Genomic DNA, 144,179 nt, shown 5'->3' on the forward strand with positions numbered 1-144,179 from the left:
TCTGTTACAGTTATATCTCACCCTTCTTCCAAGACTCTCAGGGTGATTACATGGTTCTTTCCCCTCCATTTTATTCTCACAACACCCTTATGATGTAGGTTAGGTAGTGAGATAATGACAAGGCCAAAGTCTCCCAGTGAGCTTCATGGCTAAGCAGGGATCTGAACCTAGATATTTCTTAGCCATAACCCAACACACTAACCATTGTAACAGACAGACTCTCACACATTTGTTACAACTGCCCTGCCAGGAATGCAATTTTGAGGGTGCAGGAGATGTTATTTTCTCCCCTACCTCACTGTGTTTCAGATCACTTGTGATTATTCCTCAGGAACCCCTTTACATTTGACCCAGTCACTGGCCAAAATAAGACGTAACACAAAACTGGAATTAAACAGGGCAGAGGTTGGAATTCCATTTCATCCGAATTTGTGAGACCTCCCTTTCAAGCCAAGAGTGGGCTGTAATTTGCCTCCCCAGACTCCAGTTTGAACCTTTGGTTCCTAGTAAGGTTCACTGCCAAGAACTGAGGTTTGGCCTCCAAAGCGTTATGTCCGATCCTGGACACCGCCATAACCGTGGTTTTGTGCCAAGTTTGAAACTGCAATCAAAGAGACAGTGGTGCAGACCCGAGCAGGATTGCAGCTGCTCCATGGCTGAAGCGCTTCTTGCTGGCTGCCTCTCCGAGCACCAGCCCTGCCCCTCCGGTCACCTATCTAACTATGGAGTTGCCAGGCAACAGGGACACTGCCACGTCCCATCTCAAGCTTGTCAGCCTGTCAAGCGGCACAGTCACACAGGGGCATTCCCTTTTCCCACTCTGTCCCTTGCTTCCTCCATCTGTTGAGCAGGAGCGAAAGAGGATGAGATGACAGGAAGGGCACTAAGTGCTTTGCTCCCCAAGAATGAAGCTTCAACAATGAGGCACTTCACACAAGCATTGTGAAGTGCCGAAAGGAGGTCTGAGAGGAGAATGGGTTTGATCTGCTCTCCCTGCAGATGATCACTTACCCATCACTGGGTGGGCAGATCACCTGCCCAGATGAGCAGCGGCTCTCCTGCCATCTGCCCACACCTCACCCACCAGCTCCGGGGGTCGGGTGAAGGGAAGTGCCTCCATGCGGTGCAGCGCCCCCTCCCGGAGCCCCTATAATGCACCACGCAAGTGCATGGTGCATATCTGGGATTCCCCTTCCCGCCCCCTGAGTGTGTATGCTGTGACTGCAAGCATCCAACCATGTGGATCATTGGTCTATCTAGCTCAGTATTGTCTACCCAGAATGGCAGCGGCTTTTCCAAGGTGGCAGGCAGGAGTCTCTCTCAGCCCTATCTTGGAGATGCCAGGGAGGGAACTTGGAATCTTCTGCATGCAAGCATGCAGTTGCTCTTCCCAGAGCGGCCCCATCCCCTAAGAAGGATATGTTAAAGTGTTCACATGTGGTCTCCAATTCAAATGCAACCAAGGCAGACACTAGCAAAGCTAACCAATGCCCTGCTTAGCAAAGGGAACAATTCATGCTTGCTACCACAAGACCAGCTCTCCTCCTTTTGCCCTTGTCCCAATTTTTTCTTTCCTTAATCAACCTTTCCAGTTAACCAGATGCTGGCACATCTTCACCTTCTCCGTTACCATATTGCTTTACTAAAATATACGGTACTCCATTTTGTAGGCAGATTTTAGGGTGCATGGTTTGGGAGGTTTTCCTGAGCTGTTTCTGAAGACTTTAAAATACCTGCTGAGCTATGGCTGGACAAAGGTAAATACCATAAGTGCTTACAAAATATTCATAATAGCTTTTAAAATGGATCCTTTGAGGTATTGAAAAAACACAGTGAAATATTAAAGCTCTTGTTATCTCTACTGTAGTCATAATAGCTAAATTATGACACATAACTTGTAGGGGGGAATTATTGAAAGCATTCTTCTAAGGTGCTATTCTTCAAGAAGAGAAGCGATTATGGTGACACAATAATTTTCTGCAGGTAATTTACTAGAGTGATTAAATGGCATTAATTTATTTTGTTATAGAATATATTTGGGGGTTAGCCAAGCCACAGAACACTCCGGCAAATAAGTCAGTGAAGACTGAAAGAGGACTAATGATAAATAACACATGTTTACAACATTGGCAATAAGGTTATCACCACTGCACCTCCACACCTGGAAGCTATATGGAGGGTGCACCAGATTGCCTCTCTGGTTCAGCTCAAATGAGAAGATCATATGCAATAGAATTATATGTATATGGCTAAACTATACCTCACTCAGGAGCTGTTTTGGTAGTTTGGCCCTGTATGTTAATTTTTTTTAAGTATAAATTGCAGCAATGAGGGGAGATTAGGAGCAGAACTGTGGCATATTGAATTCTTTACAGCCCCACCATGATCCCAATGGAAAGATCTAGCAAACTGTCTGATCTAGCAAACTGTCGGAAGCGCCTGTCTGCATAATAAAGGAGCTGTTGCTGTGGATTCATGTCCAGTGTTCTGTGTGGTCTATGGATTAAACTGTGACTAATAACCGCCTTGGGGGCTGGATTTTCTTCAGTACTATGGGACCATGGGAAAGGGTAAAATGCCCCATCCCTGTGAGCTGTGATCCCAGTCCTGAGCAGAGCCTCCCTGCCCCCCCCCCCCAAATGGAAAAACATGTTCCCAATATTTACACTGGGTGATGGGGATAAATACATGGGCCTACTTCCAATCTTGTGTTGTGCTAGCATGATGCAAGAAGATATGTGCCTCTGGGCAGTTTGCAGTGCTCCAGTACGTTGTGAAACCATGAGCAGAAGACCTTATCTGGGACATAAGGTTGTGCAATGTGTTCTTCAATGTGTTAAGATCTTCCCAAAGTGCAATAATTAGTCTGGAACAGGAGCTCTTTTACATATATAAAACAGCATTAGTAGCCTGGATATAGGTCAATGGCCCAAATTACTGTACTTTCCCGAATCAAAGACAACTCTGAATTTAAGATGACCTCTTTAAAACATAGAGGTTAAATACGGGTTATACCTGAATTTACTCAAAAGGAACAGGACTCTCCATTTGAGACGACCTCCCCATTTCTAATATTAAAAAACTTGGGAGAACGTAGTCATGGATTCAGGTAAATACATGCATGCTTAATGAAACCTTGGTGCTGCTGGTGAAACCCTGGGGTACAATCAACTAAAGAAGACCAAAGTCTTAACCAACACATCAGCAGACCTTTTCCTTCTTCACTTGTGATTCACTGCTCTACCTAGCTGGCGGTGGGGGAGAGGGGCACATCCTCCAGCACTCTTTTGGCCTTGCCACATCCTCTTCCCTCAAGCCTTCCAGGACCACCACCCCCCGCCTCACCCTACAGAATCTCAGCCTCTTTTATTGTGTCCGCCATGTGCACGTATGCACACGTGCGCACACACACACACACACACACACACACACTCTGTAAGAAAGAGTTTTAATAGCAACATTTGCTTGAACATATTCCTTCATTCTCACTTCCTGTCCAGCGATCCAAATGATCAAGGGTAGGTCCCTCTCAAGATGTCACTGGTTAAGATAATAATGGGCTCATGATGTCACTAGTTCATTCCTCAATCTTTTGTGTTGTATCAAAAAGAGGCTCAGCAGCAAACCAGTGAGGCACTTCCCACAATCAGTGGGAGCCGCCTGGGGAGGGTTAGCGAGGAGAGTGAGCTTAGCCTGCTCTCCCTGCACGTGAGCAGGCAGTCTGCTCCGGGCAGCTGAAGCGGCTGCCCACATGACTGCCAGCTCCATTACGGAGCTGGTGGGGGCTGGGAGGATTGGGGTCCGCACAGCCCCTGGAAGCTCCAGCATGCCCCCTGCGCAAGTGAGCAGGGCATGCTGGAGAGACCCCCAAGCCAGGAGGCTGCTTTTAAGCCTCCCGGTCGGGGGTCTACTCGTGAGTTGCCATGGCAGGGAACTGTACTGCGGCAACACACGATTTAAAAAACTGGGTTTGCAGAGCACTTGCACCGCAAACCTGGTTTTAGGGCAGGGGTAGTTTAGTGGGTTAACCACTTGGAGGCCACCGGGCTCACCTGAGAGTCCAGTGGTTCTCACGGTCAGGCAAAATTGGGCCGGCCCAATTTCGCATGATCGTGGGAATAGCCTCACTATGTTTTTGAAACAACAAGGAATGTTACAATGTATTAACAATATTGGGAAAGGCAATGTCAAAAATGATACTTGCTCTTGTTTAATTTTTTAAACCCACAGAACAGATGTTCATAAACATCTGCTCCTCAGGTTATTTCCTGGTCTAGTTTCAGTCAAAGCTGATTCTCTTTCTATGTCTTACCAACATTGTTATGCATTCCTCACTTCCTACAACAATGAGAAATTCCAGGGTAGCATTATAGAGCTTGGTTTCCTTTGGATGATAGAGCATCATAGACTTAAGATGTCTTTGTAAAATTTGCTTTATTTATAATACTCAAACAGAGCCAATGGGAAGAAAGCAGACTTCTAAAAACTGGCAGTGGGTCCCTGGGTAACAATTTGGGCAGGCCTTCAAGGCAGCACACCAAATTTAAGCAAACACCAGCTATCTCTGTCTCTCTTTGTGCTGATTCAGACAATATTTTATCAGCCACACAATTAGAAAGGGGATGCATTAACAGTGTGCCCATCAGAACGTCTTCTGAAGATGTCCTGACATCTCCCAGCCAGAATTCTCTCTCATCTTTTTAATCTGTGTGAAGAATAAGTTTTGTTCTGGGGGGCGGTATCAAGGCAGTGTGCGTGCATTGCATTCAGAATGCGACCTTACTGAATAAACCTGAGCAGGATAAAAAATTAACAGAGCGGACATCAAAAAACATGTGAGCACGCACATAAGTGCACACCTTAGAGGGAACACTGCTCCCAACACATCCCTTTATCTTGTAGAGGGTTTATTCAGTAGTCATTCAGATGAATAACCCCTCCCAACATGATAAAGGGACATGCTATGAGAGTCTTGGGACGTCCATGGAAGACATCCCAATGGATACTCTTGGAAGACATCCCAGTGGGGACTCAATGGTGTCCCCTTCTTAATCATGTAAGTTAAGATGTCATCTGAACTGGCCCACAATCAATTCAGATTCTGTGCACACACACACACACACTGTTTGTCTCAGACCCAAATCCCAGAGCTGAATTACCCATTGAAAGATACCCTAATGACTGTTATTAAGACGACAAGAAGATTTGCATTATTTTCTCAAGCCCTGACCACAGATGCACAGTGTTGCCAGCACGGTTTTTTGCCAGCTCCCAGAAGCCTCTCTGCAGATTATTTGAGACTGCAGGCATATGGATCTCACTTTTGACATGCTTATGAGCCTCACAGCATTATGAGCTCTCTGTTTGTTGGCATATTGGGAAATAGTCACTCAGTAGGCAGCGGGACAGTTGCCCTTCGATTTAGCAGCTGCAAAAGAGCCAAATTGAAAGGGAACTCGCCTCGCACCTTTCCCATGCTGGGATACCGGAGTAGACTCTTGAAGTTAACTCACAACAGTTAACCCTCTATTCAAGGTCTATCTGCATGATTGACCCTCCTTTGGTTTACCTCCCCTCCATAGATGCATCAAATGATCTAAAAGACAATTATCTCAGCAGGGAAATCAGATAAGGCTCCACGAATGCACATCCCCTCATCAAAAGAAGGCTGGAAGGAGCAGTAGGAACAGAGATATACCCATTAAAATGCTTATTAGTTTACGAGGTATTTCCAACCAAAAAGAATTCCCGTCTTTGCATGTTCAACCAGTCCATTTGCATCATCCTATTCATGCATTGTGTTGTAGTGCAGCACAGCAGACAAAATAATGGGATCTTTTGAGATTCCCTGGATCTGCCTTAGTCAAGAAAGAAGGCTGGTTGTAATGTCTCTTCAGGGCACTTTTTGGGCTTTATCTGTCCCTGGATTCTTGAGCCAGTGTTCTCCCCTTGGTCTCCAGTGCCATCCACTTGGTTACCACCTTGTGGAGTTACCAGTTACTTTGACACTGCCGTGGACACTTGCTAGACCACTTAGCTGTGTTTCGCTCAGCAGGCCACCCTTGTTTGCAGGCCTTAGATTGGTTCCCTTGCCAGAACTGATCTGCACTGCCCTCATCGCTAACACCTGGAGCTGGCTTCATGAGAACAGGCATCCTTTGGATCCATCCCTGATATCTAACTCCCTTTATTCTTCACTACTGGCTGCTCCTCTGTCTATCCCCAAGGAAAGAGGTCAGTCAGTCACTCCTGAGCCATGAGGGTCCATCCATTACTGAAGGAAGAAACGAGGTTATATGATAACTGCTGCGCCCCAATCTGGGGTCCCTCTCTGCCTGTCTCTTCTCTCCTAAATCCAAAAATCTGTTTCTCTGAGCCTCCTTTCTCCGGCCAGCCTAGAAGCTACTTTAATTTTGACATAAACTTAAATGCCCTCTTAGCAGTTGTATGGTTAATCTTGTAACATATTTTTTTAGTAATAATATTGATTTTAGTGACTCCCTTAGTCCACTGTACCCCTTACCCTCAAATAAAACCTTCTTGTTTTTGAACATCTCTCTCTCAGCCAGTCATTTTACTCTAACCAACACTTTGCATTAAATTTATTCTGATGTGGAAATGCTCCACTCTGAGTTAATTTCCCCACACTAAGCCCGAACACAATTTTTGGAGTATTTACCAATCACCCCGGGTCAGTTCCATTAACAACAGTCAAGCTCACAACAGTTTGGATCCATATATCCTTTCAGTGGCCTACATGATGAGGAGAGTTACTCAAAGTAGTCCCCTCCAGTGTTCCCTCTAAGGCATGTCCATGTGTGCGCGCACACAAGTTTTTTGATGTCTGCTCAGTTACATAGGAACATAGGAAGCTGCCATATACTGAAACAGACCATTGATCTATCTAGCTCAGTATTGTCTACACATACTGGCAGTGGCTGCTCCAAGGTTGCAGGCAGGAATCTCTCCCAGCCCTATCTTGGAGAAGCCAGAGAGAGAACCTGGAACCTAGATGCTCTTCCCAGAGTGGCTCCACCTCCTGAGGGGAATATCTTACAGTGCTCACATATGATCTCCCATTCAAATGCAACCAGGATGGACCCTGCTTAGCTAAGGGGACACATAATGCTTGCTACTACAAGACCAGGAGCCGGGTCTCACGATCAGTGAGACCTGGTTCTTGAGAGTGTGCGGGGAGAGCAGGCTAAGCCCACTCTCCCCACACACGAGCAGGGTGGGAGCCCTGGGCAGCCGGATCGGCCGCCCACACGATTGCCAGCTCTTGACGGAGCCGGCAGGGGCTGGGGAGCTCGGGGGCCTTGTGGCCCCCGGAAGCTCCAGTATGCCCTGCGCAAGCACGCAGGGCATACTGGGAAGACCTCCAAAGCCGGGAGGAGGCTTTTCGCCTCCCCTCCGGAGGCCTACTTGTGAGTATCCATGCCGCAGAGCCGCACCGCAGTTACTCACAATCGGGAAGCCCAAGTTTGCTGAGCACTCGCTCTGCAAACCCGGGCTTTGGGGAGGGCTGCAAAAGTGGGCTATCCGCTTGTAAGCCACTGGGCTCGCCTGCGAGCCCGGTAGTTTACACGATCAGCAAAAATCGGGCTAGGCTCTCCTAGCCCGATTTTTATTGATCGTGAGAATAGCCCCCAGCTCTCCTCTCCTGTTAATCTAGTTAATTTTAGATCCTGCTCATGTTGAATCAGGAAGGCCCCATTCTGAATGCACATGCACACATACAGTGTCTTGATACTGCTGCCCAGAACAAAACTCATTCCACACACAGGTGAAAAAAGTTAGAGAGAACGCAGATCCCCTCTGTTACCAGATCTAACCCGCAGTAGCTCTGACCATTATAATCTCTGCCATCTCCAGGCAGGGCTGAGGAAAATCCATCTGAAATCCTGGAGTGCTACTGCCGGTTAATGTAGACAGTACTGAGCTAGATGGACCAATGGTCTGCGTTGACTCTCTATATATCTACTTATGTTGAGATAATGTGGATGTGTGGCGAGCATTCATAAGAGAAGATCAGTGGATGGAAGGAGGTTATTAACCTCTCTGGCATCCACTGAATCTTCTTGAAAATCCCCCCATTCTTCCGCCACTAGCTGGGCTTAAAAATAAAAAAGCATGCAGCATTATGATCGCTTACCAATGTTTCAGGAGTGATCTTAGAATCTAACATAATGGCCACCAATCTCAGCAGACTGGTGTTATTGAGCAAGCCTCCACAGTACCAAATGTCTTTTATTTTGAAGATGTGTTCAGTCTGGTTTTTTGTTTTTTTTCTGTAATCAACATCTGTGTCTCACTTTAGAAAGTGGAGGCAGGGAGGGAACAGGGGAGGGTTGATACGTCATGAACTTCAGGAAACCCTGAAGGGAGAGATGTCTGATTGCACTATCAGAGTAGATTGCAATGGGCATATTTATTCCCACTCCTGAAGGGAAAATGTTCGGTAATTCAATCTAACCATTGTGATACAGCTTTCATTAGTAATGATTCATGATAAAGCCAATGCAACAGCCAGATGTCCTTTTGTTTAATGCAGGATTCTATGCATTAACATGTCCAACACTGGACTATCTATCTATCTATCTATCTATCTATCTATCTATCTATCTATCTATCATTTCATTTCATTTCATTTCTATATGAAATAAAAATGTAGATAATATATAAGTCTTGAGGTGGTATACAAACAATGTGTTAACCATTAACCATAACTATGCACCTATTGATGAGTGCACATAGACAATAACATATCCAGTCTCGCTTTGCCAGTTGCATTGTGTGACAATAAAATGCCAGCCCCAGTTTAAAGTCCCGGACTTTCCCTTTAAATCCCTTCATGGCCTGGAATCAACATGCCTTAGAGCAGGTATTCCCACCCCTGGGTTCCCAGCTGTTGTTGGACCTACCACCCTCACCACCACCCGCCAGGCTCTTGCCATTTGAGGTCAGCCCCACTTCAGGTTTAAAACTGTCCTCTGTAATGACTTGACTAGCAAGCCAGAGGTTGCCGGTTTGAATCCAGGTTATGGGAAACACCTATATTGGGGAGCAGCGATATAGGAAGATGCTGAAAGGCATCATCTCATACCATGCAGGAGATGGCAATGGTAAACCACTCCTACCAAAGAAAACCACAGGGCTCTGTGGGCACCAGGAGTTGACACTGACTCGACGGCACACTTTATCTTTACCTGTATGGAGCAGGGCTTTCTGGGTGGTTGTCATTGTGGCTCATCCTTGCACAGGGGCCATGCTAATCTTCATTGTGGCTTTACATTTTTATTTTTTGACCTTTCCGGTGTTTATGCAGTTCATTTGTTAATGCTTTTGGAGATGGAGGAAGGAACTGATGCTGCTCTTCAATCTGGTTCCAATCACCTCCAGCCTCAGAGGCACGATGCCTCTCAATACCAGTTGCAGAGAGCAACTGCAGGAGAGAGGGCATGCCCTCACCTCTTGCTTGTGGGCTTCCCAGAGGCATCTGGTGGGCCACTGTGTGAAACAGGATGCTGGACTTGATAGGCCTTGGGCCTGATCCAGCAGGGCTGTTCTTATGTTCTCTTTGGCTGGTTTTGACTGCGGCTTTATTTTAGCATGACAGTTTAGATGCGTTATAATGTGTGTGTTAACATGTTCTAATAATAGACATGTTTTAAAGGTCTATTACAACAAACATCCCTAGCAAGCTGTAGAGGAGGACTTCAGCTAAGGGTTTAATTTTATTTACTTACAATACTTAAAAGCCAAATACTATAGAAGCAGAATAACCATAAAAGCAGCTGTGGTGGGGAGGAGGGGAGTAAAACAGCAGCTGCCAGAAATATTAAAACCACTTTCCAGGAGTTCCAGATATTAAAAGACATCAAAGGCAGAAGAGGAAGGACTTCACCGAACACCTAAAAGAAAGTGCAGAAGGCATCACACACGTGTCTGGAAAGGAAGTGTCACAGTTTATGGTTTCTGTTTGGAGGAGAGCTGGTCTAGTGGTAGGAAGCATGAATTGTCCCCTTTGCTAAGCAGGGTCCACCCTGGTTTGCATTTGAATGGGAGACTACATGTGTGAGCACAGTAAGATATTCTCCTTGGGGGATGGGGCCGCTCTGGGAGAGCATCTGTTTGCTTGCATGCAGAAGGTTCCAAGTTCCCCCCTTGGCATCTCCAGATAGGATTGAGAGGCCTGCAACCTTGGAGAAGTCTCTGCCAATCTGTGTAAGCAAAACTGAGCTAGATGGACCAATGATGACTCAATATAAGGCAGCTTCCTATGTTCCTATGACTCCTAATTGTCTATGAGTCTCCTAGTGAATATTGCTGTTCCAGCTCCATGCACAGAGTTCAGGGCACAGTGTCTTGCTGGACTCAGGATGGATTCAGATGTTTAATAGTTCCAATTTATTTTTCATCTCTCCCACACATAAAAATATGTGACATTTTTAGCCCAGTTGCGGCAGACACAATGTGAACTGCATGCAGTTTTAATAAGTAATTTAAACTACACATTGGAGACTATCCAATGAACATATATTTTAGAAACAGAACCAAACCCCAAAGAGGTTTGTGGCATCTTCTAGTAGCTTTTTAGACCACAGTACAAACAAAGGCCTTGTTCTGGATGCCCCACAGTTCCTCTGCTGCTATCACGCCATTGTTCTTTCTTACCATGTTGATTCAAAAAACCCTGGAACTACAAGGGTCAGCATCTTACAGACCTGGGCCCTGGAACTGAGGAGGTGACTTCTTTCTTCCCGTCTTTTCCTCTGTGCTTTCCCCCTGATTTACATCACACCACATTTATTTGCCAGGGGTGGGGGTGGGGTGCAGAATGCAGGTATGGTGGCTGCATTTCTTTTTTAACCTATGGGGGTAATTGCTGTTTGGGGGGTATTAGAATCACAAAGGTGCAGAAGAGGCTAACCACCCCTCCCCCCACAGTTCAATCAGAACACCTCTCTCTCTCTCTCTCTCTCTCTCTCTCTCACACACACACACACACACATGGCGGGCTAGAGCTAAAAGAAAAACTGTGGGAGATCCTGTTCACTGTGGAAAACTGTGGGAGATCTTCTGGAAAAAAAGAAAAACTGTGGGAGATCTTCTGCATCAAGTCTAGGTTAGTTTTATATCTTCTGAGAAAGGCTGCAGCAGCTCAGGTGTGGAGGACACTCAGTATATTTTGAGAAATGCTTTTCTTTATATAATTTATTTCTGTAAAGAAGCAGCACAGTCATGAGGAGTTGGAAGTAAATTGGCATAACTGAAGCAGGCGACAAAACCACACTCAACAGAGTCATGTCCCTGCCCACCACCACCACCACATATATCACTGAACAGATGATGAAATCATATGACATTTTTAAAGAAAAATTGAAGTGCATTTGGAGAGTTTGGGTCATGCACATCTTGTGTGGGAATGTCAAGGGAAGAAAAACAAGTGCTGGGCAAGATTAGTAACATTTCTCAGCGGGGTTGTGTACTTCTCTACATTGCTGCTAAATCAAAACTGGAGGTAGTCTTTGGAGAATCATGACCAGGAGAAGAATTTGTAGGAACTTGGGGGAGAAGTAATAAAGAAAGTCAACATGATTATTAGGGTTTTCATCCTATTCTGCCGCCACAGAACTCAAGTTATATACATATCCCACATTTATCCTCACAACAACCCTGTGAAATAGGTTAGGCTGGGAGTCAAAATCACCCAGGGTTAGCTTTATGACTGAAAGGGGAGTATCTACCACCCTAGTTCTAATTCAACACTCTAACCATTACAGCACACTATAAATTATTCAAATTTCTTGAATATTGGTCATGCATCCTTAACTCATTTCAGATTACCGATAGAAGAATAATAGCTTCTATGTTAAACCCAACATGGGCAATATCTTAGTGCATAATCCCCATTTAAATGAAGAAATCTTAAGGTTTCCCAATTGTAGCTTTAAGATTAACCAACCCCCGTACCCGCACCGCTTAGAAAGGAAAACAGCAAATAGATACTTGCGTGTTTTTATTGCTTGCATCTTTTTTCCCCTTGAATTTTTTTTGTCTAGAAAAATGACTTTATTGGTACATCTTGGCCGGACTTATAGGGAATCTCTCGGTTGTATTAGATTACTTTACACAGAGTAGTGTGATTTGCAATCCATCAATGATCAAAGAAAGCAATGTGTAGCCAGTTTATGGTCATGTGAACAAGCCTACAATTGGTCAGGGGACTGGGGGAAACTTCTCATTAGTGCTAAAGAGAGTTTTTTCTCCTTGAAAGCCACAAAAGAGGGGATTAAATAGCACTTACATTTATATACCGCTCTATAGCCAGAGCTCTCTAAGCAGTTTACAATGATTTAGCATATTGCCCCCAACATTCTGGGTACTCATTTTACCGACCTCGGAAGGATGGAAGGCTGAGTCAACCTTGAGCCCCTGGTCAGGATTGAAATCCCGACTCCCCTCCACCATGATCTCAATCCATGAGGGGCACAATCCAACTGCTATTTATGTTTAGAAAGCACGTATGTGTTTGTAGTTACTAGAGAGTAAGACCCATTGAATACAGTGGCACTTACTTCTGAGGAAATATGCACAGAATTGTGCTGGTCATGGTGTTGTCTTATGACTAAGATCATTTTTATGTGTGGATGTGAAAAGCATAAGGCCAAGTTTAGTGGGGGAAAGGTGGCAAAACTTCTTAAGGGAACTAACTAACATTTAAATTCGTGTACACCTCTCTCTCTCTCTCTCTCTCTCTCTCTCTCTCTCTCCCTACTCCTCTCTCTCCTGAGTTGAGTTTCAGACGGAAGGGTACACTTGATTCATGTTTCCTTGGTATGCCAAAGGACCCAGATTCAATCCCTGGCATATTCGTGTAAAGAATTACATGTAGCAAGGCTGAGAAAGATCTTTGCTTGACTCCTTGGAGAGCAAACAGTACTGGGCTAAATGGTCAAATGGGAACCAGTGTGGTGTAGTGGTTAGAGTGTTGGACTAGAATTGTGGAGATCAGAGTTCAAATCCCCATACAGTCACGAAACTCACTGGGTGGCTCTGGGTCAGTCATTTCTCTCTCAGGCTAACCTACCTCACAGAATTGTTGTGAGGAAAAACATAAACATGTACATTGCTCTGGGATCCTCTTTGGAGGAAGAGCAGGATATAAATATAATTGATTGATTGATTGATTAATAATGTGCTGCAGCAGGAGGCAGTTCAAATGTTGAACAAACAGTTAATTTTAAACATCTCTGAAATGGTACCCTGGGAGGTTTCTTTCTGAAGTAGGAGTTATATTGTCTTTGTGGGTTTGTCTCAGACCCTTGACATGCCAGCAGTACTTTGCTTTGTTCTCGGAATTCTGTGATCAGCATGATAGCATTGCACACAAAGGAAATAATACTCCACCTTTAAAAATAAAACAACCCTTAATCAAAACCATGATGAGTTTCTAGAGTAAAATATGCTTCCTGTTAGAAAAAGCACATTGAAAAATAGCTAGGATTGAAACCATGCTTGATCCTTTCACTCCACTGTATTCTTAGAGAGCACAGCCGAAATATATTTTATTTCAAATATGGGATTTCTAGAGAAATCAAGGGAATCTTTCAGCTCCTCAGGTAGCAGAAGGCCTTTGAGGCAAGGGCATGCTAATGCTTTGCTCATTTTGACGATGGGAAGCAACTTGAATAATTATTTTTAAAAGTGATGTTCTGCATTAAAATTCTTTGAATGAAACCAGGGCCTCTAATTCATCAGGCAGAAATTGCTAGCTCCATGCTGGCAGCACCACATAGACAGACAGGTTGCAGGCTAGGAACCTGGGAGTTATCCTCATCTACAAGCAAATGAAATAGATGTGGCAACACTAGGAGGTGAGGAGGTACTAACTTCTGGTAACTGCTACAATACAATGAATCCATGCACAGGTCGAGAGGACTCATTCAGATTAGGGGAACTTTGTCCATAATCATTAGGAAACATTATGGGCAGAGCTTTGTCCATAAAGGCAAATTTAGTATATCTGGTTTCCAAATGATGTGTTGGGTGAGTGGGCGGGGTGGGGGGTGGAGGAGGAATTTTGCAAGCAACAGAGGGCAACAGCTTTCTTTCTTTCTTTCTTTCTTTCTTTCTTTCTTTCTTTCTTTCTTTCTTTCTTTCTTTCTTTCTTTCTTTCTTTCTTTACAAAGAGGTGGAAATATACTCATTTGGAGCACTCTGTGAAGAGTCAAAGTCCCAGACACTCTTGGTGGCACTCTTGAGGAGTTCAAGATCTGAGGTTCATCTAGTCAGATAAAAGGGGGCTAATTACCTTCTTTTAAACTTGTATTTAGTAATTACAATAAAACCATAGATTGGATCCAAAACAGCATGTGCAATGTTCCATGTTTGCATGGAACTTTTCAACTCCCTCTTCAAGCAGCAGCCCCCCACACTTGAAGCAGGCCTTTGAGAGCATTACCTTATGAGCTGCAAGGGTGTCTGTTTGAAAGTTTAAAAAATGGCTATCCCATATGCATGTGCGCGCACACACACTTGCATGCATGTTAGCAAGCATTTTGTGTACCCACAAAGGCTGCATTGGATCCCAGTACATGTTACTAAGATACAGTACCCATGAATACATTGGATCATAGGTTTGCCAGGTTGCAACCCAGGGAATATCCATAGGCCTTTAAATCCCCCAGTATAGGAAGTTGGTCCCGATTTACATGGTGTAATATATTCAACAACATATTAGGAGATGAGAAAAATACTTTAGGCTCATCAGCCCCTGTAGTAAGTGCAGCACAAGGATGAGCTCAAGTACTGCTTATGAGAACATTCAGGGCAAAATTAGGATTTTGTGAAACTCCAGAGCTGGTTCAGATGGACACAGCCCCTACTGGCCTCTTACATGTAATGAAGCCGTGGGATGGATGCACCGAATGTACCTGCTCCAACATCATTAAAGGACATTCTGACACATTCTCAGCACATCCTTGAATCATGTGTGAGGGTGTTAATCAGAATTGGATTAATTCTGAATTGTTAATCAACAATTAATAATTAAACAATTAATTCAGAATTGTTAATCAGGGAGACCCGGTTTTAATGAGTGAGCGGGAAGAGCGGGCTAAGCCCGCTCTCCCCGCTCACGAGCGAGCAGGGAGCCCTGGGCGGCTGGATCGGCTGCCCACACGATGGCTGGTCCCGAGACGGAGCCGGCGGGGGCTGGGGAGCTTGGGGGCCGCCGGCTCCGTCTGCTTCTTTACAAAGGCGGCACTTGCTGTTTGTTGTTGATTTCTCTACTTTTCCTCTTATTGCATTTGTTCTTAGTGCCTGTTCTTGTGTAGCCAGTATTAAACTCTCTGTTTCTTTCTTCAAGTTGCCATTCTTAAGCCACTGCCAGGTCTTGGTGATGTTTGATTTTCCGGTTATATTGTGCAAATATTGACCATGCAGTCGCTTATTTTTCCATTTTTCTGCTTGTTTCTTGACTTGTTCTTTCTTGCAGGCCTGCTTTGTTTCATTGGTGTTGAATAGTTTCTCATTATTGACCATTTGAAGTGCATCTTCTTCACTGTCCTTGATATATTCTTCAAGGCCTCTTTTCTCCTCCTCTACTGTTTGATGGACTTGCAGCATTCCTCTTCCGCCTGAGCTGCGAGGGAGGTATAGCCTATCGACATTACTGCGGGGGTGCAGAGCATGATTGATGGTCATGATTTTCCTGGTCTTACGATCCAGCGTCTCTAGCTCTGCCTGGGTCCAGTTTATTATTCCTGCAGTGTATCTGATAACAGCCTGGAGAATGCCCAAGTATTTGTAATGTTCTTTCTCTTCCAGGTTCTTGATGTTGCTTCCATTGGGCAGTTCTATTCCTTCTTGTTATTTTTCCTCTGTTCATCATTAATGCAGCACACTTGTCTAGTCCAAATTCCATTGCTATATCATTACTGAATATACGGACAGTGTTGAACAGTGATTTGATTTCTGATTGGGACTTTCCATACAACTTCAAATAATTGGAGTGCTGTGCTGCTGCTGCTGCTTCTTCCTCTTCCTCTTCTTCTTCTTCTTCTTATTATTTTGCTGCTGTCTCTTTGGATTAATTTTTTTTTTTTGGTAGGCTGGTGTATTCTGTCTGGTGCCCAGCCTGCCAGGCTCCCTCTGTTTCCCATTTTTCCAGGGTTTGTTTTCATTGTTTGGTGGGTGCTCAACTGATGGCACCCACCTTCCCTCCCCCCTCCAGCTGTTGAGTCCCAGTTCCTGCTCAGCCCAGAGCACCTCTGAGAGCAATACCTGACAGACTCCAATCAAAGACGCCAGAGCAGAAGCTCCCAGCTGAAGCTGCTGGGAAGTGAGAGCGCCCCCCCCCCCCGCATTATTTAAATGCGGCCTCATTTAGGGAAATGGGGTTAGGTGGGTAGTGGCAGGAGTGTAGGACAGGAGGGATGGGTTTGGGTTAGAGAGGCCACAGTAATCCTGTACCCTTTGCCTTCCCATTCCTTAGACTAACTTGCCCCAATGTTGTTTGGTCCCCTAAAAAAACAAAAACAAAACACACACACACCCAAATAAAGCCTGCTTCTTTATTGGGGGGGGGTTAATTTTTCTATCTTCTTTGTGTGCACTACAGTGCTATAAATAGTGATGTGTGTGGTCCACAGAGCATAAATAGACACCTCTGAACTCACACTCCCTTAAAGGCACTTCTTCTCCACCACTACGCTCGTATCAGAATTAGGGCTTAGATTTTTAAAAACCACAAGGTGTCTGGGAAGGTGTGAGGCCAAGATTGCCAGGCAGAGGGAGGGGTGATGCTGCTGGTCATCGGCGTCAATGGTGAGAGGGGCTGACTCCCGAAGTCATCCCCACTGCTGTGGGGCCGCACAGGCTCACCTTTCCAGAAGAGTCTGGTCCGCAGTGCAGCCTGTAGCCCCACAGTGTTGTCTGTAGTGGCTGAGGCAGAAGTAGTGTGGGGGTGTGTGGTCCTCCTGTGGTCCTCCGCGGGGGTGGTCCTCCGCTCTTATTCCTGTGGCAGCAGAGGAGGAGGTGTCGACGGTGGCTAGCCCAGCCAGATCGCTCTCATCATCCTTCCCAATCCCCATTGGCAGTGCCACCTTCCGGTCTGGGACCCAGGAGGAGCAGGGTTCATGGTCACCATCAATGCGGCCAACATAACTAAGGCAGCTGAGCAGGGTTAGTCTGTGTCCATCCACTGTGTGGTGCACACTCTGAATCTGGTCATGCAGGATGCGCTTAGCCCTTTGGGGACTTTGGCCAGAAGAGAGATCCCCACTGCAGGCACTGGGCACCATCCTGCTTCTGCCACGGCTACTTTTGTAAAGATGTGCTGCAAGATAGCAGCTTTCTTCCACTGGAGTGAAAAGGGTAGGCAGATGCTCAAGGAGAGGAAGCTTCAGCTGCACCTACCTGAACACCTGATCCCTTAGGATGTTTCTACCTGGCGGAACTCCACCTTTCTCTTGCTCCAGTGCTTGAAGCCAGCCCAAGGATACATGGCTTGGAAGTGTGCAACCTGTCCAACTGAGACTGGGTGCTCCTTTCCGAGTTGTCTTGGCACTTGAGCCATTCTTTGTTGCCACAAACAGCTTATGTGCCGAGACAGCAATGCTGAGCCAGGCTTTGCCCACTGCTTTTCTCCTCGAGAAGATGATGGGTGAGCTCCAGACCACACTGACTACTGAGGAAGCAATAACCTTGGCAGGTTGGCTGAGGACTGGAGTGGTGGAGAAGCTCAGGACATCCTTGGATAAATTGGCAGCTCACGTTTTGTCCTGCCTATGTGACCCAAAGATGAAGGGCAAAGCTGTTGCTCCTGAACTGCTGCCCAGGTGGAGGGCCCTCATGGTTGAAGGGCTTAGGCAAGCAGAGGAGAGGAGCCTGGAGCACAACCAGGAGGAGGATGCTGGAGCACCTACTGTTAGTGAGCATTCCACCCTTAACAGCAGTACTACCATCTCCGCCACTTCCCGGTCCAGCAGCATGAGGTCCCTGGCAGGGCCAAGTGAGCTGGCAGTTCCGCCTCCACATTCCATCTGGTGGTTCATGGAAGGGTTCCTTGGACATTGCTGGGAGTATAGGAGGTGCCCACTGAGCCCTGCAGCAGTGCTGAGCAGTGTGTGCTGCAGTACCTGCAGGAGCCGGTAGCAGTCCGGGAGATAGAGCCAATCCAGTTTTGGGCAACATGTCGCCAAGTCTGGCTGGACTTGACAGCGGTTACCAGATGGTTCCTCTCATGCTTGCCAACCAACATCCAAAGCAAAAGGGTGTTTTCTATGGCCAGGGGCTGGTGACGCCCCATTTCTCACACTTTAATGCTGAGATGGTGGAGTGGCTGGTCTTCCTAAAGACCAACCTCCCCCTGCTGGGCTATCCTGAACTGGCCATAGAGGGCGAGTGTCTCATGGTCACCCCAACCCACTGCAATACGACTGGCAGCTCGCCCCACTCTAGCCAATCCCAAACCCACAAATGTCATAGTCTGCCTGTTAGTGCTGCTGACACACGCAGACATGCACGCACGCCACTGCCATGGCCGATGATAATATATGGGCTGGTGCCCTGACCCATGTGCCAGGTGGTCAGCTAGGGCCCAGCACCAATCTGAGGCCATGGTGTTATCCAGACACAGGCAGCAGGCAGGGATATACACTTATGTTGGAGAAGAAGAGAAGAAAGAAGACTTCTCATGGTACAAGTCTAGAGGCTTTTTTTCTTGTCAGACAATTGGTCCCTCAGTCCATGATTGCTGCTCTGGCCTCCTGTCTCTCTGTGGTAGGCAGGCAGGCAGGCAGGCAGGCAGGCAGGCAGGCAGGCAAGTTTGATTTTGTGGTTTTCTCAGCACTAACTAAATATAATATGGTTGCTGTGCTATTGCTTGCTGTTAACTATCTGGTTTTGCTGGATCTCAGATTGACAATGGCAGAACTTGGTTGGGTTCCTGCCTGCCTGCCTGCCTGCCTTGAGTTGTGGTTTGGTCTGTTTGTGAGATGGTGTTGTGGTGAGAAATGGACAGTGGCAGCTCGCTGTGTAATATTTCTTTGTGACTGCTGTGATGAACTCCATGACTGGCCTTGAGACTAACTTGTGCTTCACTCACTGCTCTGGCCTGCTCTGCAATCTGCATTACAAGGTGTACTCAGTCAAAATGTGGCTGAAGACATTTTTCTAGTTGAGTTTATGGCTTGCTGGCTGCGAAGGTTGCTGCTGTGGTAGCAGTTGCAATGCTGAAGTTAGAAGTCATAGCTGTGTGTGAGAAAGCAACTTGTGCCATTGATGTCATTGCACTACAGATATTGTGACTCTGCAGTGCAGGAGTCAGTGATTCTTTTTTGGCCATTTTTGGACTGTGTATTTGGCAAAATGTGGTGTTCTGTGTTGGGAGGGACTGTGTGCTTCTGTCCTACAGTGTTTTTCAAGGCAGGGTTGCAATATTTGTGCACTTTGCTTGTTTCAGTCATAGGGAGCAATGGGGAACTTAAATCATTCACATTATTCCCCATGGGTAGTTCCTAGGGACATCAGAGTGGGTTGGGTGGTACAGTATGATGGGTGCTACCTACCAGCCAAACCACAAAAGAAATGGGCAAGCAGGTGATTTTTTAAAATTAAACTCCATCCCCCCCCCACACACACAAACACAAACCAACCCCATAGGATCCTATGGGTGTTTTTTTGTTTTGTTTGGGTTTTTTGGAAAGGTTAAAAAAATTAATCACCTGCTTCCCATTTTTTTGTGAGTTGGGTGGTAGGTAGCACCCATCATGCCCTACTACCCAACCCACTTTGGTGTCCCTAGGACCTACCCATGGGGGACAATGGGGTGATTTTGAGTTCTCCATTGTTCCCTATGGGTGAATACTGCAGGGGTTTTTTTTTAAAGTTGATTCATTGAAATTTCTGGCAGTGGCCAGCTGTTTGGATGAATAGATTTGAGTATTTGCATTTCAATTCGAACTCAGAACGGATCACAAAAACCGATTCGTGCACATCTCTACTAGAGGGGTGATTCCAATGAACACTCCTCACATGCAATTAAAGGACATGCCAATAATGCATTGGCAATGATGTTGGGGCAGGCACATTCTCAGTGAGTCTCCACCTTTGTTGCATGTAGGAGACTGGTGGGGTCTGTGTTTATCTGAACCAGTCCCAAATGTATCTTACACTCATTGTTCATAGCAAAAATCAGCAAAGTTATTTTGTTCTTTCTGCACTGTGCAGTGCTGGAAGATGGAGTCAACCAGTTGCCTAAGCAACTGGTTGGCTCCCCCTATCTTCTGTCACTGTGCTTCAGCTCAACAATGGAAGATCATGGGGAGAGTCACCCACACAACTGGTGAACTTCATAGGACCTCCCCACAAAGCATCAACAAAGCAGGGGTGGGCTGCAAATAAAGATGTGTATCTTTTTCATATCAACCCTAGTTTAGCATCTATCTACATGTAAGAAATTTTTAGATGCCTCAAAAACCCTGCAGTCAGGAATAAATGGGGACCCCCAAAACCCTCACACTAACAGAGACTGTGGGCTCTTTGATGGTCCTGGCTGTCAAGAATCTCAAGACCCAAGAAAACACGAGGAGAATGAAGAGATTATATTTAATCAAAACAGATTTATTTTCTTACCAAAATTTGGATGAATCACAGTAGCAAGCACAACACCTCTCTCTTCTTTACAACAATTAAACAATATTAAGCTGACACCCAAAAGATTGTCAGAACTTTCTCTCACTCTTTGTGGCTCATTCAATTTCCCTGAGCTTACCAAAAAGGAACCTGGTGTTTCCTCCTTTGCGAGATGTTGGGTGTGTCAAATTGATCGATCGACTCCTTCCTCTCCTTCCTCTATCTTCTCCACCTTCTACCCCCACCGATCCTTCTATATCTCCAGACTGGGGTTTTAAGTACCCTCACCCATTCCACCTACGTACCAATAATGATTGGATAAAGAAGGGGTCTTGACCATCCATGACCTTCAGTTAAACCTGTTCCCTTTGACATTTAATACTATTGGCCAAGAAAAATATGTGAAAGAGGAATAAGGCTTGGGGCAAACGACCCCTTTCAAGCAGAACATTGAGTCTTGACGTACTTTCGTTCTGAGACAGAGAAAAATGAGGAAGTTTGCCTGAGCTGACAGGCTGCCTCTCTCTAATTTTAGACAATTAGACAAAGGTTTTAAATGTGGACTGTCCTTGACAGAATGGAAGACTGCTGGAATAGGGAGTTTTACATGGTCAAGGATGTCTAATTTGGACGTATTGTGGGAGGCTTGGGATGGGCCCAAAGTGGGAGCGTGTCCTGGACCATAAAAGGATGTCTAATTTTTAGCACATTGCGGGGGACCTGGGACTTTACCTATATGACAGTATTGCTCATGGGTTCATGCTAAGATCAAGGCCTAAACTGTATCAAGCAAACAGACTCATGTCAAGCATTTATCTAACACAATATGGCTAACCTAAGCACTTATTCAATATAAAAGTGACCTGACTAGGCCTTATATCTTCCCCCCCTCGGTAAATGGGATTAGTCCTAATCCAAATTTACCGAACAAATACATTCTTTTCATAAGCAAACAGATACAGAATGAAAATAACCGAATACAAATGATAAATGAATAAAATGAGTATAAATACATGGTGTACGTATTGAGCTAAGAGCAAGCATACATGAAAACAGGTGCATGTTGCAAAAATGAATAAGAAGCCTCATTCAATGAAGTGGATCAAATGAATGGGTAATGATTCAAAAGAGTTACTGCTAAAAGTGGACAGATGTTGCAGGTGCAAATCATAACACCATGTGAGACCTTGTTATTTCCCTGAAACATCATCCTCCGTCACATCACCTGTGTGACAGGTGCATCTTCCCCCCTTGTCACCTAGAGCACAATTCCACCCTCGCCCCTCTCAGGGATAGGAGACAGAGGACGTAGGACTGGATTGTCCCTTTCTGGTTCCTCAGGAAGCCTGGGAACTCTGGGAACAACAGGGCGCCCGGCTATCCAAGGCCAACCGAGGCTCTACGGCGCTGCGGTATTGTTACGTTTAGGGGGGATTCTGACTTAGAGGCGTTCAGTCATAATCCCACAGATGGTAGCTTCGCCCCATTGACTCCTCAGCCAAGCACATACACCAAATGTCTGAACCTGCGGTTCCTCTCGTACTGAGCAGGATTACTATTGCAACATACACCTACAATTCTAGGCCAGATAAGGAGAATACTTGAACAAGTTTTTCTTCAGAATAGATCCACTAGTATTTATGATTTTCCATTTGAAGTTAATCAGCCTAGCAAGAGTCAGTTTAGCTTAACATTACCTCATCATATCTTACCCTGAGAAGCATCTGGCTTCTTGCTAGATGCCAGTGACTTTATTTCCATTCAACCATTCTTCTTCCTCAGAACAATTTTGCATTTGAAAAGGCCCTTATGTCACATCTGGGAGCTTGTCATCTTTCTAGTGTGCTTGAAACTGAACCATCTTTCAACAGGTCACAGATTTCATCATCTTAAAGGGGGAAAAGAACAGCCTTCTGACTTTACAAAGCTACAGGATAAGGTTATGCATTGTATGTCTTGAACAGGAGATAACATACTCCCAAGCTTTCTGTGGAACCTTAATGTTATTGTAATGTTTCAAAAGATACCAAGGGTTAGATCATGACCTAGAGTTCCTGCTCTTTCAACAAATGGAGAGGTATTTCTTTCATGTAAAGGAGCAGAAGCCTTTGGTGGAGACCAGGCAGTTGCAAAATCAATCTTTTCAACAGCATTTCCCCCTCAAATTTACATTTCCCCCTAAGTATACTGACCTGTTATTCCTCGCAGTCTGCAGTCTTATAGCTCAGTGTTTCCTGAGCTTCCGATAGCTGGGGCAGACGTTTTTTGTCTACTCTGAATAAAAATTAGAGGCACGCCCACTCTTACAACTGAGGAGGTTTATGTTTAGAGTATGGAAGAATAAGAATTACCTGACTTCAGAACAGTGACTTCTGAGGAAACACGGGAAGAGCTCTTCTGAATATGCTCCCTGATTGGAAGACGGCAAGCCCAACACAGTGACTCATGCCAAGACTAAGTGGAGAATCTACTTTGTGGATGGGTGCCTTGGGCTAATAGGATACTTTTAATCATTTGATTTAGTTTATTTCTTATGCCCCACCAGGAGTATCTGCAACACACACTTTGGAGTAAAACAGAACTCTTGTTCTTTTCTCTTCGCCTTAAAAAAAAAAAACTTTCCAAATGACAGCATTTTACTTAAGGGCAGGGTGTAGTTAGAAGTTTTAATCCATCAATCATTTAATTTAAATTCCTGACTTGTAGCAGACATCTGCCAACAGAAGCAAGGTGGCCAACAAAAATAATATAATTAATTATGTTATATTAATTTTTTAAAAATAATATTGCTTCTTGGCCTTTTGGCTAAGATCAAGTGTAGTAAAAATTATACAAAATTAATACAAAATATAATAAAATCCATACAATATGGAACAGTCTAAAAACAGGTATGTGCCACGCCCTCAATCTCAGATAGCGAGGAGGAAGGGGAAGCTGACAGCCTCTCAGCCGATGCAAGGGTGCCTGAGGGGCAGAGCCCAGCTGTCAGTTCCCAAGAGACGGCTAAGGAAGGTCCGGCTGATGTTTCAGAGCAGGCTCAGCAGTCTGAGGCAGCAGAGACAGCGACGGACAGACTAGAAGATGAGCTGTGTAGGCAACCCCCACTGACTCCACAGCAATGGTGTGTCACAAGGTGAAGAGCACAGCTGGAAACTATCATGAGGAGTAAATGCCTCTTACAGAGGGCTGATAAGCCTTGAATCCCTGCCAGCTGAGACTTATCAGCTTGGACTATAAAGCACGTCAACAGCTTTCTGTTAGCTGCTGGAAGACAACATTTGTCAACCCTTGTGCTGACAGCTTTCAGCCTGAGCCTGATATAGAGAACTATTCTGAGCTGTGTTTCGTTTCTGCAGCCCAGTTTGTATTGTGGACAATCTTCCTGGACTTCCCTTCTGGGTGGCCAGACTGCTGACAGTATGTTTTCACTGAGAAAACATGACTTAACTCTTATGTTCCATTGGTTTCAATGAGAGGAACATAAGCACCACAACTGAAATCAATTTGCTTTCAGAAGTTCTCAAAGTCATCCTCTAAATTTTGGTCTAGAATATTTAACTAAAATTCTCTATACTCAAATATTTGCTGAATATTAACTGAATATTTGACATCTGATATTTCACTTGTTATATATTATCTCAATATTTGATATTTTACAGTATTTGATAGTTAAGTTAACAGCATGCAATGGTATTTATTTAGTATTGCATAATGCATACCATTTGATAGCTGACAATTTCAAACAATGGTACTTAGGATTTGATAGTATTTTATAGCTATCTTCTCACAATCTATATATTTATTTCTCCTAGGTGTACCCATCACTAATCCCATGTGTGGCAGCTCTCGCAAGAGTTCACGAGCAGTTGCCGATTAGTGACAGGAGTGGGGGAGAAAATAGGGGGTGAGGGAGAAGCGGGCGGGCCGGGCAGTGGAGGTGCAGATATTCTGTGCCTGGCCCAGCTAGTATATACTGTCTATATATGTCTCTTAGGTGCACCTGTTGTTAATCCCATGTGTGGCAGCTCTTGTACGAGTTTGCAAGCGAGCTGCTGGGAGAGGGAAAGGAAAGCGTCAGCAGAGAAGATAAGGCGCAGGCCAACAGGCAGGCTGAGGAAATCAGCAGCCCGGGGCAGGAGAGGAAAGCAGCAGCTGGGGCATAGAAAAGGAAAGCGGAGGCCGACGGGTGGGGAGAGGAGAGTGGTGGCCAGGGCGGGGGAAAGGAAAGTGGCAGCTGAGGGAGGGGAAAGGAAAGCAGAGGCCAATGGGCAGGGAGAGGAAAGCGGAGGCCGGGCAAGGGGAAAGGAAAGTAGTGGCTGGGGAGACAACAAATTGAAGCTGAATCCAAGAAAGACACTGGTGCTCATTGTGGGGGATTGGAATTTGAGGGATGAGTTAGATCTCCCTGTCCTGGATGGGGTTACACTTCCCCAGAAGGAACAGGTATGCAGCTTGGGATTGCTCTTGGATCCAGGCCTCGCCCTAGTATCCCAGGTGGAGGCTATGGCCAGAAGCGCTTTCCATCAGTTTCAGTGGATTCGACAACTGCGTCCATTCCTTGAAGAGAACGATCTCAAAACAGTGGTACATCAGCTGGTAACCTCCAGGCTTGACTATTGCAATGCGCTCATGTGGGGCTGCCTTTGTACATCATTTGGCAACTTCAGTTAGTTAAAAATGCAGTAGCCAGATTGGTCTCTGGAGTAACCCGGAGAGACCATATTATGCCTGTTCTCAAACAATTGCACTGGCTGCCAATATGTTTCTGGGCAAAATACAAAGTGCTGGTTATTACCTTTAAAGTCCTAAATAGATTAGGTCTGGGTTACTTCAGAGAGTGTCTTCTTCTGTATGATCCCCATCGCACATTGAGGTCATCCGGAGAGGTCCATCTCTAGGCACGTCTGGTGGTGACTCAGAACCAGGCCTTCTCTGCAGCTGCTCCTGGCCTATAGAATGCACTCCCGGCAGATATTCAAAGTCAGGGATCATTGTTGGCCTTCAAGAGAGCCCAAAAGACTTACTTGTTTGGCTTGGCCTTCCAAGGTTTTTAAATCATTAAGTATTTTTAATTGGTTTTAAATGGCTCTGAACTGTTTTAGATTTCTTTTTATACTATTTTAACCTGTTCATTTTAAATGTGGTTTGTTGTAGTATTTTACCTGTTGTGTCAGATATTGTTTTAATTGCTGTTTGTTGTAGTATTTTACTTGTAAAATACTACAACAAGAGCTTTTGGATGTGGCGGTATAGAAATGTAATAAATAAATACAATAAATAAAAAATAATTAAATATGTAACTAAGTAATTGAAACTAGCTGGGCTAGCAAAGTATATGCGCCGCTAGTTTCCCCTGCCCACCCACCACTGATTTCTTTCCCTGCTTGCCGATTCCATTTTCTTCCCCGCCTGCCACCATTTTCTTCTCCGCCCACCGCCGCTGTTATTCTTCCACCCCCTGCCACTGCCTTTTTCTTCCCCCGCCCACTGCTTTCTTCCCCTGCCCACCCGCTGCCATTTTGTACCCCCCGGCCACCACTTTCTCCCCCCCCATTGCCATTTTGTTTCCCACCTCGCCCGCCTGTCCACCGGCACTGCCGCTTTCCTCTCCCCAGGCTGGCAGCTTGCTTGCAAACTCTCATGAGAGCTGCCACACATGGGATTAGCAACAGGTATGCTATATATATAGAGAGAGAGAGAGAGAGAGAGAGAGAGCGCTGAACCTGAACTTTGGCTGGTCTGTGCCCTGACTACCTGAACTTATGAAAAGATCGTAGTTGTTAGGCCTGGTCGAAGTGGCCTAACAACTACAGTAGGCCTGGTCGATGTGGGACCATTTCACTTTGGGGACCACTTTGCAGTTTCTGAAGGACCCCAATTTGCCTCAGGCCCACTTCAACAGGGCCTAATTTGCTTTAAGTAAAATCCTTCAGTGGCACAAAGCAAAGCCTGGCCCTCACCACCACCCCATTAGACTCACTACTAACCAGGACCAGCAGGGGCGAGGAGAAAAGTCTCTAGTCTTTGTGCCGCATCACAAGGGAGCAGGAAGCCATGTTCTACAGCTTGACTTTAAACCTCACCACAAATTTTTAAATCATTTCTCCATAGAGTCCTGGAAAATGGTGTGAGTGCTCCTGGGATTTGAAGTCTTTTCTGAGGTTGCAGCAATGGCAGCGGCATAAGGGAAATACTACAAACTAGCTGACCCCACACAGAGCATCTGTGCAGTTGTGCACTGAGCCTGTGGCATCCCTCTGCAGCGCTCACACTCGCTCTTCCCCCCCCTGCAGCTCGCTCGCTCACTTTCTCCCCCCGCAGTTCTCCCCCACCACAGATCTCCCCATTGGGCAGGCCAGGGGCAGGCCATCCCGCTGCTGCCTCCCCCCACAGCTGGTAGGGCTTTGCCCGCCGTCTGCCCACGTCTCTTCCCTCCAGGAGGAGCAGCAGTGGTTCCTTGCTGCTGCCACCACCATGGCCATTCATTCCCCTCAGGCCGCTTACAGACCCGGGCCCATCCCTTGCCTCCCTGCCTCCCCCTGACAATGGCCTCAGTAGCCCCAAACAGCAGCAGTGGTTGACTGGGCCCTTCCTCGCTTCTAGTGCTGCCATGGCTGCTCATTCCCCTCAGGTTGCTGACAGGCTCAGGCCCGTCCCTTGCCCTTCCTTCTGTCTATCTTCCCTCTCTCTTCTTTTTCTCCTTCTCTCTCCTCCACTTGCTCTTCCCCACTCTTTCTTCCCCCTCCCTTCATGTTTTTCCCCCTCTCTCCCTCCCTCCCTCCCTCCCTTCCTGAGTTAACAGATTTTGTTCATCTTGTTTCCACATTTAATTCACACAACGGCATCCTCCTTCCTCCCTCACAACCCCTCTCTTCACAGACCCCTGCCTGCTATCCATATATATATATATATATATATATATATATATATATATATATTCCTCTCCTCTACAATCAAGAACATCTTCCAACCAGTAACAGTTGCATTCCAACTGACCTTAACCATCACAGGCTCCTCCTCCTTATCTGCATAGGGAATCCCCACTGCCCAATCACCACAGTGCCACAGGCTCCTCCTCCCTATCTGCATATGGAATCCCCACTGCCCAATCAGGTGCTTCTTCTTGCAAACTCTGTCAGCCAATCGCCTCCTTTCTACCACATCCCCACGCATGGCCCGTCTTGGAGAATTAATAATATAGATCCTATGATCACCCAAACTATTTCCTAGGACTCAATAGGAAAAGGTATAAAAGTGTCATTTTAAAAGTCAAGCTGTGGAACATGGCTGCTTGTTCCCTCACAACAGGGGATAAAGAGTAAGACTAGAATCTTCTCTCCCTAACCTGCCTGTTCTGGTGGGGAGGGAGGAAGAGGTTGAGCTGAAGTGAAACTTTGAGGGGCCAAAGGCTTTGACTTCACTTCAACCCCACTTTGCCCACCTGCTCCCCCCAAGTGCTTCACTTTGGGTTGAAGTGGGTTGAACCTGAATAGGCCCCTGAAGCTTTGCACAGCCCTAAACAACAGATACAAAATACTTAAGGAGATTTCTTTTATTGGGCTAGCATCTTGCTGGTGTAGGGATAAAATTGCTGTCTCTTGCCATGGGCCTAGCAAAATCTTAGAGGCAAGAGTGCTATAATTAACTTTAAAAGTTGAGGAGCTTTGCCACCAAGACAAAAGTATTAGTGACATTTGCTCCACATGCCTTTCGGCAAGGTTAATGGGATCTCCCCAGGACTCCGATGTATCCATTGGAAGATGTTGAGAGGCAAGTAAGACAACACAGAATTGTTCTAAAGCTGTTTTACTGGGTTTAAGTGTTACTTTATACAGTCACCTTAAGTGGCGCAGCGGGGAAATGCTTGACTAACAAGCAGAAGGTTGCCGGTTCAAATCCTCACTGGTATGTTTCCCATACTATGGGAAACACCTATATCAGGCAGCAGCGATAGAGGAAGATGCTTAAAGGCACCATCTCAGACTGTGCGAGAGGATGCAATGGTAAACCCCTCCTGTACTCTACCAAAGAAAACCACAGGGCTCTGTGGGTGCCAGGGAGTTTTACAGTCAGGGCTTTCCCCCTGAATCCAATCCTGACTGGAGTGTGCCAGTCCACATATTTGCTGTATTTAATCTGACCTCCCTGCGGGCTATCAGGGACCAGGACAGACAGGACTTGGATTCTCCCAGAATGGAGGCTGCAAATTCTGGTTTAGCCCGAGTTATGTCTGGGGTAAAAAAAATCCTCTATTTCCAGCAGCTGGGGGGGGGGGATCCAGGGCTTCTACTTTCTCTGAAGGTGTTGATGGAGGTGCTGATGGCTATGTGAATGGTCCATCTAATCCCTCGAATTAAAATACCTCGAATCTGCTGCGAATCAGATTTGCTCTTCAGATACCCTTAGGCATAGAGCCATGTGTGAAAAATCTCCAGGAGTCGAAATCGACATGACGGCACATTTTACTTTTACCTTATACAACCAACAGGATCACACTGAAAGGTTTTTCCTGGGCTACACCAGTCCAGTTTCCCGGAAACTGATTATATTTTTGAATGCTCCCCTTTAAAAACAAAAAACAAAAGAAACAAAATATAAATTCTTCTCCCTGTACATAGAAAGCTAATATGTTGGGGAGAAGGCTAGGCTGAACCATTCTCTCTGTTGGGCTAGTTGCTTACATGCAGGAAGTACTTCATTGTCCTTTAATGTGCTGTGGAAGCAGGAGCTCAATTCCAGTAAATACATAATGCTTTGCATGAGCAGGGACTGCCCATTCTCATTAATTGTTTGGGAATGCTCTCCACATACAACGAGGAAGTGTTCATGGAACACAGCCCAGTACTGAAGAGAATGCAGCTGCTCTGGGTGCACTCTAAAGCCCCCCAGAACTTCCATGGCTTGGCCCTGGTCTTAATTTTCAGCCATTCGTTTGGCAATTCCTACGTCTGCTCTGTGCTGTAACACTCTAATGATGAAAGGAAGAGTCTCTAATAAGGAGAAATTAGTTTCCTAATATCTGGCTAGCGCCCATGGATAATTGTTTTTGAAATTATAGTGCAAAGCGCGTTCATACCCTTCATTGCCCCCTTTATTATCAGCTGTGGAAAGAGAGAGAGTGCTCTAAAGCTTTTGAAATGCTTCATTAATTTCCCCCTAATCTGTTGTATTTTTATTTGGGGACTCATAATACATTGGCAAAATTGTCATTTCAAGTGATTTTCAGAATGTGATATCTGCTTTGCTTTTTCACTCAATATTTTGCTTTTCTGATGAATAAATCAGTTAGCTCCATATCCATCAATAAACTATTGTCTCTTGAGGAGGTGCATTCCAAATGAATCAGTTCACTATTGATTTATTTCAGTGATTCAGACCCTGGAATTCCCTTGCTAACATGTCCTTGCAGACAGTGGCTGACATTCTGACTGATGAAGCACTGGTATTACAGAAGAAGCACTAAAGCTTCTGAGGAGTTCCAGACTAATGCTGCACTGGTGTGCAGGGTCAATTACCTTCTTTGCCCTCTCTGTCACCCAAAAATATGTCCCTGAAGGCTGTGTGATTTTCAAGGACATCTTTTTGGGTGGCACAGAGGGCTTACAAGGGAAGGGAAAATAGTTGAAATTTGCTCCCACTGCTGAGCCAGCAGTGAAGCTAAGTTAATTTAACTTTTCCAAAGCACGGGTGCTTCTCCCATTGCACTGGTGGTTTTGTCAGTCAGGATGTCAGCTAGTAACTACATGGGCAGAAGTTCAACATGTGCAGCAGGACTTGGATACTCCAATGTGCATTACAGTTCCTTGATGTTTTCTTCACTGCCTGATCAAAGGGACTACTGGTTTGTGTTGGCTATATCACAAAATTACAACTTTCTGTCACTAAATTTTAAAAAGGCTTTTACCGTCACAGCTTCCCCCAAAGAATCCTAAGACTTGTAGTTTAATAATGTGCAGAGAATTCTCAAAAATAAGTCCTCCTAGAACTATAATTTCCAGGATTCCATTGAGAAAGCGAATGACTATTTAAAAGGTTTAGGGTTCTCCTGAGAATGTAGGTGCTGCACTCCCTAGTTCGATATTGTTTTGATAGATTAATTGTTTTTAAAGATGTTTTAAAATTGGTGTTTATATTTGTATTTCTAAAATTCTCCAAGACGGGACATGCGTGGGGATGTGGTAGAAAGGAGGCGATTGGCTGACAGAGTTTGCAAGCAGAAGCACCTGATTGGGCAGTGGGAATTCCATTTGCAGATAGAGAGGAGGAGCCTGTGGCACTGTGGTGATTGGGCAGTGGGGATTCCCTATGCAGATAAGGAGGAGGAGCCTGTGATGGTTAAGGTCAGTTGGAATGCAATTGTTACTGGTTGGAAGATGTTCTTGATTGTAGAGGAGAGGAATATATATATATATATATATATATATATATATATATATATATATATATATATCAGGCAGGGGTCTGTGAAGAGAGGGGTTGTGAGGGAGGAAGGAGGATGCCGTTGTGTGAATTAAATGTGGAAACAAGATGAACAAAATCTGTTAACTCAGGGAGGGAGGGAGAGAGGGGAAAAAACATGAAGGGAGGGGGAAGAAAGAGTGGGGAAGAGCAAGTGGAGGAGAGAGAAGGAGAAAAAGAAGAGAGAGGGAAGAGAGACAGAAGGAAGGGCATGGGACGGGCCTGAGCTTGTCAGCAGCCTGAGGGGAATGATTGGCCATGGCAGCACTAGCAGCAAGGAAGGGCCCAGTCAACCACTGATGCTGTTTGGGGCTACCGAGGCCATTGTCAGAGGGAGGCAGGGAGGCAAGGGATGGGCTCGGGCCTGTCATCAGCCTGAAGGGAACTAGCAGCCCTGGTGGTGGCAGCAGCAAGGTTGCTGCTCCTGGAAGGGAGTAGCAGGAGTGGGGTGAGGGTGAGGGTGGGGAGGTCTCTGGGGATAGGGGGCTGCAGCTTGGCCAATAGGCAGCAGCATGCTTCAGCCACAACCAAGAAGGGTGAGGAGGATGGAAGCAATGGAATGGAGGAGCAGCAGTAGGAGTGCAGCTCAGGTGAGGGTGGGGAGATCTCTGAGATGAGGGGAGCAATCAAGTACTAACGTGCAGATGCTCTAGAGCATGCAAGAGTTCCAGCATTTAAGCGGAGAGAAATAATGGCAGTGGTCAGGATGCAGAGGTGGAGGGCTGGCAGGCGAAGCCCCTCCAGCCAGAAGAGATGGGTGGACAGCGGGCGAAGCCTCGTCGGCCAGGAAGAGGAGGCGGTGGTGGGGAGTAATAGTGGTGGCGGCAAGGAGGTGGGCAGACGGCGGGCAAAGCCCTACCAGCCAGGAGGAGGAGGTGGGAGGCAGCGGCGGGATAGCCTGGCCCTGGCCCGCCCAATGGGGAGAACTGGGGGGGGAGCTGTGGGGGAAGAGAGCGAGCGAGAGCACTGCAGGGGGATGCCACAGGCTCAGTGCACAACTACACAGATGCTCTGTGCGGGGTCAGCTAGTATATATATTATTAATATTATAATATTATTATTAATTTTATTTATTTATTTATTTATTTACACAGTCAGACAGGTGTTATTGAGTGGTTTGTTTTATCCAGACATCAAGTCCTTCCCAAGGACCTGGGATGGCTGAATTTTATCATCAATCCTCTTGGTTATTATAGATATCGTTGCAGAATATAGGCTGTTCCCAGTAAAGTTGCTTTTTGTAATTGGCTGATGGTGATTTCTGTGGCCCCTATGGTGTTGAGGTGCTCTTCAAGTTGTTTTGGGATTGCACCTAGGGCGCCAATTACCACTGGGATTATTTTGGTCTTCTTCAGCCACAGCCTTTCAATTTAATTTTGTAGATCTTTGTATATTGTGATTTTTTTTCTATTTCTTTTTCTTCTGCTATCCCCTGGTATTGCTATGTCGATTATTTTAACTTGTTTTTTTTTCTTCTCGACTACAGTTATATCTGGTGTATTGTGTGACAGATGTTTGTCTGTTTGTAGTCGGAAGTCCCATAATATTTTTACATCTTCTTTTTTTTCAACTTTTTCAATTTTATGGTCCCAACAATCTTTGCCTACAGGTATCATCATCATCATCATCATCATCATCATCATCATCATCATCACATTTATATCCCACTCTTCCTCCAAGGAGCCCAGAGCGGTGTGCTACATACTTGAATTTCTCCTCACAACAACCCTGTGAAGTAGGTTGGGCTGAGAGAGAGGTGACTGGCCCAGAGTCACCCAGCTAGTATCATGGCTGAATGGGGATTGGAGTTTGGGTCTCCTCGGTCCTAGTCCAGCACTCTAACCACTACACCACACTATACACAATTAAAATATATTGAAGTAACCCTTAATTAAAACAAAACATGCGAACAAATCCATAGCAGACTCAATAGTTACAGGCAAGAGGACAACAATTATCAGAGAGCTGCAGGCAGGCACTTAATTAAAAATCTAAAGGGCTGGGTAAAGAGCACAGTCTTTCAAAGCATCAAGAGAGAGGAAGAAAAACACAACTCCACTGGGAGGAAGTTCCATAGTCTGGGGGCAACCATGGAAAAGGACATGCTTCTGCTGGAGTCAGCACACAGAGCGGAGCTGCTCTAGATACTTTGGTGACAAGGACAATTTCATGGAACGTATTATCCCACTGTCATTTGCAACACCACACCAGAAGTACGGTATCCATAGTAATTCCCCCTGCCCCCTTACAATGCTTCTCTCCTCACATCACTCATTCCTCCAGTCCCATGAAGTAGTGTTAGGCACATGCAGCTATACCTCATCTTCTAGCTTCTGAAGAGAAAACCTTGAAAAGTAGGTGTAATGATGAACAGAAATGCTACTAGCCCGTGGCTCACCATGCCTAACTGTCAGTGTTTGGATCATAAGTAGTCCCCAGAGGGTAGAGTCAGGACTGGAAGAAGATTGGGACAAGCCTGTCAACCAGAAACCAGGGTCAAGAAGCAAGTTAGGAGACAACATCAAAGTTAAGATGACAAAAGGAACCAGGAGTGAAAGACAAGCCAAAGTCACAGCCAATGCTGGAATCTAGCCAAGCCAACAAACAGAAACCACAAGCTACCAAAACGAAGGAGACCTCAAAACTAAGGCAAAGCCCTGAGCCCAGATAGAAAGCCTTTCTATCTTCCAGGACAGGAATCCTGTCCTGGAAGAATCCAATGAACAGCCTAGCTGGGTGAGGTTCACAGAGGCGCTAAGAAATCCATGCTCTGACAAGGTTGGTGTAGTTCCGCTGGCCACCACACGGGGCAGTGGTCTGCAAGTTCTCAGAATCCCAACCTCAACACAGATAGCTCCTGACATTAACCTAGTGCACCATGTTTAGAATTTACTATTGCGCAACATTTCAGATGTATGGCAAAGCATTGTTTGCTTCCTAAGAACTGCTGCCCCCAAAACAATTGTCTCAGAAGGTATGCATTATAATGTACCCTTAAGTGTAAGTTTTCCAGCAATTAAAATTTGCCCTGATTGTCTAGGTCTGCACTTATTTGAGAGAAAGTCCCACAGTACTTAGCAGACCTTCAATCTACCAGTGAAAGGTTGAAGCCCAAGGGAAAAAAATACCTCTGTTGAATTTATGAGTAGACAAGGTTATCCTTACCTTGCTATACGAGTCACGTTGCAGAAATTATTTGCTGAAGCTCTCCTATAAATAAAATTAGAACTCTCAGGTGACCTACTTAATTCCTATCACTTACAGAATTGGTATGTAACCTGAGAGCTAAATTTAGTAGTGTTTACATGGCAGGTTCTCAGAGGAACATCTGGTGTGCGATAAGTGTCTGAACTCTTTTATGGAGAATTTGCTCAAAAATCTTTCATCAGATGGCATCGACAAGGCCAGAAATGGAACTCGAAGAGTTCAGGTGCTGGTGTGAGGTGGAGGTGATGAAATCTGGTCTCTAAAGGGCATCTTTGGATGCCTGTCAGTGATGCTCCAACTGTCTTGCCTGGAGGCTACAGACCTGTATTAGCTTGCAGTGTCTCGACAATATGAGCGCTTGCAGGAGGGCCAGTAGGACACAGGCATACGCAAACTGAATATTTGTATGACCATTATAGCACTTAGTAGCACTTACATTTATATACCGCTTTATAGCTGGAGCTCTCTAAGCGGTTTACAATGATTTAGCATATTGCCCCCAACATTCTGGGTACTCATTTTACCGACCTCAGAAGGATGGAAGGCTGAGTCAACCTTGAGCCCCTGGTCAGGATCGAACTTGTAACCTTCTGGTTACAGGGCGGCAGTTTTACTACTGCGCCACCAGGGGCTCATTATGTGATGAGATTTAACTTTTTTCCAGTCTAACAATAGCGAAGAATGCTTCTTTAACAGGCACTAATAGATGGAAGATGCTTGCTCAAAAGTTTTTGTTGGCTGGTCACTATGAGCTGATACCCCCACTTGCTAAGGTGGGGGCTAGATAGAAAGTGATTGACAGTTGGAATGTATATGAAGGAGAAAGAAGTCTCTTGAGGATCCAGGAGAGACATTTGTCATGTCCAGGAAAGTGCCTGTCTTGGCTACAGGCAGAGTCAAGTTGCCAGCATAACAAATGAAGGGAATTGTTCACGTTTTTCATACTCTCTGTTTCTGGACCTACAGATCAAAACCCTTTCAGCAGCAAACTAATGCAATATTACAGAACTGGAAATGGTGCAGAAGAGGGCAACCAAAATGATCAGGGGTCTAGAGAACCTTCTTTATGAGGTAAGGCTTCAACATTTGGGGCTTTTTCATTTAGAAGAAAGGCAACTAAGGGGCAAGAAGACTGAGCATTATGCATGGGGTGGAGATTGTGAAGAGAGAGAAATTTTCCTCCCTCTCTCACAACACTAGAATCAGGGGGTCATTCCATGATACTGATTGCCAGGAAAGTTAGGACTGACAAAAGGAAGTACTTCATCACACAGCACATCATTAATCTATGGAATTCTCTGCTACGAGATGTGGTGATGGCCACCTTCTTGGATGGCTTTAAAAATTTAGACAAATTCATGGAGGACAAGTCTATCAATGGCTACCAGGAAAAACTGTGCTGTCAGATGACAGTACTGGAGTCTGGTAAGTCAGATAGCTCCAGCTTCCTCCAGGCTCTACTCAGGACCAACCAGATCCCCCAGAATCCCCTCTAGACCTAGTAGATTTTGCTCAAGCTCTGTCTGCTCTGACTGCACCCATTGGCTCCACCTTGAGGGGGCAGTATTTTTGCAATTACAATTTAGCAACCCCAGCAGCATCCTTAAGAGAGAGATCCTCAGAAGGAAAACAGATGCTGTTTTGTTGAATGTAAGGATGCAGCAGTTGTTAAATATTGCTCGTGGTCTGATCCCATGGGCTAAACAGCTTGATAATGGGGCATTCGCTAGCATCACACAGAAAGTACATGGAGATTACCATCCAATGGAGTGAATCAGCAGAGCTCAAGGCAGCAGCTTTTACAGCTTCGGCTCTAAAACATCAGGCATCGCTGCAGTAGCAACCTTGCTTATACTGGAGCATACAGTCAGAATCGTAATCTCCCCACTATCAGGACATTTGTCCAGGGAGAGAAATAACCCTGTGTTCAGCTTGTGTGACTCACTGGCATCAGTGCAACTGATAATCTTACTCTTGAGCCCCAGTATTCAGAGATACATGCACAAATTGCCAATGAAATTAAAATAAGCATGTGAAATTTTTATGACTTGGAAACAAACTCCCCTGGCAGCCTCCATAACATCTCCTCAGTTTTTGACATGGATGAATTGTACCATCATATATTTTTATGTGGGTTTCAAGAAACAGAATAAAACTGGAACACTGGAAGGTAGGAACAAATTTATTTCATCTTGAGTAACTGGGTAAAATAGTGCTTTTACATGTTTTCCTAAGATTTTCATAAGCAAAAGGGCTGAAGATTCAAGGAAAAGCCTGAAATATCTGTGGAAAGGTGGGGCTAGCTCTTGCAGGCCTCTGTCAGGGCTATATTCCAATTATCAGATTTTGATTAGTGCCAGAGACGGAACTGAATTACTGATATTTTCAAAGAAAGAATTTCCATTCCTTCTCTCTCCCAGTAGCCCGTGATGCAACTAGAAATCTGTCTGCACCTAATACAATCTTATCTAATTACATCTGCATAACACCTCCAATTCTCCACCATAAGTCTGTTACAAACTGCAAGTGATAGGTCCTAAAAACAACAACTGAACATCTAGCCTGAAGAAGTGTTCTGGAGAACAAAAAAGCTTATTTGCTACTTTGAGATGGCCTAACAGGCCTAACAGAAAGTTTTGCACCTCATTCAGCTGTATATTCCTGACATGTCATCCAATAACATACAGTGGGTATTGGAAAGAATCACCCCCTTTGATAGACCTTAAATTCTGGTTCCCTTACACCCTGAAATGAAAACACAAAGAAAATTCCCTTCACCAGCTGTACTTATCCAATGCAACCTATAACATCCAACTGAAAAACATCACAATTACAGTCCAGAAAAAGTGTCAGAAACAAAAAACAAGAATTACTGAGATTGAAAAAGGACCCCCCCCCAATGTCAATATTTTGTTGAACCACCTTTTGCTTTAATAACAGCCTTGAGTCTGTTGGGATACTTCTCTATCAACCTTGCACATCTAGACGGAGCAATATTTGCCCACTCTGTTCAAGTTCGGTCACATTGGATGGTAGGTGTTGGTGGACTGCTATCTTCAAATCTCTCCACAGATTTTCTATGGGATTTAGGTCTGGGCTCTGACTGGGCCACATGAGGACGTTCACTTTTTTCTCCTTCAACCACTGTGTGGTCAATTTTGCTGTGTGCTTTGGATCATTGTCATGTTGAAAGGTGAATCTTCTGCCCATCCTCAACTGTCTGGCAGAGGGTAGCAGGTTTTCTTCCAGAATCTGACGGTATTTTGCCCCATCCATTTTTCCTTCTACCCTAACGAGAGCCCCAGTCCCTGAGGCAGAGAAACACCCCCACAACAGGATGCTGCCACCTCCATGCTTCACTGTAGGTATGGTGTGTTGTGGATGGTGAGCTGCGTTGGATTTACACCAGGTGTACTGTTTGGTGTTGAGGCCAAATAGTTCAATCTTGGTCTCATCTGACCATAAGAACTTTTTCCATTTGGCATCAGAATCTTCAAGGTGCCTTCTGGCAAAGCTCAAACGAGCTTTAATGTGGCCTTTCTTGAGAAGTGGCTTTCTCCTTGTGACCCTCCCGAACAAGCCACATCTGTGGAGCTCTCGTGAAATTGTTGTCACATGCACAGAACAACCACTCTTTGCCATGAAGTCCTTTAACTCCTTCAGAGTGGCCATTGGCCTCTTGGTAACCTCTCTTACCAGTTTCCTCCTTGCGCTTCCATCCAGTTTGGAGGGCCGACCGGATCCAGGGAGGATAGCAGTCCACCAACACCTACTGTACCATCCAATGTGACCAAACTTGAATAGTTCTGTATGGAGGAGTGGGCAAATATTGCTCCGTCTAGATGTGCAAGGTTGATAGAGAAGTATCCCAACAGACTCAAGGCTGTTATTAAAGAAAAAGGTGGTTCAACAAAATATTGACATTGGGGGGGGGGGGTGATCCTTTTTCAATCTCAGTAATTCTTGTTTTTTATTTCTGACACTTTTTCTGGACTGTAATTGTGATGTTTTTCAGTTGGATGTTATAGGTTGCATTGGATAAGTACAGCTGGTGAAGGGAATTTTCTTTGTGTTTTCATTTCAGGATGTAAGGGAACCAGAATTTAAGGTCTATCAAAGGGGGTGATTCTTTCCAATACCCACTGTATATAAACTGAGCATTTATTGGGAGAGAGCAAGAGTACCATCATTTCTGTTGGCTGTCAGTGCTGAGGGTCACTAGGACAATCCTAAAATCTCTCCTTCCTGACATCTTTAAAACAAGCTGTGGGTCCAGGGCCGGACTAGGGGCACTGAGAGGGCAGTGGAATGTATGTGGGGAGGGCACTGAGTTTTGAGCAGAATAGGTAATTAATGGTGGGAGTTGGGGCGCCGGGGCGCTGCGCGGGCAGGGCGCACCCGGGAATATGCCCTGTTGGCCAGTCTGAGCCTGTGTGGGTCTATGCAGTGCCTGGTGTACCCTCTGAATGTCTGAGAAGATGTTTTTGCAGCTCTGTCATGAAACAACATAAGCCAGTTTGTCAGGAAGCAGATGCCAGAAAATGCACAATTTTCCTGGCTCCAGTCTTCATCTCTGTATGTCCTATACAAATACAAGCTACAGTCCCGAATGGAGGGGCATACTTGTGACTTTTCAGGTGGAAAAAAATGCGGAGACTGCATACTTTTTGATCTTATGAGGTCCAGAATGACCAAACCAAGTAGTGTGCTGTAGGATAAATAGAGACAATGTTCTCCTGATAAGAAATCCTAAGGCTCTGTCTCTTCTACATTCGCAAACAGATAAAGGTCACATAGTTGGATGAAATGAAGGGGTGGGGGGGGATGTATTTACTGTACTATAAAGCTGTCTGTAGAGGTTCATGAATTTATTACTGGCAGATGCTTTTATAAATAAAATGTCTTGCCCAGCGAACAGGCTGATTTCCACACCTGATTCAACAAAAGGGGCACACAATACAGCATGTCAGCTTGATGACTGCGGTGAGAGCAAACATTTAGAATTTTTTTTTAAAGATGATGAAAATGGGATGACACCTTTTATAGCAAAGTGAACACATGGTGTGAGCATCAAGCAGCTGTTTGCAAACTCGCAAGAATAGCAATGGATACAATTGCTAGATAACCATGAGAATGAAAATAAGGGGTCAGAATAGAGCCCCTATAGGATTACAATGGTCTTATATTTGCCATAGATTGCACTGTTGTATCGACTCCTGGTGACCACAGAGCCATGTGGTTTTCTTGGTAGAATACAGGAGGGGTTTACCATTGCCTTTCTCCCATGCAGTATGGATGATGCCTTTGCCGTTGTCACTGAAGTGAGCATATACCCCCAGCACCTTCCTATATCACTGCTGCCCAATATAGGTGACTACAAATATATATTTTACTAGGCACAGTCTGGGAAGCACACTGGCTGTGTTTCGAACTAACAGCCTCTTGCTCCCTAGGCAAGCTGCTTCCCCGCTGCGTCACCGCAGCTGGCGCGCTTTGCCATTGTCATTCATTGCCATACATGGGACTTTTGTACTGGCCATCATGGAAACATCCTCCAGCCTAGTCCTGTACCTGTTTGCTTGGAAGTTCATCCTATCCAGTTCAACAGCACTTAGGATGGAATTACACATTACAGGAGTCGCACACTGCTGCTACTGAAAACTTAACTTTGAATGTTTCCTCTCTCCATTGTAACATGTGCTATTCCTTATGCCCCATTGTGATGTCATGATATAAATTTCTCCTCCCACTCCAAATCACTGGCTGCCATTGGCCGGGGGAAAGCATAACCCTGTGACATCACAATACCAGGCAAGTGATAAGACATGTTACTGAAGAGGAGAATTCAACACAAGGGCACTGTTTGCAGCAAGCTCCTTGTCTCGCACAACATGCTATTTGGAAATCCATACTTCTAAGCTAGCATGCATAAGATTGTAGTCAGAAAAGGATAACGTATGTTTTACTAGCTACGTTTTTGTTGGTGGAGATTTAGAAAGCATTGCTGAGATCACATTCTGTGTTATAGAGAGTCACCTTTCTGACTTACTGGGTTTGTAACCTACCCCTTTTCTCCAAGGAGATCAGCCTGGAGTCTGCAGGAATCCAGTCTTCAGAGAATGGGTGGCATACATTACCCGCCACCCAATCTTATCAACACAACAATCCTGTGAGGTAAGTTAGACTGGGAAAACTATTGGCCCAAAGTTATCCTGGCAGTGGCTGATCAGAGATTTGAACCCAGGTCTCCCAGCTCAGCACTCCACAATGCACTGGCTTGAAAATCTTAAGCATATTTATATTCATAGTTTTACTAATGGCTTATTATTTTGAGGAATATGTCAGTCTGGCCCTCTGTACTAACGGAGAGGAGAGCTGGTCTTGTGGTAGCAAGCATGACTTGTCCCCTTAGCTAAGCAGGGTCCACCCGGGTTGCATATGAAAGGGAGACTAGAAGTGTGAGCATTGAAAGATATTCCCCTCAGGGGATGGAGCCGCTCTGGGAAGAGCAGAAGGTTCCAAGTTCCTTCCCTGGCTTCTCCAAGATAGGGTTGAGAGAGTTTCCTGCCTGCAACCTTGGAGAAGCCACTGCCAGTTTGTGAAGACAATACTGAGTTAGATAGACCAATAGTCTGATTCAGTATATGGCAGCTTCCTATGTTCCTAAATATGCCTGCCAGTTTCACATAATATTTTGACAGTAGCATCGTGGCACAGCAATGGGTACCTGAACCTAAGTATTTCCACAGTGGCATAGGTTTGGCTATATGAGTGTAATCTTGCAGACAGCTATGTATGTGTAGGTCTAATTGAAAGGAATGAGGCCTGCAGTTGCTACAATGAGCAGATTTGCATCTAGAGCTACATTTGGAGAATTTCTTTAGCACATGTCTTACTGAAGAGGTTGGTACAGCCTGTTAATAGCGACTCATCTGGTCACCAGTGGGGAGTAAAAATTGTCTCCAAGTGACCAAGCTGTGAAGAGAATTGTGCATATGAAGAAAGTTTTGTTTGTTTGTTTGAAGTCAGAATATCTATGTGCTATAGATAATAAAACATAAAACATCATAGGAACATAGGAAGCTGCCTTATACTGAGTCAGACCAGTGGTCCATCTAGCTCAGTATAGTCTACACCAGGGATTCTCAACGTTGGGTCCCCAGATGCTATTGGACTTCAGCCCCCATAATCCCCCGCCCCAGTGGCCTTTGGTTGGGAATTATGGGAGTTGAAGTCCAATAACATCTGGAGACCCAATGTTGAGAACCCCTGGTCTACACAGACTGGCAGCGGCTTCTCCAAGGCTGTAGGCAGGAATTTCTCTCAGCCCTAACTTGGAGATGCCACGGAGGGAACTTGGAACCTTCTGTATGCAAGCCATGTACTTGGAAAGCCAGGAGGGCTAGCTTCTTCTATAGAATTATTAGCAGGGCTGTACTAAGGAGATTTTAGATGATCACTGGCGTCTGAGCACAAGTGTCTCAGCACTTTGACTCCAGCAGTTTGCGCTGAATATACAGTAGTTAGCACCTACACCATAAAATAATTTCCTAGCAAGTACTTTGGAAGGCTTAGTAAGTGTCTACTGATGTAAACAGAATGATTTGAGAAGTGCTGATACAGTGATAAACTAAAAGGAACAGAGGCTGACAATCACCGTTTTAAAAAAAAAGATATGGTTTACATTTGTATTCTCTGCAGAGAGCAAACGATTGAACTGAGCAGACAGCTTCCTCCCACTAAATAGAAGGAAAAGAGCAGCGCCCCAGGCTATAATTATAACTTCAAATTAAAGAATGGTAATTCTTTAATGGCATAGTAAAGAAGGTTCCTTTCTTGGAAAAGCCATCCAGGAGCACAGCTGTGGTCTAAAGTGTGTCATGGTCACCTGATATTTTAAAAATGGGGTCAGAGAATCATACGCATTAACTATACACCATTAAAGAGCTGAGTATGATTTAGAAGAGAGGTAAAGAGGTTCTTTGCCCTTTAATGTATTTGGCTGCAAAGCAATGGTTGTGCTCCGCTAAGTATGATTTAACAGAGCTATCAAGAATAATCAATATAAGGCCTTGGAATGTACACATCTCGGGTTCTGCTGTTCTTGTAGGTATCAGAGTCAGGTAATGAAGCATGAGACTGCAGGTAGGAGGACTTTAGCTAAGCATCCACTCTCAAAGAATCACAGCGTGAAGAGCTGCTGTGAAACAAACTTTCAGTAGCACAAGCCAGCTGGTGCATAAGGTACAGTTGTTGTTAGCAGACACAAAACCAGCAAACACTCTCCAGCAAGTGAACAAACTGCCATTAAATATTAGCAGAAGTAATTAACCAGCAATGTATTCAGCAAAGAATAGAATCATACAGTCCAGCAAAGTTGCATCATGCAACTGCCTGGATTCTTTGTTAGTACAGTGTGCCATCGAGTCGATTTCGACTCCTGGCGCCCACAGAGCCCTGGGGTTTTCTTTTGGTAGAATACAGGAGGGGTTGACCATTGCCGCCGCCTCCTGCATGCAAAGCAGGGAGGAAAAGGAACTAAGTTGGATACTGGGGCTTTGTTGCAGCCATTCCACCCAGATTTCCATCCCGGCCATTTCTGGGAATACATTCTCCTTCTCCTAAAACTGGCCTAAGGTTTGTATCGCTCCCTTCTTGCTCTTCCATTCCCTGAATATCCCTGTTCTGGCTGCTGCAAAGGGGCAGGAGGCGGGCAGGGGGAGTTGCAAACGGGACTGTTCAATGCCAGCCTCTGTGGAGAATAATTACCAATTTAACATGCCACACACAGATGTACTGGCTATTTATTTATTTATTTGTTTGTTCTTGTTTACACAGTCAGACAGGGGTTACTGACTGGTTTGTTTTATCCAGACATTATTATTTAATAATAATAATAATAATAATAATTTGATTTTTTATACCACCATTCCAAAATGGCTCAGGGCGGTTTACAATTAAAAACAAAACCATTAAAACCAATAACAGTTAAAACAGAAATATAAACAATATAAAACATCAATTAACAATTAAAACTGCCAGTTTTTGAATGGCTAACTATATTTTTTTAGGCGATATAGACTCATACAATGTTAGAGTTCTTCCCTTTTTACTTTTTAATGTGCATCTTAAATGTGGTTTTAAGCGGGGTCTCTTAATTTTTATTGATTTTATTAAATATATATCGTTTTATCTGTTTTGCGATTTGCCCTGAGCAGTGGTACGCTGGAGATGTGAGGTATAAATAAGTTAAATAAATAACTAATAAAGTGTATTTATTTAATGTACAGGTGAAACTCGGAAAATTAGAATATCGTGCAAAAGTCCATTAATTTCAGTAATGCAAGTTAAAAGGTGAAACTGATATATGAAACAGACGCATTACATGCAAAGCGTGATAAGTCAAGCCTTAATTTGTAATAATTGTGATGATCATGGCATACAGCTCATGAAAACCCCAAATCCACAATCTCAGAAAATTAGAATATTACATGGAACCAAGAAGACAAGGATTGAAGAATAGAACAATATCGGACCTCTGAAAAGTATAAGCATGCATATGTATTCAGTACTTGGTTTGGGCCCCTTTTGCAGCAATTACTGCCTCAATGCGGCGTGGCATGGATGCTATCAGCCTGTGGCACTGATGAGGTATTATGGAAGACCAGGATGCTTCATTAGCGGCCTTCAGCAATTCTGCATTGTTTGGTCTCATGTCTCTCATCCTTCTCTTGGCAATGCCCCATAGATTCTCTATGGGGTCAGGTCAGGCGAGTTTGCTGGCCAATCAAGCACAGTACACTGTATACTTTTCAGATCAGACTGAATATTGATTCTGTCTTCTAAGATGTTAGCTCTTCCCCACCATCTGCAAACCTAATCAGTATCTCCTCTAGTCCTTCCTCCACGCCATTTATGAAAATGTTGAACAGCACAAGGCCCAGGACAAAGCCACGCCCCGCCTGTGGCCCTCCAGTTGATCCCTCCCTCCATGATGACATGGAGCCATTAATGAGAACTAGCTGCTAGAATCAGAATCATCTTTATTACAGCCCAATACCAGCATAAAATAGAACAGCAGAGCATGATTCAGTAACAACATTTCAGCACCTTCCTATATCACTGCTGCCCCATATAGGTGGGAAACATACCAGTGGGGATTTGAACCAGCAACCTCTTGTTCGCTAGGCAGGTCATTTCCCCTTAGGTGCAGTAAAATAGGGGGAAAGAGAGGCAAAACTCTAAAACCACGAAGATTATATTCAAAATGGTAAGCATCTATCTTTAGAAGGATAAGAGCATAACATATATAAAATATTATATAATATATATATAAAATATTTAGAGTCCAAAATAAGGTGACTAAAAATACAAGATAAGATAGCTAACTGGGAGTACTGAGCAGGGATGTGCAGCATACCCTGCTGCCCCGTCCCCTCATTGGCTGGAAGTACTTGGTGTGCGCATGTGCCCAGCAAGTGCACACACGCCAGGTGCTTCCGGCCAAAGAGGGGATGAGGCAGCAGGGAGGTATGCTGCTGCCCCGAAGGAACCTTGCATAATGGCGTGCCAGTGGGGGGGGGAAGCAGAAGGGGGGGTAAGTGCACCCTTCCCCGCCCTTAAAGTACGACACCCCCCACCTTTGAACCACCCCCGCCCGGTTCTGTGCACATCCCTAGAACCAAGTGGGCAAATAAAATAACCAGTGATTAAAGGTCACAGCTCCTGGCCACAGCTCCATTTGGAGTTCCAGGGGAAGGGGAGTGCCACCGTGTGGCATCCTGGCCCCTCCAAGCTCCAGGAAGGCATGGCATGAGTGCATGTTCCACCTTCCCCTCCCTCCCACCCTGAGTGTGTCAGCCACGGCTGCAAACAGCCGCGGCTGACACACAATCAAAAGAACAAGGTTAACGGAGCGCTCACTCGGTTAACCTCGTTTAGGGGTCGGGTTTTTTAGGCAGGCTAGCCACCAGGGTAGTTCTCACAATTGCTCAAAACCAGACTGGGCTCCCATAGCCCGCTTTTGAGCAATCATGTGAATAGCTTCTATGTCCACAACAGTGCCATGATCTACTAAACTAGTAACTGCATTTTTTTTAAAGGAGGCAAGATTAGTCTGGCATGACTTGTTCTTGGCAAACCCATAATGGCTCATATAATCACCACATTCTTTTCTAAATGGCCACAGACAGACTTTTAGTAATCTCTTCTAGGATCTTGCCAGGTACTGTCATCAAGTTGACAGGTCTGTAGTTTTGTCCTGGAGTGATGTAACATGAAGTTTTCAATCCATGGAGGAGTCCAAATAATTTGCTAATGCCAGAGGACGGCAGATGTGTTTCTCATGACCAATGATGTTGTGGACATGAGTGAGTAGGTGCCAATAACACCCACAGACCCACATTCCACACAGCCCCCACAACTATTAAAGTCGTGATATCTGAAAGAAAAACTTCTGTTCTACCACTGACTAGAAATACAGTACTAAAGTTCTGGGAAATGAAAGATGACATTCCCCTGCATCAGAAGTGTAACTTTGGTGAACAATGTTTGTATCCGCACCCCCAGCAACTAAAGTTTTTGCAGAATAAAGTCATGTAACAAAAGGAATGGTCTCTAGACCATGAAAGTGTTCAGCATTGTAAAATTGTTAGTTGTTAAAAGTGCATAAGACTTTGTTGCAAAATACTAACACAGTTATACTTTGGGGAATGTACACCATTAAGTGAAGACTTAGAAAAATATTACTACACATTTACAAGTAATTATGACTACCGTTTAGGAGGAAAAGCACATTAAAGACTTGGGGGGTTGTGTATTTGGGAAAGATTTTTGCTGAGCAAATACATTTCCAATAGTCTGCTGCCATCTGCTGGACTATATACATCTGCATTGTTTAAAAACAAGATATGCCCTTTGGAAGAAGAGACTTAACCACAGAAATATTTCGTGAAAAACATTCCATGCCGTCAGACTCTTTATTTTGTCAACAAGAACAGAATGAAGAAAGTGCTGTGTTGCTTTCTCCAGGTTTGTTATGGAAGAGTTGCCAACCAATGAACACTTTATATTAACATACTTTCCCAAAATTTTCATTGAATCATGTACATCTCAGGTTTCTCTCTCCCTCTTTTGTAATCTTTGTCTGCATGTTGCTGAAAAAGACAGTTTTTTTCAAAAAGTATACTCTCCTCTTCAAGTACCTAGCTACTACACCAAGTAGCCAGGAAAATCAGATTCATATTAAATATGATTACAGATGTTCACCCCAAAAAGAGTATCTATATATATTTTTTTTGAAAATCCTGTCTATATCAACTATGATAACCTGTGGCATACATAATATGCATGAAGATAACATTCAGGCGTACCATATTCTACTTCTAGAACCAAGTCTTGGAATTCTAGGACCTCACTCTTGTGCGTAAATCAGCGTCTGCCAGCCGTTACCTAAAGACACAATCCAATCAAAGGTAAGCAAAGTTTAAACTTTAAAGGCTAAACCTCTCCCCTGGAAATCAAGGAAGGCGTCTTTAACCCGCTTAACTTTGGCCAAATCCGAATCGTACACTTACTTTAAATTGCTAAGAGCGAGGGGGGGAATAACAACCACCTAGATTTTCAGGGTTCTTTCCGGGCGCCTTGCCCACGCCCGCCGCAACTACTAAACTCCTTCCTTCGCTCTATAGCTTAGCAAGTTGGGTCGACCGCAGCGGAGTCGAGAGGGAGGGGCCACCTCTTAAAGGAACAGCGAACCAACGGACAGCCTTGGACGGCCGGTCTTAGCTGACCTTCTTCCCATGCGCCTTTTCGTCTGCCCGCCTCTTCCGGAGGGAATGCGCTTCTCTGTTTGGCTGGAGAACGGAAGTGGATTGATAGTCCGGGAATTTTAAACCTTTGCAAAGAGTGAAAGGCTGTTCCTGGCTACGGTTGGATGCGGTGGCTGGTTGGTGATTTCTTGTCGAGGTTTTTTGTTGCGTAAGTAATAGCTTGTCTCTTTCTCTAGTCGTCTGTAGTGCTTGGTTTTCATTTTAGGTGGGCGTCGTCCTCCTCACTCGTGTTTGTTCCGTTTGCTGCTGGAGCCTCTTGCGTGTTTATTTAGCGGGAGCTTCTGCTGGATTTAGTGGGGTTTGTTGTTAGGTAAGTGTGTGTTTACGGTGGTAGCCTTAAAGGGTTTGTGCGCAAATGCGAAGAAGTCCCAGATTTTGCTGCTTCCGACCAAGTCTTAACTTCTAGGGCTGTAATCCAGTTTGTATTCTTCTGGGAGGAATCCCCATTGAACGCAGTAGGACTTGCTGATGAATAAACATGCACAGGATTGCCCTGTAAAGTGGGAATCCTGTTGCCCTTGTAGCCTAAAACCGTTTTAGTTCTGTCTTGAGTAGTCTGCTTTTTCATGAGGCAGGCTTTATTATTATTATTATTTGCATTTATATCCCGTTCTTCCTCCAAGGAGCCCAGAGCGGTGTACTACATACTTGAGTTTCTCCTCACAACAACCCTGTGAAGTAGGTGAGGCTGAGAGAGAAGTGACTGGCCCAGAGTCACCCAGCTAGTATCATGGCTGAATGGGGATTTGAACTCAGGTCTCCCCGGTCCTAGTCCAGCACTCTAACCACTACACCACGCTGGCTTTAGTAGTTCTGTTATGGGTGGGGGCAATAAAAGTGCCTCTGAGCATGTATGGAATGCTTTTTCTCCAGCCTTGAATATTAAGGGTTAAGGAGCAGGTTTTATAAGATAAATGCTGTGGCTCAAGCTTGGCTGGGAGTCATGCCAACTCACTGTTCTGTATTGGGGCAATCTGACTAAAATGTTGCAAGCTAAGCTTATTTTCTCCTCTAACTTTGTGTGTTGATACTGTAGCAATGTGGCTATCTTCTAATTCTAAAAACAAAATGGTTAGCTGAGGAAAATAAGTGTGTTTTAGTTGTAGAGATTTTTAGGTACTGCTGGGTACCTAAGCAACATTCTTCACTCCACAGCCTCTTGTACATAAGTTCTGGTTGCTGTACCCTTATTTCTGTAGTGATGATTTCAAATCAAACTGGTTCAGTTCTTTAAAAGAAAACTACTGGAGACAAAAAAGGGCTGGCTGTTCTTTCTTTTTCTTTTCTTTCTTGGCTGCTTTTTATGATCTTGCACAGAAGTGTGAAATGTGTGTCTCAAAAGAAGAGAATCCAGAAGATCATTAAACAAATTTTCTATGCTATAAAACTCCTTAGAACTTGTGTGGGATATGAAAAGAAATGCTTGGTTGAGATTGAATTTTGTGGGCACTTTAGGTTCAAGCATAATTATGAGTGTGGGGAGTGGAGAGGAGGATTGTGTCCATTCTCTCTCACACACTCACGCACACCCCACTTCTGTCCACGTTTTGATCAGGTGATCTGCATAAAGCCTGTTTTTAAAAATGTGCATACTGCTTTTCAATGAAACACTCAAAAGGAGTTTATATGGGGGCAGGGGAAGAATTATACTACTGTTCACTATCACCAAAGGGCTTATGTCTAAAATTAAATACAAGGTAAACACTAGCTACAGCCACTGGAAGGATGCTGTGTTGGGGTTGAATAGGGAGAGTTGCTTTCTCCCTGTAAACTTAAGAATTGTCACTTCAAAAAGTGTCTCTTTGGCCAGTTACCAGGGAATACCTGTATAACAAAAATGAAGCCCAACTTGTATCCTGCATATCTGCAGGGTACAGCTTGTATGTGTGTATTGATTCTCGAGAGGAGGCCTGGGAGTTGCCCCTGTATGCCTTCTCTCTTCCCTACACCTGTATCCCTCATTTGTACAGGGTTAGAGTTGTAGTATGACTAAAATGGAATGACCCTGATGCAAGGGTTCCCAACCTTTGGGTCCCTAGATAATGTTGGACTACGACTCCTGGTGGGAGTTGTAATCCACCAACATCTGGGAACCCCTGCCCTACTGTATGCTATCTGTACCTCATCTTGAAGATTCAGCTGATGCCTTCTTCCATTCCTTCAGCATTTGTGGCTTGCAATGTTGACATTTGAAATAAAGTTTCTAATGCATGTTAGTTTTAGCCTTAATAGGCTAAGAGCTTAATAACTTTGGATAGCTAATGCAAAAGTAATCCCTCTGTATGCAATTAACTAAGATCTCTGGGAATTTTACCTTGCTATCACTGCCTTCTACCAACTACCTCCCCTCTTCTGTGGTTTTCTAAAGAAAGCATAGGGCGTGGTCATTCAAAATCCACACAGCTTGCAATAGGAAAGCTGTTGCTCTCATTTGGATTCTTTCCAAGTAATAGCCAGATAGCTTGCCCATGCCGAGCAGAGAACAGTGCATATGAAAAAAATATTTAGCTTTTCAGTAGTTCATTTTTGGGTATTTAAACACTTTACACACACACTCTCTGGGTAAGGTAAGGGTGTGTGTGCGTGTGCTCTTTTCCAAATTGTAGATGTTAGAGCTGAGGCTCAAAGAATAGTAGCTTGCCTAAGCCCACCTTAGGTATATGGAGATGAGCTTCACACAACTGGTGTGAAGTGCTGGAGGGGGTTCTGCGTAGCTCGCTCTCCCCACAGACGAGCAGCTTCTCTTAGCTGGGCGGCCAGATCAGCCACCCACACGACTGCCGGCTCCATTCCAGGATGCCCCACGTGAGCATGCAGGGCATCCTGGAGAGACCCCCAAGCCTGGGAGGTTGTTTGCAGCCTCCTGGCGGGGGTCTTCTTGTGTGTCGCCATGGCACGGAGCCACATCGTGGCAGCACACGATCCGAAAACCTGGGTTAGTGGAGCGCTCACTCTGCTAACCTGGACTAAGAGGAGGGCTACTTTGGCAGTCTAGCTGCCAGAGAACCAGCGGGCTCGCCCACGAGCCCACTGGTTTTCACAATGGGGAAAAACCGGGCTGGGCTTCTATAGCCTGGTCTTTCTCCCCCGCCACCCCCATGAGAATAGCCTCGGGATGTTTTAATGGTTACTAGCTTGGCTGGCTTAAACTAAATCGTGGAGGACAGGTCTGTCAATGGCTACTAGTCTGAGGGCTATAGGCTATCTCCAGCCTTGGAGGCAAGATGCCTCTAAATACCAGTGACAGGGGAGCAACTGCGGGAGAGAGGGCATGCCCTCACCTCTTGCCTGTGACCTTCTCAGAGGCGTCTGGTGGTCCACTGTGTGAAACAGAATGCTGGACTAGATAGGCCTTGGGCCTGTCTCAGCAGGGCTGTTCTTATGTTCATCTCGTGAGTTTATGGCTTCACACAACATCTCTCACATCTTGGTGTATTACCTCAATTCATGAAGGCCCCAGTAAGCAGTGATGTAGGGTGGAAAACTTCCCCAAAGGAAAATATTGCCACAGTCATATCTTTTTGTGGAACATTTTGTTCTAAAAATATGCTTGGTGTCATCAAATAGACTTTGGAATGAATGAATGGCTCTACCCATCAAATCAAACCGTTTCTTGAGTTACAATTTTATATTTTAAAAATGTCTATAACCCTCCTATTATACTTTGTCCGCACATTCTTTATCAGTGCATGAAGAAGCAGGATCATGTCTGCCAGGTTTGTCACTAACCTCTGTGTGTGCAACAAAGTGAGAGTCGGTGGTATATGCATAAAGCCTGTTCTCACCAGCTGCAGACGCGTGGCAGTTGGGGCAGGTCCAGCAGACATGATCCTGCTTCTTCATGTGCTGATTGAAAAGATGGAATCTGAGAAAAGGGTTGATATCTTGGGTACATAGAAAATGTCTATGTACAGCTCTTTGGGCTGGTTAAAATCCATATGTTAATGATTATTACTGTCTGCATCCTTGTCTTAAACTTTAAACAGTATAAGGGAAGGGCATTCGACTCATGTCTTAAAACATTGGGATATTCCAATCAAAGTTGTATCTAAGTAGCTTTGGATTGTATCTGATCCACATTACAAATGCTTTGTTGAATTCTTGACATAATCACATTTCATCGAATATTTTTTGGTTACTTTATAGTATGTAAAAAACATGGCACTTTTAAAAAAAGTTGTGTTTGATTTGTATTTAGTAAATGTGCTAAATTTGGGTCTCAGCTGACTTCAGATATCAGAAAAGTTTCCATTTCAACATAGAGTATAGAGTCAGTGGTGTGGGTTTTCCAGAATAACAGGGCAAACCCATTCATGCATAGATGTCCCAACTCTGCTTCTGCACAGATAAATAAACTGACACTTTATACAAACTTTTTAATATGAAGTTACATGGGCTGTGTTATGTGATGCTTTGGGAATATGATGAAACTAAAAGCTTTGTTTTGGATGATAAGCGTTTGAAGTTGAGGCTGCATAACAGCAACTCTATTGTGGCGTCATTGGGTCATGGACAAGCTACACTTTATGATGGAGCAGGCAGTCCTTCCCATGATGCATGAACACCACTTCACAGGGCAGTGGGCACTGGATAGCAGCTTTGCCAGCAAAGTCTGATACAGATAAGAAGCCACACAGCCTTTCGCTCCCACCTTCCTTTCCCACAATCCTCTGATTTGACCTTGGCTCTTGAGTGGTGAGATCAAAGAGTGAAGAAATGGTTCATATTTTGTTGAAAAAGCCGATGTATTAGTATTGTGTTCAATACAGAGTGGGCAACTTCCAGCTGAAGTTCCATCAGTGGAACACTGCTTCCACAAATGGGAGGGGTGTTGTGCTAGCAGAAGAGGTCCTTGCACTAGTTTAATACCCCTTCTGATGGCTGGAATGACATTCTGCTGATGGAATTTTAGTCTGGATGTTGGCCAGTGTTTTGTATGATTGAATATAATTGTATTATGGGCGATTCCTCTCTACAAAACCTTTGCAGTGACCTTGCCTCTACATAGGTATATTGGTATATACAATCATTTTGCATTCCTTCAGGTGCCTGAGGTGTGGAAATCTTATATCTCAGTATGGCCGTGGATGACTATGAGGAGCTTCTGAAGTACTATGAAATACATGAAACTGTTGGTACAGGTATGCTCTCTGAAACCATGCCGATCAAGGTCATTAAACATCGAGACTTCATAGATGTGTGGAACTGCAAGTAAAGAGCTAAAATGCTTATGGTAGTATCTGAGTTATATCCTGTTTCTTGACCAGATTTACCAAAATGACTCTCAAAATTTACTAAATGAAATGCTGAGACTTGCATTCAAGGGAGATCATCCTAAGTGTATTTACTTAGTTCAATGGAATTTGCTTCCTGGTAAATGTGCTTAAAACTATAGACTTAGTCTCTGGTGCTATGTATATTTATCTAAAACATTTATATACTGCCTTTCAAATAATTTTCCAAGCCAGTTTGATTATGGTAACTAAAACCCTTAAAGCCTGGGAGAATACAGAAGTCTTTGCCTGGTGCTGAAAAGATAATAGCATAGTTGCCAGGCGAACTCCCTTTTAAAGGGGGTTCTGCAATCAAAAGGCCCTCTCCCTCTTTGCTGACTACTGTGCCCCATATAGCAGGGCACCCGGAGGCAGGAATTCAAACGTGGTGTTAGCGCATGGGCAGGTTTATAAGGGAGCAGGTATTCCTTCAGGTCCCAATCTGTATAGGTCTTTGAAAGACAATTATTGGCGCTTTGTGCTGAGAAACTGACCAGGAGCCAGTATAGTCCTTGCCACACTGTGGAGATGTGTTCCTAATGTCAGGCTCTGGCTAGTACTCTAGCAGCTGTGCCTTGGACTAACAGCAGTTCTCAAACAGTTCTCAAAGGCAGCCCCTTGTACAACTTGTTACAAGAGTCGGTTTTGCAGGTCTGGATAGACTAAATATACAGGTGAAACTCGGAAAATTAGAATATGGTGCAAAAGTCCATTAATTTCAGTAATGCAAATTAAAAGGTGAAACTGATATATGAGACAGACGCATTACATGCAAAGCGAGATAAGTCAAGCCTTAATTTGTTATAATTGTGATGATCATGGTGTACAGCTCATGAAAACCCCAAATCCACAATCTCAGAAAATTAGAATATTACATGGAACCAAGAAGACAAGGATTGAAGAATAGAACAATATCGGACCTCTGAAAAGTATACAGTGTACTGTGCTTGATTGGCCAGCAAACTCGCCTGACCTGACCCCATAGAGAATCTATGGGGCATTGCCAAGAGAGGGATGAGAGACATGAGACCAAACAATGCAGAATTGCTGAAGGCCGCTAATGAAGCATCCTGGTCTTCCATAATACCTCATCAGTGCCACAGGCTGATAGCATCCATGCCACGCCGCATTGAGGCAATAATTGCTGCAAAAGGGGCCCAAACCAAGTACTGAATACATATGCATGCTTATACTTTTCAGAGGTCCGATATTGTTCTATTCTTCAATCCTTGTCTTCTTGGTTCCATGTAATATTCTAATTTTCTGAGATTGTGGATTTGGGGTTTTCATGAGCTGTACACCATGATCATCACAATTATAACAAATTAAGGCTTGACTTATCTCGCTTTGCATGTAATGCGTCTGTCTCATATATCAGTTTCACCTTTTAATTTGCATTACTGAAATTAATGGACTTTTGCACAATATTCTAATTTTCCGAGTTTCACCTGTACAACACAGTGCAGAGCAGACAAAAGCAATAAAGATAGGTCCATGCCTTGATGAGCGTGCAGTATAAATTTTGACAGGTTGTGGAAAGGAGAGTTGAAAGTAACAAAGGTATATACAGATGTGGCTAAGCATACTTGATTCATCTCTGAAGATTAGGATTACGAGGTTAAGCTAAAGGCTTCATGGCACTGAAAGAAGAGAATTCTAGACCTATTTAAAACGCAATCACAGTTGTCCTTTAAAATCTGTACAAAATATCTGTAACTCCTGTAATTCTGTAATATGAAACGGATGAGAGAGCAGGTATGCAGTTGGTCAGCTGCTGGGAAGAATAACTATCTTTTGAGGCAAGTAGTTCAGTAGACCCCCACCACCTAGACCAGGCCTGAACAACTCAAATGACCTGGCGGCCGAAACCAACCATGACTTGGTTCATGGGGGCCGAGGTTAATTCCTAGGGTGCTGATTATTAGAGTAACACTTAATATCAACCAATCAACTGAATTAAAGTGAAATGAATTAAAAATGAATTTAATCAATATTTAACTTTGGATGTTCTGGCAGGCCAAGATTGATTTAAATTAATATGAAATAAGTTGAATTAAAATTCATTCTAATAATATAAATATTATACAATCTGTACAAAATACATAATAAAATGCATTGTTCTTCCTTTCCACCTCTGCCAAATCATAGCACAAAACATGGAACACTTTTAAGGGGGGGGGGAATGAGAACCTCTTCTCATAATTTTGGAAAAGAATGGAGAAGGGGAAAGAAAGATGGAAAGGATGCAGCAGGAGGCTTGGCCTGAGAGAGAGAGAGAGAGAGAATGGAGCAGTCTTGGGGAGAGAGAGAGAGAATGGAGCAGTCTTGGTGGGAGAGAGAGAGAGGAAGAGAATGGAGCAGTCTGGGTGGGGGAGAGAGAGAGAGAGAGAGAGAGAATGGAGCAGTCCTAGTGGGGGGGAGAGAGAATGGAGTAGTCTTGGTGGGTGAGAGAGAGAGAGAGAGAATGAGAATGAGAATGGAGCGGTCTTGGTGGGGGGGAGAGAGGGAGAGAGAATGGAGCAGTCTTAGTGGGGGGGGAGAGAGAATGGAGTAGTCTTGGTGGGAGAGAGAGAGAATATGGAGCAGTCTTAGTGGGAGAGAGAGAGAGAATGGAGCCGTCTTGGTGAGAGAGAGAGAATGGAGCAGTCTTAGTGGTGGTGGGGAGAATGGAGTAGTCTTGGTGGGAGAGAGAGAGAGAGACTTAAGAGACTTAACTGCGCAGGTGCACCTCACAGTTGGGAAGCAACACCGGGCCAAATGGCAGACCCGAGTGTCGCTCTGGTTTCTGCCGCTGTGCGCCACTGCTGCCGTGGGGGAGGGTAAGGAAGAACACCTGCAGCCATCTCCTCGGCCGTGCAGCGGCTGGATTTTTTTTTGAGGAGGTGTTTTTTAGCAGCAGGGAAAGGAAGAGGAAATATCCCTGGGGGCCAGGAAAAAAGGCCTTGCGGGCCGCATCCGGCCCCTGGGCCGCATGTCGTGCAGGCCTGACCTAGACAGACACGAATAAATGGGCTGGTCACCTCCTTGGCTAGTTCCTTGATCTTTATATTGATCTTCAAAGCTGTTGTAGAAGACCGTTAAGCTGAAGTTTTGTGTTTGTATGTGTTCTTAATGCAGGTGGCTTTGCGAAGGTTAAACTGGCTCGTCACATACTTACTGGTGAACAGGTTGCAATAAAAATAATGGACAAACTAGCTCTGGGGGTAAGTGAGTGGCTGGCTGTGGGAAGGTGAGCTTCAGCTGTAACACTAGAAACTGTACTGCTTTTGAATAATGCATCCCTTCAGAATTCTTTCTGATCTTGGAGCTAGGAATTCTAATAGGGACACTGAAAGCTCTGACTCCACTTTGTGGCTCTTCCAACCCTACTTGAAGAACATGACTGAGGAATGTCCTGCACAGTCTGATGCATGCTTTGCTTGGAAGTAAACACCACCACTTTAAATAAGAATTGATTGCAGCTTTCAGTCTTAAATAGGCATCCAGTTGGAGGCTCCTAAACACTAAGAAGATGGGCTAGTGTTAAAAGCCTAGTGTTTCCCACTCATGGTGAGAAAAGGTGGTCATGGCTGGCTGCATTTGTTCCTGCAGACTTCATTCAACACTTCATTCCTTTTGCTGGCTTGCTTGTGCTCTTAGCTAAGGCCCCTGCCCCTGTCCCCTATGCCCTTCAATTCAGAGTTGGCCCTAACCTACCCTGTAAGGCTATGTTAACAGGTGCCCACCATGGGTGCTGGTAGCAGGGAGAAAAAAACACTTTTATGATCTCGGCAGCCATTACACCAATCCTTACCTGTAAATTAAAGTTCTTTGTCCTTCAGGCATGTTGGTTGCTCGGAGCGCAAGCGTGTTCTGATTGTGACTAGGGATAGGTATAATGGCTGCTGCAGTCACAAAAATGCTGCTTTCCCCCTAAAGCGAAGAAGGTACATTATACAATGCTTAGGAAGATGGGGCGGAGGTGGAGTTCACAAAGGATTTTGCCTTCTAGTGAGTCAGATCATTGGTTCATCTACTGCAGTACTGTCTACATGGACTGGCAATGGCTCTCTAGGGCTTTAGATGTTGGACTGGAGACTACATGTGTGAGCACTGTAAGATATTCCCTTTAGGGGATGGAGCCGCCCTGAGAAGAGCACTTGCATGCAGGAGGTTCTGACTTCCCTTCCTGGCATCTCCAAGATAGGGCAGAGAGAGAGATTCCTGACTGCAGCCTTGGAGAAGCCGCTGCCAGTCTATTCCTTTTAAAGTGGTAGCTCTCTCTTTCGTGGGGGGAGAGCAAGTGTCCCTATCCAACTCCAGCACAGCAACCCTTCAGTGGCTGTTGCTGGTGTCTACCTTATGTTTCCTTTTAGATTGTGAGCCCTTTGGGGGACAGGGAACCATATTATTTAGTTATTTATATGTGTTAACCACTTTGAGAATTTTTATTGATGAGCGGTATATAAATATGGGTGGTAACAGAGGAGTATTTCTCAGCTGAGGGATTGAAGCTGGGACCTTCTGCATTCAAAACATGTGCTCTACCACTGAGAGCCCCATCCCTCAAAACAACCCAGTGAGCTTCATGGCTGAATGGGGATTTGAACTTGGGACTCCCCAGTCCTAGTCTGACTACTGTACCACATTGGCGCTAACCAGTGTTCCCTCTAAGGTGTGCATGTGTTCACAAGTTTTTTGATGTCCACTGAGTGAATTTTAGATCCTGTTTGGGTTGAATCAAGAAGGCCCCATTCCGAATGCACATGCATGCATACTGCCATTCATCACAAAACTCATTCTGCACACAGATGAGAAAAATTAGAGAACACTGGCTCTAACTCAGATGAAATGCCACAGAGTTCCTCAAATGATCTAGTCTTTGTGGCTCTTGGATACTAAGCCTCCCTGTTTAGAATAGGCAGACTTGCAGAGGTTTGCTAACTCAATGTCAGCTGTTGGCCAGAAAGGAGTTTTCATTGAATGTCTCCATGAGAAGTATTTTTATTGTGGCTTCAATGTATTGTGATACTTGTGAAATACATAAACATTGTTTGAAAATGGCACAGATCCTTCCTTCCTTGTATTAGGATGACTTGCCTCGTGTAAAAACAGAAATTGAAGCCATGAAGAGCTTAAGCCACCAGCACATTTGCCGGTTATACCACGTGATCGAGACACCAAAGAAGATATTTATGGTTTTAGAGGTAAGATTTAAAGTCTCATGGTTTTCTTCTAAAGGTCAAAATGAGAGAGGTGGCTGAAAAGAGCTCCTCCCAGCAGCTAGAAGCTTGGTCCTCACAGTGTCAGCCATCTTGGTTGGTTCACAGGGGTGGGGGGTAATGGCTTAACACAGTCCGGATACCTTCTCTCCTTCCTTCTCCCCCGCCAACCCGCACCATTCCAGATTATCCTCCAAAAGCATTGCTCCTGGAGATGAAAGAACTGAAGGTCTAGCTTTCTGAGCTCAGTATCCCGCTCTTCTTTGACCAGTTAGCAGTAAATATCTGCTGCCCTTCATTTTCCCTCTTGCTCAAGACTGAGCGGGCCGGGAGCCAAGCCACTTAGACAGCAAGAGCAGATGAGGAAATAGAGGCAAGTGGGGGGGGGTTGTGCTTCTCCTGGGTAGGCTTGGCAGGATGGTGCCAAGAAGCTTCCGCTTCTTTCTGTGCTTGAGTATGTAGTCTTCAAGACCTGAATAAAAACACTGTGGCTATAGCAACAAGTCTGGAAGAGAATAGCTATACAGGGGAAAGAGTTTAGTCCCTGAAGCTGTCTTGGAGAAATACCTGAACTGAGTGCAAATTCCTTCTTGTGTTTAAATCAGAGGTGGCCACTGTGGCCCCACACACTGAGACTCTACACACGGTCAATGTGTAGAGCCTCATGAGGTTATGCAGGGAGAGTGGGCTTAGCCCGCTCTCCCTGCACACGAGCAGTTGCTCATTACTAGGTGGCTGGATTGGCCACCCAGACAAGCTGCTGCTTTGGTTGGTGCTCCCGCACCTGCCCTTGGCTCCCTTGGGAGCTTTGGGGGTAGGGGAGTGCTGCCATACAGCACCCCAACCCCCGGAGCCCCAACCCTCCCCTCTCCCATCCCTGTCCCCATTGCGTGAGTGCATGATCCCTTCCTGGGTTTCCCCACTCCCCACCACCCCGAGTGTGTCAGCCGCGGCTGACACACGATCAAGCAAACAAGGTTAAATGAGTGCTCATTAACCTCATTCAAGGGGAGGGGTTTTTAGGCAGGCTAGCCTGTGAGCCCAGTGGTTCTCACAATGGCTGGGCTCCCTTAGCCTGGTTTCCCCCCATCATGAGAATAGTCTCATTGTATCTGACCCACACTTTGATTATGGTGTGATTTTTTTTAAAAAAAGTATATATAGTATACTTTTCCCCTTGTAAGGGATCTGCATGAAGCTCATGTACAGGTGAAACTCGGAAAATTAGAATATTGTGCAAAAGTCCATTAATTTCAGTAATGCAAATTAAAAGGTGAAACTGATATATGAGACAGACGCATTACATGCAAAGCGAGATAAGTCAAGCCTTAATTTGTTATAATTGTGATGATCATGGCGTACAGCTCATGAAAACCCCAAATCCACAATCTCAGAAAATTAGAATATTACATGGAACCAAGAAGACAAGGATTGAAGAATAGAACAATATCGGACCTCTGAAAAGTATACGGTGTACTGTGCTTAATTGGCCAGCAAACTTGCCTGACCTGACCCCATAGAGAATCTATGGGGCATTGCCAAGAGAAGGATGAGAGACATGAGACCAAACAGTGCAGAATTGCTGAAGGCTGCTAATGAAGCGTCCTGGTCTTCCATAATACCTCATCAGTGCCACAGGCTGATAGCATCCATGCCACGCCGCACTGAGGCAGTAATTGCTGCAAAAGGGGCCCAAACCAAGTACTGAATACATATGCATGCTTATACTTTTCAGAGGTCCGATATTGTTCTATTCTTCAATCCTTGTCTTCTTGGTTCCATGTAATATTCTAATTTTCTGGGATTGTGGATTTGGGGTTTTCATGAGCTGTACGCCATGATCATCACAATTATAACAAATTAAGGCTTGACTTATCTTGCTTTGCATGTAATGCGTCTGTCTCATATATCAGTTTCACCTTTTAATTTGCATTACTGAAATTAATGGACTTTTGCACAATATTCTAATTTTCCAAGTTTCACCTGTATGCTTCATATTAATGTTCTTGTATTGTTGTCTCTTGAGCATTATAGAACAGATCACTGTCGACCTGCTTCTTGAGGCATCTTTAAGAAGCATATTTTTCCTCTTCCTGAACTGATGTACTATTGGAGGCCCATGTGCTTCATACCAGTGAAGTTCTGGTTACTCGATCATGGCTGACTCTACTGAAGAACCTGACAAGCTGTGAGGAGTGAGAGTGTCTCACGTGGTGAAGGGATGGAAGGAGAGCAAGAACTTAATTTTCCCTTGTGTTAAATCTTCAGCCTACAACTCCCTCTGGCCACAGAAGTCTAGAAAACCTTCTTTTAAAAAATCTCCTCCCCTCTCCCATTCCTGTCCCCTGACTGCACGCTGACCCTTGGACATCTGTTAGTTTCCAGATTCCTTGACTCTGGTGGTTTTGATCAACTAGTTTTTAGCATTTGAATTAGAAAATAAAGTACCTCCCTAGGAACTGCTGTCTTCTGTTCCTCTTCACTGCAGTACTGCCCTGGAGGAGAGCTGTTTGATTATATAATTGCTAAGGACCGCTTAGCTGAAGAAGAAGCCCGTGTCTTTTTTCGGCAGATTGTAGCAGCTATCGCATATGTGCATAGTCAGGGGTATGCGCATAGGGATCTCAAACCGGTAAGAGTGTGGGAGGATATTGGCAGCATAACAGACTAGAAACTTAGTATCCTGGCTCACTTTTCTTTTTATTAGAAACCAGCTAAAATGCTTACAAGTTCAAAGCAATATGTGAAATGCAGCCCCATCACCACCCACTGTTTCTTGGCCCTTGTTTTCAAGTCACAATGCTGTGGAGACGGTGGAAGTTGTAACTTACAGAATTCTACAGAATTCTCAAATTCAGTTGAAAGCAATGGCTTATCCATCTGACCCAAAAGAGACATTTATTTTCAAAGCTTTCATAATCACAGTAGGGCAATACATGCTATTTAAAACTAAACATTTAATGGATTCATCTAGAAGAACATAACTTGAATTGGCAAGGGATCCAGAGCCTAATATTCCATGGCCCAGTACTGGGTCATGACCTATACTTTTGAAAGCAGTGGGTCTAGACTTGAGTTTCATAAGAATATTCCTGGCCCAAACTCCACAACTTCCCATGCATCCCTTGCCTGCCTATGGATTTCTTTGCCGATAGAGCACAGTCCTCCTTGGCTCTGCTTTCTTTCCCCTCACTACTTCCTTGTTTCCTAGGTCAATGTCTACTTCCGTCTTTAGGCTGCCAGTCTCCAAGTACTCCCCTTCCCCTCTCCCTGAAACATACAGCCCCTCTCCATCATAAGTTCTCTGGCTTTTTTCTGAGTCCTGTCTATTGAAAGAAGGGATGTGCATGGAACTGATGGGGGCTGGTTCGACGGCACGGTGGGGGGATAACTGTAAGGGTGGGGGAGGGTGCACTCCCCCATTGCATTTCCCCTGCCGGCACTCTGTTTCCTCAAAGTCTGTCGGGGCAGCAGCGTACCTCCCTGCCGCCCCATTGTCCCCGTTACCAGAAGTAACCGGAAGTGCTTAGTGCACACATCGCATGCCTGATGCGTGCAGGCATGCCGAATACTTCGAGTAAAGGGGACAACGGGGAGGCAGGAAGGTATGCTACCACCCCAATGGATTTTGAGGAAACTGAGCACCAGCGGGGGAAACGCAGGGGGAAGTGCACCCTCCCTCACCCTTAAAGGCCCTGCTGTTGAGCCTTTGAACCGGCCTGTGTTCAAACCTGCTCAGAGGCCCGTAAAAGGGGCCTTCGAACAGGTTCGTGCACATCCCTAACTCTTGAGACTCTGGAATGTGCTCCCTGCTGAAATAAGAGCTGCCCCATCTCTGATAACTTTTAAAAAGTTCTTAAATATACATTTATTCACCCAAGCTTTCTAACTAGACTTGTGGCTTTAAATTGTGTTAAGGTTTTAATTTCTGTTTTAACTTGTTCTATGTTGCTGTAAACCACTCAGTCGAACAACCTTAAGTGGCGCAGTGGAGAAATGCTTGACTAACAAGCAGAAGGTTGCTGGTTCAAATACCCGCTGGGACTATATCGGGCAGCAGCAATATAGGAAGATGCTGAAAGGCATCTCATACTGCATGGGAGAAGACAATGGTAAACCCCTCCTGTATTCTACCAAAGAAAACCACAGGGCTCTGTGGGTGCCAGGAGTCGAAATCGACTTGATGGCACACTTTAATTTAAACCGCCCAGACATGGAGGTTTGGGGCAGTATACAAATATAGTTTAAAAAAAAATTAAAATAGCTGTCTAGAACTCTGTCATGCAGTGCTAAGAAGCCAGTGTTGGCACCTGCTGAAATTCCTTCTAAACAACTTCCTGTTGATGATGCAGGAACTCTGTTCTCCTCTGCATCTACTTGCCTTAAAACCTACAAATGCTGGTGTTGCTATGCTGGATCCTGGATGGTTCACTTGCCCTAACATTTAACTTCTTTGATCAGGAAAACCTGTTGATTGATGGTGAGCATAACCTGAAGCTGATAGACTTTGGTCTCTGTGCAAAACCAAAGGTGAGTATGCAAAAGCAGACTTTCAGCATACTGAACAAATGCTTTGCTTCAGCAAGCGTGTTAGAAAACCGCAGGGTTAGAGGGTTTAGATGCACTTATGTTTAATAATACAGGGCCTAACAGCTCTTCTTGAAAAGGACCATTATTAGGTCCTTCTTGGCTGCTTTCTCCCCATTGGAAGTGGATGTGTGGGACTCTCAGAATGCCCTGTTTAATCAGGGAGCAAATAGCAGATAGAGCTCGCTTTTACTTGGGAAACCTCTGCAAAAATGGTTAGGACTGTTTGTTCTGATCAAATAACGTTTCCCTAGTGCTAATAAGGGTACAGAGCCCACCACCCCTTCCTTCCTTGTGGAGTCCTTAGAATAGGCAAAGTAGGGTCAGGTGAACATAGGAAGCTGCCATATACAGAGACAGACCATTGGTCCATCTAGCTCAGTATAGTTTACACAGACTGGCAGTGGCTTCTCCATGGTTTCAGGCAGAAGTCTCAGCCCTATCTTGGAGTTTCCAGGGAAGGAACTTGGAACGTTCTGCTCTTCCCAGAGCAGCTCCATACCTTGTTTAGCACTTCAACAGACTAAAATGGTAATAGATGTTGTTGGGAAATGTCCTGGTAGTGTTCATGTTTTTCTGGATGCAGCTAGCAAATCAACTTAAGGGATCTATCAATGATGGCTGAAAGGCTAAAGCTTAAAGTGAACATGAAGACTTGACAAAACAATCCTCCTTGGCCCTTAGTACTGCACTTGTTGTTGATAGGTATTCATAGCTGAGTGAATGATCATGTTGCTTGCTCTTTTGTTCCTGCTGTAGGGTGGTCTGGATTACCATCTCAGCACATGTTGTGGAAGTCCGGCTTATGCAGCACCCGAGTTAATTCAGGGCAAAGCTTACATTGGCTCAGAGGTATTACAGCAAGATCTTTAACACTTGAACATCTATTCTGATAAGCCTTTCTAATGATTCTTGCTTACACATTTTCCTCATAACTGCTATTGTACAGCTTGAAAATCAGCCTTGACATATACCACAGCTATGTGTGTTAGAATCTGTTTATAATCTTAATCCCAGCATCCTTTGCTGAGAAATGGTCCTGGTCGCAGGTCATCACTCTGGAGCTTCAGCATCTCCACATCTCTCAACTGTTCTGTCTTGTCCCTTTCTGCTTCAGTCTGATAGTCTAGGAACATAGGAAACTGCCGTATACTGAGTCAGACCATTGGTCTATCTAGCTCAGTATTGTCTACACAGACTGGCAGCGGCTTCTCCAAGGTTGCAGGCAGGAAGTTCTCTCAGCCCTATCTTGGAGATGCTGCCAGGGAGGGAACTTGGAGCCTTCTCCTCTTCTCCTCCATCCCCTGAGGGGAAATATCTTACAGTGCTCACACTTCTAGTCTCCCATTCATATGCAACCAGGGTGGACCCTGCTTAGCTAAGGGGAGAAGGCATGCTTGCTACCACAAGACCAGCTCTTCTGTTACCCTAACCACATAGTAAAGAGTTGCAGTCTATAAGTGAATGCTCACCATTCTGTTCTGCTTGCATATGCCAGGCTACATGGAGGTGCCTCTTAGGTGTGTGGCTCCTGTGCCCCTGTCCAGCAGCTAATGTCTTTCACGGGGGCATGTTTTTCACTGAGCTCATGGTAAAGGGCTGGAAATTCTTGCTCTGCCCTCTGGACATGAGCAAAAGACTCGCTAACCTCCCTGACCCTAGTGCAGGCCTGCTCAACTTAGGCCCCACAACTGTTTTTGGACTACAACTCCCATAACTCTCAGCCACAGCAGCCAATAGCCAGGAATTATGGGAATTGTAGGCCAACATCTGCAGGAGGGCCGAAGTTGAGCAGGCCTGCCCTAGTGTGAAGAGCGGTGGAGCCACCTTCTTCTGGAATAGCCACTTCAGGTCCAAGTGCCCTTCAGCTGACTTTCCACGAGCCCCACTGCTGCATATATTGATATCTGGGATTGTTGTGGGGACATGACAAAGCCTCAAGGCTTCCAGCTGCTGTTCCCCATTCTAGGCGAATCTTGCCTGGCCTAGAGGAGGTCAATGCTGATGTAGGGAAGGACTGTCTTGTGACTTTCCCAAGTCTCCTCCCTATTTAGTGACAGCATTCCCCCTCTAAAGGCTTGTAGCACTTTCATACCATAAAGTAGTGTAGGACTACATACATGTCCCCCCCCCCCATTCTGCAATTGTGAGAGAGAACTCCATGCCAAAAAACCTAATTAAAACAAAAAGGGGTGGGTGGGAAAGGTACCCTTTCCTGCCATCTTGTGACTACTTAGCTTCATTCTCTGGAAACTGTGTTCGCCCTCTCCTGTGGAAAGCATGCACAGTCAATGAGGCTATTCTCACGACCACAGGAAAGCAGGCTAAGGTTGCCTAGCCCGCTTTCCTGCGGTCGTGTGTTGCAACGGGAGCCACACGGCTCCCGGCAGCAAACTACGTGAAGTACCCTTCCCCTTAAACGAGGCTAGCGGAGCAGGCACTCTGCTAACCCCATTCTTCTGATCATGAGATGCCGTGGCACACCTCCATGCTGCGGCAACTCACGGGGAGGCCCCCCACCAGGAGACTCCAACAAGCCTCCCAGCCTCAGGGGTCACCTCCAAAAGGCCTCACACACTCAGGTGGGCCATCCTGGGACTTCCAGGGGCCGGGCGCCCCCCGATCCCTGCCAGCCCTACCATGACCGAGCCAGTAGTGGTGTTGGTGGCCAGTCCGGCCGCCCAGGGCAAGCTCCTTGCTTGTCTGCAGGGAGAGCTCAGTTAGGCTCTCCACACTGCTCGTGTAGAGAGCCTCAAAGCTTCAAATGGCTCCTCCAGTGTAAGGGTTGGCCAGTTAATGGAACCTCAGAAATAATAACCTGCTATTAATTTTATTATATTTTAATACTGCCTGGTATGTGCATCTCTCGCTATGCTGTTCGTATTTGAAAGTGACTTTTACAGGTGCGTTGATTTTCGTTTGGGGCTGGGTAGGATGTTACAAATGAAGCTGTTTTTCCATTTATAACTCAATTGCTTATCATCCCAGGCAGACATCTGGAGCATGGGAATACTCTTGTATGCTCTTCTCTGTGGGTTTCTGCCATTTGACGATGAGAATGTGATGGCGCTCTACAGGAAAACAGTGGTATGTGCCCTGACCCATGAACTGAAGTTTAACTCTGTTTCCAGGACTCTGGCCTTGGTGCTTAAGGGAAGGTGTTTAGGAGGTGTGGAGGTGGGTGGTGGCTTCCAGCAGTCATGCCTTTTAAAAGCTTTTTTCTGTTTAAATTGCTGATTTCATAAAGCTTAAACAAGCTGCTTAGAAGTATTCTAGTGTCAAGGGCCATTTAGGAACCATCTTGGGATTCAAATGCTTTCTTTCTGTGTAGCTCCTGTTAGACAGTAGCCAAGTAGTGGTACTACCTTATTGGGAGAACATCAAAGAACATCTTTCATTCTTTGTTGGGCAGCTCTATGGGGAATCTATTACGTATGCCTATGCATGAGAAGAGGCCAGTGCAGCCACTCTGGCATGCATAAGCACTCCTGCACATCATCTAATCTGCACCAGACAATTTCCTCTCTTGCACCTTGGCCAAGTGTGTAATTTCCTTTTGAATGCTGTATGTATTGTTCTCAGGGTGATGCATTCATCTCCTAGCCACATCCGGGAGTGAAATGAAGGGTACAGGCCTCCTGTAGAGTGGAAAACATGGTTATTGTCTAGAGGCTGTGTTTCTCTCTTATATACACCCACCCTGCTCCACCTTGCTTGCTGGAGCAGGAGTCTAGGAAAACTAAGGCATCTTATCATGACAAGATAAACTAGTCTGTATTAACACATTCTTAAATCTTGACCCAGAGAAATCTCAACTATGACCCCCCCAAAAAATATCGAGAAAATGCTGTGTTTTGGCTAGATCAACACCTAAGAACTAATGAAATTGTCTCTTTGTTAACTGTTAAAATCCCATGGTATGGTCTTAAAGGCACACAATGCAACAGCCTCAGTGAAACTAAGCAGGTATAGATCTGCTCAGTGTATGGATGGGAGACCACCTAGGAATGCCCTCTTGACTTCCATGGAGTTTCATTGTCAAGTCTTTTATAAATAGCTGGGTACAGGGGTATAGGTCGCAGGGGTGTAGCAAGGTTGGAGTGAGCCCAGAGACAAGATTTTAAAATGGGCCCCCCTCAGTGAAGCTCAGCTCATGAAGTAAAGAAATCTTAAATGTGGCTGAATAGTGGTAACAAAAAGCACAGTAAAATTTATATCCATATAGAGATATAAACCTATGTGCCACAATAGAACATCATCCTAAATTATTTTTTAAAAGGTTTTGTAAATTGTGGATGATGCAAGTCATTTCATGGTACTGGAGAAAGACATGCTGGTTCTGGTAGCTCCAGGTCTTAACACTCTCATCAATTTCAGAGGATGAATACAACTGAAGGAAGCCCAGGCGGGTGTGTGGCTGGGGGAGTCAGTCATGTGACTTGCCTCTAGGGTGGCCCCCCAAGGCAGTGGGCCCCCAGACAACTGTCTCCCCTTGCCCTATTATAGTTACGCCCCTAGGTCCTACTAGGCTCTTCGTTAATTCTAACAGTTGATTATTATTGGCAAAAGAAGGAAACATCCTCATACATCAAGCCCTTACTTATAGACAAGGAAGGTGAATGAGATCACACGTAAGGTATCCAGTGCTATAATTTGAAACTACAGGTCTGTCACCCCAGTATAGTGACACCCCCCCCCGGCTGTTGCTGATATCTTCCTTTGCTCCCTACCCCAACCACCTTCTCCCTTTTTGTTATGTAACTGCTTAGTAAACTTCTTGTCGAGAATTAGTTACAAACTAGCCGACCCCGCACAGAGCATCTGTGTGCTCTTTGGGGCCGGCGGTTACCTCTCCCCCCCCCCCACCTTCTGCCCCAGTCTCCGCTTCCGGGCCCAGCTGCCTCTCCTCCCCACCGTCACTTCTGCCCCCCGCACTTTCTTTCCCCCCTCCTAGACCTTGCCTCCATGGCTGGGTTGGGCCCGCCACCGCAGTGACCAATCCTCCTGGGTGCGCCTCAGCCAGGCGAGTCTGCTGCCCAGCCAATCAGCTGGTTGCTGCGACGCACATTCCAAGGCACACCCAGGAGAATGACATAGGTAGGTATTCAGAATAATCGACTTTCAGTGGATTCCTGTCTGGTCTTATGTTTTCACCTGAAAGTTGAAATTGTTTTTTATCTACTCTTAACCCTTTAAACCTGGTCCCATGAGGTTATAAAAGATAAAGCAATTAAAAACATGGCTGAGTTGTACATCCTATCTATCCACTAGACACACAGAATGAATGTCCTTGACTGATCCAGTGCCCTGAAGTGACATCTGTCATGCTTGAGTCCAATGAGACAGATTGGGAAAACTTCCAATCTGATGAAGAGTTTGGTTTTACATTGGATTTCATTCTAGCCTTGCGTTCCACTCCTAAAAATGAGAAGCTTCATAGTTAACATTTGTCTGTTTTGCCTGGTCTAGCTGTTAAGCTTCAGGAGGGACACTTTTACTGGGTCAAGCAATGAAGCGTGGGTTTTTTCTAACTCCTCAACGAGAACTAACTAAATTCACTTCTCTCTACAGAGGGGGATATATGAGATTCCTAAATGGCTCTCACCTGGCAGCGTATTGCTTCTGCACCAGATGTTGCAGGTAATCTAGGGAAAGCATGCAAAGTTTAGGCTACATCACAGTAATTTATGTTTACCAATTAGTAATGGCATTTTAAATTCACCTTTTCCCCAACCTCACTTTTGGTAAACAACTTCCTTTCCCTTTAAAAAGGGAAAGCCACCCCTGTGTTAGGTGTGGCTTATGGAAGGTGTGGTGGTGGCACTTATGTCTACGAAGACCACATGATCCCTGCTAGAGCTGACTAAAGGTCCATGTAGGTAGCATTTTGTTACCTACAGTGGCAAATCAGATGCTTCCAGGAAACCTTCCAGAGTCTTCAGTGCCCCCCCCCCCCCGCATTATTTCTCTGAGATGTTCAAAGGCATACTGCTCCTTGACAGTGTGGTTCTTTTCAGCTATGACAACAGCATTGAGAGGCCCATCTTCCATCCACTTGTCTAATCCCCCCTTTAAAAAATAACCTTGTGATGTTTCAGCTAAGAACCCATACATGCAGCTGCTTCTCTTCCTTTTATTCCATCTCTTTTTAAAAAGAAAGCCCCAAGTGGGCTAATACACATTGGAAATAAAATTAGTTTCTGCAGACCTGAATGTCCCTGTCCTGTCAGTTGCCTGGAGGCAAATTAATGATGGTGGCAGTGACCTAATTGTGTATTTGGCTTTCTCTGACTTCTGCAGCATGAGTATTGGATCCTTCCTAAAATAGAACCTGATGGAGAGGTTCCTATTATATAGATCAGCAAGAGGACACGGTGATCTTTGAGACAAACCTAGAGAAATGGCCTGCAAAAAACGATTAAGTTCTACTCAGCTACAGTCCATTTTTTATTGTAGAGTAATGTTAAGGCATGTGGCATATTTGAGATTAGACAACTCTTGAAATGCACCTCTCTTATTGCCCACTAGGTGGACCCAAAGAAACGGATTATGGTAAAACATCTCTTAAACCACCCTTGGCTTGTGCAAGGCTATCCCTTTGCTGTCCAGTGGCAGAGTCAATACCCTGTGAGTAAACTACTTCTTAAGAGCTAGATAATATGACCCAATTAAACCTAGGCTGACCTGTGATGGGATCGCAAGTCATTGTGCCTTCTCTCGCCTCGAATAACATGGAAATGAAGCTAGAAAACGTGTTTCAAATGGTTGGTGAAGAGTTTAGGACTTTGAAAAGTCAAAAGTATTATCATGTTCTTGTATGATGGAAGCAGTTGCCAAGCATTGTGTGCTGCCTGCAAAGGGAGGGAAGGTACCAGTGGAGGAGTAGAAACCTCCAAGGGAAATAGAAGTCTGTAGCTTACTTAGCCCCCCGCCCCTGTTTTGAGTAATGCTTATTGGGTGTCAAAAGAGAGAGAACACGCTCTCACAACATATTACTTGAAACGAGAGGCTCAATTTTATTAATGTATTTTTCTAGACAAACTGCATTGAGCACTTTTTGAAAAAGTGTACCAATATTTGTAGCAGTAAGACTATTTCCAGTGTTCCTTAGAGGTTTTTCTGCTCTTGTTCCTGCCTTGGCAGTGACAGTTTGAGTCTTTTGGGGGCTTCATTGTTGGAGGTGAAGGGCAGACTGTGCCACTGTTCCCTACTGGCCTATCTTATAGGGCTATATGATTACTAAGAAAATATGGGAAGCATTTGAATGCTTGCTTTGCATTTTTCTAGCTACTGATTAGACTGTACTGCAGGGGTTTTTATTAAAATCCATACTAGGCTTCATAAAAACATGCTCTGAATTCCCACCAAGTGTTCCCTGCACAACTAACTTTCTCTTATAAGTCAATACAAACATTTTCCTGAAGGCTTCTTTCAAAAGAGTTAAAGTACATTTTTGAGCCCTCTTAACTTGCTTAGGAACATCTCCATCAATGTTGGAGGTTGTTCATTAAATAGAACTTGGATAAATATTCTCAGAACTTGGGCCTTGGCAGAACACAGCAAGTCCACATCAATATCGACAGCAGGATCACTTGAATTCTAGCTGATAGCTTGCTTTAGTTCAGGAGACTGGTCTGATGAAATTATTCAAGCCTCACATTGTCCATTGAGTGTCACTGTTTCTCTATTCCGAGATCCATTAACAGTTTTATACTTGGCTACGTGTGCTTAAGCAGATAGTTTCCATTTCCCCCCACCTCCCCTTTCTCAACCCCCAGGAAAAACAGTGAGCTATAATTCCAGAAACTGCAGCAGATCATCTAGAATTAGGTGTTGCAGTACCAGACATAAAGAACAAGTCAGGACACAAACTCCCAACACAGTCTAGAAACTGTTGGGATTCCAACTTATATTGTGCTGAGTGATCTGGAATAAATGAATGAAAATTTATTGAAGGAGCTCCACTGGCAGCCGATATGTTTCCGGACAAAATACAAGGTGTTGGTTGTAACCTATAAAGCTCTAAACAGCTTGGGCCCTGGGTATTTAAGAGAACGCCTTCTTTGTCATGAACCCTACTGCCCATTGAGATCATCAGGAGAGGTCTGTCTGTATTTGCCACTGGCTCATCTGGTGGCTACTCAGGGAACGGGCCTTCTCTGCTGCTGCCCCGAGGCTTTGGAATGCACTCCCTAGTAAAATAAGAGCCTCCCAATCTCTGATAGCTTTTTAAAAGTCTTTAAAGATGCATCTGTTCACCCAGGCTTTTAATTAATATTTTAATTATTGTTTTACAATATATTTTTAAAAAACTTAAATAGTTGTGTGTTGAATTTCTTGTTTGTGTTTTAACGAATGTTTTATTTTCTGTTTTTATTTTGTTGTAAACCCCCAAGAGACGTGAGTTTGGGCAGTATAAAAATATGTTAGTTAAATAAATAAATGTGTTAGAAAACTCATAAATTGAAGGAGGATTTGTCAAGATATGACTTAAATTGGGAGGTTCATTATGTTTTGGAAATAGGCAAAACACTTGCCATGTGTAAGATTTTTTTTAATATATGTATAATTCTATTTAATGTATAGATTGCATTCAGGCCTGGATTCCTTATTCTGCATTTCATACATGTTAGAGAAGAGTCTTCCTTGCTTTCCCACTCCTCTTCCTTCCCACCAGCACCACGTTGTGTCAAGTATGCCACAGTACTTGTACCAATTTGTGCAGATGACTAACATTCAAAGGTGGATCTACAGAAATTAAAAAATCATCATAGGAAACTGCCATATACTGAGTCAGACCATTGGTCTATCTAGCTCAGTATTGTCCTCACAGACTGGCAGTGGCTTCTCCAAGGTTGCAGGCAGGAGTCTCTCTCAGCCCTATCTTGGAGAAGCCAGGGAGGGAACTTGGAACCTTCTGCTCTTCTCAGTGTGGCTCCATCTCCTGAGGGGAATATCTTGCAGTGCTCACATATCAAGTCTCCCATTCATATGCAACCAGGGCAGACCCTACTTAGCTATGGGGACAAGTCATGCTTGCTACTACAAGACCAGCTCTCCTCTCCTCACACACGTGATTCATTATGCAGTCCTTGAATGTAGTGAAGGCCACCATCTTAAATGTAACACAAATATATATTTTAACTGATGTGCATGTGCAGTTATTTCCAGTGGTCACATCTGTGGTACATATGGAAGAATTTTGCTCATTCCCAACAAGGGTTCCTTCTAATGTGTCTTCAGTCCAAGTTTGTGACTTTCTTGTGCTGAACAAGGAAATATTACTTGTCACATGCACTTCCTACTACTTGTCAATATCTCTCTCCAAGTGAAAAATGCAAAGTATTCTGAAGACTGGATCTGATGTGATCTGTGCAGAAATGCCCAGTAGAAAGGAGATACTATGTTGGGCACGTGTGTGTGTGTACTACAAGTATCAGACTGACTCCAATATTGAAATGAATTTTTCAGCTTGGGCATCTTGATGAAGACTGTGTAACTGAACTTTCTGTGTTTCACAAATGCAGCAGAGAAAGTATGACAGACTTAATTTCACAGGTAATGCTTGACTTTAATATTTATTTAACAAGGCAACTGGGCCAAAATGTGTATTAGATGTGTAAACAGTGTTTCTCAAAGCTAATATCTGTATTTTAGCTCTAATTCTAAACCCTCAAATGTGTTACTGTGCCTGCATCAAGCTCTAATTTAGTTTTGAAGCTGTCTAATATACCAGTTAAGAGCTCTGTGGATAGGCTACCCTTGTGATAAACCATTAGCCTTCAGTCTGTTCCAGGGACCTCTGGGGTTTCTTGGAAGCTTACCTGGGATTTCTCCCTGAAACCTTTGCCACTACTACCAGTTTTCCACTGCAGCATGCAGCTATAGGACTGGTGGATGTATTTCCAGGTGCACTCTGTTCACATGGGGCAAAAATGGGACCTGTTCGATGAACAGAATGTACTATGAACTGGATGAGAATCCTCTCAAAGCACAGGTTTATCTGTAAACAGAAGCAGAAAATTCCATGATTATCAAATCTGGAAACTTCACTTTTAAACAATCCAGTCTTGAAGGAAACAACTGGAGAAGTTCTATCTGAAAACTTCTTATTGTAGAGAAACAGGTAGCCAAACCCTTGAACAGAAGGGATGTGGGATGAGCATTCCTTGTGCCAGTTTTTCTTTCTCCCTGCCCCCCGCCAAGGTAAATAAATTGTATGAGGTTGAAATGCATTAGGATTTCTAGATTGCATGTGCTTCCTATCCCCTTATAAAGATAAAGAAGCTCAATAAGCAAATGATGGTATTTTATCATCTCCTTATTTGCTTACTGTGCCACAGTTGTGGTAAAATCAACACACATACACAAATTACTAGCCAGAAGCAATAGACATAACTTGGTAATGGACCATGTGCATAAAGGCTCTTCCTGCTTAGAGGATATTTGAAAAGTAAATCTATTGTGCTGTATAAGTTCCATTATCTAAACAGATGCATTCTTTCTTACCTAACTTTGCTTATAGCTATAGGACCCTTTTTGCTGTTTCTTTGGAATGCTGACTTAAACTATCTCGTTTCAAAGACCACTTTCATACAGGAACCAAGCCTAAGCCTTTGCACAAGTTCAAAGCATGATCTAACTTCCTGTGCAGGCTTTTTTGCTACTTCTAGCATGATCTTGCCTTCTGAACACTTGCTGAGCAGGGACACTTTAGCAGTACCACCTGCTGCCTAGCTGTTGCATCGAGAACCTACCCTCTTCCCCAGTTGCTACAAATGTGGTGGTGAAAAGGGGCAAGTTATCTTTCAAATAGAGATGTGCATGGAACCGCAGAGCTGCAGTCCAGCACTGGGGTGGGGGTCCCTTTAAGGGTGGGGGGAGGGTGTACTTACCCCTTCAGCGTGCCTTTTTTTGTTAGCAGTTGGGGTGGCAAGATACCTCTCTGCTGCCCCTTCCCCCTCTCGGCTGCAAAAGGCTTCAGGAAGCCTTTTGTACGTGTGCATGTTATGTCTCCGCGATGTGTGCATGTGTGTGGCCGCATGCACGTTGTGGAGATGTGACATGCGCACGCGCAAAAGGCTTCCTGAAGCCTTTTGCAGCCGAGAGGGGGAAGGGGCGGCAGGGAGGTATCCTGCCACCACAATTGCTACCAAAAAAAAGGTGTGCCGGAGGGGGGAAAGTGGCGGGAGGGGTAAGTACACCCTCCCCCCACCCTTAAAGGGACCCCCACCCTAGTCCATTTGAACCACGAACCGCCAATGCTCGGACCGGTCCAGAGGCCTGTAGAATGGCCTCCAGACCAGTCCGTGCACATCACTACTTTCAAATGCAAGAGCTGTCCAGCAGGTGGCACTGCAAAAATCACACAAGGTCCCTGGTTCAGGATGTGTACAAAGGATGGAGCCACTCTGGGAAGAGAAAAAGGTTCCAAGTTCTCTGCCTGGCTTCTTCAAGATATTTCCTGCCTGCAACCTTGGAGAAGCCGCTGTCAGTCTGTGAAGACAATACCGAGCTAGATAGACCAATGGTCTGACTCAGTATATGGCAGCTTCCCATGTTCCTATGATAAGATTGCAACAATATGCAACAAAATGCAAAATAAGATTGCAACAAAATGCAACAATAAAAAAGATTGCACTAAAATGGTTCAAAAGCCTGCAGCAGTGTGGACACAGGGAGTAAGAACTTGGAACTTGTGCAAAAGTTTTGAATATCTTGCACTTTGCCATCTGGAAGTGGCCAAGGAAAAGATTCCACATCTGCCATAGAATCCATGCATGTTGCAGAGGATTCTGGAGATACTGTGACAGGTGCTCTGTTCACACTGAGCATTTCTGAAGCCGGGTGCACCTCACCATTTCTCTATGTGGATTTGAGTGCATCTATATTACTGAAGCTAAATGGGAGTAGTGGATCAGTGCCTCTCTTCAGTGAAGACTGTCCCCATTACAAATCTTGTGGAGGAGCCACAGGGTTCCCCAGAACACAGTTTGAAAGTTGACTGAAGTGATTGATTTCCTACAAATGAGCTGATCAATGTATAGAATTCAACACATTTTATACCTCTTCAGACAACTTTGCAAATTTTCTAAATTTTCACTGCTTGGGCTGTTTCTTCATGTCAATCAACTGCTTATTTCATGGTAAGAATTTGCATATTTCATGGCACATTGACTTGAAAGTACAGACTGTTTTACAATTATAAAATTAATGCAATAGAGGCTTGAAGCAGAAGGTGAATTTCACAGAAATCTGTGACCATGATGGGTGAGGAAAACAGAATTAATGAAGTTTGGCGTCTCTGTTGCCCAACTTCAGATGGGCAAATATACCTGTCTGTCTGAGGGAGCAGGGTTCTTGAAAGGCAGAAAAGCTGTGTGAACTCATCCTTCTCTAACTTAACATAGGGTCTGCAGAGTAATGAGACAAACGTTTTTGTTTTTGAGTTAGGTCAGGCCTTGCCAAATTTTCTTTGGATCGAGGAGTCGGCCCAAATAGTTAGAAGGAAGACCATGAACACTTGAGAAAATTACCAGTTAGTGATGGACATGGTGGGGGTGGGGGCATAAATGGGCTTCTCCTCTTTATCCCCTTTACAAGTAATACACACAGAACAGAAACAAGTCTGGCTGGGGCAAAATTTTTATTAAATAACCCGACCTCTAGATGCCCTGGCTCCTGGGATTTGTCAAGCCCTTAGAGTGCATGTAATACTTGCCATGAGAACATGTTGCTCTGAAGGCTTCTTCCCTTCAGGCACAAAGCGATGGAAGTGTTTAAGGCCCTACATCGGCAGAGGAAAGGACGCTGCTGCGCTGTTCCTCCTAGCAGAGCAAGAGTGCTCTATATTGAGAGCTGCCTTAGCCTATTACCTGTCACAACTAGGCTTCTCCCACTTCCAGTACATCGGGGGACGGGGACGGGTGTGTGTGTGTTATGATTGTACCAATGTCCCATATGCTTATTGTAACAAAAGTCCTTTGACTATATTTGAAAAGTAACTTATCTAATGCTGAGATTGATTTAACATCAGATTAAAAAATCTTGCGGTAAATGGCACTTTTGACCTTCCTCTATTTCAGCTGAGGAAAAGTGGGTTAAGGAATGGCCATTTTTAATTCCTGGGACTTTCTAGTGCAATCCTGTCCCCCACACAGGACGATGGGCTGAAAAACTAACCTAGGTCATTTTTTATGCTCTTAGTGGAAATATGATCATGTGTCTGCAACATACCTGTTGCTTCAGTCCAAGAAGGCACATGGTAAACCTGTTCGTCTGAGGATGCCTACTGCAACAGCTGAATCTGCAAACGTCACTCCATCCAGAGAATGGAAAGTGAGTTATGACTCTGTACCATTTAAAAGACAACCTGAAAGCTATCTCATGTCAAGCCTCTCTGAAACCTGAATGTCTTTAGGTTGTGATCAACCTTAGAGCCAAATGCTACTTTGAACTGAAGAAACGAAGGCATTTCTACATTCTTTGTTTGGTTCTTAAACAAAAACCAATGTATAATGTGGTGGTGGTGGTGCAACTGAAGTGCAGTATTTGGAGAAAGGCCTGAAGACACATGATCTGTTATGTTAGAGCTAAGCAGAGCTCACCCTAGTTAATACCTGAATGGGAGACTGCCTAGAGCCCCATGTGAGCAGCTCTGACTATCCGAAAGGGAGAGTAAGTGATGTATACTGTAAACATAGGCCTAGTTCAGACAATGAAGCCCCTGGCATACGCAGTTATGAATGACATGCAGAGTGCACCTATTCATTCATTCGATTTCTATACCGCCCTTCGAAAAATGGCTCAGGGCGGCTTACACAAAGAAATAACAAACAAATAAGATGGGGACCTATTGGGACCTAATCTGTGATTGTCCCGATGGCTTCCCAGCACATCTCTCTATTGCTTGGGAGGACTGCTCGTCATTCCGAATGGCCCATGCACACATGCACTCCAAGTAGTTGTACTTGGAGTGTGCACGTATAGGGGCCAACTCTGATGGGCAATAGTCCCCTCCCCACAAAACAAAAGGGCACACTGTGAGGGCATTGGGGTGGGCGAGCTCTCGGCACATCTCCTTCGTAACTGTGTACTGGGGCAATATTGTCCAAACTGGCCCATAAATAACAGTAACGAAGAAGCTGTAGCCTTTTTGCAAGCTTCCCAAATGTACAGGCTAATACCCCCTTGAAGTATTTAGGCTTGTTCCCACTTTCCTTGCTGGTCAACATTGTAATGACTCCATGTTTATGATTCATGTTTTAGGCATGCCTAAACAGTTTAGCTAAGCAAACTGGGTGGAACTAAGCAAACACAGGAATTTCCAACGGGATTGCCAAGGAATCTAGGGCCATCACTGGTGGAGACTGATTCTAGTTGCTGTTCCACCACTACTTGCACTGGTGCAAGCTTAGGGCTTCAGCAGAAAGAGGGGTAAGGCAACAAAGCCTGCTCCATTGGCTCAGCTGGGATCAGCTGTTTGACTCCTCCTTTGCCACAACTGTCAATGTCCATTTCACCTGACTATTATGTAACTTGATAGTCTTCTGGTACCTGAACTGACTAGTGTTGCTGCTCTTCCCCATATCCTCCTTTTGAATGCATTTCTGATTTAAATAATGTGGGCAGGGTCTGTGTGTGTTAATCTGTGTACAGAAACTAGAATGGTAGGTGCTTTATAAACTGTGCAACACATTTGTCAAAAACAAGAGCTCAATAGCAGCTTTCAGCTGAGAGCTAGTTTTGTTGATTGCAGGTTCATGGGAGTCATGCATAGACGAAATCCAAAAGAACACAGGTTTATAATGTCACAAATGTGTATTAATATAAGAGTTTAAAAGTTAATAAAAATAATCCATTAAATGCAGTCAGTAAGGCGCTCAATATACTGTACAGCTATAGAATTCGCTATGCCCACTGGATTACTCTATAGAATAGAAAGCTACTCCATAGTTAGTAACCAGAGATTCTCTTTGGGTGTAAGAATGCTTGACTGGTGTTTCACATTGATAGATACTTTAGATATTTTGAATTGGCTGTGTGTGTGTGTGTGTGTGTGTGTGTGTGTGTGTATACATATACATACACACCGCCCAATCCACAGAAGATATTGGGAATTGACCGACTCGGGGCAGTGTACAAAGCAAGAACAGCATCTGAGACGACGACAACTAAGTTAAATGGCAAACGTGGAAAAGAAATTTCTTCAGTAAGGACTTAAAGGCTGAAAAGGAGGAGGCAGGCTGAATTGGGGGGCGGGGCGATTCCGGAGTATGGGGGCAGCAACAGAGAAAGCCCTTCCACGGGCCCTAGTGCTATGGGCCACCCTTGAGACCAGGGACTGAAAGAAGGGCAACCTGAGAAGATCTCACAGGATGGGACAGGACTGGCCGGGATAGGCGATCCTGAACGTAAACAGGTGCTAAGCCCTGATGGGTTTTAAAGGTGAGAACCAGCACTTTGAATTGGACCTGGAAGCAGATAGGAACCAGTGCAGTGACTGCAAAAGAGGTGTCACACTACCATCTAGTGCCCATGAGCACATGGGCTGCCACATTCTGGACTGCTTCTGGGTTGTCTTCAAAGGCAACCCCAGGTAGAGTAAAGGTAGGTAAAGGCAACCCCAGTAATCCAAACAGGAGATGATGAGGGCATGAGTTACTGTTGCCAGGGCCTGCCGGTTGAGATAGGGCCACAACTGGCGTACCAGCCGAAGCTGGGCAAAGACATCTCTGGCCATGACCTCCACCTGCTGCTTGAGCAGGAGCTGTGAAATCAAGAGGACTCCCAAGTTATGGACCAACTCCTTCAAGGGCAGCTCAACCCCTTCCAGAGAAAGACTCAAACTCTGCAATCAGCCAGGTCGAGAAGTAAGCAAAAGCAACTCCGTCTTGGTGGGATTAAGTCTGAGACTGTTTTAGCTCATCCAGATTCTAACAGCCTCCAGACCCTGGGCAAGCACAGAAATGGCATCTCTGGGGTGGCAATATTCAACTGGGTATCATGGCATATTAATGTAGTCTCACCCCAAACCAACAGCCCTGAGGGACCCCATAGAGGAGTGGACACAGGGCATAGCACTAGCCACCAATGCACCACAAATTGAAAGCGCCCACTATGGAAGGAAAGAAACCACTGCAAAACAGTGCCCCAATAGTCAAACCCATGCAAACACTCCAGAAGGATACCATGGCTGATGGTATCGAAAGCCACTATGTCAAAGGTATAGAAAGCTGCTGAAATATAGTTTTTAGTCTGGGTGGATACCACTGAAGAAGGCTGGAACAAGCCGAAACATGTCTGGCAATCGAGCATAGTCGTGATGCAGAGAACATAGCAATAGCACTTACATTTATATACCGCTCTATAGCTGGAAGCTTTCTAAGCGGTTTACAATGATTTAGCATATTGCCCCCCAACATTCTGGGTACTCATTTTACTGACCTCGGAAGGATGGAAGGCTGAGTCAACCTTGAGCCCCTGGTCAGGATCGAACTTGTAACCTTCTGGTTACAGGGCGGCATCTCTGTTAGTTCCTTCAGAATGCATAAGAGACTCTGCGTGAGAAACAGTGAATACTTTTTCCACCATGTTGTGTATTGAGACTTGCTGAACCAACTTTCGGATATAGACCAATTTTTGAGAATAGAACTCTGTGGAACCAGTGGGCATAACAAATTATATGATTGTGTAGTATATTGAATGACTTACTGACTGCTTTTGTTGTACTTAACTTTTTACTCTTATTAATATAAATTTATAGTTTCATAAATCTGGGTTCTGCTGGATTTTGTTTAATTGTGAGTGAACTGTGATATTGGTCCTTAGTCGTCCATAGACAACATAAACAAAAATACTGAACCACCATCTCAGAATGGTGGCATGTGGACTGTTTACTAGGCTTTTTCTTGATCCTCTCCAAAACAATCATTACTGAGGAGGCTGATCCACTCTGCTTTTGGTGATTCCCAATAGACCTTCAGAATGAGTCTCAAAGCATTCCGAAAGTGCATTCATCTAATCACTCTACTGAAAACCATTTCTTTGAACAGTTCAAAAAGGCCCTGAGTTATGAAGATGACCCAGATGAAATGTCATGTGTATTTGGATCTATGGAATTTGTATGCTCTTCTGAAGAAACGCGACCTGTATTGTGCAATACTCCCCAGACAAAACAGGTATCTCTCCCCCGCTATAAAATACTGGATTAATAAGTCAATTATTATGGATGGGAATTTGTGTCCTGTTGAAGGATACAAGCTTAAAGTATATGGCTTAGCTGGGTTACAAAGTCCTAGCAAAAATCTTTGAAGGCAGATGATATTGATTGGGCATGTTTCATTTGTATGGACTTCAGCAAAAATAGCATCTATTCGATGGGTGAGAGAGTTTAGCAGTGTCTTAGACATTTGTTGGGAGAGAGTTAGTTGTATAATGTACCTGGAAGATGTAGCGCTGATAGAGAGGAATGTGGCTATTCAAATCGTTTTAAGAAATATCATGTACTGGGTAAGGCAAGCAACCTGGGCTTAGAAGGTCAAGAGTGTTCTAACTTCTGCTTCTTATTGCAATGTGTGAGCAGAAGAGAGAAAGGTCTACAACTAATGGCTTGATACGGAGGAAGAAACTGTCATTTAATGCAGATATAGAGAATCCTTGCTTGTCTAGTGAAGGCAGTAAGCTGCCAGCATCTGGACTGGCTTGAGTTGTAACTTGATGGATAATACAGTGTGCTGATTTTCACAAGCTATTTGGGTAGGATAATGAAATATATACCCTTAATCAAAATGTGTTACTTGAAAGAACCAGATGTTTCTGGATAGTGGGGCATTCACACCACCTCTGCTTCCTGTGCCAAGAAGAGGAGCATCAAAGAAATATGCCAACAAAGAAAACTCTGGTGCTCGGGTTCCAGCAAAGCTTGAGCCCTTTGTGCTTCCTGCTCCCAAGACGCCAAATTGTGTGATGAATGAGAAGAGAGTGCTGACCACACCAAATCATTTACTTCCACCTGAAGGTAGGTTTCATCAATAGAAAGAAATTGGCTGTTGGAAATGGAGATTGAGCTGCAACTACTATCAAAAGTACTCAGTTGAGTGTCTTTGATCAGTTGTATAATGACACTCAGTGTTGAGCTGCTGAAAAATAGCATCCTTTTGATGGGATTTCCCTGTTCAGGAATATGTGTGTTTGTGTCCTGATACACATTTTCCCTGGCAGCCAGTAATGTGGCATTGTGAAATGCACAATGTATGAAACTTGGATAAGAGATCCTACTGTTGTGCCCTGGGGGTATTTTGGCCTCAGAAGACCTTGTCACTAAGTGTCAATGTGCCTATCACTTTAAAAACATTCACTGAAAGTCTTGTCCAACTGATCTCTAATAGAAAAGGCTAGATACTTGATCAATATTCCAAGGATTGATTTGAGATCTCTCTCTGAGCAGAGACAGACCAGCCCAATTCTAGTGTCACAAATTTAGATCCTTACTCCAAGGATCTGTCCAACTCCAGTGAATGCAGTCCAAGGTGTATATATAACTAATATATATAAGAACTACTAAGAATAGCTTAACTTTGTAAGAAAGGTTGAAAGGAAGAAGGTGATGAAGGGTAGATTTGGATTAGGGGAGGGAATGGAACTGAGGTTTTCCAGAACAAGTTCATATTACCAGGCTTCGGACAAGTCTCAAGGCTGGTCTTGTTGGCAACTGGAAGTTGGAGACTGTCCTCGGGTGTTGGAGGGTCTTGGAGCTTAATGAGAGCATAGGCCCTGGAACAATGCAGGATCAGGTTCCAGGTAAAAATTTCTACTCTGAACTCCGCTCTTCAGCAGAGCTCATAAACAGACTCTGTGCTGTGGATGGAGTCTGGCTCACAACTGTCTCCTTTTGGGCCCACCCTCTGCAGTGCCCATCCAAAAGAGTCAGAAGCCGGAGGGGGGGTGGGGCAGGAGAGAGAGAGGGTACAGATGGGAAGTGTACCAATCCATATGTTGAACATGATGTATGAACAACTGCGCCTATAGTCCATACATGTGCTTTGGAACATAATGAGTTCATTCACACAATCAAAAACTGTGTTGTTCCTGAGTTTGGGAGTGGTGTGTGCTCCCAATGTTGGGCTGTGTGGAAGCAAGGTAGGAGGAAAAGCTACCCTGGTTTGACTCCTACCTTGCTTCCACACAACCGAAAATTGGGAGTGCACACTGCTCCCAAACCCCAGTAGAACACCATTTTTGATTGTGTGAATGATCACAGTGTGAATAGGACTCTAGCTCTTGCCTTCTTCTAATGTACTTGTAATAGCCTTCTCAACAGGCTTAATAGCTCAGCAGGCTTTTAAACATGCTCTCACAGGCTGTAGCCTATGGCTTACCCTGAGTCTGTGTTCACAGCTCGATCTTAGCTGCTACTCAATACCAGCTCTCGGCCAGCTTAGATGGTTTTCCCAGGCCTTGGGAGTAGGCACTCCCTATTCATGCAGTCCTCCAAGGAATCTTGAGCTGACAGAGAAAACCTCTCGGACAGATTCCAGATGGTGTCGATTGGAGACTGTTGCTCTTCGAAATCTGAGCTTAAATATGGTGTCCCTCAAGGCTCTGTACTTTCTCCAATGCTTTTTAACATCTACATGAAACCGCTGGGAGAGATCATCAAGGGATTTGGAGCTGGGTGTTACTAGTATGCTGATGACACCCAGATCTACTTCTCCATGTCAACTTCTTCAGGTGTTGGCATATCCTCCCTAAATGCCTGCCTGGAAGCAGTAATGGGCTGGATGAGGGAGAATAAACTGAAGCTGAATCCAGATAAGACGGAGGCACTTATTGTGCGGGGCTGGAACTCTAGAGACGATTTTGATCTGCCTGTTCTAGACGGGGTCACACTTCCCCAAAAGGAACAGGTTCGCAGTCTGGGAGTACTTCTGGATCCACACCTCCCCTTGGTTTCTCAGGTTGAGACAGTGGCCAGGGGTGTTTTCTATCAGCTCCAGCTAATACGCCAGCTGCGCCCGTTTCTTGAGATCAATGACCTCAAAACAGTGGTACATTTGTTGGTAACCTCCAGACTTGACTTCTGTAATGCGCTCTACATGGGGCTGCCTTTGTACGTAGTCCGGAAACTTCAGTTGGTTCAGAATGCGGCAGCCAGATTGGTCTCTGGGTCATTTCGGAGAGACCACATTACTCCTTTGTTGATGGAGTTACACTGGCTGCCAATAGGTTCCCGGGCAAAATACAAAGTGCTAGTTATAACTTATAAAGCCCTAAATGGCTTAGGCCCTGGGTATCTAAGAGAGCGTCTTCTTCACTATGAGCCCCACCACCCATTGAGGTCACTTGAGGAGGTCCGTCTCCAGTTGCCGCCAACTCGTTTGGTGGCAACACAGAGACGGGCCTTCTTGGCTGCTGCCCTGAGATTGTGGAATGCGCTCCCTGCTGAGATACAATCCTCCCCATCTCAATTTTCAAAAAACACCTGAAAACACATTTCTTCAACCAGGCTTTCTCAGCTTTTTAAAACTTGTTTTTAAATTCTTCTGATTATTTAATTGTTTTATGATGTTTTTAATTGTTAATTATTATTTTTATGCTTTATAATTTTTGTTTTAATTATTAACTGATTTTAATGGTGTTTTAATGTAAACCGCCCTGAGCCTTTTGGAAGGGCGGTATAAAAGTTTTAATAATAAATAAATAAATAAATAATAAACCTGGGTTGAAGGGATATGGCACACAACCTCATCCTCCCCACGGTTCCATAAGCTATAAGAAGGCCAATCCCCACCCTCAATTTTCCTCCACCACCTCAAAGTAGTTTCTGGAGGCCACTAAATGTTTCATTTTGGGTTTTTTCCTTTTTTCTAAACATACAGACAAATACACTTCTGCTCACTTGGTGTCCAAGTGAGCAGAAAACACTACCATGTCTGGGTGGCCCCATTATACTGACTGATAAATGTGGGATCAACAAGTTCTGTAACTGTAAGGGGAAACCGGAGATACACTACAACGTTCTGTTATGCATCCTTGGGTCTTCATGAGAGTAAATCTGGGATCCAACCAGCCTGGGAGTCCTATAGTGCAATTGTGACTTGCAGGGAAGGAAGACAGAATTAAACGCATGACCTGCATTCCCCCAATTCGAATGGCTATCTCCATAAGCTCAAGCAGGCTAGTGATGTGCACGGTCCGGAGAAGTCCGGACCGGCTCCGAAGGGGGGCCTTGTTTTTAGGGCGGGGAGGGCTTGCTTAGTCCTCCCGCCTCCTTGCCCCCGCCAGCGCCCGTATTTTCTATTATAGGGGCGCTGGAAACCAGCCGCCCGCCGCCACGGCGAAAGAACTCCCCATGCCAGCCCTCCCTCCCTCCCAGCTAGCTGCCCGCCCGCCCTCCCGCCCGCTGCTCACCCGCTCACCGGATAGTAAACGAGAGGAGCTCCGGCACAGAGCTCCTCTCGTTTGGAAGGCCTCCGGCAGAATGGTGTTTTGCGCGCGCCGCAAAGCACGCCGTTCGCCGGAGGCCCAGTCTACCCGCCGGGAAAGGGCCGGGTAGACCGGGCCTCCAATCGCTGGGTAGACCGGGCCTCCGATCGCCGGAGGCCCAGTCTACCCAGTGATCGGAGGCCCGGTCTACCCGGCCCTTTCCCGGCGGGTAGACCGGGCCTCCGGCGAACTGCGTGCTTTGCGGCGCACGCAAAACACCATTCTGCCGGAGGCCTTCCAAACGAGGGGAGCTCTGTGCCGGAGCTCCTCTCGTTTACTATCCGGTCAGCGGGTGAGCAGTGGGCGGGAGGGCAGGTGGGCAGCTAGCTGGGAGGGAGGGAGGGCTGGCATGGGGAGTTCTTTCGCGGCGGCAGCGGGGGGGGGCGGCTGGTTTCCAGCGCCCCTATAATAGAAAATACGGGCGCTGGCGGGGGCAAGGAGGCAGGAGGGCTAAGCAAGCCCTCCCGCCCTTAAAGGCATACCCCCAACCCAGACCCAGACCAGGCAGGGCCGGACCGGTCCGGCAGTTCGGCCATTCTTTGGAATGGCCGCCGGACCGGTTCGGGCACACCACTAAAGCAGGCCATTTTCCTTCCCCCCACTACACACTTTCAGCTTACGCCTCCAACATTCAATAGACTCTAGAAGTCGCCTTGTCAATCTGCTTTGTGGGGTTTAACTTCCTTAATTTGCAGAACATACTATCTTTTTTTTTTTCCGGGGGGTTGTAGTGGTACTATTTTGCTACCAGTCTGATCTAGAGTACCCAAGTTCAGTATTTTAAGGGATGATGATGAGACATTGTTCTAAATCTGACTCAAATTTGAGTGATGTTTCTTGCAGAAAGAAATCAAGCTTCCAAAGAGACCCCAATTGAGAAGCCAGCAACTCCTGCAAATTTGGAGGAATTAGCAGCAGGAGTCATTAGCCCCGAGAGAAGGTAAATGTCCAGTTATTTGAGCATATTGAGATTATACAATAGACTATCTTAATCCTTGTATTGACAGGGGAGGCTTTTTGCAGTGGCATCTATGTTTGCTCTGTTGAAAGCTATTTAAATCCTTTCCTACACTTACCAACAAATATTAAAAAGCTAGGAAAAAATCTTAACATTACACACTTCAGTAGTCTTGGAAACATTTCAATTTTCCATAATTAAAATTCATTCTTGTGCCCCCGGAGAATTGGAGCATGTATACAATTCTCTTGGAATCCCAAATTACTGTTGTGCAGCAGGTCCTTTAACTGTTGCTTTGTCTATTCCCCCTTCCCTTCTCCCCACCCTGCTCAAAAAAAGCTGAGGTTGAAAGACCTTCTGCTTTATCTAAAACTACCACTTTCCAGCCACCGAAAACTGTGTGTCTTGATGCCTCTTAATGTGACAGGTGTCGCTCAATGGAAGTGGATCTCAACCAGGCTCACTTGGAAAGTGGTCAAAAGAGAAAAGCAGCCAAAATGTTTGGGAGCCTTGAGAGAGGCTTGGATAAAGTGATCACAATGCTTACCCCAAGTAAAAGGAAAGGATCGGCAAAAGAAGGCCCAAGGAAGCTGAGGGTAGGTTTTGCCAAAGCAACTGGAATTTTTCTTCCTGGATGGGACTATCAAAAGCTTGACAAAATATGGGAGGTGAATGTGAAATGTCTGTCGTGGCTTTCAAATCCATTGGCTGGAATCTCAAACAGTGAAACTAGTTCTGTGTTAGGGCTTTTTCTCAAATAGCAAGTCCTCGCCCATTGCATGATGCATTGTTTGTTCCAAAGCTGGAATATGGGAGTCAGGTGTTCAGAGTCCCTAATTCCACTGGGCTAGCACAGGCCCTCTGCCTGAAGCACTCATTGGATCCGGCCCATGTTTCCCTCTCTTATCGCTGAAGCTCTGAATATTATGAGTCTGTGCAGATATGACTTACTGTCTTCAGTCTGCCTCATTAGGACAGTCTGTGTTGAGATCTGCAGCTGTGGATGGCTGGGCACATCTCGTGCCATTCCACCTGCTTGTACTTCAAAAGCCTGTCTAATATACTGTGTCTTGGGGAGGCTAAAGTGGAGCAAGATACTTTCAGGAGAAGCGGATGGGATTCAGGACTGAAATCCTGAGGCACAAATCTGGTAGAATTCTGGTTTTTAATGCCTATTATATAGTGTAGTTTCTCTGGCTTTAGAATAGCAAGCTGACTAACTTGAGTCCATGTTAGTCTTGGCAATGAATAAACTTTGAGCAGCTACTGAAAGGTTAAAAACACTGTGTGCATCATATATTGGACTAAAGTTTCCTTGTCTTCCAAGATAAAGCTTTCAAGTATACCCCCAACACTAACTAAATACTACTTCTGTATACACTACACTTAAATTCACAGTCCAGTAAGTTTTGCCACTTTCATTGCTAAAAAACAAAATTTGGAAGGTGACTTGTAGACTAACTCCAAATTATAGTCAGCTTTCACAAATATCAACTTTTGGAATTGTGCAGCGGAGATTCAGCTACAGCTGAATACGCTTGTATTACCAAATGGTTCTTGCAATGTAGCCTGTTGGATCAGACCATTGCAAATCCGACATGGGTCCAAATGTCACGCTTAACTAGTACTGGACAAGTAGGTGCCAGATCTGTGGTGGTTTGGGAGAACTTTATGGCTTGCATTTAAACTTCTGTTCTAGCAAACAAGGAGAAAATTGATCAACATGGCTTACCAATTGGAGCAGTGGCACATATAAATCTCTTGGTCCTTGATATGCTAAAAACCCCTCAAATCTAGTTTTGGAGAAGACTCACTTACAGATGTCCGGTGCAAGGTGTTCCAGTTGAGTGCCCTTGGCAACTGTGCATGCGTTTGACCTGAAATACTGACCTTAAACTGACAAGAGATCTCCAGGAAATAGTTAGCCAAACACTATTCAACAGGATTCCATTATTAAAAGACACTAAACATCAAGGCTGGGCTGTCAAAGGTATTGAAAGTCCTGATAGTGCCATTCCCTTCCCCCACCATGGAGTTGCAGCCGATCATGGAGCAATTGTGCTTGTGTGTGTCTGTCTCTTTTAATGCCCAACCCAGCCCTGGAACAGGGGTGGCTGGGTAGATGGGGAGAATGTCAAGAGCATCCATGAGGAGGGCAGGGCATCACTCAGGGGGGGCTGGGAACAAGCCCAGGGATGCCTGGGGACTGTAGTTCCTCCTAGAGCTGCTCCCATGAGAAGCTCTGGGAGAAACTACAGTCCTCAGGTATCCTCGTGCCTGTTCCAAGCCTTCCCTGTGGTTGGGAATTTGAAGAACCCACAACTATCATACTCCCTGGGCAATTGCCCCACGATTGGCTGTCACCCTGTGATGGGGCGGCAGGGGAATGCCACTATGGGGTTTCCAGTAGCCCAGCCCTACTAAACATGCTGGGGAAACTGGTACTATAGCATGGCAGCTACTAGTAAGTTGAATATTTGACTAATCTCTCAAGACTTCATTATAACACTTGGCATTCCTTTCTGCCCTGGGAAAAGAGTTGCAGGACTTGGGCTGGTGTTCACACTAGAAATAAAGACATGCATTTATTTATTTATTTTATTGTTAAATTTATATACCACCTTTCATTAAAACAATCCCAAGGCGATTTACAGCAGAACTTAAAAACCAGATTGTTAAAATGACACAATTAAAATATTAAGCTAAAAAATAAAACAAATCTGATTAAAAAAATTTAAAACACAAGCATAAAAACAATACAAAGTACAAAGAGCAGCAGCAGAGACAATCATATAAAAGCCTGGGTAAAAAGCCAGGATCTAACATGCTTTCTAAAAGCTGTGCTGGAGACTGAGGAGCGAATAACCACCAGGAGAGAATTCCAGAGTCTGGGGGCAGCAACAGAGCAGACCCTGTCCCTCATGCACAACAACTGAGCCTCCCTCATTGTCGGCACCCAGAGCAGAGCCCCCTCAGATGACCTCATCATGTGGGCAGCAACCCTTGGGAGCAGACAGCCCCTCATATCCAGGGCCAAAACCGTTAAGGGCTTTAAAGGTCAAAACCAACACCTTGAATTGGACCCAGTACATGTCTACCAAATTTCTTTCTGATTTCACTGTTCAAGGGAGCTATCATACAAGTTAAAGACCTAATCTGGCTCTGTGATTTAAACTAAGCAATTGATGTACTAGGAAGCAACTATAGGACAGGTAGTTCTGAGGATTGAAAAGGGTCAGGGAGATCTCTACTCGACGTTTGATTCATGCGATGGCTGTTACTTGCCAAATACTCTAGCATACCTTCAGTAAAAAATGTATGTTAAATTCTCTTTCTAGGCTCATTATAATGTGACCACTACTAACTTATTGAATCCAGATGAGCTACTGAAGCAGATAATTGCCATCCTTCCAAAAAAACAGGTTGAATATGTGCAGAAGGGGTAAGTGTAAATATTCTGTAATTCTGCCCATTGTCTTGAAGTTCATCTTCCCTTGACCCTCCAGCAGGCTATTTTCCTTAGCACTTTTGCCATGGCATTCAGCGCCCCGCCCCACCCACACACAGTATTTCAAAACAAGTATTGTTTGCCCGCACGGTAATAAAAGTAGTCATTGCGACTGGTGTTCTCAACTCTTGCTACCCATCGTCCATTTTCTTCAAAGGAAGCTGAGCAAGCAGTTGATCTTGACCCTTAGGACTTGTTTGGTCCTTTTTTAATATTTAAACAATATAAACTTGACTTGTAAATTGGATTCTCTCATGAGCAGCCACATCAAATACTGCCTGTTGGGTCCAGATGATACTATTGGCAGCTTTAAGTAAAAACCACTTTTCCTGGACTATACCACTCCAGACTTCAGGTGGGGGAGGTGGTTGCATATGTTGGTATCCCCAGGAGTGAAGTGTCTGTATGTAGAGAGAATCTTCCTGAATATAGAACTGGCCGGTTGAGGAGAAGCATTTTAATCTAGCCTTATTTCTAAACATGCTCCTCTTCTTTTTAATGGGAAAGGAGTGTTCAAATCATGCATCCCCTCAACTGAACCCTGGAGTGGCACAATCCAGAAAGAGCTTTCTCCCTTCTCCTGATGGTATATGTAGCAGTCCTCCAACTAATGATTCCATGGAAAGTTGGCTCTTGACCATGTTATTGCTATAATTGCCTCCCTTGCAATATCTGACTTGTGCAAGTGCCTGAACTAATTCCCCTTTTCCTTTGTTTTACACAGCTATAAACTGAAGTGTCAAACGCAGTCTGACTTTGGCAAAGTGACAATGCAGTTTGAGCTGGAGGTTTGCCAGCTGAGCAAACCTGAAGTTGTGGGCATCAAGAGGCAGCGGCTAAAGGGTGATGCTTGGGTCTACAAAAGGCTAGTGGAAGACATCCTGTCTAGCTGCAAGTTATAGCTTAGAGTTCAGAGCAAGAATATGGGCCGTTTTAACTAACCGTGTTCTCTTAGTTGACAGTAAATTTGCCTGTCCTGTCCTAAGAATTTAGTATTTTTTTAAATAGAGAGTCCTTTGTGAATAAAACATGACATACTGTGTCCTTATCTGCCCTTGTGTTGCTTTTTAATATGTACCTTTTAATATATGAATGTAATTTCTGTCTTAGTGTGGATGTGAACATTGAATTGTGACTTATTTAGCAAATGTAACTCTTCAGAAGTACACTTCTGTGCACAGCATATTGCCCTTCTTTGAATTGGAAAAGGCAACACATTCAAACTTTAAACTATTTGATATTAGCAGACAGAAAATGGAAGAATGAACTTGTAATTCAAGGGGAGTTTACTGAAATGGTTAAACTAAGTCATGACAGTGTTCCAGAATTGAAATGTATGTTGAACAAAATGAGACATTAATAAATATGTAAAATCATGGCTGCTCCTTATTGCTATAGCGTAAATGTTCATGCAAATGGGTTTTCAACAAGCACTATGGCAACATTGTTTGAAGATGGCTGGAAAGAGACTCCAAAATGCAGGCAGCAGATTCCAGGTCTCCACAAGTCCTAAACAGAACCACCTTGTCATCGGAAGCTTTGGTAGCCAAAAGCTGTCCATTCTGACAGCTGCTACTGCTACTTGCTGAGAACTGCCTCTTAACACTGTTGCCCCCGACTAGCCTGCTCTTTGTCACTGTAAGCAGCAGCTAACAAAAAAGTTGTGTGTCTCACTGCAAGGGTCTCTTTCCATTCTGCTTTGCTAGAAGAAGCCAGGTGCTGATGGTGGGTAGGCACTGGGCAGCGGTAATGAGAAGCTTGAAGAAGGCTCTTTGTGTGCAACTAGGGCTGTATTCTGTTGTGACGGCAAGATGCAATTTTTGCTTTTATGCTAAACTTGAAGTATAGCAGCCTATGGCTTTCCCAAACTAGTTTGCCTGCAAACCTAAGATCCCAAACACTGGTCTGATTGTAATTTGCATCACTCTGTGTCCTGGCCATACAGAGGCCCATTAAGCATGTGTGGCGGCCTCCAAAATGGCCACCGCAGTGGAGGGCAGGCCCAGAACGGGCTGAAGATGGCCTGAACTGAGCAATTTGGATATAAATGGAGGCTGCCGCTGGGGTGGGGGCTGGTGGGAGACTTCTGGAGGACACCCTTAATGGCCAAATCTAAGCAGTAAAAGTAATATAATTTAAGATTACGAGCCCCCCCCCCCGAAGGCTGGGGGGAGGGGGCCAGGGGTTCGGTCCACTATTGCTCCACTTGGTACCTGAAGAGCAATAACCCCTAGGCCTTGAGTCTAGAGGCTATGGCCTCATTTTCACATAACAGGAAACCAGAGTTGAAGGGGCTAGAGCCAAGGCTTTGCTTGTCAAACCCTAACTTGGAACCTTGAGTTGTAATGAGTTTTGCTGTTCATGGCCAAGGTTTCCAGCCACCTCCAATACATCTGAATGCAGAACTGCAGGCTGGCTGAAATGGGAGTTGAAGGGGGAAGGTCCTCCCTTTCTTTAGCTGTCCTTCATGCAAGAAGGAAGCCCACACAGGCAGTTCTCCCTTCTCTCAGCAGTCTACTTGACTGCAGAGAGCCTCCTGTCTGTTTTGTCCAAATGCAGACAGGTAAGTGGGGTGGGAGCAGAACTGTGGGTATAATTATGCCAGCTGGAATTTTAAAAAAAGGTTAATGGAGTATGGGTCTTCTAATGGCTATTAGCCATTAGGGATGTGCACACAACTGGCTGGAGTGGTTCAGTTTGAATTTGATCAGGGCACCCAAGTTTGGGTTCATTCGAACCAACGATTGATTTGGTTCAAATTCAAACTGGTTCTAAAAGGTTCTCCATAAGGAATAATGGAGACTTGAACCAGTCCATTATTCTCTAGGGCAAACACCTAGGGACACAAAACTGGCTTGGGTGATAGGTACCCATGTGTGCCAGCCCCCAAATCAATTGGACACTCAAATGATTATTAATGATTTTTAAAGTTTATGTTGTGACTTCTGCCATAGAGAATAATGGGGTTTGAGGCAGCCCCATTTCCCCCCTTGGGGGTTTCCAGGTGCTCCAAAATGGGTTTGGGGATAGGACACATTGGGCAATAACAACCCTCCTCAACCCACAAGCTGCTGGGGTTCTTGGTGGTTTCTTTTTAGAAATACTTTTAGTTTTGGGCTTCTCTAACCTCTCAAATTTCTTATTAAGAACTTATATAGCAGCGAATGAATTCAAATGCCGTGTAGGATTGTACTCCCCCACGAACATGATGGCCACCCCTCCCTCTTCTACCTGCCACTCTGTTCCAAGCCTTGATCTGGACACAGTGAGGGTCAGACATCCCTGCCTTCCCTCCCCCTGGGGCTTAAAAACTTTTAAAAATAAAAAACCTAGCATCCTAAAACACACCCAACACACAATACATTTTTTAAAAAAATGAAATTATAGGGGGACCTGAAAAGGGGAAACCTACAAAAAGAAAAAAGCACAAAACAGCAAAATACCAGGTCCCAAATATATATATGTGTGCCAAAATAATTTGGGCACATCCCTAGGATCTTCTTGATATATATATTTCTCTGAAGCATACCCATGGCTAATCCCATGTGTGGCAGCTCCCGTGAGAGTTCAGACAACTGCTGGATAGCCACGGGATGGGTGGGGACAGAAAATGGTGGGGTGCAAGCTGGCGGGATGAATGGAAAGATGAGAGGGTGGGAGGGCAAGCCAGCAGTGGGCTGCACGGGTATCAGTGGCAGGCGGGGGAGAGACAAAATAATGGCGGGTGGTGTGGGGGGAAACACTGGCGGCGGGCAGGGCGGCTAGAGGCGAAGATGCTCTGCACCTGGCCCAGCTAGTATACTTTATTATAATACAGGAAACATCCAGGGGAGGATTGTTGCCTTCATGTCCTGTTTATCCATAAGCTGCCCATGGGCATCTAGTTGGCCACCTTTTACTCTGGGTGCTGGACCAGACTGAACTTTAGTCTGATCCAACTGTGCTGCATTTGTGTTACAAATTGTGGCATGATCTGTAATCTTGCATATAATTAATATGCAATCTGATAGCAACAAAGATGAGAGAGAGAGAGCTGTATTTGTTGACTAATCTGACCTGTTTTGGATTGTGACACTCTTCAGCCCAATGTTCTGGACCTGATCACAGCAGTCCAGATTTAACAGAAGAAGGTAACCTTTAGGAATTCCTTACAGAGAGCAGCATGTTCATTCTTCATTTTCCTCCTCTTTCTCCACCCCTCTCCCCGCCCTTTCTTAAACTAAAAACAAGCAAGGGATAATTGATTCAGGTTATCTTACACGCTCTGATGTGTGAAATAGGTTCTTCTCTTTTCAGCTATGGTACTGATTTCTTGTGCCTAATATTCCTGGCAGAAAACAAATGACTGCATCAAAGACAGAATTGGGAAGGTTCTTTGTCTATACTCCCTTATGAACTTATATGTTCTTGGAATGCTTGAGGCCAGCCCTGTAGTGTGGGATACTATCTGTGGAGACTAAGCTGGCTGCTACCAGGGTCTGACCTTTTCCTGCGGTGTTGTGTTAGCTGTGACATTCTCTTCTTCTAGAGGGTTTGTTGGCCCAGAATTTGGTGGTGGTCTGAAAGATGACGATTTACCTCTTGAAAGCATTTGGAGGAGTACAATGTTATAAAATTGTGCTGAGTCAATTATATTGTTTAGTGTGTGTGCGTGCGTGCTTTATCTGTAGCCTATCTTTGGTCTTTATATCAGGTGGTTAAGAAATATAATCAAAGCACAATGACTTGAGCATACCAGCCATATAAAGTAGAGTCAAGTGTAACTACACTACACATTCTTCTTTAAACCATGATGGCAAACATATATTACTGTTCATCAAGCAAATCAGCAAGTGCCAGAAATGTACATACTCTATTGTACCTAGTTTTGCTATAAACCATTTTTTTCAACATGGTGCCTACATTTGTGGAGGTTACAAACAAAAAGGCCAGGTTCCAAATATCTTCTCTGAAATGAAAGTTTCTTATTTCTGTCTAATTCTGTTTTTACTAGTCATGGGGAGGATCACGGAGCTACACATTGTTCTGAAGTTCTCAAATAATCCTATTCACTAGTTTCTGGCTTCTGATGTTTCCGCAGACATTGCTCAAATACTCAAACACATTTTTGCAGTCATTAGGTCCAAAAACATGTTTTAGAAAGAAAGGAAAAGAGAGAAAGAAAAAGACTGGGACACTGAGGCTGGTGAACTTGGTTCCCCATACCTCACTCTGTACTTTTTCTGCATTTCCCCTGCATTGTGCCAGCAAGTTGTGACAAAGATAATCAGTTCATTGATCCAGGCCAGCTTTTGAATGGTGCTTTAGTTACAGTTATTCCAGTCCTGGAGTAGAGGTAGGTCTAACAAGCAGCCAGAGCACTGATGGAAGAGTGCACTTGCCTCTCTGTAACTAATATCTATCTCATTAAACCATTAATTTTCCTGATTCAACTCCACTGACTTATCCTTGCACACCACAACTCCCCTGGATTCTACAGTCCCTCAGTCTGATGAATAAATGCTTCATCTTGGCCTTCTGGGGTTTCTGGGCCTGGCCAGCTACTGTCCACATCTCTGCCCTACGACAGTCTGGTATAGAGGTTCAGAATTTGGATCAGGTACTAGATTGTTTGTTAGCAATGTCAACCTGCAACACAAACACACAGTTCTATCTATGTGGCTTATCCTCTTGAGTTTTGTTGAGGCTGCAGAATAATTCCTTGTATTTGGGGTGGTGTTTTTAATGCTCTTCATTGCCGCTGCTACTCTTACATTGATGCTTTTAGCTTTTAAACAGTTTAACATCTGCCTAAGTTCACCACAGAAATTGAGCTGTTGAAGCAAATTCTGAAATTCCCATTTTTTTAACTCCACACTCGCACTCTGAGGCTGAAGACAGATGATTTTTTTTATGAAAGCTGAAAATGATTTGTGGGAAGCATTGCTTCTCATAGAAAACACATGTCTCTCTTGTTACTCACTAATTTTTGATTTAATATCACTGGAATCTTTGATACCATATGAAAAAAAAATCTGTGATGAGTGGAGAGTGTTTATCCTATATACAATCTCCTTGGAAGTGCCTTCAACTCAATGTGGGGTGGTGTCGGTGTCATTTGTTCTCAATCTCTTAACTCGTGCCTCAGCACCCACAAGCATACGTGAGTCCCTCCCAAGGGTGGCATCTAAAAAAAAAAATCTGTGGTAAATTGGCACATAATTGACAGAAGCAAGTTGAGGAGCACCTGTTGACAGCACAGCAGGTTACAGTATCTGCTGTTCTTATGTGGCCTATCCCCATTCTAAATTTTGTGTGCCAATCCAATATAGTTTGCAATCTACAAGCATAGGAAATTCCTGCCCCCCACAAAGGCTGTGGCAAGAAGCTATAGTAGTTCTGTTGCCCAACATTCCATCCTATGTATGGCTTGAATTGCTCAGTGCTTGCCTCTGAGATGAGATAAATTTCATATCATGTTGTCATAGATATTAAGAATAAAATCAATCTTTTGATTCAATTCTGACCTAGAAAAATGATGGCCTTAATTAAGAACTATGCTCCTTTAAAATCACTCTTGATGTAAAAACCTAGTGTAATGAATTGTATTTGAAGAGGTATGCTTTGCCTATGTTTTAAGGTGTGTGTGTGTGTGTATATATTATATATATTTATCTACAGTATCCAGTACAGGATATGTGTGTGTTTCCATCTGTATCCTTAAGTGGCACAGTGGGGAAATGTTTGACTAACAAGCAGAAGGTTGCTGGTTTGAATCCCTGCTGCTACTATATCAGGCAGCAGTGATATAGGAAGATGCTGACAGGCATAATCTCATACTGCACGGGAAGAGGCAATGGTAACCCCCTCCTGTATTCTACCAAATAAAACTACAGGGCTCTGTGGGTGCTAGGAGTCAAAATCGACTTAACGACACACTTCACCTTTACTAGAAGCTATATAAGTAGACTAATATTTTTATATATGCTTTTTATCTCAAGTATTCATATTTTTAGTATAATACCCTCATAGCAGTGTACTCGCTAAATTGGAGCCCTACACACTACAGTTTCTTGATATAACTTAAAAGGCTAATCTAAATATTGAGGTGTGAGGGATCATCTAACCAGAGGTGATCCATGACAATGCGAAGAAAGTTATGTGAACTGGCTCTTAGATTCGGTTGACTTCTAGAAATTTCTGCCAGACATAGCAAGATATTGCTTCGAAAGCACAGGGAAGAAAAGAGATATATTAACCGTCAAAAGGGATTTAAAAAACACACAAAACTATTAATGTTAAACCTTGAAGTATAAGTACAACTACTGTGAAAAACATAAGATTTGTTTTCTTCCTGAATCAATGAGGAGCTGAAACCAATTATCTACCTTTTTGTTTTACTTAATTAAGTCAATATATTAACCTGAGGGAATGATTGAGCTGACGTGTATAATTCATGAAAATGGCATGCAATATTTTAGGAAACAAACAGGCTAGGCTGTCTTATGGGGTGCTCATCACAGGTCTAAAAGCCACCAGGCATTATTGCAGGGACAGAAAGGGCTGATAAGGTTACCATTTCCTTCCTTCCTATTAATACTTTTGGCAGTAGCTGCTCCTGCCCAGAGCTTTAATCTGTTGGTCCTTGAAAGAGGTAATAGAGCCGAAGCCATCCTTACCTAGCAGCTCAGAACAGCATGTTCTGTGATCAAAACTTGTCCAGCTACTGGAAGAGGGGAAAATGTGTTCACTTCTCCCACAGAGAGAGCTGTTATTGCTAAGTTGGGAAGTTAAATCCCACCTCTGTTTTGAATTCACTAGGTGTTTAGATGGTGTTATGGCAGGGATTTTCAAATGGGGGTGGGGGGTCAGGTGTCCCAAACAACTCAGAAGGGAACTGTCAGGAGGGCAGAGGCTTTGCACAATACATCTGAGGGGTTGAGACAGTCAGAGATGGTGGGAGGCAGACAGAGGCAGACGTCAACAAAAATATGACTTGGGATCTCCACCACTCACAAAGCCAAGGGCAGGCACAGCAGTGATGCTTCTTTGGCTGATGGGTCAAGGGAGAGTTCCCTCTTGGGTGACACTCACTTGAGCTCATCTAGTGAGTGGCCAAAGAAGTGTCATTGCTGTGCTAGGGATGTGTGAACCAGCTCAACATCAAACTTGGCCAGCTTGAGGGCTTGCCCTCTAGCTGAACCAGACCTGGTTCAGCTTGAACACAAGCCAAACCCAGCCCCTCCCCCAGCTGGTCCGGGGGTTCTAAAAGGAAAAAATATCTATATTTTAAAAACTCACTGCCTCCGGGGAGCGCTGCCACGGCTGTGTGGCGGTCTTCGGCAGTCCCCCCGCCCCAGCTTCCCCTGTTCTCAAACTGGCCTGGTTCAGGTGTTTTCCAGCCGTTTCCAGCCTGTTCTGGGTGGCCATTTTGGAGGCCATCTGTGTGACCAGGGGTCACACAGATGGCCAATGCACATGCTCGGCAGCCTCCAAAATGACCAGGAAACCACCTAAACAGAGCTGATTTGAGACTGGGGGGAGGGGGAACCACTGGACACACACACACACACACACACACACACACACACACACACACACACACACCGTGGCCACGGCAGTGCCCCCCAGAGGCGTGAGTTCATTAAAGAATATATTTTTCTTCATTAGAACCCCTGGACCGTCTCGAATTCAAGCTGAACTGGGGGTTCTGTTTTAGGGGCAAAACTGAACATGCCTAGTTCCGTTCGAGTCTGGTTTGGATTCAAACTGCATTGGGCATACCACTTTCACGCACACGCCTATGCTAAGCTGTCCTTGGCTTTGTGAGCTGTAGAGGAGCCATGTGGTTTTCAATCCCTGTCTCCCTGTCTGTCTCCCAATGCCTTGGCAAAGTTACAGCAGCTTTTCCCTTTATATTCTTGACGGTGCCTTTTCCTGAGTTTTGGATTAGTGTTCAAGCTGAATACAAATAATTAAGTGAGAAAACTGTTAAAATATGGACTCCCTTTGCTTGGTCCCTACTTGTGTGAAATTTGAATCAGTTTTCAGCAGTTGCTGCTATAACGAGCAAATACCTAATGAAAATAACTTGGAGCCCCAAATTAGATTAGCAGACTCAAACATAAAGCTCAGGTTTGGAAAATTAAGTAGGAGCAAGCAAGCACACTCATCCTTATCTGAAAGGTAAATGTGCTTTCTTTATCTCCTACCTAATCAAAGCAATGGCTGACATCCTTTGTGTGTGCACTCATAACATCAAGGAAGTACTAGCCCCCTGCGTTGGTTTCCTGTACTTCCATAAGAACAGCCCTGCTGGATCAGGCCCAAGGAGGCCCATCTAGTCCAGCATCCTGTTTCGCACAGTGGCCCACCAGATGCCACTGGGAGCCTACAGGCAAGAGTTGAGGGCATGTCCTCTCTCCTGCTGTTACTCCCCTGTAACTGGTACTCAGAGGCATCCTGCCTTTGAGGCTGAAGGTGGCCTATAGCATAGGCACTCTTCCACTCTTATGCAAAATACTTTTTGGAACTTGCCTGCACTCCAAGAGTGCTCTGCTAGACTGGAAATATATTGCTTGGCCCTCAGCAACATGCTTCTGTTCTACATATCACTAGTCAGGATGTCAGCCAGTAAACATGGGGAGTACAAGTAGCTTTATATATTATTTTAGGGGGTTAAAGTAACAAAAAGTTGGAGAATCCCTGTGTTATGGGGAATCATGGGGTTCTCTGGAAGCTTATCATGGGTTCCTCAGTGAGAAGATCAGTAATGCAGGACAAGCTACCTTGAAGGACAGTGTGCCTAATGATGATCAGTATTTATTTTCCAATACCTCCATCTGCAGCTGTATCATGTGTGCTCTGGATTCACACAAGGAAAAAGTGAAACCCCAGCACTCTGGCCGATACCCCACATGTGAACTGTGTGTGTATAGCCTAGAACACATCCCATAAGAAGAGCCTTGCTGCTGGATTGGACCCAGAGGTGCACCTAGATAATTGTAGAGCCTGGATCTAAAGGCCTTTGGGGTCCATCCCCCCCACCCTGCTTCAAGTTAAGCATTATTTTTAACACATAGATTATTAATGGCACAAACCACACCACCCAGGACAGACTAAAGAGGATCTGTGGGCCCCCAGGGGGTGTGGAGACCCTGGACTTGGGCCCCAAAGTCCAGGGGTAAGAGTGCATCTGATCAGACCCAAGGCCTATCTAGTCCAGCATCCTGGTTTTCACAGTGGCCAACTAGATGCCTCTGGGAAGCTTACAAGTAAGAGATGCAATGCCCCCTCTCCTGCCATTGCTTCCTTGCAACTGATATTCAGAAGCAGTGTGCTTCTGAACCTGAAGATTGCATATAGCTATGAGCAGTAACCATGGATAGACAAATCCCTGTAGGACAAGTCTACTCTCTTTGTTCAAAGCCATCCAACCTAGCCTAGTGTCCATTAGGAGTGTACAAGCCAGCTCGGCTCTACAATTTGGGGTTGAAACAGACTGGCCTTAGCCAGTCCAAGTTCAAACTGAACTGGGCCCGGAGCCCTACTGATAAAGGGGAATCTGTGATAATTCCCCTTTACCAGTAAAGAGTGGGGGCAGGGGGGCTTCCCTAAAGGTAGAGCAGGCAGAACGGGGGTAAACAACTACTTACAAGTGGTGGGGACTGGTTTCTGTGCCTAAATATTTAGAGTAGAGAAAATGATTTGGGACATTCACAAGACTGTAAGGGCTGCTTCAGAATGGGTTCTGGCCCTAACTGGAATGTAGGGTTGCTAACTCTTCAGAATGGGCCTTCAGTCTCCAGGGATCAGCATCAGTTTTTAGAAAAGACTGAAAAGCAATGCTGCAAACTTTAATGGCTTGATGTTGTGAAAAGTATTGGAATCGGGTGGGATCTCCAGGAATAGCTACACTCAGAATTGGCGACCCTATAGTAAAGTAAGGTAAAGTGTGCCATTGAGTTGGTGTCGACTCCTGGCGATCACACAGCCCTGTGGTTGTCTTTGTGATCTGAGAGTTAACAGTTGGAGAAGGGGCCATTGGCCTTTAGATGCAGCTTGGGAGGAAGCTGCTACTTTGGGTTTTGCAAGATAGTTGTTGGAGTGATTGTAATTAGTGGCTCTGGGCTGCTGCTGTTATGCTGAAAATAATGTTTGGTGGTCTTCATAAGAAGTTGGTAACTGTCATCTTTAACGCTAGAGCACATACCTAGAGCTCTGTTATGGCTCTGATATGCCATCTAGATTTTCTACCACCTAGAGAGAATGGATTTTGTTTGAGAGGGATAACATGCAGCTCTTCAGTCATTAGGTATCACTACCCACTGAACTCTAGAGCAGGGATTCTCAATGTTGGGGGTCCCCAGATGTTCCTGGACTTCAACTCCCATAATCCCCAGCCCCAGGGGACTTTGGTTGGGGATTATGGGAGCTGAAGTTCAATAATATCTAAGGACCCAACATTGAGAATCCATGCTCTAGAGTGTGTTCTAAAATTAACTTCAAGTGAATCTCCAGCTTTCCTAAAATAAAGACTATCATATCTTTCTTTACTGCTGTTCTCTGCCTTATAAGTCAATTTCCTTGAATCTGAAAGGTGGAGAATAAAGATCTACATAAACATGAATAGTAAGGCCAGAATGGCATTATGGCTGACACCAAAAGCAGCAGTCACATATCTCCTCCTCTGTAGCATTTAGTAAAGTAAACATAGGTTCTCCCATCCCCTGCCAGGAACAGCCAATGAAATGGAATTAGTAGGGAAATTCCCAATGGGATGATGTTATATCATAGAGCTATTCATGCATTACATTGTATGCACATACAGGAAGTCCTCAGACTTATGACACAATTGGTTCCTGGAAAATGTGTCTTAAGTCAAAATATCTAAACTCAGAACCTATTTTCTCATAGGAAGCAATATTATCAATGGGGATTGGTTCCTGAACTAAGAACTAAGGCCAGCAGATACCCTATCATCTTTCTGTGGTCATCAAAGCTAGTAGTGGGTCAGTCACAGACATGCATCAATGTGGCAGAGGAGTTGATGGTGGAGATTCAGAAGTTGCTCACTTGCCACCTACTGCTTTCTGAGCGCCTTCCTGGCTTGTTCTCACTTTCTGTGGAAGGAAGGGAGGCAACTGGGTGGATCTCCTCCTCCTGGGCAATAGGCAGATGGTGGGGGGGAAGAAGGAGGGCAGGCAGGAAACAGCATGTGGGCTGGGAACAGGCCAGGCTCTCCCCCTCTCACCATCATAGTGCAGCAGCTGAACCTGGAAGAGGAGGAGCAGAAGCAGCAGTGGTGAGGAGAGCATCTTGGACAGATGAGTCAGCCTCATCTGCCTTCAAGACTGCCAGTCTCAATGACAATGTGAGCTTTAGCCGCCATTATCGTCTCTTCTCCTTCACTAGCCCAGATACCAGCAGTCTAGCAGAGCCTCCATTCCTGTGGCGAGTTGTAAAGTTGAAACAAGGCAGCAATTTACAAACATCATAAATGCTGTTAGTCTTAACTTGGAACGTCTTAAGCTGAGGATTGTCTTGTGCATGTTTTATGTGTGAATGACTGCACATATATTCATTTTAAACATCAGCATGGGGACTGGACCCTGCAAACATGTAAAGTACAGAATGTGTGTACGGCTGTTTGCATGTTGAAAATAATGTGTAAATAATTGTATACCTGTACAGATCAGCAATTATACATAGATTGTATGCTCATTAAAAATAGTGTGGGAATAAGGCTCATATGTTTTGCCTTTTATGGAAGAGAGGTGAGGAGATAAAGGGCTACTGTTCTGAGCAGCGAGGCATCAGGTATAATGTGGTTCCTGCATAAAATAAATACCTTTATTTTTGCAATAGTTTCATTTACACATAAGAATATTCGCCATAGTTTTATTTCTCCTCGTTTAATAAATTATCCTGGCCATACTGATATGTTTTATCTCCAGCGTTTGTTGTCTGATGTCAATGATTTAATTTCCTTGAATGTGGTTAAATTTTGTTTTGCAGCCTGTAAAATTCATAAAGAGATAGTTACTTGAAGAAATTTCCTCCCCCCGCCTTTTTTTGAGAGTGTGTGTATATATATATGAATGAATGAATATAAATGACTAAATGTATGTACCTCTTTTAGAATCAACCAAGGTTCACATGAACCTTGAGCTGCCCTGAGCAGTAGTAGTACTGGAGGAGTGGGGTATAAACATTTTAAATAAATAAATTAAATAGTAATCCACATTGCAATGTGCGAGCTTTCACTTTGCACAGAATTCTTTCTCAGGTGGGATTTAAAAAATTGTGGCTGGATATTACTGTCCCTCTGTAGTATATATATTTATATATGTAGCACCATCAATGTATATGTATATCTTTACAGAGTAATATAAGCAGAACAGACAAGAGATCTGTGCCTCGAGGAGCTTACAATCTAAATTTCAGCAGTGGAAGTTACAACAGTGGGAGGCAAAGCTGAGTGTATGCCAATACAGTTGTATGTTCTTAGCTTTGGTTTCATTTGGAGGATTTGATGGAAAACAGTGAGATGGTGCTAGGTAGGTGTTCTGGGAGAGACTGTGACAAAACAAGGAAGAGGACAACCTAGTAATTCTTTCCACAGCTGTATTTATTTCTTTGGCACATGTCAAATATGCACCTGGTTACCTAGAAGATAGGCTGTAATAAAATCAGCTCCCTGAAAATCCTGTTTTATTTCTCTAAGCATGTTCTGCAATGGTTTAAAGCCTTGGCTAATCCAATTTTCCATAAGTCGGAGCTATCAGATAGAATAGATCAAAGCATTTGGGGGTGATTCGTGTGTCCTGATTTGATTCTTGTTGGTTAAATTTGAACGGGAAACAAGGTATTATTTTACTTGATACACTAACTAGACAGTGCAACTTACATAATGAAGCAATTTTTAAAAATCTGTCAGAATGATTTTTTTTTTATCACTCAGCTTTGACAAAGTGATGTTGAATTAAACACTCCTGTGAACTGTTCTCTGGATTGAATATAATGCCTCTGCTTCATTAGCAGATATAGGATAATCCACTGTCATTTATATTTTTATTGTATTAGGTTGGTGACAGGGTTGTTGAAGAATTTATCCATGCTCAGTATATCATTATTTATGTGGCTTCAACAGGCTGTTCTATATTCCCTGGAGCAAGTGCTGTAGACTGTGTGATCCTGTCCTTATTTACTTGGGAGTAAATCCCACGGAATTCAATTGGACTTGTTTCTCAGAAAACATGCATTTTCATGGATTGGGCTGCAAGTCTGCAACTCCTGTGCACTCTATTTGGGGGTAAGCTCCATTGAATTCAATGGGACTTATTTCTGAGTAACATGCAGTGAATGGAGCTGCACAACTCAATGTGAAACTTCATCATTTTACTAGACTTGAAAATAGTTACAGTTTTAATTTAAATTGAAATGGCTGGACAAATCATTTGGAGATCCCAAGAGCTCTAATTGTAATTCTCTATTGTTCCTATGCATGATTTTCTCTCCAAGTGCTCATTTTAAAATGCTCACTAATTTTTTAAGGATTTGAATACTAACTTAGTTTTCTTTTTAATTCCCAACAGTTAGCTGCATACTGATTAAACTTTAATGTTAAATATAAATACTTGAAATAAGCTTCTCCAACAGTCATTATTATTATTTATTACACTTCATTACATTTATAGACTGCTCCATCCAAAAGCTCTGTTGGGGGGGAGGGGGGAGGCTTGGATGCACTGGATATATGACCATTGTATTTTAATTTAAAAAGAGAGAGGGATAGGTCATATGAAAATATGATCAATGCTTACAGCATTTGCTAAACAATAGTACACATTTCCTATACCGCTAAGCATTATCCCATCTTTTCTTCATTTCTACAGTTTCATTTCATTTCCCTTCTCCTCTGACAGCAAAATAGCCTGGTGTAGTTCTTGCTAGAATGTACCATGTCAGACTGCAAATGGGGAACACATATTCTGGAACCTTCTATGCATCCCAAAACTTCCTGCTCTTCGACAACTGGCATGTCGGTGAAAGAATTATTGCCTAATCTTTCTTTCTGACATGTGAGTTTTCGATCCATGGGCAATTTGTTTCATAACTATAGCAGAGTATTCAATGACATCCCATACTTGCAGTCCAATTTGCCAGGTCCAGATGGTGAAAATACCCGAAATCTGTCACCAAAAAAGTAGAAATAGTTGGTGCTGTTTACCAAAAAAAGTCTCTTTTTAAAAAACACACCCCACTTTGCATTTTAAAATCACCTAATATTTGCATATGCTAACTGGTATAATATATGCATGCTTTGCTAAAAACAGGATAATTTGAGAATAAATACAACTCACACACCCCTTTCCCTACACAGTTCAGCCACCAGCCTTCCTCTGACTGGATCACAGAATCGTATGGGTTAAATGGTGCATTTTAATTTCTGTGGTGGAGGAGAGGGATGTACCCCTTCTCCACTGTGCAACATTGGCCTCTCTTTCACAATGATGTCTATACGGGAAGCATGAGTCCCCTGACCTGGAGGGAGCTTGCTGGCTGCTTTGCAGTGTCTCAGCCGTAGAGCAGCAGAGACCCAGGAGGACACACTCAGAAGAAGAAGTCCCTCCTTAGGGACACTGGGCCAGTCACAGTGAGTCACTGACTGAAAAAGCGAGGAGGCAGGCTGCTTGGCTGGGGAAATGGGATGGGAATTGCCAGCACGGTAGCAGCATACAAATGAGCTCCTCCTGCCACCACACAGCGAGTGTTACACATAAGTAATCCCATTATCTCCAATGGGCCTACTCATGGGTAACAGCCACTGAGTGATTTCAGCCACTCGGTGCTTGCAGCAGGATCGCTGGGACTCCGGAAACCCCCTCCAGTACAGAAATAGTTGAACGGGGGTTAAAATAGTTGCAAATCCAGGGTAAAAGTCCACATCTGGGGACCCTAGTCTGAAGTGAGAGCAAGAGCTAAACCTCATGATTCTGCTGGTCAGGTAGCTCAGCTCTTAAGCCCCTTCTCAAATCACCTTTGTGGTGAGAAGGAGCTTCAGTGCTGCTCCTTTCTGCACAATGAAAGTAATGGCAGCCCCAGGGCTAGACTATGACATGTTGAGGCCCTAGACTAAACTGAAAGCCCCCCCACCCACCCACAGCATTACAAAACAGGTCTGGCCTGGTGTGTCACACATGCCCCCTCATGCCATGCTGCTTCTGCTTATAGCAGCATTCATCTGAAGAGGCAAACACTGCCTGTAACCATGATGGCTGGTGATGGTCTAAACTGGGCCCTGGGTTAATAAAATTTAGATTTAACTTAGTTATTTCTGCACAGATCTATCAACTCAACGTGATATATATTTGTTTAAAGTAAAGTTGTGCTGTCGAGTCGGTGCCGACTCCTGGCAACCACAGAGCCCTGCGGTTGTCTTTGGTAGAATACAGGAGGGGTTTACCATTGCCTCCTCCCGTGCAGTGTGAGATGATGCCTTTCAGCACCTTCCTATATTGCTGCTGCCCAATATAGGTGTTTCCCAAATTTTGGGGAAACCTACCAGCGGGGATTAGAACCAGCAATTTCTTGCTCGCTAGGCAAGTCATTTTCCAACTGCGCCATTAGGTGGCTTGTAAGAGCTGTAAAGGTAAGGTGTGCCACCGAGTCGGTGTTGACTCCTGATGCCCACAGAGCCCTGTGGTTGTCTTTGATAGAATATAGGAGGGGTTTACCATTGCCATCTCCCATGCAGTATGAGATGATGCCTTTCAGCATCTTCCTATATCACTGCTGTCCGATATAGGTGTTTCCCATAGTCTAGGAAACATACCAGCAGGGATTCAAACTGGCAACCTCTGGCTTGCTAGTCAAGTCATTTCCCCGCTGTGCATTAGGTGGCTTATATAATTGTGTAGTCATATACATATATTTCTGTCAAATCAGAACGATATCTGTTTTGGAGTTGATGTTTTCCTTTTTCTCATTGTTCAGCTAATAATGTAAAGCTTGACATTTAGTCATCATCATCTTCTTCTTTTAATTCAGAGGCCACTCATAATGTGTGGCCCTAAGCCGTAGCTTCCTTCGCTTGTGCCTAAATCCAGCACTGCGCAGCCCAGCTGCAGAGGGTCTTGGATGACACAACTGGACCCGTGATAATCTGATTTTTAACCTGGCTATGAGACTGAAACTGCCTTGGTCACCCTGGTGGATGATCTATGCTGGGAAGTGGATGAGGGAGTGCATCCCTATTGGTTCTGCTGCACCTCTTGGCAGATTTCAATATCATTGACCCTGGTATCCTTCTGCTCCGCCTCTTTGAGTTGGGGTTGAGTGGGTCAGTCTTGGGCTGGGTTCCAGTCCTACTTGGGGGGTTGGATCCAGAAGGTGTTACTGGGGGACTGTTGCTCAGCCCCATGGCCATTGGCTAGTGCGGTTCCTTCCACAGGGCTTGGTTTTGTCCCCCTTGCTATTTAACATCTACATGAAACCACTGGGGGAGATTATCTGGAGATTTGGGCCTTGGTGTCAACAATATGCAGATGACACTCAGCTCTATCTCATGATGTCATCTGATCCTAGAGAGGCAGAGGGAATTCTGAGCCATGGTTTGGAAGCCATGATGTGCTGGATGAGGGATGAGCAAGCTGAGATTGATCTTGACAAGATGGAGGTGGTGGTGGTTAGTAGAAAGCCTGGTTAGGGTATGGGGCTTCAGGCTGCTCTGGGTGGGGTTGCACGCCCCCTGAAGGAGCAGGTTTGCAGCTTGGGGGTTCTCCTGGATCTGGCGCTGCTCCTAGAAAATCAGGTGACAGGAACACCCTTGCTCAATTTCAGTTGGTGTGTCAGTTGCAACCCTTTGTTGAGAGGGCTGATCTGGTCTCTTTCACCCATGCGTTAGTCACATCACACTTCGATTATTGCAATGCACTCTACATGGGGCTGCCCTTGAAAAGTATTCAGAAACTACAGATGGTGCAGAATGCAGCTGCCAGATTGATTTCTGGTACTGCTCACAGTGCACATATTACTCCAATGAAGGCACTGCACTGACTGCCAAACTGTTTCTGAGTACAATTCAAGGTGCTGGTTATTACCTTTAACACCCTAAATAGCTTCGGCCCTGCTCCCAGTTGAATCTACTCATCTGACTAGATTGGCTGGGAGGCCTCTACTCCATGTGCCAACACTTGTTGAGGCTTCTTTGTCAAGCACGCAAGACAGGGCCTTCTCAGTTATTGCCCCCAGCCTGTGGAACCCTCTCTCAGCTGAGAACCACAGGGCTCCCAGACTTTAGGAGGAAAATGAAGGCTGCCCTTCTTATTCAGGCTTTCAAGCAATGAATTGCCCCCTACTCCTTATTTTTTAGATGTGTTTGTTCTTTTTTTATGTTGTTGTGTTTCAAATTTTATTTATCACATTGTTAACCATCCTGGGATTTTAGGACGAAGGGCGGTATATAAATATAAATACAGGTGAAACTCGGAAAATTAGAATATCGTGCAAAAGTCCATTAATTTCAGTAATGCAAATTAAAAGGTGAAACTGATATATGAGACAGACGCATTACATGCAAAGTGAGATAAGTCAAGCCTTAATTTGTTATAATTGTGATGATCATGGCGTACAGCTCATGAAAACCCCAAATCCACAATCTCAGAAAATTAGAATATTACATGGAACCAAGAAGACAAGGATTGAAGAATAGAACAGTATCAGACCTCTGAAAAGTATACAGTGTACTGTGCTTGATTGGCCAGCAAACTCGCCTGACCTGACCCCATAGAGAATCTATGGGGCATTGCCAAGAGAAGGATGAGAGACATGAGACCAAACAATGCAGAAGAGCTGAAGGCTGCTAATGAAGCATCCTGGTCTTCCATAACACCTCATCAGTGCCACAGGCTGATAGCATCCATGCCACGCCGCACTGAGGCAGTAATTGCTGCAAAAGGGGCCCAAACCAAGTACTGAATACATATGCATGCTTATACTTTTCAGAGGTCCGATATTGTTCTATTCTTCAATCCTTGTCTTCTTGGTTCCATGTAATATTCTAATTTTCTGAGATTGTGGATTTGGGGTTTTCATGAGCTGTACGCCATGATCATCACAATTATAACAAATTAAGGCTTGACTTATCTCGCTTTGCCTGTAATGCGTCTGTCTCATATATCAGTTTCACCTTTTAATTTGCATTACTGAAATTAATGGACTTTTGCACGATATTCTAATTTTCCGAGTTTCACCTGTAAATAAGTCCAGGAGATCTGGACCACTTGGGAGGAATGTATGCTGTGGCTGCTTCCCATGTGTCTTCCCTCCTGAAAACTGGGGCATCATTGGCAGGGAAATGAGCTGCAGTGAGGGCTCCTCCCATATGAGCCAGAGCTTCTGATCAGACCTTCAAAGCATGCGAGAGAGATGCATGGAGCAGCTTCTACATGGTGAAGGTAATATTAGAAGGAGCTCCTAGATCAGTCTGCTTATAGCTGATGTTTATAGCTAGGCTGTACTTGCCAAATAATGGGCGACATTGGGACATAGCTGTGCAACATGCCATTTTCATTTTTGTTTAGGGTGAACAGAAATTCCCTGCAGAACAAATGCACCTACCTTGGTACCATTCCTCACTGCTTGCCTACTGCTTCTCAATGCCCATGGGCGTAACTATAATAGGGCAAGGGGAGACAGTTGTCTGGGGGCCCACTGCCTTGCCCCCCCCCAACAAGTCACATGACTGACTTCTTCAGCCACACACACACCCAGGCTTTCTTCAGTTGTATTCATCCTCTGAAATTGATGTGAGTGTTAAGACCTGGAGCTATTAGAACATAAGATTTCTTTACTTCATGAGCTGAGCTTCAGTTAGTGGGGGGGGGGGCATTTTAAAATCTTGTCTCTGGGCCCACTCCAACCTTGCTACGCCCCTGTCAGTGCCCATCCTTGCTTTCACACTTGCCCCATTCTCTGGCATTGCCATTCTTATTCACTGATGTTTTACAGAGAATTCAGACAATATCAGTGATCATTCCAGTCCAGCATTTACTGTACTGCCCTTTGGTGGTTTCCTAGGCTTTATTTGTGGCAAATTTTGTGCATTTGCCCACATTGCACTAAAACACAATTTCAGCATCAACCAGTATACTCAGGCAAAGAGCTATTGAGACTTTTCAGTGATTCTGTGCCTTTTTAATTAAAAAGTTTCCTGATTGCAGGTACCACTCAGCTTCTCTCTAGTCCCACTCAATTAATTGCACAAGCATGGTAAAAACAACAACAACAACACCCCAGATGACATAATCATTCTCACATTTTGGCTTTTGTTGCTGGCATGGTTAATGTACCAATAGAGTTTCAGAGAACAAAGGTGTAGTATTTCGAAGTTAGTGTTGTAAATGTAGGAAAACTAGTTTCTTTGGTAGAAGCTAAACTTGTTTGTAAAACAAGTTTTACATTTTGCTTCTAAGATGGGTTCTTAGCTTTTCAAAGGAAGCTAGTTGACTTGATACTTTACACAGGCCCAGATAAATTGATTAATTAGGGCTCAGGTGGTCTTGCCCAAGATGCAATGACCTCTGGATTTCTGCCTACATGCCTTAGTTTATTAAGAATGATAAAGTTACAGAAGACAAGATCCTGCTTACTATGCAAAATACAGAAAGAAAATAAAAGGTTAATCAACAAATCATAATTTTATAATAAATGAACACAGGCATTTGCTGAAAATCAATTATTCTTCTGATACCTTTGTTCTACAATAGTTATCTGTTCTTTTGGTTGTAGAAGTACAGCTATGTCTAAAAGCATTGTTCATTGTGTTCTATTTCTTCAGAAAAATCTCAAACATGAAAGGTTTTTTTTTTTTTTTAAAAAGCTGGCACTTCATCCTAACTGCTTCTGGGCATGTGCAGAGTTCACCCTTCTAATACCCACAAAGTGGTGGTGTGGTGGTGGTGGTGGTGGTGGTTATTAGAGAATCTAAAGGCAAAGTGATTCTGACCATGTGTGGGGTAGCGTTCCTCTGTCCAAAAACAATCTGGTTGTGCTGTGCTCTAGAATTTGGTTTCCTGCTCCCTGCCTAGGATAGTGGCAGCCCTACAAGATCATATTTGTATGATCTTTTAGGTGCCAATCAAAATCTGTCCCCTTCTCCTATGCTTTCAATGGTATATGAGATCCTTTTAATAATGTTTGCTGTTTTGTCTGCTGTTTTTACCCTTGTGGTTTTACTGCTATTTGATATTGCATTTTATATTGTTTTTGCTATTGTAAACTGGCTTGAAACAATTTGCAGCAAAAAGCAGAATAATAAATAAATAAACTTGCTTATGGAGAGACTGTAGATAAATATTTAGTAATAATGAAGAGGAGTGGAGGGGAAATTCTCACCATCAGGCAGCTTGCTACCCAGGTATTAATATCCTAATTTGAAATTCCAAGAACAGTGTCACCTATTACAACTGCAGTTCAAGCTTTTATTCCTCTCCAGGTCAAACGACATGTGGCATTTTAAGGCATTATTAGCCCCAATGGGCTCAGGTTTTTTGGGGGGATTTTAGCAGCTGGATTGGAACCCCAGCAGATCAAGATTGGGGCGAAAGTAGGGTTTCCCCCCTCCCCCCCCACACACACAGTTGCAATTCTGATCTGCAGGGCCGTGATTCATACATGAGCCGGAGTGGTCAGTATTAGGCCTGTGCAATACTGGATTTCTGATATCAGAAATGGCCCAATATCAGAGCTATTGGAAATAATTATCTGAAATTATCCAGTATGATACTGGGGATATCGAGTCAAAATACCAGCAATAATATTGGAGCACAAAATAGCAACAGTAATACAAATGGAGTATCTATCTATTCAATTTCTATACGCCCTTCCAAAAATGGCTCAGGGCAGTTTACACAGAGAAATAATAAATAAATAAGATGGATCCCTGTCCCCAAAGGGCTCACAATCTACAAAGAAATATAAGATAGACACCAGCAACAGTCACTGGATGTGTTTCCCCCCAGCTACAGCTTGGGGGGGGAAACACCCGCCTGCCTGCCTACGCCTTTATCTATTTATATGAGCTATTTTTTATTAATACTTTTTAAAGCAAGTGGCAGATTCTCAGATGTTACATCACTTCCCTTGTGATTATTTGATGTGCTATAACTTCCCCTGTGATTCTTAGATGTGATATCACTTTTTGCCGTTATTCTTGGATGTGAGTACAATTTCTGGGTTACTTTTAAAAATTAATTAAAGATCAATGGGTGAACAGATTTATTGAAATTAAGTACACAGGGTCTTGTCATCATGAACTATATGTGTGCCTAATTTCAGAGTTCTTGCTCCAGCCATGTTTTTCCAATTTCCCCCATAGATTTCTATAGGGATTTTTTCCATTTTAAAATCAGATTTCCGATCAGAAATCTGACAATGATATTTTAAAGGGCCAAAAATTCCCAATACTGATATCTATTTGTCAGATCCAATACAATATGAAATTTCCAATCGTGCACAGGCCTAGTCAGTACCATCTGTGAGCATGAATGCTCATTGTGAGTTTTGATAAGGTCTAAACCCCTAGAGATAGAAAATAGGTGACAGCATTGCAATACTTTTAGTTCTCAGTGTGTTATGCTTTTATTGGCCTGACCATTGCACCTGCAGTAGCCAGATTTGCAATGGTGTTTTAAAAGCTTTAAAAAAATTAAAAACAAAAAGACTACTATGTCAGAGGAATGGGAATGAAAATTGGCAGAAACGTCCTCCAAAGATTACTCCATGGAGGTAGCACAATGATGTCTTCATTGTTACTCTAACCAGGGCTGCTCAACTTTGGCCCTCCTGCATATGCTGGCCTACAACTCCCATAATCCCTGGCTATTGGCCACTGTGCCTGGCGACTGTGGCAGTTGTAGTCTAAAAACAGCTGGGGGGGAGGGGCTGAATTGAGCAGGCTTGCTCTAACCCTTACCCTAACTGTGCAAAAATTACTGCAATTTTACCATAATCGTTTGAGGGTAGGGATAAAGAAGGGATGATAACACAGAGAAAGCTGTAAGTGCAACAGTGCTATCACCTATTTCCCATCTTTAGTGGGGCAGATATTGCCAAAAGTCACTATGAGCATTTGTCTCCTGAAATGGTTACTGATGGCTAAGATTTGTGGGCCTGGCTCATGAAGTTAATTGACTGAAGAAAAATGAAATCAATTGGGGCTAATAATGTTTTAAACATCACATGTTTGACCCTCTGGCCTTGCTAGCCTTACCTGGAGGCTGGGATGTTTCTAGAACCCGATATTTAGGTTCTCCATAGGGCAGAATTCTACAGAACTCAGAGGTCAATGTGTCTACTCATTATACTATGCTACATAGCATGGATTAGTTGCCCCTGCTAAAGGGATGGATTTTTTCCTCCCTTTCAATGCAAGGGTTACGACACTTACCTATGTGTGTGTCTCTATAACTAAGGTATCAAAGGAGGAATTGCAAGTTTGATGAAAAACATCAAACCTCCACAACCTCCTTTTCATCAGATAGACTTGACAACAAAGAAACAAACAAGGTGGGGGGCGGGGAAGTAAACACAGACTGCAGTGTGTGGTTGTATCCAACTCTGCATTCTGTGAACAGAAGTTCACCCATACAAGGAAGGGGAATTATGTTCATGGAAAGACCCCTTCAGCATGCACAACTCTGAAGAAGTTAGGATACGATAACCTGTTGACTGTGAGAACTCTGATTTTAATGAACGGGGGTGGGTGGGGGTGGAGACCACATGCACACCTACCAGCTAGCTATTGATGCATCTTATGGAATGTTCATAAACATTCCAACTGCTCAGAACTTTAAAGAGCTGTTGGTACACAATGCCTAAAGGCAGATGCTGACCACTGCTGTTGGTGGGAAGGGAGCAAGCAGCATTATGATAGTTGGTCATTTGTTAACAGGGAAAGAGCCACCATTGTGTGAACAGGTTCAAAGAACCTGGGCTGCCATGCTCAGGGGCTTTGCCTCACACCCCAGCCACACTACCTGCATCTTGATGTCAGATGCAGGGGACGTGGTTTTGCTCACAAATGGGGCCGCACATCCAAGAAGGCACTATACACATACAAAACCCCACATCCACAAATTTATGGATGTCTCAACTTGTGGATATTTATTTATGACTAGGAGCGTGTTACTGCAGAATGAAAATGGAGCAAAGGGATATTATCTGGTGTGTTGATGGAAGTTTTCCATCCTCTCAGTGCAAATTTAATCCTCATTCTCCCTTCCTACTCTTTCCTCTTCACCTCAATACAGTTTCCTCTTTTCTCTCCAGAATAGATATAATTTGTGCAGTGTTCCTAGGTATCCTCATTTTCTTTACTACCTGTTATATTGATTGGCTCACTTTTTTGAGCCATCAGGATAGCTTTATTTCTGGTACAAGAATACCAGGGTTATCTTTTTTTTTTTCCCCTGAAAGGGATCCTGCACCTCTAAGATTTGCACGGCAGGCAGTAGTTCAACAAGTGAAACTGATCAAGAGTCATTTTCTCTCTCCAGAGAATCCTGGGGAACTACAGTTCTGTAACAAAGGGGGCCTCTTAACAGAATTCTCAGCACTGCCAGAAAACTACAATTCTCAGTTTGTATCATGGACCTGAAGGAAGTCATGACACTTAAACTGATAGAAAATCAAGGTGTTTGTATCATGGATCTCTGATCACTCTTTGATTTCTCAAGAATAACAATTAAAAAAACAATTTGACCGCTTCTACTGTGAACTTCCCCTCCTTTGCTAACTAATGTTACCCTTTTCACTTTGGACTACACCTGCTTGCTTTGTAGTCCTGTACCTAAGCATCAAATTTGATTTTAGATTACTACTATTGGGTGGTGGATATCATTTATTTTTACTTAAAGAACATCCTCTTGCCACCCATTAAAGATATTAATTTCTGACTTGTTATAGACAAAAAAATTTGCACAAATAGCTAAAAGCAGAGTATTAAAACAGAGATTTACCCAGAGGTGATTGATGCTCTCCATTACACTCCATTAGATATTTTATTCTTGTTAAATGAAGAGCAGCCAACTTTGTCAAGTATTTTCAGTTCCCTCTGGTCTTATTGGTCCAATCTATTCTCAGGGATGTCCCGTAAATGGCCGCATATGGCTTTGTGTCTGTAGGAGTGATGACGGTACAGATGGCGTTCATTGCCCACCAATTTAGCAGAGCCCCTTTTATTGTACATCTGACAGCACCGGGGAGCTTTGTAGATCTAACAAAATATATCTATTTTCTAATTGTCTATTTATCACTTTCCCAGGATTTGCAGGGCCTCTCCTCGGAAAGCAAAAGGGTGGGTGGTGGGGGAGGGAAAGGCCTTGAACAATGAGGCTTGTCAAGGCACTTGCTCACTTTAAATTAGGGGTCTAGTTGCTAAATAACTAATTTAGTCCTGCTATCAAGCTGAAAAAGTGGGTATTCAGTGTAAAGTGCCAACTGGGGAATTGATTATGTCTTCTGTTGGTGTGCATGATAAAACTGCCAGACCTGGCCAGCGTTGAAGGCTGTAGGTAGTTCCCAGGAGGCGGGCAGCTTTTCATCATGGAGAATTAGCACAAGATCTACCAAATAGGCTTCGCAGTATGGCAGCTGAATCCCCAGGGGCCCACACACAAAACTATGGAAGTGGGTCAATTGCAAACCGGGTTCATTGTTTTGTTTGGATTCCTCCCCACCCCCCGCTCCATAATAGAAGTGGTCAGTTTGATTTCATTTGTTGTTGGGAGATGTGTGGGTAGAAGCGGGCGGGAGGGAACCAGCTGCGGCAGGCGCTATTCCCAATTTGGAAATGAGGTCATCAGAGGCAGGCGGTGCTGAGAGAGGAGGAGGCTAGGGGGAATAATTGGGAGCGAGAGCTCCTAAAGGCATCTTCTGTTACTTGCTTTAAGTGTATGTTCTGTTCTGGTACCACTTCACTTACCCAGAGCACTAACCTGGAGAAGTCTACACGAATTCCTTTTAAAATAAAAATAAAAATAATCCAGATGGCTGCACTAACTTTTCAAGGAAACTAGAATCGTAATAGACTTTTTCAGCCTGTGTCACCAAGCATTTAAGTTGTACAGTACATTAGGGTTGTGCGTTTTGTTTTGTTTTCTGTTTTGTTTTTGGCCCAAATCCGAAACACCCCCGTTTTGTTCTTTGTTCGAAATTGCAAAATCCGAATCCAAAACGTTTTGGATTTTTAAAAATGGCCCCAGGGAAAAACTAGTGGGTGGGGGTGGTAGTGCCCAATGGGTAGAAATTACCACCTAAATTTCAGAGGAATTGGGCAAAGGGCTGGGTTTTGGTGAATTTTTGAAGTATAGGATTTTTCCCATAGGGAAGAATTGAGGTTTTAGCAAAAGTATAGCTTCATGTTGGGGGGAAAGGGGTGGCCCAGAGCAGAGTAGGGTGGGTGGTAGTGCCCAGTGGGGGCAAGGAGGCTGCCAGAATTATTTCAAAGGAATTGGGCAGAAGGCTGATTTTTAAAGATGTAATGGAGTTTACGTGTCTGTAAAGTTCTTCCCCATAGGGAATGATGGACCTCCATAATTCCTGCCCCATAACTGCACTTGGGGGGCACCAGGGTGGCCCAGAGCGAGTGGTGGTGTAGACCACATAGGGTGCCAACCACCCCCATGGGTTCTGTTGTTTCTGAGATGTTTTTAGTATAGATTCAGATTCTCTGGTAGCATATGAGAGTGGATTCATGGTTTGTCATTGAAACTCTCATATGCTACTAGAGAATCTACACTCAGAACACCTCAGAAACAACAGAACCCAGCACCCCATGGGTTAGCAACCCATGGGGGCAGTTGGCACCCAGTGTGCACTACATCACCACTTACTTCCGGCCACCCCAGTGCCGCCCCCCCCCCCGGTGGAGTTATGGGTCTGCTGAAACCTCCATTATTCCCTGGTGGGGAGAACCTTAAAGAAGCATAAACTTCCAACAATTCCTAAGAAATCAGCCCTTTGCCCTATTCCTTTGGAATCTGGGTTGTGGCAGGCACCCCTTGGGGCACTGCCACCCAACCCGCTGTTTTGCCCCTCAGGCCCCCTTTCTGCCCCGAATCTGCCCCAAAGACATTTCAACTTCAGAAATTCTTTAAAAATCAGCCCTTTTCCCAATTCCTTTGGAATCTGGGTGGCAGCAGGCACCCATTGGGGCACTACCACCTGACCCACTCTTCTGCCCCTAAAGCCCCCTTTCTGCCCCCAATCAACCCCAAATAACATCGACGTCACACATCAACAACAGCAGAGCTTTGGAAAAAATCAGGCAGATTTCCAAAGGTCATGCACATCCACATCCCCCCTGCCCGAAATGCAATTAATCAACACACAACAGTGTGAAACAACAACAATGAAATGCACACTGCCCCACTGGCCAATAAGGGTAAATGCATACTGCCCCACTGGCCAATGAGGGTAAAATTTACCCTTAAATTTGCTTAAAAGGAACAAGGAGGCAATTGCCAGCAGATCAGCCCATGCTTTCGCTGGCCAATCTGCAGACTGGAAGGGCTGGAAATTCAAACAGATGTCAAAACTCAAAATGGAGACTGAAGGAGAAAGATTTTTTGCGATTGCAAAATGGAGTTCCTAAACAGCCGAAACAACAAAACATTTTGTATCCGAAACAGGTATTTTGTTTTGGCTACAAAATTTTCTGTTTTGAGCATTGGGTGTTTTGTTTTGGCCACAAAACAGCCGAAATGGCTTGTTTTGTTCACAAGATGTTTTGCATCCGAAATGAAACGCACATCCCTACAGTACATATGTTGCATTCTTTTCATGGGGACAGACATGTTTCTACCCCTATATGCAGTGAAGAATCTCTGCACATCTGATGCTATGTAATTAATGCTAATAACAAAAATAAGGGTAACTCAGTAACAATCACATCATTAAAAGGTATAAGCCAGACATGCAGTGAGGCAGAGTGCATGAGCCCAAGAATTATTCCCATGCCGTGCAATGTGGATAAACTATATGCCTGGGGAGTGTATGTGTGAAGTGGCCCGAATGTTTCAGATTGGGTACCATGTAGCGATGCAGTTGCGAATTCAGAAGTGTGGGTGCTCTCCATGACAGCCCCCATGGCTATGCCCACCCCAATAGCCAGAGAAGCTGAGAAGTATCGGCACTCCGTCCCTATGTGCCCCCCGCACTATACCCCTGGTGCCATCCCTAGATCAGAATTCCCAAGCATGTCAGAAGAAGCCTTCTAGGCTACTCTTCTTCAATGACATGCTAGTTTTGTGTGCCCGAGACTTTCTTTTCATATCAGCAAGCATCCAGACATCTGATCTTCAGCCTGAAATCCAAACTGTGTACAGACTAGCAGATCAGCAGTCTGCTGATCATGTAGCTCAGCTCTTGGAGTCAATGGGAGATTATACCATCCTTTTGAATACATTTGCATGGAGTAAAGTTTAATTCATTCCACTAGAATTAGCTTCTCAATGAGAGCCAGCGTGGTGTAGTGGTTAGAATGCTTGATTAGGACTGGGGAGACCCGAGTTCAAATCCCCATTCAGCCATGATACTAGCTGGGTGACTCTGGGCCAGTCACTTCTCTCTCAGCCTAATCTACTTGACAGGGTTATGTGAGGAGAAACTCAAGTATGTAGCACACCGCTCTGGGCTCCTTGGAGGAAGAGCGGGATATAAATGTTAAATAATAATAATAATAATGGTTGGGATTTCATCTAAAGCCATTCACCTGCCTATTTACACTTTCCCCCATAACTGCTTCTTGATCACACATAGATATCTGCACTGTGATCCCCTCCCTCAGCTCATCACTCTGTGATTTTGACTGTATGCTTTAGTATTTTAGTTCTGAATTTATTTTGTACACTGCCTTGAATATCTGTATAGGAAGGTGATCTGAAAAAAATTAATCAAATAGATAAATGAACTTCCTCTCAATGAAACAATTTTAAAGATTGTTGTCTAGCTGCCCTGGACAACAATCAACACCAAAGGGGAAAATAAAATAGCTGTTGCATCTCAGAAAAAAGCTCTAACTCAGAATGTCTGGATAAATAAAAAAGCTTTAATGGTATACCTGAAAACTAAGCAATGGTTGTACTAGAAAATCTGTTCTACTATAATGGTGCCACTACAAAGAATTCCGTGCCCTAAAAAGCACTAAATTACCTCTCAAAAGGAAGGTACTAGGACTGCATCGAATCAGAACAATAATCTGAGCCAATTCGATGTAGTCCCTATGAGTACCATTTTCATTGTATCATTTTCAATACAAGATAGGCAGCTCCGATACGATATTTCAGATGTCTTGTCAGGCTGTATCCAACTTCATCTGATGATTGGATGGGCTATTTTTCATGTTGCTTTTCTCTGTTGCTGATGTCACAAAACCTGCTTGCTGAATCTGGTGATGTGCCATATATGGAAAATGCTGGGGGTGAGGTTTAAAGAGAACAGTTACATGATTGACATTCCTGCTTCTCATAAACCCTGGCTCTTCTGGCTGAAATGGAGTCGGTATCAAGCCTTAAGAAGGACTCACCATCAACTCTATGAAAGGTCTACCACTCCTGAAAATTTCATCCCATCCTGACTTAGAATACTATTATTATATAGACATTTTGATGATCACCCATTATTTCCGATGGACCATTATATCCTGTGGGCCAATGTATCAACCCTAATATTGATAATCAAGTGATCTTTCCTGGTTGGTACAATTATCAGTTGCACAGTTTGATAATCATTTGTAACCTATCCAATCTGATAATTCCATCAGTGCCGAGAAGGTACACAGAGCAAGGGTTACCTGGAAGACCTTCAAGATCAGGGAGATTCCGTTGCAGAACTTGGACAAATATTCACACATATTTGAAATTCACCAATATTTCTCTTTTCTCCAATAGTATGTGAATTTTGAGTACAAAATCAGTTTCTCTTTTATACTTGTTTTAACTTTGTGCTGGTCGTCGACCAAAATAAAGATTTGATTGATTGATTGATTGAGTACAAAATTTGCATTTGCAGTTTGTAAAATTTTAACTCAAAATTCAAAATGTGAGTACTGTTGGCATCTCTGGATTGACTTGGCAGGCATGGGATATAAGCTGTCAGCTGTCAGCTACCATTGTATGGCATCTATCAAATGCTGTCAGATTCTAAAAATGCTATTACATAGCAACTATCAAATATAGCCAAGCACGGAATAAAATTGCAGGTCAACTTGTAAATATTCTCACATATTAAAACCTAATATTAAGGGGTGTCCAATACAGATCATATTTGATGACTATACACAGAATATCTGGAAAATATCCTACAAAATCCATAGAGGAAAATGTTGAGGAGACTATTTGGGTGCTCTATTAAGCTCCATTGCCTGATCTTATGAATTGTACCAATTCACAGCAAAAATAGGAAGAAAATATCCAAAGGAGCCATAGGACTATGTTTGGTTTTGCTGTTTTAATGGCCGAAAACATTTCAAACTTTACAACTCTTTTCCAAAAGTGCTATAATAGAAACAAACAAAAACCAAATGCATTAACGTAACATGGAACAATTGCTCCTATGCATCTTAAAAAAACACACAAAACAATTTGTTTGTGGTGTTGACTATTTGAAAAACTACTTACTTAAAAGTTTGTTATTCCCTTTAAAATGAAGGGATATATTTTTTGTATCCCTTTTAGAATTCCAGTTCCAGTGCTCTCTAGGATGGCTTTTTGACAGCACCAGTTGGCAGGGGTGGGAATTTTTATTTCCTGTAATCTGTTTGTTTGCAGCTAGCTTAATGCTCTGTGCCCCTAGTAGGAATGCCATGAACAAAAGCCAAAGACTCCTGTATTGGTTTGTTGTATATCATAAGTCTTTATCCAAATATACCCCATAATGTGGGATGTGACCAATGTGCTGTGAAAGCACAAGACAGAGGTACTGGTTTCCAGTCAATCACCCACAATTTGCTGTGACCAATCCAAAACAGATTAGCAGAGCTGGAGTGAGTTTTTTTAACTGCTAATAGAAACAGGCAAAACATATTATTGCAAAAAGCCACTTTTGTTGCACACAGTTCCAGCCCTCTCAGTATGTTTATTGTGAGCTGATAATATTATGCACAAAGAATTATTTGAAGAGGAGCAGGAACTGATTCTAGAGCTGGTGTGGTGTAGTGGTTAGAGTGCCAGACTAAGACCGGGGAGACCCGAGTTCAAATCCCCATTCAGCCATGAGACTTACTGGGTGACTCTGGGCCAGTCACTTCTCTCTCAGCCTAACCTACTTCACAGGGCTGTTGTGAGTAGAAATCTAAGTATGTAGTACACCACTTTGGGCTCCTTGGAAGAAGAGCAGTATGTAAAATGTAAATAAATAAATAACAGGTGACCAGCACCAATCATCTTTTTTGACAGGGAGATCCTTACATGCAGCAGCATATAATCATTTGTGGATCAGGGCCAGTGCTTGTCTTCAAAATTCAATGATTTGGGAAACAATCGGCTTACTGCTGTCTCTGGGATTTTCTTTGAAAAAATTTGCAAAACAATAAATTTGGATATGTCTAGAAGAACAAGAGAGCGATTACTAGCTACCAGACTGGATTTGTTAGGAACAAATTGTATCAATCCATCCTTATTTCTTTGTCTGATAGAATAATTGGTTTGGTGGATAATGGGAATTCAGGGCATTTAGTGTCTCTTTAACTTCTGCAAAGCTTTTGGCATAATTCCACACTTTATTCTTGTTTCTCCGGAACAAGAACAGGGATTAGGAACATAGAACATAGGAAGTTGCCATATACTGAGTCAGACCATTGGTCTATCTAGCTCAGTATTGTCTTCATCTCTCTCAGCCCTTTCTTGAAGATGCCAGGGAGGGAACTTGGAACCTCTTGCTCTTCCCAGAGCAGCTCCATCCCCTGAGGGGAATATCTTTCAGTGCTTACACTTCTAGTCTCCCTTTCATATGCAACCAGGGCAGACCCTGCTTAGCTAAGGGGACAAGTCATGCTTGCTACCACAAGACCAGCTCTCCAATCCTCTGGGATGGCATCTCCCAAAAGAGAGAAGCTGACCTTTAACCAATGTATATTTCAGTCAGTGGCACGATGCTGAAAGCACTTAGTGCTGAAGATCTCAGTGGTCCTTCTGTCCTCCAGTTTCTGCCCTCACCTCTGGGGCTCTTCACATGTTGCGGCACACCATAGGAGCCATTTTGCTGTGGGTTCATCACGGCTGCTGGTGCTATAACATTTAGAGACCTGCCTGGCATTGCAGGGTCCTTCTCGCACAATCTTTGTCCAGTTCGAATTGGGGTCAGCTATCAGGTTGGAAGGACCACTGTGATCGGCCTTACCTATGCGATATCAGGCTTTCAAATGTTATAGCAGCTTGGGAACAAAGCTGTGACTTTTAATGGTTGTATATGATCTTTAGATTTTAGTTGCTATTTGTTTAAAATTGTAAAATGCCCTGAGATTCTATACAGGGTGGTGTGTATGACAAATATATAAGTGGCTTGTTTCCCACTGCTCTGTCTAGGCACCTCAGACCTCTCTGTCTGCCCTGGATTTCCCCTGGATTATGACCCATAAGGATTAAATGCTTCCTCCTGTATAAAATAGTGAACCTTTCTCTTTTCTCCCGCATTACTCTGGACTATTTCTAGCCCTCCTTTCCTAGGTTCTTCTGCTTTCCTTTCTTGGATCTCTGCTGCCTCCTCTCCTACAGCCTTCCCCAAGTACTTCTACTTGTATGTTCCTAAGTTACTTCTGTTTCTTTCCCCCACTCTCTCCATAAACAGAGTAGTTCACACAGTGGCATTCAGAAGTCTTGTTCTTTTGTAGATTTAAGGTAGCTCAACTAATCACTGCCAGAAGCTTCATTTTGCAGCCTCAGGCAGCAAAACAGGAGGGTTTGAGGGCTTATGCTGAGCCATCATCTATGACTAATGAGCTGCATTTGGCTAGCAGAGTTACAAATTCTACAGGCTGCAAGAGGACTCTGATCAAAAGTCTCATTTTTAATACAGGTGGCCCTTGTTACTAGCGGACTCCATATCCATGGTTTCGCATATTCACGATTGGGTATTAGAGTCCCAGTTTCATGATCTGCATGTAGGAAAATAGGTGCAGGTTTGAGTGGCCAGAAATGACTGGAAATGACTTCTGATGTCATTTCCAGCAGAGCCATTTTGTGGCACTTTTTAAAAAATTGTGAATATTCGACCATTTTCAGGGTTTGGGGGAAGCATTGCTGGAGAGCTGGAGAATAAGGTCCTGTCCTTTTCTTCTCTTATTTCTGCCTAGAGGTGTGTGAGCCAGACTGGATTCAAACCAACCTGGCCCAGGCTCGGCCATGACCAAAACTGGGTGCAGTCCAGTTCGGCCATCGAGCCAGCTCGCAGGCTGGCTTGGAGGTAATACGTATAAAGGGGAAAACAGTTAGGATTCCTCCATGCATGCTCAGAGGCCCAAACTGGGCCACAGCTGGCCTGGTCTGTCATTTAAGAGGCCAGCAGGGGTTTGGAGGAGCCTCCGACGCCGCCTCCTATGCCTCCACCATCCACAGTCCCTGCTGGTGGGAAACTAACAGTAAAGCTTCCTTTTTCGCCGCCTCCCCCATTAGGCTAGGGAATCCCACTTTACAATTCTTAGCTGGATTCCCCTTTACAATTATTACCCGCAAGCCGGCTCTTAAAACCGGGGGAGGTCCAGTGGAGGTCCAGTTTGAACTTGAACCAGCTCCCTCCTTTGTGGGGCTGCTCTGGTTCAAACTCAGACTGCCCAAACCAGGCCAGCTCAATGTCGAGTCAGGCTCAAAGCGAGTCAGCTTGCACATCCCTATGATTCTGCCCCCCTTGCTTTTTTGGCCCTTTTTTGGAGGGCTAGGAACTTAAACCCTGCCAACTCCCATTGACTCAAGGTGAGAACAGAACCCCGGTGAACAACGAGGGCCACCTATATGTGTAAATTAAATGTACTGTAAATGTGGGAAGCCATGAATAGATAAGCAACAAAGTTATAGTTTGTATGTATGTATGTATTGGTTTATTTTGGCCCAAGGCCAGCATAAATACCAAAAGAAAAAGAAACAACAGGAGTAAATACATAAAATAGATAAAATACATAAAACATTAATTCCTTCAGATACCGTATACATAGCTAATTTCATTCAAATTGAACCGGTTAATCTGAAGTACACAACCCGGCATCTCGTGCCTCAATCATTCTAAACCAAATCTTGCTTGCTATGAATAAAAATTTTGCTACCCTCCTGTAAGCATACTCTGACTTAGCAGCAACCAGGAAAAGAACCTTGTCCTTGCCAGAAGGGCAATTAGAATTGTAATGAGTTAGCAGTGGGGAGAGAAGCTTTCCCCTTAATTCAGAAAAAAATCTGCACTTCAGCATCAGATGTTCCGTAGTCTCCACTTCAGCGTTCTGGCAGGGGCATAATCTTTGATCATAGGGCACCTTCCCAAAACGTCCTTCCAATACTGCCATATGAAGGGCGTTAAGTCTAGCCACTGAAAGAGCCCTACAATGATCCCCGTTAGAGATCCTAAGTAAATATTCAGCAGGGAAATGGCTACTGATTTGGTCTCCTAGGAATAGGCCAGGACCTACGTATTTGGGCAACATCCCCCTGCTTCGTCATGTCCCAGATATGTTGGGTTATGGCAATTATGGCCTTGCTGTGGCCCAAAGTTCTAATCAGGGGCAGGGGAAAACCCAAGGACGCTAACATTGCATTGATATCCTTTTTCCAGCGGGTCATAAAACCATCCTCCTACAAAGTTATAGTTAGTTTATTCAGATCCAGTAAAAAGGTTTAAATTAAATTGTGACATCTCCTGGTGGGTGATCATGTTTTCTGTTTCTACCATCTAGGAAATACAATGGCACCTGGGAATTATTTTGAAAGAATTACTTATTTTTTCCAACCTACACCCTGATAACAATTACTATGGATAATGGGTCCTAGGAAATGATACAATGTTGGAGAACAGATGTTAATTTTAAGGTTGAAATAACATTATTGATGAGAACACAGTTATGATGGCTTCTCATCACAATAAAACGCCAGCACATTGTCCAATGTGAGATAGGACCCCGTTTCTTTGCAATTTTATATTCAAGTTAAAATATGCTTGGGGAAATTCCTTCAGCCACACAGACTCATTTTCATTTTCAAAATCCTCCTCTACATAAAGACAGGCCATTTTACACTTGTGCAACATTTTGATCTTGTGTACCTCTATGTAATTCTGCAATAATTTGTCAAAAAGGCTAAGCATTGACCATTGGCAGGCTGAGATACCTGTCGATTGACTGCCTGCTAATTCACAATATTTGACCATGATCAAATATTCCATAAAGCCAAGAATGTTGTAGTGCAGGTACTGGCCTGCCATTAAAGTTGCAATATGGTGTCATTTGATAGCAAGGAAGGCATGAGAGCTTATTCCTCCCCAGTCCTGCAGAAGTATGAAATGCACATATGTACTTTGTGTAGGAGCAAGCAAGCTGCACTATAACTATAGGCCACATTTAATAATATCAGCTGTTATAGCTGTGTGTGTGTGCACAAAACCCACAAGGAATTATTCAATCTCTTGGATATCTTCCACGTACATTTGCATAACACTGAGAGCTATAAATAAGAACTGATTGCCATATTTTAGAATTTAATTTCTGTGGGCATGATCCATGGGAGGGGATCCCCATAGACAGTCTGAGTGCTTTCCTCACTTTCCACCTGATGGCCCTCAGCCAAACATGGATGCCAGGCTGTTTAGCACCTCACTAACCTGCTTCTCATTGGAGGCCTGTCCAGCGTACTAATGACGCTCACAAAATGCTGTGAATGGAATGTCAGGAGCCTGGAGGGAAGCAGGTTACTGGATAGCTCTGAACAGGGACCTAGCGAGGGGAGAGTGGGCCTGTGTTCAGAACACAGGCGGCCCTCCCACTCATGGCAGCACTCTGTGGTGGCTCGTGCACTCAGATGCACACGCACCCCCACTCACTCCCCCCCCCCAAGCTCCTCACTCCCCCAGGTCAGGGCTCCCGCCACTGCCAGTCCCCTCCTTTGGCTGCACTCACCCAGCTGTGCCCACCCTCCATCCATCAGCCAGGTGCCTTGACATTGGGAGGAAGATGGAAACAGCCAGGTGAGCAGCTGAAGAAGGCAATTGTCAGCAGCTGCTTTCCTGGCTGTGTCCATCCTCTTTCCATTGACTAGGTGTGTGGACAAAGGAAGGAGAAAGGGCACACTTGGGTGAGTGCGGTCAAAGACAGTGGCTGGTGGCAAGGATAGTGGCTGAACATGGCCAGTGGTAGCAGCAGTGGAAGCCCAAACCTGGGGGAGCGGGAAATTCAGAAACTCCTCTTGGAGGCTCAGCAACTCCTGGACATGGCATGATGTGTTTTTGAATCCACTGGCACTATTACAGCTCCGCTCCTGGCTCTGATGCTCAGAATAGCCAGATGTGAATAATGGGGCTGCTTGTGGCAACAAGCATGACTTGTCCCCTTTGCTAAGCAGGGTCCACCCCGCTTTGCATTTGAATGGGAGACTAAATATGAGCACTTTAAGATGTTCCCTTTAGGTGATGGGGCCGCTCTGGGAAGAGCATCTGCATGCTTGCATGCAGAAGGTTCCAAGTTCCCTCCCTGGCACTGGCATCTCCAAGATAGGGCTGAGAGAGATTCCTGCCTGCAACCTTGGAGAAGCTGCTACTATTATGCGTAGACAATACTGAGGTAGATGGGCCAATGGTCTGACTCTGTATATGGCAGCTTCCTGTGTATTTCCTCTAGTGCCAGGGGCCGTTTTCTCTTGTTGAGGCCCCAAAAGGCTTGTTTTGGAATCCTGACTAGTCAACCCCTTTTCTTTGTAAGACTCAATTTCATGATAACTGGGGAATCGCTATGCCCTTTTCTGTATCTTTTGGGATTTCACATCTGGCTAATGGTTGCCAAGGAGACAAAAATAAGATGCAAATAGACTATCCAGCTCAAAAAAATTGTTTCTTGATTGAAGTGGGAGGGCAACAATTGTTGGAGGCTCTCTGGCCTTTTCCACTTCACACATGCCCAGAAGATAACTTCCAAAGCTAGAGGGGATAATGCAACACTAAAAAACTAAGGATTGTATGCGTCTCAATGCAATATTTATTGTCACTATGTCACGATGCTGCCAAAGAGATTATTAAACAATGAGGCTATTCCCACGATCAGGCGAAATCGGGCTAGGGGAGCCTAGCCCGATTTTGCCTGACCCTGAAAACCACCGGGCTTGCAGGAGAGCCTAGTGGCCTCCAGGCGGTTAACCCACCAAACTACCCCTCCCCTTAAACCAGGTTTGCGGAGCGAGCGCTCCGCAAACCCGTTCTTTAAAAATTGTGAGTTGCCGCAGCACGGCTCCGTGCCACAGCAACTCACAAGTAGACCCCTGACCTGGAGGCTCAAAAGCAGCCTCCTGGCTCGGGGGTCTCTCCAGCATGCCTTGCGCGCTCACAAAGGGCATGCTGGAGCTTCCGGGGGCCACACAGCCCCCGATCCTCCCAGTCCCCGCCGGCTCCATAACGGAGCCGTCAGTCGTGTGGGCAGCCGATCTGGCCGCCCAGGGCTACTGCCCTGCTCATCTGTGGGGAGTGGGGCTAAGCCCACTCTCCCTGCCAACCCCCTCATGGCTCTTCCCACTAATCGTGAGAAGAGCCTCACCGTGTGGCAGATATGGAGAAGCAAATGGATTTGAGCTTAGTTACCGTCAACAGCACACCAAGTGGCTTCTCAAATTACCCCCAATCTGCTGCCTACCTCACCCACTTGACCACTTTAAACCAGAGGAGAGCCTTCTCGCTAGCGCATTTAATGCCTTGCCCTCTGCCATTTTAGATAGATTTAAGGGGGTCCCATTAAGTAACCGGCTATGTCCATGCGGTGTGGGTGTAATTGAGTCAGTTGCACATGTCCTTTTGCATTGTGTTTACTACAGGGACATTCATACTACCTGGATTGAAGCACTTCTAAAAAATAGACTGGGTCGATCAGAAGAGTATTATATTGCCTATTTCCTGGCGGATCGACATGCAGAGGTCACAATGCAGATAACAAGATTTTGTGCAGCGGCTTGTAAACTGAGAAGGGACCAACTTCGCTGTAACTGAGATTTTATATAATTTGATACGGTGCCACTAAGTTATTGTTTTGATTTTTTTTTGTTATGTCGACTTATGCTCTGTGTGTATTTTGACTGGTCATGGACTGTAATAAACTATTACTTACTTACTAATCTCTCTTGAAGGGACTTCGGGATTTTCAGAAACTTTCAGCCCAAGAGCTCAAAATATGAGGTATGAAACCTGGGATCATCACAAAATTATCAGCAAAGGCCTGCTTTCATAGAATATGTTCCAAAAAGAAAAGAAATATCAGTCCTTATTTGCTTCCACTGGATACTAAAGCTCTTTAATTGAAATTGAAATTAAATAGACAACTGAGGGAAAGGGTACGTGGTTTCATTAAGCAAACTGAACCAGGTATGTCATTAATAAAGAATTAACATTGATACACATTTTCAATCCAACATTACATGTGCTGGAAAAAAGGAGTTATTAAATGAAGAAGAGTTAACAACTTGTTAAATTGTTCAAGTTATTTCTAAAGCAAAGGCAGGGAAAAGGTATTCACGCCTCCAAGAAAGAGAATCAGTGGTCACTAACACAGTGGTGATTTTTGTGTGTGTACATTCATACACACACACAAACACACACACACTTGTATTTTTAGATTTTAACATCAGTTTTACTGCATGTATACACATTCAGATAACAGTTTTGCACAGTGGAACAGTGGGGAACCTCAATTGCTAAACTGGATCCACTGTCATTTATTTATTTATTTTTATTACATTTATTGACCGCCCCATCCAACAGCTCTGGGCATTGTGTTTATGGTGTGTTTATCTGGGAGTCTTCCATGGGGGATAATTGTACTTTATTTGATAGCAAATGCACTATTTAAAGAAAATGGAGCTAAAGGAAAGGAGCACACAAAGATTAAGATTAAAGAATACAATCATGGGGAAAAGAGAACTAGTTCAAGAAGCCCCAATTATAAGAGAGGAATGGAACCAAATAAGAGTGCTTGTGCTCCACCTCTTATATCATGGGAATTGTGCGTTTTTGGTTTTGTTTGGCAGTTGCTGCTTTTTGCTGTCTCTGCCACCATGAGAACCAGGAGCATGCTTTTTCAAAAATAAAATGAAAACTCAGGTGATTACAAATGGCTTGCTAAATGCCATGTGCACAGATGCATGGCAAACAACCAGCCCTGCTATGATCTGCTTTTTCACTTAATGTGACACAAGTGTACCAACCTTAATCTGTTACAGGATATATAGAATCCATTTTCAGGTAGGTTGGTTTTACCTATTAAAGAGTTTTATATGATACCCTTAAAAGCACAAAATCAATGGAAGTGAATAAGGCATTTTACAATATCCTTCCATGACTAAAAAGTGCAAATAAGATTTTTAAAGTGGAACATTCTGATATTTTAAGAGGCTGGAGACCATGAAAAATGCCAATAAATATGCAAAGTGGGTTAAGAGGCCATCATTCATCCAAAAGATGGTTTAGTGTTTGTCTTTCAGATTTAACTCTACTGTCTTGTGAATTTTCTCCGAACAGTAAGAAAAAGAGGGAAAGAGGAACACAGAGAAAGATGCTTTTGTTTTAAGGATGCATTTCCTGCATTTTTCTATTGTAGTTGTTCATTGATTCTACATAGGAATTACTGAATAATTAAGGAGAGTTTTTTAGAGGTGAGCCAATACATATACATCTCAGTCAGAATTATTATTAATTTCTTTATACAATGCAATCAATACATCTTAAGCAAAAAGCAACAACCAAAAAAAAAAAAGGGGGGGGGCAGATGGTAGCCCCAAAGTGCTAAATAGTCTAAACTGTGTGTGGATAATATAAGGAAGGCAAGGGGATCAAACAAGTGTTTGTGGGCGTTGGGTAGCATATACGGCTTAAGTGTATGTAGAAGGTAGCATTTTCGTTATAGTGCTGGGTTTTTAATTTTTTGTTTTGTTTTTAATTTAGTGTATGTTTTACTATGGTTTTCTATGGGAATAACTGCCACTCTTCTCAAGTTGGCTCTCTGATGTTTTGTCCTCCCCAAAGAATGTCTACTAGCTTTTCAGTGACTCCTAGACATTAGAGAAATGCCTGGCAGGCAGCAGGTGGGGATAGCATAGAGAAACACCACTGTCCCCAATGATGGAGGTAACCCATCCTGTGTCCTAAAGCGTTAGTGGACAGTAAAGCCTGCCATAGGAGTCGTGGAACTTGCCTTTGAGAGGATGGGAGAGCAAGAAAGAAAAGTAAGAAATGCTAACTTTTTCAGGAAAGTATCAGCAACAAGTGGGCACAAAAGCCCCCTGTCTGTCTCTTTCCTTCAGGAGGGCAGCAGCTTGGGAAGGCACATTGGTCAGTTTCTCACTCTTTCAGGTGCACAGCATCTGCACAAGAGCCTGTAGTCTCTTTTCTGACAGGCAGCACCAGCATAGCATCACAATGGCCAGTCCTCTTCAGGCAAGCAGCGTCAGCAGGAGGTCACAATGGCCAGTCTCTCCTCTCTCCCTCTCTTTCACTGAAACAGGCAGCAGCATATAGGCACAGGTTTTGTATCAAATAAGCTGGCAAAGGTAGGCATAAGCAGAAGCATGTGGGCAAAGTATCTTTTAATGAGGTAGTGAAAAGTCACCCTTCTCAAGTTCGGGCTCTGTCATCCCTGAATGGTTACTGCCCCCTCTTCAGTGGCTTCTAGACATTAGAGAAATGTCAGGCAGGCAACAGGAGGACTTGGCACAGAAAGACACTATCCCTGGTGATTGAGGGAGCTCATCCCATGTCCTAAAACAGTGGTTCCCAACCTTTTAAAATAAGTGTATCCCTTCTGTTGCAAATCTTCAGCTCAGGTACCCCATCAAGATTTTTTTTTTTTTTTGGTGTGTGTGTGTGTGTGTGTCTGTCTGTCTGTGTGTCTGTCTGTCTACACACAAATTTAAATGTTACCATTATAAAACAGGCTATTCCATCACTGACTTACATATAGACTAGGTTGATTGATTGATTGACTGACTGATTAAGTGCCGTCAAGTTGGTGTTGACTCTTAGCAACCACATAGATAGATTCATTCCAGGATGACCTGTCTTCAACTTGGCCTTTAAGGTCTCTCAGTCGTAATTCACTGCTGTCGTAATCGAGTCCATCCACCTTGCTGCTGGTTGTCCTCTTTTCTCTTTCCTTCCACATTCCCCAGCATTATGGACTTCTCAAGGGAGCGGGATCTTCACAGAATGTGTCCGAAGTATGTTAGTTTGAGCCTGGCCATTTGTGCTTTGAGTGAAAATTCTGGATTGATTTGTTCTATGATCCATGTGTTTGTTTTCCTGGCTGTCCATGGTATCCTCAAAAGTCTTCTCCAGCACCAGAGTTCAAAAGCGTCAATGCTTTTTCTATCTTGCTTCTTCAAAGTCCAGCTTTCGCATCCATAGAATGTCACAGGGAAAACCATTGTCCGGAAGATTCTAATCTTTGTAGGTGTAGACACGTCACAGCATCTAAATATCCTTTCCAAGGCCTTCAGTGCTACCCTACCAAGTGCTAGTCTGCAGCGTATTTCATGACTGCTGGCTCCATTACTGTTGATGGTCGATCCTAAAAGGCAGAAGGTATCCACCACTCCAATGTCTTCACTGTCAATTCTGAGGCTGGTTGCTGTACCTGTTGTCATTAGTTTTGTCTTCTTTACATTTAGTCATAGTCCCATTTTTTCACAATGCTCCTTGACTTTCATTACTAGAGCTTGCAGATCATCTGCATTCTCAGCTATCAGAGTGGTGTCATCAGCATAGCACAGGTTATTGATGTTTCTTCCTCCAACTTTAAAACCATGCTCATCTTCTTCCAATCCAGCTTCAATCCAGACTACATTACTCATGAGTAACTTGAAATTAGTTCATCTCAAATGGGAGTACTCGGTGCTAATTTTTTGAAGCCTGTCAGTCAGGCTGAGCAGGGAGAGGTACACTGAGCTTCAGCACGTAGCCAGCCAATCAGGACCAGAGGAGGAGGGCCATAACCCTGCTCTCTCTCCCTTCTGCAGTGGACACACTAGACATGTCGGCTTCAAGCCAGCAGATGGAGAACAAATAGTGCAGCTTTAGCATAGGAAGGCAGGAGAGCCTTGCCCAGGAGCCTTTCAAGTACTCCTCGGGGCGCTAGTTGTTGGAGGTGAACTTCCAGTGCATCGACCTTTTGCACCAACTATCCTAATGACCACTGGGGCATTGGGAGTAGAGACAGTCAGTCAGGGTCTCCCTATCTGTCCCTACTCTATGACCCCTGAACTGACTCTGGAGCACTTCCTGTGCTGAGTCACAATCCTTCCTTTCCTCCTAGAGAGCAGATGGAAACATCTCTCTCTCTCCTTACCTATCCATTATGTCGTCCTTTAGATTAGATATAGGTCTTTCCTATCTAAGTGTATTTAACCAATAAATGTTTAGTGTTTAGTCATACAAGGATCTCCATGTGTTTTCTCTAAATGGCTGCAATATCCAAACCATCCTCTGCTACCTACTCTGTAACTGGAGTGTGTGCTCATTCCTTAGTGCTCTGCTGTTTTACCTATTGTGGGTAAAAATCAACAACCTCTAACACTAGTACCCCCTGTTGGGGATCCTGTCCTAAAGCATTGGTGAACAGTACTGCCTGCCTGAGAGACAAGCAACTTGTCTTTGAGAGGATAGGAGAGCAAGAAATTCTGCCTTATCAAGGGTGCAAAGGGTACCTGTTTCAGGAAAGTATCAGCAACATGTTGGCACAAGAGCCCCCTGTCTGTTTCTTTCCTTCAGGAGGGTAGCAGCTTTGGGAAGGCACATTGGTCTCTTTCTTACTCCTTCAGGTGCACAGCATCTGCACAAGGGCACATAGTCAGTTTTCTAGCAGGCAGCACCAGCATATCATCACAATGGCCCGCCTCCTTCAGACAGGCTGCAACAGCAAGAGGCCACAATGGCCAGTCTCTCCTCTCCCCTCTCTTTCACTGAAGCAGAGGCTGGCAAAGATAGGCATATGCAGAAGCATGTGGGCATGGTCTCCCTTATTGAGGTGGATAGCAGCAGTTTGTGGACAGGACACCATTTTCTTTCTCATCACTGAAATGGGCAGCTGTGGATGAGCAGAGAACCAGCAGGTTAGGAGAGCTGGCAAGATACATCTATTACAGGGCATTTCCTTACAGTGTTCCTGTAATTCATATTCTGAATTAATTTTTGGTCTTTTGAGAGAAAAACTATATAGCGTACACAGTATAATAAGGATAGAAAATGCATTTCTATTAGAATCCCAGCAGAGATAGAAAGGGAGAGTCCATCTAACTCCCACCCAGTGCTGTCTGGAGTGAGAGACCAGGTGGGTGCTGGGGTTCCTTCTGCTGTTGCCTGCCTGCCTTTGCTTCCCCTGTGGGGCTGCAGCCTCAGGTTAACATCTACGGGAAGTGTGGGCAGGATTGGAACCAGCCCCTGAGTGACTCAGCTTTTCCTCGGGTCACCTGCTCAGTTTTGGGCTTTATAGGAAGGCTCCTTGTGGCGGCGGGGTCACCACCGAAGGGGCGACACCAAAGGGGGTTGGCCTTTTGGGGGAGCCACTTCGGGGGAGAATGAGGGCGAGGGCTAGAGGGCTTCTTTTTAATTAGTTTTAAGCAGTTTTAGACTTGGGTTGAAGTTGCTGTAATGTGTTTGGGTTCGTCTGGAGATGGGGGGACAGGCGGTGCCTTTGTTGACTATTGGGGCAGCTATCCCGGTGGTGGTGGTGGTGGGGCATAGAAGAAGTAATGTTGGCAGGTCAGTGGGCTGTTCCAGGGAAGGGTAGTCAGAAATTTAATAGCTGTCTCCTCTTCCGGCTGTCCTGCCAGCTCATTGACCTCGGGGAGCACTGCCAACAACCCACATAGCTTTTTCCTACTCCTCTGTAATGCCAGGTCGGTCCAAAATAAATTAGAACTCATCCATGAATTGATCATGGATGAAGGGGCCAACCTGGTATGTATTACCGAGACTTGGTTGGGGGAGGCTAGTGGTCCAGTTTGGTCCCAGCTTCTCCCTCCAGGATATTCTGTAGAGGAGCAGGTGAGGGGACGTGGGCAGGGAGGTGAGGTGGCTGTGGTCTATAAGGATAACATCTCCTTTACCAGGGTCCCTGTCAGGGTATCGGACCATATTGAATGTGTGTACTTGAGTTTGGGGACCAGGAATAGATTGGGACTTCTGTTGGTATACCAATCGCCCCGCTGCCCAGCGAAATCCCTTACTGAGTTCACGGACTTGGTCGCAGAACTCACGTTGGAGTCTTCCAGACTCTTGGTGCTGGGGGACTTCAATGTTCACTTCGGGACCAATCCGTCTGGGGTAGCTCAGGAGTTCATAGCAGCCATGACAACTATGGGCCTATCCCAAGTGGTCTCTGGACTGACGCATATTGCAGGTCACACGCTTGATTTGGTCTTTTACTTTGATCAGGGTGGTGTTCCGTGGGTGGGGACTCCTGTGATTTCCGCATTGTCATGGACGGACCACCATCTGGTTAAGGTTGGACTTACAACCACTTCCCACCTCTGCAGGGGTGAGAGGCCCATTAGAATGGTCCGCCCGAAGAGGTTATTGGATCCAGTAAGATTCCAAAAAGCCTTGGAGGGATTTAATGTTGGCTTTGCTGGTGATCCTGTTGATGCCCTGGTTGAGAATTGGAACAACTTGCTCACCAGGGCAGTAGACACGATTGCTCCCAAGCGTCCCCTCCAACCCACTTCAAATTTGGCCCCTTGGTATACAGTAGATCTACGGGGGCTGAAACAGCAAGGTAGGCGACTGGAGTACAAGTGGAGGAAGACTTGACTCGAATCTGACAGATTGTGACATAGAGCACATTTAAAGATCTATGCTCAGGTGATACGTGCGGCAAAGAGGTGGTTCTTTTCTGCCTGTATTGCCTCTGCGAGTTCATGTCCAGTGGAGTTGTTCAGGGTTGTGAGGGGATTATTATCTGCCCCTGCTCCCTTGAACCAGAATTTGGAGTCATCAGTTACCAGCTGTGATGTGTTTAAAGAGTTTTTCGCAGATAAAATCTCTCAGATTTGGGCCAACCTAGATGGAGACTCCACAATGAATTTGATGTCTGAGCTGGAGGTGCCCAACAACTCCTCTTATGTGATTCAACTGGATCGGTTTCAGTTTGTGATTCCTGAGGATGTGAACATGCTGCTTGGAGTGGTGAGGCCTACCACTTGTTCTCTTGACCCTTGTCCAACACAGCTTGTTCGATCTAGCAGGGAGGTTGTTGTAAACAGCCTGGTGGAAATCATAAATGCTTCTCTGAGGGAGGGCAGGGTGCCTCTTTGTCTTAAGTAGGCAATCATTAGACCTCTTCTAAAGAAGCCTGCATTAGATCCCTCAGAGTTGAGCAATTATAGGCCTGTTTCCAACCTCCCATGGCTGGGCAAGGTAACTGAGAGAGTGGTGGCCTCTCAGCTCCAGTCGGTCTTGGAGGAAACTGATTATCTGGACCCATTTCAAACTGGTTTTCGGGCGGGCTATGGGTGGAGACTGCTTTGGTCAGCCTGATGGATTATCTCCAATTGGCAATTGACAGAGGAAGTGTGACTCTGTTGGTCTTTTTGGATCTCTCGGCGGCTTTTGATACTATCGACCATAGTATCCTTCTGGAACGTCTGAGGGTGTTGGGGGTGGGAGGCACTGTTTTACAGTGGTTCCGCTCCTACCTCTCAGATAGATTCCAGATGGTGTCGATTGGAGACTGATGCTCTTCGAAATCTGAGCTTAAGTATGGTGTCCCTCAAGGCTCTGTACTTTCTCCAATGCTTTTCAACATCTACATGAAACCGCTGGGAGAGATCATCAGGGGATTTGGAGCTGGGTGTTACCAGTACACTGATGACACCCAGATCTACTTCTCCATGTCAACTTCTTCAGGAGATGGCATATCCTCCCTAAATGCCTGCCTGGAAGCAGTAATGGGCTGGGTGAGGGAGAATAAACTGAAGCTGAATCCAGATAAGACAGAGGTACTTATTGTGCAGGGTCAGAACTCTAGAGACGATTTTGATCTGCCTGTTCTAGATGGGGTCACACTTCCCCAAAAGGAACAGGTTCACAGTCTGGGAGTGCTTCTGGATTCACACCTCTCCCTGGTTTCTCAGGTTGAGGCGGTGGCCAGGGGTGCTTTCTATCAGCTCCAGCCTATATGCCAGCTGTGCCCATTTCTCAAGATCAATGACCTCAAAACTGTGGTACATCTGTTGGTAACCTCCAGATTTGACTTCTGTAATGCACTCTACATGCAGCTGCCTTTGTACGTAGTCCGGGAACTTCAGTTGGTTCAGAATGCAGCAGCCAGGTTGGTCTCTGGGTCATCTCGGAGAGACCACATTACTCTTTTACTGATGGAGTTACACTGGCTGCCAATAGGTTCCCGGACAAAATACAAAGTGCTAGTCATAACTTACAAAGCCCTAAATGGCTTAGGCCCAGAGTATCTAAGAGAGCGATTCTTCGTTATGAGCCCCACCGCCCATTGAGGTCATCTGAGGAGGTCCGTCTCCAGTTACCGCCAACTCGTTTGGTGGCTACACAGAGACGGGCCTTCTCGGTTGCTGCCCCGAGATTGTGGAATGCACTCCCTGCTGAGATATGATCCTCCCCATCTCTGGCAATTTTCAAAAAACACCTTAAAACCCATCTTTTCACCCAAGCTTTCTCACTTCCTAAATTTGGCGTGTTTTAATATCTGGTTTATTTTAAAATTCAAAACCCGATTTTGGGGTTTTTAATCACTGTAATTGTTTAATTGTTGTTTTAAAATGTTTTCAAATGTTAATTGTTATGTTGTTTTTAAATTTGTTTTAGCTCTTTACTGTTTTCGTGGTTTGTTTTAATTGTAAAGCACCCTGAGGCATTTTGGAAGGACGGTATACCAACCAAACCAAACCAAACCAAACCAATCAATAATTTATTCTTGTATTACAAAAGAAGGCGCAAAGGGAACTGACCTCCTAAAGGATGAGCACTCCACTCTGAAACAAATTGTTCTAGTAAAAACTTTCCTTTCACTATCCCTACAACTGTACTAAATTAGGTCCAAATCGGTTAGGCTGTTCACAAATTAGCCCAATTGTGCCTCAAATGTTCATGCATTCACCATCTTGAATTTGGGTGGATGGCACCATTACAAATTACACCACTGAGATGTCCCTATGTTTGTACCAAATTTGGTTTAAATCGGCTAGATTGTCCACAAATTAGCCCATTTGCACTTCAAAAATATACACATCCACTTTCTTGAATTGGAGTGGATTACATCATCACAGAGTATGCCATTGAGCCCCTGCAGGTTTGGAGTGTTTAGGGGTTGCTGGGACTGGGTCCATGTGGGGAAGCAGCTCATAGGTCTGTGCCTACCCCTTTGGCCTGACTCACTAGCTGTGGATTGATTGGGGGGACAATTGGGGTTTCTGAGTCATTTGTAGTGCAAAGTGTTATCCCTCTGAAAGGTTGTGTGGGGTTGGAGTTGTGGCCTGGATCTGGGCTATTGAAACTACTCATTTAAGCTATTGCATCAAAGAAAGCTAAGGGGAAAGGGGAGGAGCCCATAAGACCACCAAGGAGGCCTGCTCCTCCATCATCATCATCATCATCATCTGATGATGATGATGATATGGGCACCATTAGGGCCCTCATTGCACATCTGGAGGCCTTAGAAAAGAGAACCGCGAGCCTTCTGATCGAAAAGACAAGGGGGCCCCTCAAGGCTTCCTACTGGGCCCAAAAAGCTTACCAGGGGAGCAAAAAAAAAGCTCATGCAGGCATTGTCTGATAGACTGGCAGCCCTGGAGATGAATGAGCATGGACTAACGTCTGCATCAGTGGACCTTATGCAAGACAAGGATGGCGCCACACCTAAGCCTGATACATCTGGGAGTAATGGCCATGAACACGGGGATGCTGACACAGTTGAGTCTGCTCGGGGTTTTTGGCCATGGGGTATGTATCCGTATGAGGTTCAACCAGGGCCCTTCGGGTGGTATCCTAGCTCCTTTGGCTAGATGGCGCCATACAGTTCATGCAATCAGGTATGGCAGAGTTTGAACCCATCTGGCTATGCCGGTTGGCCTGCCGCAGCAGTGAAAGCCCCCGGCGTTGCCAGCTCCCCCTCAGGAGCAGTATCCCCCTGGTGACACTTCCCTGCCTTTGGGGGATCACCTCATGCCTGCAGTAAAGGAGCGTATTTGGAGGGGTGAATTAGTCGATGTATTCCAGCTTCTTTTTGGGAGCCAGAGCCTGTACCCAAGCAGGAGGAGCAGAATAGGGTCCAGGAGAAAACAAAGAGAAAACCCATTGAGCACAATTGGATGAACTGGATTTTGGCCTTCGTGGTCTATATGGGTGTTGTCCTGCGTGTCCAGCCCACGAAAGGCCCTACCCTAGTCAAGTACTTTGACATAATACATAGGGGGTACATAGACTTTATGGACAATGATTGGGAGTGGTATGACTGCTCGTTTCATATACATGCAGCTTTAGATCCCACAATTCCTTGGAATAAACAACATCAGGAATTGTGGTTGCAGATAATGACCCCATCCAGGCCTGTGCAGGGTGACTGGTCCGATAGTGGACACATAATCTCAAAGGCTGCCTCAGCTCCTGCTACTTCCCAAGCAGTTGCACAAGGTGTTCAAAGCCCCCTGCTATATTGGGAGTTCGCCTTGTAGGTTTAGGCATGACTGCGGTTTCTGTGGAGGGCGTCACTCTGGGAACAATTGTCCATGCACCAAAGAGTTTAGGAGTGGCTTCCAGGACCAGTCCTTGGGGAACAGGAAAGGGGGTAGTACGCCACAAGGTGGTGGCAATGGAAGCCCAATTAATCTCTGTGTGTTGCCCCACTTGCTGCAGGATTACCCAAATAGGGAACAGGCTGCGTTTTTGTTTGCTGGCTTTAATTTTGATTTTATGATTCCTTGTGCTTTCCCAAAGGAACATAAGTCAGCCCTGAATTTGAAGTATGTACAGGGTATGGAAGCGGTAGTGACTAGGAAGATCCAGAAGGAGGTATCACTTGGGATGGTCCTTGGCCCATTTGATTCTTTCTCCCTTTCCACACTACAGATCTCCCCTTTGGGGGTTCTGCCTACCAAGGCACCCAGGGAATACTGCTTAATTCATCATCTTTCTTTTCCTTGCGGGTCCTTGGTGAATGACGGGATTCTGGTTGAGCTTTGCTTGGTGAGGTACACCTTGTTCGATGAGGCTGTCCAAAGGGTCCATGCCTGTGGGCAAGGGGCTTCATTGGCCAAGTGTGATATTGAATCCACTTATTGCCTCCTTCCAGTGCATCCTGAGGATTTTGACCTCCTTGGATTTGCATTCTTTCTTGGATTTGCATTGACCTCCTTGGATTTGCAGGGGCAATATTACATTGACCAGGGCTTCCTATGAGCTGCCTGGTGTTGTGTGCTGCATTTGAATCATTTAGTTCCATGTTGGAATGCACATCTGGGTGCAGGGCAGGACGTGAATCCTCCACCCATTTTCTAGACAACTTCATTTTCTCGAGTCGGGGGGTACCAACCAATGCACTCATCTGTTGGCACCTTTTGTTAGCTTGTGTTCGGAGTTGGGTGTATCTTTAGTTCAGGGCAAGACGGAGGGTCCTACCTCAAGCCTTACATTCCTGGGCATTGAATTAGACACACAGGCGGGGTGCTCTCATCTCCCTAAGGAAACACTGGCAGTTATGAGGGTTTTGTTGGCTGAGTACACACAGGTGAAGAATGTGACGCTTTGGCAGCGACAGAAGTTGACAGGGCACCTCAATTTTGCCTGCAGGGTTGTAGCCTCAGACAAGGCCTTTTTGAGACATCTCTGTGACCATTTGAGGGTGGACATTAATCTTTGGGCATCCTTTATGGACTCTTTCAATAAAGAGTCAATATTTTTACTCTTTGGGGTATCTTTTTGGCGCAGCTTGCAGCTGCTCAAGGCAGACTTACAGGTACACTAAGATACAGCTGGGGGCCTCGGCTTTGGGGTCTACTACAGGGGCTGCTGGTGTGCTGAAAGATGACCCACTGACTGGACTGCTAAAGGCATCACCAGGGACATTTTTGGAATTTTTACCTATAGTGGTTGCAGTCCATATTTGGACCAGCCTATTCAGGGACTCTACTATCAGGTTCTGGTGTGACCATCATGCCACAGGCCATGTGATAAGCTGCCAGACCTCTAAGTTCCCAATAGTCATGGGGTTGGTCAGGGCCTTTGTGCTTGTCTGCTTGAGACACAACATCTCGTTTGTTGCAACACATGTCCCTGGGACCCAGAATGGCATTGTGGATGCCCTGTCTCATTTTCAGGTGCATCGTTTCCACCAGCTGGCACTGGGAGCCAGAGGCGTATCTAGGGAAAATAGCGCCTAGGGCAAACACTGAAATTGCACCCCCTGTCCAAGCATCTGACACCCATCTTTCAGATAACTTTACCATAATATCAGCTCAAAAATACAAGTCAGGCTCGTTAATCTTTTAATATTTCAAAAACTATTTAGCAGTGGATTTAGCCAGACCAAAAAATGCTGGAAAACTACAAATTTGAGTACGCTGGGGCTCATGAAATACCCAAATACTATGTGGAGGTGTACTTGGAAAACTAAACAGAAGTGCCTGTCTAATTCCCTACTATGCATTGTAGCATCACTATTACATAAGTTGTAAAATTTGACTTTTCCCAGATACTATGAAAATAATTAAAGGATATGCAGAGTAAACTGTGTCACTGCTTGGAATATATTCTAGTCTTTCAGAAAGACAGTTAAAATGAGAGAAAGAGAGCAAGAAACTCCCAGTGGGCCTTAATACTAAGGATTTCACACTGATTCAAAGACAAACTCACCATTAATAGCCATATTTATTTATTATTTATTTATTATTTATTATTAAATAATATTATTAAGACATCACATTTAATATTATTAAGACATCACATTTAACTCACTTATCACAAGAAGCAAATTAAGAGCAAATGAATACAATCCTAGCTCATAAGCGTCAGCTCAGTATTCACAAGCCCTGATTCTCTGTACATAGTGCCAATCTGAATATGTGTACAGTGTCTTATGTTACTATTTTTTATTTTATTTTTACCTGTAGCCCCTTTGGGGGGCTTCCTAAAGGCTAGGTTTTTTTTTTTTTTGCAAAGGTTCCCCCTGACCCAGCTGGCCTCTAGGGCCTCGCAGGTACCATTTGAGCATGTGTAGTGGCCATGTTTAGAAATAATCTTTTTTTTTTTTAAAGGCCACTTAAAACAAAATGGCCACTGCGCATGCTCAAATGGCTTCTGCAAGGCCTGGCACGACCTAGGGCCTCACAGAGGCCATTTGAGCATGCACAGTGGCCATTTTGTTTTTGGCAGCCATTTTTAATTTTTTAAAAAAATTTTACAAAATGGTGCCCCCTTTCAAGTGGCGCCCAGGGCACGTGCCCTGCCTGCCCTACCCTAGATACGCCCCTGCTGGGAGCAGTGCTTCAGCTCAACCCGATGCCCGAGTGGCTCTAGAGCCTTGGCTCCTAGAAGCACACAGAGCTATTCATGCCTCTTTAGCGTCAAGCATGCAGGCTGCCTACAATCAAAAGTATAGGGCTTTCCAGGGATTTAGGGATCAGGTAGGACTCAGCCAGTTATGGCCTGTGCCCCCAGAACATCTTATGTGATACTGAATGCATCTTTGGTCATGGGGATTAACCCCTGGGAATTTGGCAGGCCATCTGGTGACATTTGCCTTTTTTTGCAAAAACAAAGGGGCTTGAGCATCACACAGAGGATTTTAGGATTTGGTGACTTTTGGAGGAGTGGGCTTGGGAGGCACTGGCCAAGACAGATGAGTGGCAACCCCTTACCCCTGATGTTCTTCAGAGTGTTCTAAGGCACTTTAGCCTGTCTCCTTACGAGGCAGGACTCTTCCACGCAGCCACAGTAGTTGCCTTGGGGGGGGGCATTCAGGGCAGGTGAGTTGTTCTCCAGGGCTAGGGGTGGTCCATTCACTAGAGTTCTAGTGGGGGGACCTAGGTTGTTTTTTTAAAAATCTGAGCATGTTATTTATTTATTTATTTATTTATTTATTTATTTATTTATTTATTTATTTTAATATTTTATACAGCCCAAAACTTACATCTCTGGGTGGTTTACAACAAAATAAAAACAAAAAGGAAAACATTAGTTAAAACAAAAATGAAAAGTTTAAAACATTACAATTTAAAAATTGTAAAAGAATATTTTAAAACAGCATTAAAACCATTAAAACAATATTAATTAAAAGCCTGGGTAAACAGATGCATCTTTAAAGACTTTTTAAAAGCTGTCAGAGATGGGGAGGCTCTTATTTCACTAGGAAGCACATTCCAAAGCCTCAGGGCAGCAGCAGAGAAGGCCTGTCCCTGAGTAGCCACCAGACGAGCCAGTGGCAAATACACAGACCTCTCCTGATGATCTCAGTGGGTGGTAGGGTTCATGATGAAGAAGGCGTTCTCTTAAATACCCAGTGCCCAAGATGTTTAGGGCTTTATAGGTCATAACCAACACCTGCCCAGAAACATATCGGCAGCTAGTGTAGCTCCTTCAATACAGGAGTTATATGGAGTTATATGGTTATATGGTCTCTCCAAGATGACCCAGGAACCAATCTGACTGCCACATTCTGGACCAACTGTAGTTTCCGGACTACATACAAGGGCAGCCCCACATAGAGCACATTGCAGTAATCCAATCTGGAGGTTACCAGCAGATGTACCACTGTTTTGAGGTTGTTTACCTCAGGAAACGGACGCAGCTGGCGTATCAGCCAATAGAAGGCACTTCTGGCCACTGCCTCAACCTGGGAGACCAGGGAGAGGCTCAGATCCAGAAGCACCCCTAGGCTGCGTACGTGTTCCTTCTGGGGTAGTGTGACCCCATCCAGAACAGGCAGAGGTAGGAGCAAAACCACTGCAAAGCAGTGCCTCCTACCCCTAACCCCCTCAGATGCTCCAGAAGGATACTATGTTTGATAGTATCGAAAGCCACCGAGAGGTCCAAAAGGACCAACAGAGTCACACTTCCTCTGTCCATTCCCAATTGGAGATCATCCATCAGGCTGACCAAGGCAGTCTCCACCCCATAGCCCACACGAAAGCTGGTCTGAAACAGGTCTAGATAATCAGTTTCATCCAAGACTGCCTGGAGTTGGGAGGCCACCACCCTCTCAATTGCCTTGCCCAACCACGGAAGGTTGGAGACAGGCTCAACTCTGAGGGATCCAGGGTAGGCTTCTTAAGAAGCGGTCTAATAATTACCTCCTTAAGACAGGGAGGCTTCCTACCTTCCCTCAGAGACGCATTTATGATCTCTACCAGGCCTTCTACAACAACCCCCCAAATGTTGAGTTACATTTGAGGTTTCCCAAAACTGACCAGAAGGGTTGTGGGTATGTTATCAGTTTGAACAGGTCCCCAAACCCTGTTTTGTGCCTCGTGGTGGCCTTGGAGCAGTATGCAGCCTTGCGTGGGTCAACCAGGGGGTGCCTGTTTGTTCATGAGGATGGACGGCCACTCTCACAATTTCAGTTCTGGGCAGTTGTGTGTAAAGCCCTGTCGGCTGCGGGGGTGTCTACAGCTCACCTATCATTGCACTCCTTTTGGATAGGTGCTGCCTCTGCAACTTCCCGTTTGGGTTATCCTGGAACAGCCATTCAGTGGCTTGGTCGATGCCTTTTGAGCATCTACCGGCGGTGCTACGTGCAATAGAATTCTTGAGTACAGTCACTAGTTTCATTCTTCTCCCTGCAGGACCATCACTGCCAACAGAGCGGGCTAGGGTCCTCATCCTCAGGCACTCGATTTTGTTCTGGGCCCACAAGAAGGTGTGTGGGGCTGAACCTGGAAAACAACTAGGACTGGGGCAATGGGCATCAATCTCGTGGACTGGTCGGTGGGGTATGTTATTTGCCCAATTTTTGTTATTTTTTATTCTTTTTGTTTATTTGAGGGAGAACGATCTAGTTAAGCAGTCAGGGATATCCCTAACTCACAAGGCCCGGGCTGACATTGAATTGGTCCAATGCTGACTTCCAGGCTTGATTGAGATTTGGTCAGACCTGCTTCAGTGCAGGGTATGGGGGGGTGCGCCAGCAAACTGGGTAGGATTGATAGGGTCAGGAAAAAGATCCACACAGGCCTGACCTGTTTCATGCAGTCCCTCAGTGGCGGGGGTCTAGCATTCCCTGATATAGTTTTTTTTCCCTCCCCTGAATTGTACAGAGGTGATGGGGTCCATCTTTCACCTCAGGGCACCAAGATTTTTTAGAAGGACCTAAGGAAGGGATTGTTTATTGGTCAAAGACTGAAATAAAGACTGACTGAAGGAAGGGATTGGCTGCTGTGTTATGTGGTTGGTGGGCGGCGCAGGGTGTTAAGCTAGGCTAACCCTCACTGTGGCAGGTACAGTGCAGTGGGGAGTAACATCTGAGTTTTTGTGAGCATGTTCAGGTAAGTGTTTGGTGACAGAGCGGCATGTCAACTCCCTAGAGGCTTGGCAGATCAGGGAACTCTGATCCGGCCCACTCTACTCTGTCAGGTGACACCTCACAGAAAGGCTTGGTGGCTTGGCGTGAGGGGGGTGCCACCAAGGGCAGAGACCTGACCTTAGGTTGGCTACAGAGGCGTAACTATAGGGGGGGCAGGGGGGGCACGTGCCCCGGGCGCCATCTTTTCTGGTCACGTGGGGGGCGCTGCCATGACCAATTTTTTAAAAATTTTAAATTTTTTTGTTAATACAAATGTTTCCTGCTCAGTGCAGCAGCGCTGCAGCAGTCAAGGGAGTGCGTCGGTGCCCCCTTCCCCACGAGTGGTCCCTTCCGCGCTGCCTGCGCCCCCCCCCCATTGCTTTGCTGGCACCTGGCGGCCAGTCAGTGGCCTGGCTTGGCGGCGGCGGCGGGCGCTTGTGAGGAAAAACCTAAGTATAATGTAGTATGTTGGGGGGGCGGCAGGGGGGCGCCATTTCAGTGCTTGCCCCGGGCGCCATTTTCCCTAGTTACGCCTCTGGTTGGCTAAGATGGGCAGCGCCTGCTTTAGAGCAAAGGGGCTGCCTGGAGTCAAGGTGCATCACCCATGGGTATTAGGTAAGAAAGGGGGGTTACCCCAGGACTTCTGGGCCAAAGTCCAGGGCCTCCACACCCCCTGGGGGCCCCCAAATCCTTTTTAGTCTGTCCCGGGTGATGTGGTCACATTAAACATGTGATAAACATACTGTGAGGGTGGGTGCAGGGGGCCTCCAAAAGCCTTTAGTTCCAGGCTCCAAAATTACTTAGGTGCACCTCTGTAAGTAAGGCTGCTACCATGCTAGCATGCCTTTGGCTTCCGCACTGTGTGGGTGGAGAGCCAATCCCAGTTTCCGTTTTAAGTTGTGTTTGAAGTTAATTCAATAAAATTGTGGCCCTTTTCACCATATACAGTTGTCTCGTGTCTTTTTGGGGTGTGGGTGCAAATATCCAAGGAAACTAAACATATGTTGATAGGACCAGAGAGATTTTTCTGGTGCTTTTTGCACATCCCTACCCAAGAAGGCTCAAGAGAACTATTTTTGTAACATGTGAACAGTTTTGGCTCTTTAGGAGCTGGTTCACAAATGCATGTTTGTTTGGCTCATGAGTAAGAAGCTTTTGGCTGTTGTAAATGATCCGTCCTTTATCTGTTATTCACAGCAGTCAGAGATGGCTTCTTTTCTTTCTGTTGAATTCCTTCCTGCTGTTGAGAGAGGCCACTTGTATATATATTTACAGGGCACAGCCATTTCCCCCTCAGTAAGACACAG

The 144,179-nt window shown here is 44.5% G+C and overlaps 1 protein-coding gene, 1 long non-coding RNA gene and 1 pseudogene across 3 annotated transcripts; 2 read left to right on the top strand and 1 right to left on the bottom strand.

The window, feature by feature from the left end:
* Positions 1-20,600: 20,600 nt before the first annotated feature.
* On the bottom strand, positions 20,601-47,202 carry LOC128347038 (uncharacterized). The gene is made up of 4 exons (XR_008317349.1): positions 46,884-47,202; positions 46,680-46,758; positions 22,356-22,531; positions 20,601-20,940 (listed from the first exon to the last, which is right to left on the bottom strand). It is a non-coding gene; the product is annotated as an uncharacterized LOC128347038 (long non-coding RNA).
* Positions 23,429-23,506, top strand: LOC128348359 (uncharacterized; annotated as a pseudogene).
* MELK (maternal embryonic leucine zipper kinase) lies at positions 40,146-89,527 on the top strand. 2 transcript variants are annotated; one of them, XM_053301052.1, is made up of 21 exons: positions 40,163-40,263; positions 40,388-40,482; positions 46,696-46,781; positions 46,998-47,286; positions 52,184-52,279; positions 55,529-55,614; positions 57,481-57,597; positions 60,101-60,244; positions 62,074-62,142; positions 62,959-63,051; positions 65,188-65,286; positions 67,771-67,839; positions 68,728-68,826; positions 71,671-71,757; positions 75,406-75,537; positions 79,254-79,379; positions 80,005-80,218; positions 84,529-84,625; positions 85,071-85,239; positions 87,982-88,085; positions 88,876-89,527. In XM_053301052.1, the coding sequence occupies exons 5-21, from the start codon at positions 52,216-52,218 to the stop codon at positions 89,051-89,053; spliced, it is 1,947 nt and encodes a 648-aa protein (XP_053157027.1). In that variant the 5' UTR covers positions 40,163-40,263; positions 40,388-40,482; positions 46,696-46,781; positions 46,998-47,286; positions 52,184-52,215; the 3' UTR covers positions 89,054-89,527. The 2 variants fall into 2 exon arrangements, with proteins under 2 accessions (XP_053157028.1, XP_053157027.1); XM_053301053.1 differs by lacking the exon at positions 46,998-47,286 and having other exon boundaries at positions 40,146-40,482.
* The last annotated feature ends 54,652 nt before the right edge of the window (positions 89,528-144,179 follow it).

The sequence above is a fragment of the Hemicordylus capensis genome, chromosome 2, assembly GCF_027244095.1.
Source record: "Hemicordylus capensis ecotype Gifberg chromosome 2, rHemCap1.1.pri, whole genome shotgun sequence".
NCBI lineage: Eukaryota > Metazoa > Chordata > Lepidosauria > Squamata > Cordylidae > Hemicordylus > Hemicordylus capensis.

What these genes read in the sequence shown, in the direction of transcription:
- MELK (XM_053301053.1), top strand. Translation starts at nt 52,216, where the DNA reads ATGGCCGTGGATGACTATGAGGAGCTTCTGAAGTACTATGAAATACAT. An exon ending in AGATATTTATGGTTTTAGAG is followed by an intron (nt 57,598 to 60,100) that starts GTAAGATTTAAA and finishes TCTTCACTGCAG; the next exon opens with TACTGCCCTGGAGGAGAGCT. An exon ending in GTTGAATATGTGCAGAAGGG is followed by an intron (nt 88,086 to 88,875) that starts GTAAGTGTAAAT and finishes TGTTTTACACAG; the next exon opens with CTATAAACTGAAGTGTCAAA.